Genomic DNA, 103,730 nt, shown 5'->3' on the forward strand with positions numbered 1-103,730 from the left:
TCTATCTTGCTCTTGCTTTTCCATGGGCTGCTGAACAGTAGGTAATTATGGGTGCAAATCACCAGGTAGTAGCTAAAATGATATTTTCTTTTACTGAGGTCAAAAATAAAGTGACCTGGTGAAAGTCTGGAAAAACTGTGTGCTTTACTGTCTGTTGTTGGTGTTAGAAAACGATATTAATACAAGGTCCCCGTTTGGTTTTATTTCTGTTAAATAAGTAAATATATTTAGAAAAGGCCCTGGACATCAGTGATGCCGTCTTGGGTTTGTACACATACACAGGGTCAGGCTCAAGGTATGCACACACAGACACACACACACACACATGTAGGGTATAGCTATCCTTATGGGGCCCGCTCATTCACTTCTATGGGAAAAATGCTAACGCAAACTATGACAACCATAATCCCCACCCTGCCCTAATCATAACCATTAGTACCCAAGCAAAATATGAGAGTTTTTGCAGTTTTAGTTTTTTTCATAGCAGTCACCGATTTTTATAAAATACAATTTTCCCTTATGGTGACAAGAAAAACCGGTTCCCATAAGGGAAAAAAATGGATATTCATCACATTATGGGGACATTGTGTCCCCATAAGGATAGGTATACCTGTTCACACACACACACACACACACACACACACACACACACACACACACACAGTCAAGCATGCACACACACACACACACACACAGAATGATATTGATCAGTTCAAATTCATGCATTGTCCTTCGTAATGAAGAAATAACATTTATTTAATACATTATATTAAAAATAATAAAGATGGGGTTTGACCATGTGGTAAAAGAGCATTTGTCTGTATAAATGATGTAGTTCATTATTTATAATCTGCTTTTATTCAATTGCTTCAGTAGCTAATGCGTTTCATTATTCAGATTCCACACTCAGCGACTGGAGGTGTACAGCACCAGCAGGCCTAAGTATGTAATTCACCCTCTCCCACCTAATGGGTTGTTAAATTTAATAATCATAAATATAGCTGGGTGTGTTTGCTCTACTCTCCGGCTGTCCACTCAAAGCATGACCGATGTCGTTAGCTAATGCGCTAACGTGCTAACGCTGAGATGGCAGGAACGCGCCTGCGTTTGGCTCAACACAGCAGGGCATCTTTGAAGGCCGGCCCGCTTTAGGGTCCCCTCTGTGGCAGCCCGGCACCCTGCCTTTATACTGAACCCCTCCCCCTGGCCACCACCAGTGTTTACTCTGCCCCAGGACCTTGTTATCTCAAGAGTATATTACTCTGTTTACCTCCAGCATGGTTAAGGTACTGCTGGACACTAACTCTGGGTGTACAGCACAAACTCAAATAGATTAACCACGTGCAGTCGCTTTGCTTTTCATTACAAACAAGGCAACACAGGGCATAAGCTGTAAAGTACGTACTCAAAGTTGGGCATGCAAGCAAAACATTGACTGGATTTATCGGTCTGAAAATCAAATCTTAAGTTAGATACTCACTGTAATAGGAGAAGTGCTACTGTATGAGTCTGTGTTTCCAGCAGAAAGTCGGCAAAACTACACAGAGTCGACGGATCGAATAACCAGAAAATATTTCGGCTTTCTCCCCTGTCATCGTTCCATTTAAAGGTTCAAAAGGTGTTATATCAGATTACCTTTCACAGAAACCTCGCCGTTCTACATGCTTTAAGGGTTACATCTGCTGAGATGTGCCACAGCCCATCTCTCCACCCATAAAACAAAGGATCTCCTTCTTCTCGGTGCCACTCGAGATCCTAATAACGCAGGACTGGTGACAAGCGCCTCAGAATCTGACCTTGTGCGTCTCTCACCTTGTAACTGCATAAATACCTTTCGAGGGCAGGTTCGCTGAGAGTCAGGAAAAGGATGTTAGCTGCAAATACAATAAAATCACAGCTTTCTATGCATTTATGCTACAGACATGCACCATGCTTATTATATATTTTTTTTAATCTTTCTAAGGGTCTAACAATGTGTGTTATTAAGCGGCATAGTATCTACTCAATGACTGTATGCTGATCTACCTAATGTTGTTCTGTTAAGAGACCTATGGGGGCACTGTTGTGATACTGGTGTTGCTGACGTGTGTTGGATCAGGACACTGCAGTCCCACCGAGGCCACTGAGCAGATCTGCATCCTTATTTCAGGTACTAGCCCCCTCCTCCTTAGGCTGTGATGTTCGGGTAGCCTTATTGTAAAAATACTATCACAGAACACACACTCACAAAGGGATGTTTCGGGATGCCAGTCCACCAAGAGGAAATCTATGTAGACACAGGGAGAGCATGCACAGCACACCCCCTGGAGATGTGAAGCCCCTGTGTCGTCCTACTTTCTCCCTGTTCACATTGCTATTTATGATATTAGGATTGGGACGGTGTGGCTATGATCGGAAGGTTGCCAGTTCAAATCCCAGCACTGACAGAGCGATTTTACCTCCGTGCTCCTGACGAGGCCCCTAACCCCTCCCCCTCAATTGCTGAGTCACTGTCTCTGCCTTCACAAATAATGTATGTCACTTTGGATAACAGCGTCTGCCAAATAAATAAAATGTAAATGTTAGTGGTAGGAAATGGCGCTACGTGGAAGGTTAAATCCCATGTATTAAGAAAAATGACCGATGAGGATGGCGTACTGCTTTCACGGTGGATGTGGATGGCACGTCACTTCATGGTACCCAAAGTGCTGCTCAACCAGACGGCTGGGTCTTTATCCTAGGATACGGGATGCCTCAGATCGGCATCCCCCGTAATGAAGAGCTCTACTGTAAGCCGAGAGTAAGCCTGCCGCGAGATTCTGGGTCTCCTTTGAGCAGTCAGGTTTCTAGGCCAAGTGTGAATCAGTGCTTCAGCATCTGAGGTTAAATAAAGAAGTGGAGCTTCAATCTGTGCATCTCTGCTGTTCTGAGTATTCGAGTGTATTTTTCAGTCTTAGTAAAAAACCCCCAATCCATGGGTAGCTGCACACTGTGTTTGTGACCCCAGCTAAAAGAATGCAGAGCGGGGGGGGCACGGGGGCCCCATCACACTGAGGGCCACAAAGATGCGTCAGCAAGCCTGTCAGCCACCCGACAATCTGTCTCCATTCACTCGGTCACAATAACAGCAGCCATTCAATTAACAATGTTCTGTCATTGAAATTGTGATTGAAAAAGTCTTTATGAGGAAAACAAATCTAGTTAGAAGGGCTTCTCAATGGTTTATTTATTGATTCATGTTTGTCTTTTTCCTAGCCAGAGAATCAGCTTCCTCAAGAGCCATTTTGGACGCATCACTGCAGCGATTAGCATGGGCTCTTTGTATTCCGTTTTTCATCATGTTTAAAGCCCTGCAAATGAAAACACTGTATCTGAGTCACGTTGATTAGTGGGTGAGAATTGTCTGGCTGACGGCACCACGACATGCCGAAGTGATTAGAGGGACTCGCAATATCCATCCGGAACATTCTAATCAGATGGAACGTAAATGGAGCCGTCGCTCACATGAAGACGCATTTCAGTTCCGGCAGGCAAACAAAATCACTGCCAGCTCATAATAATTTCATTGCATCAGTTCAGGCCACTGATGAAGCTCAGAATGTAATTAAGTGGGATTTGATTTGGAATTGTGCATGAACTGGTAATCAAACTACCTTAAACTGTAGCCATTTCAGGCGCTCTGATAGGTCTACTCACGTGTCAATCAAAGAGACACAGTCTCACTTCCTGTTTTGCTTCACTTTACGTTGAGTCCCAAATATATCATGAAAATGAGTGTATTTCAGATCCAATGACTCTGTAGAGGGGAATATTCTACAAAGACCATTAAAGATATTCGATAAGCACCAATCATATTTCTGTTTGTTGCTTTACCAGCAAACACTGGAATTCAGTGCCCACTCTTCCTCGGTGTCCTGCTAACTTGACTGTTTCCCATTTGGCAAACCGGGCGCCTGCATGGGCATCACCAGGCTGCAGACGAGCACCGATTGGCTGCATCCGCCAGCTCAGCTGAGAGCAAACCTGGCCCCCCACCCAATAAAAATTCCTAATTTTGCATATTGAAAGGACCCTGTAAGCAATGCTGTGCCCCACTTATCGAGGGGTGGGTGCTCGAATGCGGGGGGGTGTGGCTTAGGGTAAATCACTCGGTAAATTTTGACAGAGTACATATAGCCTCAAAAGGGGGAGTACTTTCAGTTGTTTGGCAAATAGAGACAGGTATTTCGGTATTTCAGCACCTCCCCCCCCCCCCCCCCCCCCCCCCCATTGTGAGTGCCCATAAGGTGCTGGGCCCCTTAAATCTGCCCGGGTATCCATGCCCCTGCTGCAGCTCTGACCACGACGGGCCTTACAGACAGCCAGAGCCCAAGTTCTCCGTTTGTTCTTGAAGATGTCACACTGCTCTTCTTCCTAAATGCACAACTCAGGCTCTTTGTGTTTTAAATCAGATTAAAGCGTCAGATGAGCGATCGTTCCGACGTCGTCGCTGTCATGCTGCGCGGCCGGGAGGCCGGATGGCCCGCGGACTCCTGAGCGACTCCGACGCGAGCGCATTGTGCCGCCCGCATGCCCCCCGTGGGCCTCGCACTCAGATGAAATGGTCCCTGTGTCGCGTTTTGCTGTTATTGTTCTGCTGGGTTTATTCCCTCGGTTCTGTGTCAGCAGCCCTGATATCTGGTAGCACAGTGGCCTAGCAAAGGTCTCCCGGTTCACGTATTAGATTTGGAAGCATTTCCACCGAGGTTTTTTCCTGATTAAATGCCAGAGGGGATGCATCAGGGCTAAACTTCCGTGACAGAGCAAGAGAGCTGCGTTTGTGTGATCAGCCTGTTAAGTGTTCCTGACTCTGATGTCTTCTAAAGCCATGCATGTCACGTGATACATCCTGCCGCTCTGCATCCCTCTCCGGCCAGCTGGGCCCAAACAGAGGTTTATCACACGCGGGTGCCTCCCCGAGTGTCTTGGAAGGTGCGATGCATCCAGCAGACCGAGAAGTTCCCCATATGGAAACAGTGTCAGTCATGGCATGTTGTTCAACTCCGTCCAATCAGAAGTTGCCTGACAGAAGACAGGCTTTATAAAGAATTTATAAGAGAAAAAAAAAGGATCACAGTCATCACCAGAGGGACTGCACACGCACAAAATTACGCTGGAAACGTGCGTATGCATTTTTTTCACAATAAAATTTGCACAAAGCTTGATAAGTTAAGCCCCTGGACTCCTGGCCAAGAGCTCATAGCTTTTAAGCAAAAAAACATAGTAATTATATAATTACTAACTTAATAAAATATTCTATTAACTTATAATGTTTGTGGTAAGTGATCCATACATCATAGCAGCTGGCATTAATTTACAGAAATTGCATACAAATTCAAGTCTAGAATCACAGAGTACTTAGCAGTTCTGTGCTGTTCTTTAAACCAGGTCGTTTAGGCATCAGAATAATATTATTTGACTTTATCCTTATTCTTGTATGCTGGGACACTATGTAAAATGTAAATAAAAATAGAATCCAACTATTTACAAACCATATAAACCCATATTTAATTGAAAATAGAACAAAGACAACATATCAAATGCTGAAACTGAGAGATGTTACTGTTTTATGACAAATATATGCTCACTTTGAATTTGATGTCAGCAACACACTTTAAAAAAATTTGGGACGGAGCATGTTTACCGCTGTGTTGCATCACCTCTTCTTTTAACAACACTCTGTAAACGTTTGGGAGCTGAGGAGACCAGTTGCTGGAGTTTTTAAAGTGAAATGTTGTCCCATTCTTGCCTGATATAGGATTTCAGCTACTCAACAGTTCAGGGTCTCCTTTGTCATATTTTTGTTTCATGATACGCCGAATGTTTTCAGTGGTGTCAGTCTATCAGCCGGACTCTTCTGCTGCGAAGCCCTGCTGCTGTAACATACACAGAATGTGGTTTGGTGTCTTGCTGAAATGTGCAAGGCCTTCTCAGAAAAAAGACGTCGTCTGGTTGGCGGCAGATGTTGCTCCAGAACCTGTATACATCCTTCAGCATTAATGGTGCCTTCACAGATGTGCAAGCTACCCAAGCCATGGGCACTAATGCCCCCCCATAGCATCACGACTGCTGGCTTTCGAACTGTCCGCTGATAACAAGCTGGATGGTCCCTCGCCTCTTTAGCCCAGAGGATGCAGCGTCCATGAGTTCCAAAAAGAATCTGAAATTTTGATTCGTCAGGCCACAGGATAGTTTTCCATCTTAAATGACCTCGGGCCCAGAGAAGTCGGCAGCGTTTCTGGATCAGGCTTAGATATGGTTTCATCCTGCATACATGGATGCAGCCACAACCTGTGTTCACAGACAGTGCTTTTCGGAAGTGTTCCTGAGCCTATGCAGTGAGCTGTAGAATCACCCCTGAGTGCCGCATGAAGACCCGAAGATCACAGCTATTCAATACTGCTTTTTGGCTTTTTCCCTTGCATAGAGATTTCTCCAGATTTTCTGAATCTTTTAATGATATTATGCACTGCAGGTAATACATTCCCAAATTCTCTACAATATTACACTGAGGAACATTATTTTCAAAATGCTGCACTATTTGCAAACACAGTCTCTCACAGAGTGGTGAATCTCTCCCTGTCTTCACTGCACAGAGACTCACTGGGAAGCTCTTTTTATAACCAATCATCTGACTGACCAATGCCAATTAACCTAATTAGTTGTGAGATATAGAATTAGGTGTTTTGTTTTAGCATCAGACAACTTTTCCAGTCTTTTCTTGCCCTTGTCCAAACTCTTTTGAAACTTGTTCCTGGCATCAAATTGAAACTGAGCATATATTTGTCATAAAACAATAAAATGTCTCACTTTCAACATCTGATATACTCTTTTTATTCTATTTTCAATTAAATATTGGTTTATATGATTTACACATTTACATTTTACATAGCGTCCCAACTTTTTTGGGAACGGAGTTGTATAATCTACAACCCCATTCAGCCTTGGGTTCTCCGATTACTCTTTCCGAGAAAAGCCTTCTGCTTTTGAGGACACTGAATATCTTTCCTTTTCATTTTTCGTCTTTAGTGTTAAATTTATCTGTATTGGTGGTACGTACAGAAAAGCGCTGCAGCTCGTTGTTTTAGATAAGATTTAGCATTGTCGGTGGCCGGGAGCATCCGTTCCGAAATTCAAGCCGGGTTTTCCAATTCGCCGCTAGAGACGGCGGTGGGTTGGGTCTGGATTAGCTGCTGGAGCCCGGCTGGTCGAGGGCTGCTCCTGGAGCACCGCTCCTGCAGGATGCTCTCTGGTGTCTGGAAGCATCAGATGCCGCTGCAGCCCTACATGGATCACTGAGGCGAATAGGCAGCACTAATCATGAACCGAGCTTACGTCTCACACACTTTGTTCAGATAGAAAGCATTAAGCGAGCGGGCGTCACCTTCTCTCTCACTTCTGAGGACGGCGAGGTGTCGCTGAACGTCAACCTGCCGGATCGATCTCGAGTAGCAAGTTCTCCTAAGTTCTTGAATCTTCCTTCAAACAGAGCCCAGGATCACCTGGGTTTCACCAAGGGCTTCCCAAGTTTTTTTTAACCCTACGTTGCGGTCCAAAAGCAACGGGTTCATCCAGGCTTCGAATCCATCATGTGGAAGGGTGCTGAGACCTCCGACGGCGGGCTTGCTAGATGCTTCCCGGGAACGTGGATGGTGTCCAGCCCGCTTCTTCTGCTGCTCGTCAGCGTAGGAGCAGCCCAAGGTGAGATCACCTATACGCTCGGAGGTGAAATGCAATGCAGGTGATCGCTGCTGCTACCGTTTGTTTATTCCTCTTTGTTAAAAAGTCACATTGATGAGTTTGTGGATTCATAATGAGCAGCATCTACAATTAATAGACCACTAAACCGTTGGTTGTTTTAAGTACATCCAGATCACACCTTAGTCCACATGGACATTCAGGTCAGCTCAAACTCTGCCCCCACTCTGTATTTGAACAGTTTCGGTGTTTTTTCCTTGTCGTGCTGCTTTCCTCCCGCAGTCCAAAGTCGTGCGGTTAGATGAATTGGCGTTTCTGAATGGCTCATACTATGTGCAAATGTGCCCTGTGAAGGACTGGCATCCCGTCCAGGCTTTTCCCCAGTCTTATTGTGCCCTTTTCCAGTCCCCCGCGACCCTCTCTAGGGTAAGGGGCTGAGAGATGGATTGATGAGCACATTATTGGAGATGAATGGGTGTACGAGCCTCTTTCGCTTTGGAATAGCGAGCGTACCTGGTGTTATACATGCTGATAGCTATTTAAAACGTCTCAAACAGAACTGAGCGTGGTCTTGTGATACTGACTGGGATAAGGGAAATACGGCTGTGATGGAAATAATATGGATGTAATAATACGGGTTTACATGCGGCTGATAGAGGAGGAACTGTCCGACCCTATTTAAAGCTTCAGCGAAGGCGCGATTGGACTGCGAACTGTTCTCGGTGACTGGCAAGAAAATTATGTAACTCCGTATTATCGGACTATTAGGCCTTATTTTAAATATCTTTTTGGAATATATACTTTGTGCAACGGACAGTGACATTTGGACCAACTTTTACTTGACGTGGTTATTGATTTATTTTTTAAATTGCGGACACTAAACGGACATTTATAAAAACTATTGGAGAGGCGCGACACAGTACTTGGAAAAATGCGCTAAAGTATCTGATTTCGTTAGCGATCACAATGAATGAAAAATTGAAAACTCTTCAAATGGAAGTAAATGATAAAGGAGAGACTGATAAATATTTATTAAAGATCGTGGTTTATTTTAAATAAGGGTAATCGTATACACATGGCTTAATCCTGGTGGTCAAACATTATTAAAGTAATGATTTAATTGGTGTGTTTATTCAAGAATCATTAACAGGTTGTTATATTGGCAATATTAGACTGGCTTTGGAATTTTTCGAAAACTAATTATTGCCGTTTTGTTATTCTGATATAATTCTTTTTGATCTTTTAATAAGTGCGCCGGGGTGCCCATCTGCCTTCATGTGGTTTTTTTCCCCTTACCTTAATCTCTGGTTTCTGATATACGAGGTGTCTGAAAGTGTTTCAGTGTGCCGTTTTACATTGTGTAGAAAACAGACGCTCCGAACTCAGGAGGCGTCCTGAATAAAGAACTAATCAGATGTGCTGTGACTTGTGGGAAAAATGATCGCATTTAAATTCAGTCCTACCTGCGTTTTATTTTTCATTTTTGTATGAAATTACAATAACGTTCCTCTGCAATCTCCTGGATTATCGGACCATGGTTGGAATATAAAACCCAGAGACAATGAACTTCAAAGGTTACAGTAAATTACTTTAACAAAAAATAAATTAATAATTTAAGGCGGTTCGGGTGTAAAAAGCGAACAATGGTGCCTTTAAAAGAAAACGTAGCAAATGTTTGAATTATAGAAGAAGCGTCCGCGACATCGTTCGAATTTGGGTTCATACCTCGGGTTTTATTCAGCAGTGCAGCCTTCAGATGCTCTCATATGAGTACCTATATTATATGTACTGTATTGTATTTATTTTCCATGCTCACATGGTCGATTATTATTATAGTTATTTCGGCGCAGTTAATTAGTACACGCAATTAACATTTGAATGAATACATTGGTCTGTAGTAGATTATTCATTTGCGTAAGCTCTGTGTGCGTACATGCACCAGTGAGCAGACCGGATCTTGGACAGTGGGTCCGGCTGGCCCGGTGAGGCTGGCGTAGCGGGTGCCTGGAACGGCGGTGGAGGGGCTGGCAGGACATGCCGGCCGCCTGCCTGGGAGCACGGCTGCCGTTTTCACTTCCAGGCGCGCAGCACGCAGGCTTCGCTCTTCTGAATATCAGTGGTCTGTAAAATTGTATTCTACAGTACGTTTCACTGAAAATAAGTATTGTCCTACATCTTACTGTAGTGTGACTTGATAACTGAATGCGTTTTAGGAGTTCGGTCCTGATTGGTAGCACTCATTCCAATTAGCTGTTACTTTGACAGCCTGAAGGTGCTGCCCCCTGCTGGTTGTTAGTGCGCAGAGCACCCCAGCAAAGTCCTGGGATCGCAGGCAATGGTGTGACATGTGTGCAATAGAGACTGGATATAAAACCCTTTCGCTGGAGACAAGGGGTGTTTTAAGGTAGGTGCAGAAATCAGTTTGTGTAGCTGTACCATCTTTTCTGTCAGTTTAGGCGTGTGTCGTCCAGCAAGGGAGGCAGTGGAAAACAGAAAGTGCCCCAAAGCACCTGCATCATCACTCATAGCTGTGAAAGCCTGTGTTTGCTGGTGACGTCATCCAGCTGGCCAAACCCGCACCTTCTCTCTGCTCCTCCCGCTTGTCTGCGCTCCAGATCGCCCCGTGTGGGCCCGTGTACAGGGATGGCAGTGACTGCACCGGTATCTGCTACTTATCCCTTTTGCTGCCGCTCTCTTCCATATGAGGATAAACTGGGTCTTTGCTGTACAATTGTGCCGGAATTTTCTAGCTCCCCTGCCGGATAGTCTCGTTGCTCCTTTGCCCCTTTGCCTCTCTCTTTTCTCCTCCTCCTCCTGACCGGGGCTGGTTTTGGCCCAATAGTCCAGCCTGGCTCTCCATTGAGTTCCAGCTGACAGTTTGCTCTGCTCTGCCTACCTATATACCCCCGGTAGTTTGTATGCATTCTCACAGAGCCTGGCTTCAGGTGCTAAAACACACACAGTGTAGCTCTGCATGAAGGCAGAGTACAGCCCCTGTCTGTCTTTATAAAGATCAGATCTGCACACTTGCGGCTGCAGTTCTCGAAGCTGATTTCCTGCGATGTCCCAAGACCCCCTTCAAAGATGGGTTCTGCTTACAGGTTTACACTGCCAGAAGAAAGTGGACCAGTTTTTACCTTTTCTTGTCACTGGGGCTGCACCCTCAACGGTCTGCCAATTGTACTCTATAGCTGTTGGTAATTGTACCTTTTAAAGTACAGAAATGGACTCTCAGGAGCATGGCCAAGGTACAAAACATCAATGTGCCTTCAGCTGTGCAAAAATGTCCCTCATAGTCTATTTCTGTGTTTTAAAAGGTACAAATACTTACAGCTAGGGTACATTTGGCAGGCCCTTAAGGGTACAGCCCCAGTGACCAGCAAAGGTACATATTGGTACTTTTTTTTTCTGACAGTGTAGCTGCCTGCTTTGTCTCTCCCTTTCTTGCGACGCCGCATGTTGCTCGCCTGAAGGGGTAGGAGAGGATGCCAGCCTCCTATCGCATTCCTCAGGTAGCTCTCAGCATTTCTGCAGATCAGACCTGGTCCACCTTGGAAACCCCCCCTCAGAGTCCTGGGGGCCAGGGGCTCAGGCTTGCGGCGGCTGCCAGAAATACATACAGCTGTTTTTGTCACGTCACAAAGGAACCATAAGGTCACTGCAGTGCCTTGACCGACACGCCCCCTGGTGGCATCCCGGCTGGCTTTTATTTATTTATTTATTATATTTTAACCCTGCTGCCTGATGTGCTGCTTCGTGTTAAGCTCAGTGTGGAATTACGCTTAATGAAGGTGAGTTTGGGAACCCGTTCGGTGATCCTGTCCTCCACAAACGACGCAGTGAGTAGTTTACTTAGTATCAGCGGCGGTTCTCAAAGGGTGGGTCAGCAAATAATTGGAGGGGGGTCGTGAGACGATTTTCTGAAAACTTCCTTCCCCCCACTTAGCAAACTTTGTTATTAGCGATCCGTAAACAAATGTTATATGAGTATACACCCCCCCCCCCACCGCAAAATGCATCGTGTCCTTCATCGCCCTGCCCCCCCACCCAATGCTTTCGTCACTTTATCCCGTGAACATGTTCCTGCTTGGACACACATGACCTGTGGACCCAAAGGAGGAGCGGGTTCGAGAGAGCGACCCAGGGAGGGGCTTGTAACGCTAAACACCCTGAATGCCGTGAGGGCCAGTCCCGCTCCTGTCGTCCAATGGCGCGCTGTGCTCCCCCCCCCCCCTGAAATCTGAGCAGCGTTTCTGTGGAAACATAGTCTTTGAATTTGCATTTCCATCTTCTCTGTGGCCTCCGTCATGGGCTCCTTCCAGAGAGGAGATGAAGTGTGCGGTTGACACCTTGAGTCCCATTTCTGGCTGAAAGACAAGCATTTACCACAGCAGGGGTATAGTACAGGTCACCTTCATGTGGGGGGGGGGGGTGCTTAACACAGGCATCTCCTGAGTTGAGTCTCCTGAAACAAGAGTAGTCGGGAGGGAGTGTCCTCCGACGGACGCCAGGCAGGCGTGCAGCTGCAGGCTGAGGTCATGCAGACGTCGCATCATATTTGTCAGGAGAAAAATGATGCCTGATCTCAGGACGAAAGGCACAGGATTTACGACGTGCAGACAGCTATCTGGTAGCAGGAAGCGGGGGATTTTGCCTCTGAATTGGTTTGGTAGGGTCTGAAAACAGTTGCCGTCACTTGTCCACAGGGGGGAGCAAAAAGTTTTAATCTATGGAATTTAACGTTTTTTGTTTTTTTTTGTACGTATCATTGGTCATTTTGATAGGCTGATAGTTGTTCTGTATCCTGATATTTTGGGTTGCCAAAATGTGAGGTTAGACTCTTCATCAGGCTCAGGAAGGATACCCACAAAACACCTCAGTGTTTACTAGACAGAGAAGCACGTTTGATGTCTCTATGGTGTCCCAGTGCTGGCCGGTGTCCTGGGCTCGCTCCTCTACTCTACGCTTAGTCCTCTGTTCCAGATCTTCTCACTCCCTTCGGTCACGGCCTGTCGGGCATAGTGGGAATCCATCCAGGAGGATTATGGTCTAGTGTATCTCCTTAAAGTGACGTGAGTTTAACAGTGTTAAGGGCAGCAAAAGGCCCTTTGAAAAGCCGCTCACGCCGGGTGCCAGCGCTGCAGCCGCTCGTGGGCTTGGAGCACGGACAGAGACGCAAGGTCAGCTTTTCCTGAACAGCGGGGTGTGGTTTCGTCAGAAGAAAGGCTGCTCTCAGGCCGGCGGCGCCCCCGTGGGCGGGAGGAGAGGATTAAACAAGCTTCTCTGCAGACATGTTTCCAAAAATGGGCCCGTTTATAAGGAGTAGGGCGGTGGAGCACCTCCCTTTGTCCAGCTTCTCTCAATGTTACCATTTATCCCTTGTTTAGTGTGTCTGCGTGTGTGTGTGTGTCTGCGTGTGTGTGTGTGTCTGCATGTGTGTGTGTGTCTGCGTGTGTGTGTGTGTGTCTGCATGTGTGTGTGTGTGTGTCTGCATGTGTGTGTGTGTCTGCGTGTGTGTGTGTGTGTCTGCATGTGTGTGTGTGTCTGCGTGTGTGTGTGTGTGTCTGCATGTGTGTGTGTGTCTGCGTGTGTGTGTGTGTCTGCATGTGTGTGTGTGTCTGCGTGTGTGTGTGTGTGTGTGTGTGTCTGCGTGTGTGTGTGTGTCTGCATGTGTGTGTGTGTCTGCGTGTGTGTGTGTGTCTGCATGTGTGTGTGTGTGTCTGCGTGTGTATACACCCAGGAAGTCCAGGGTATGATGGGAAGGCTGCTTTGAATGAACTGTCTGATACACGTTCCCCCCCCTGCCCTTTTTGGCCCCCTGCTCCTTACGCCTGGCGGCTTGCTGGCCGCCTCCCTGCACCTCCCCCTCCCTCTCATATTGTCTCCATGTTCACAGATAAATGTGCTGTTTTGTTTTTCTCTGCAGGAGAAAGTTAGGGGGAGCGTCAGCCCTGTGTTTGTCCTCCTGTGGTGCTCGCTGTACAGAAACGTCCTTCACTTTGTATAGGATTCAGTGGAGCTGCACGTATTGGTCTGAGAGATATCATCAGGTTCAAAACCACGATCTCCCCCCCCTCACAAAGGCACGGGCCTCCCCAGCCTCCTGTTTGTATTCAGTAACTAGCAGAACAATACACCAGTGACTAGAAAACAGCTTGAATCTTTTATTAAAGCACCGTTCCAGCTCTTGGCCGAATAAGTAGGTCCTTCTGATTAAATCTAAACTGCATGTCGCAGAAATATCGACAGTCAAAGCTGTGTAAAGTAACACCCAAATCCAAAATGTTTGCTGCTCCTGCGGGCAAGTTCACTGACCCCTGGGCACTTCCTGGCACCCAAGGGCATATTCACTGCGGGTATTTGTGCCCTGGACTGGACGTCTCGCACCATTCGAGCAATTAAATGATGTTTTATTTTATGTTGGGATGCTTCCTTTCACATATCCCACCTTCTCTCCATTGAGGCATGCATAGGTGGTTGCGGTACGAGGGTAGGATCAAACTATTTATCTGACGCGCCTCGAGTGTTTCAGTGTGTTAAGGGCCTTGCTCAAGGGACATTGTAGACATTGTACATTGTAGACATTCGACGAAGGATGGGATTCAAACCAGTGACCTTTTAATCACAAGCACAATGCACTGAGCCGCACAGCACCCTACGTTCGGCTGATTAATACGCCCTGATGTCTCATCCAGACAGGAAGTGACAGAGATTTACAGTATGGATGTGTTACCGTGCTGTGCCGCTATTAATGCCGTTATGGATGCCAGCGCTCGATAAGTAAACATTGTAAACATACAAGTTCATCGGAGAGTATGTTATTTTTGGAGAGATAATGGCCTTTATGAGACTTAAATGCATATAAATCATATATAGTAAAAATGCGGTGCTGATACAGAATAATATTCTCGCAAAAGACTGTCAGATGGATCTTCAGAAATGAATAAGCCTGAGGTCTGAATGAGCTGTCAGTTGCAGTAAATCATTCTGCTGCTGTTACAGGAGAGGAATGATATTGTAGAAATTAAATTATTCAACCAAAACATCTCCACAATGTTCTCTCTCGGAGGTATGTGAATCGTATGAGATTAAGAACTGTGTGTGTGTGTGTGAGAGAGAAAGAGAGAGAGAGAGAGAGAGAGAAAGTTCTGATCCATGGTTAATATGGAGCTGGTTTGTGGATCGGGTCTTTCTGCAGTAACCTTGGTCCTCGCCGTGTCGAGTTTGCCTGTGTTTGGGCTTTATTCATCCTGATTTCCCCTCTCTGCTCTGCGGAAGTGCCTGTGCCTGTTTATGCGGTTACCTGTGTAAGGGGCTGGTCTTACAGGCAGGAGATGCTGGCGTGGGGGCCTGGAGTCGGAGGCTTGCTTTGTGGGTTTGGTTTAATGAAAACGGCTGGGGGGGGGAGTGAAGAAAGAGACTGCTGATTTGGGATCAGTGGAACAGGAGCAGTAGGGTGTAAGGATAAGGCCTGTGGGGCTGGATGCGTTTAGAAGCCTTAGAGGGTCAGAAGCAAAGATGGATTGTGCTTATTTCCTGACCCCCCCCCCCCCCCCCCCCCCAAGTCTTACACCCTGAAATGGAAGGAGAGATGAGAAGAGGTTGGCTGTGGATGTAAGTGGTGTTTTTGGTGAGTGGCGTGTGGGTGACTCAGATGGGGGCCCTAAAGTCCCTCTCCGCTCACTGTACGCTTTTTTTGGGGGGGTGGGGTGAAGGGTTCCGGAGAAAAGCAGATGGAGAGATGTGTGTAAGAATAAACCTGGGATGGCAATCTGCTCGACGTGGAAGACGTGACGTGTTAGAGTGTGACACAGCTCTGAGCGCTGCAGAGACGGGGAAGACAGAAGGAAATAGCTAGGGGTGTGTGCGTCTCTGTGCGTCTCTGTGTGTCTCTGTGCGTCTCTGTGCGTCTCTGTGTGTCTCTGTGCGCCTCTGTGCGTCTCTGTGCGTCTCTGTGCATCTCTGTGTGTGTCTGTGCGTCTCTGTGCGCGTCTGTGTGTCTCTGTGCGTCTCTGTGCATCTCTGTGTGTCTCTGTGCGCCTCTGTGCATCTCTGTGCGTCTCTGTGCATCTCTGTGTGTCTCTGTGCGCCTCTGTGCGTCTCTGTGCATCTCTGTGCGTCTCTGTGCGTCTCTGTGTGTCTCTGTGCGTCTCTGTGCATCTCTGTGTGTCTCTGTGCGCCTCTGTGCGCCTCTGTGCGTCTCTGTGCATCTCTGTGTGTCTCTGTGCGCCTCTGTGCGTCTCTGTGCGCCTCTGTGCGTCTCTGTGCATCTCTGTGCGCCTCTGTGCGTCTCTGTGCGTCTCTGTGTGTCTCTGTGCGTCTCTGTGCATCTCTGTGTGTCTCTGTGCGCCTCTGTGCGTCTCTGTGCATCTCTGTGCGCCTCTGTGCGTCTCTGTGCATCTCTGTGTGTCTCTGTGTGTCTCTGTGCATCTCTGTGTGTCTCTGTGCATCTCTGTGCGCCTCTGTGCATCTCTGTGCGTCTCTGTGCGCCTCTGTGTGTCTCTGTGCATCTCTGTGTGTCTCTGTGCACCTCTGTGTGTCTCTGTGCATCTCTGTGCATCTCTGTGCGCCTCTGTGCGTCTCTGTGTGTGTGTGCGTGTGCGCGTTTCTGTTTGTGTGCGTATTTGTGTGTGTGTGGGTGGCTGTGTGCATGTGTGTGTGTGTCTGTGGTTCCCCGCCCTCCTGAGCACAGAGCTGAAAAGCCCTTTAGCCCTGATATCTTTCAGTAAAGTGCTGAGGTGCCTTAAAGCCACACCAAAGGCAGCATACACTTTCATCCATGATTACTGACCCCAAGGTGATGTCCCTCAGCAGGACACCTCTCCATCAGGCCCTGCCTCCTCTCCACTCCCCTGGCACCGTCGTCGCCATTCCCTTCTCATGCAGGGAACTGCGGACACGGTTCGGTGGCGGTATGACGTGGGATGCTTCCTAATACGGGAGGGATCGGCGACTGCCAGAGACTGATTGGGCCGGATGCAGGGTGCGGGGGCTGCCTGGGTGGATGAGATGGCCATTGTTTGGTGTCCAACAGCCCCCCCCGCCACTCACTCACACTCCCCTTGAATTTATTAAGGAGTTAAACTGTCCCCATAACTTTGAGCTACAAGCTGTTTCAACAGATTCCACTTCCAGGTCTTCTGGAAACAACGTCCTGTAGGGATCGGGGGGGGGGGGGGGTCGGGAAGCTTAGTGAGTTACAGCCCCCATGCCTGAAGTATGAATACTGTACTGTGGTGAGGGAGGACCCCCAGACCTCGGGCCTCTGCTGTATGAGTACAATGGCTCCTTTCAGAGTGGCTCCATGCTGCCCTAACCCTGTCTGTCCTCTCATGGGGGGGTCGGGGGCTTTCTGACAGCCCTGCTGGCCCCCATCAGGATGTGTATGTGTTGTATGTCCCCGCTGAAATATTACCGGCTCTTTAAAGATTAATGTCGGTGGGCCGTTCTTGCAAGGGCCGTTCCCCGGTGGCTGCAGGGGGGGTGCCTGACCAAGCTCAGCAGCTCCCCCTAGATTTAAGAGGTGAGAGCTCCTGGTTCACTGTGTCTGAAGCCATGCCACCCTAGTCACACGACCGGAGGAGTGGCTGGGTCTCTTTCGGGTGGTTTGTAGGTAGTGCTTCTCCTGTCCTCTCTGTCCCTTTTGCAGTGGGCCCCCATTCACTCTGTCCCTTTAGCAATGGGACAGACTGCCATCCTCTCTGTCCCTTTTGCAGTGGGACAGGTTGCCTTCCTCTCTGTCCTTTTTACAGTGGGACAGGTTGCCATCCTCTCTGTCCCTTTTGCAGTGGCGCAGGTTGCCATCCTCTCTGTCCCTTTTGCAGTGGGGCAGGTTGCCATCCTCTCTGTCCTTTTTACAGTGGCACAGGTTGCCATCCTCTCTGTCCTTTTTACAGTGGGACAGGTTGCCATCCTCTCTGTCCCTTTTGCAGTGGGGCAGGTTGCCTTCCTCTCTGTCCTTTTTACAGTGGCACAGGTTGCCTTCCTCTCTGTCCTTTTTACAGTGGGACAGGTTGCCATCCTCTCTGTCCCTTTTGCAGTGGGGCAGGTTGCCTTCCTCTCTGTCCTTTTTACAGTGGCACAGGTTGCCTTCCTCTCTGTCCTTTTTACAGTGGGACAGGTTGCCATCCTCTCTGTCCCTTTTGCAGTGGCACAGGTTGCCATCCTCTCTGTCCCTTTTGCAGTGGGACAGGTTGCCGTCCCCTGTCCCTTTTCCAGTGGCACAGGTTACTGTCCTCTCTGTCCCTTTTCCAGTGGCACAGGTTGCCGTCCTCTCTGTCCCTTTTGCAGTGGCACAGGTTGCCGTCCTCTCTGTCCCTTTTCCAGTGGCACAGGTTGCCGTCCTCTCTGTCCCTTTTGCAGTGGCACAGGACTCTATACTTTTTCCATGGTTGACAGAAGAACTTTCTTTGCCCCTTCAGGCTTTTCCAGCTGTTCTATGAAAAGTACAGTTCTCAGGAAGTGACCTCATCACCATTTAGAGGGAATGGAGGCAGTCTTTGATTTCTGGTGAGGCTGTCCACTTGATGAATCTCTCAAGCTGTGCGTTTGAGGTTTGGTCAGCTGATTTGATGCTGAGCATCGTATGTATGTAGAGCAGTCAAAGTGAGATGCCCTGATGGCACACAGTAACTGCGAGTCACACATCAGAACCTTGGATGGATACCAGGAGAATGACCTTCTGCTTGTTGTGCCTGATTAACACCATACAGTGTTAGGGCAAACTGTCTGTTAGTGTCCCTCCTGGAAGTGTTTGCGGGGTTGTTTCAATTGGCCTTGGATATCAATAAGTCAGTTATGACTGAAAGGGCTAAATTGATATTCAGATGCATGGATGTTCAATCATGCAGTTGCTATACAAACTGGATCCTATACTGCTGCAACTTTGTTGAAACTGCTTCCTCAGGCTTATTCAGCCCCATATTTTTATTTTATATTTTTCTGCCAAATCACCTCACTCAATTGTGAAGACAGTTTGTGTTTGAGGGTGTTGATCACCTGGCCTGCTTTCTGTAGATGCTGTTGGTGCTCTGAGATGGTGGAGCTCTGTGTCTTCTGTAATTAGCATTAGGGTTACGTGGCAATATTGTAGGGTTAGGGTTAGGGGCACTGTTGTAGGCCCGTGTCCTTCAGTAGATGATGAACCTCGTACCATGCAGCGTTTCTCATGCGCTTCTTGCCAACTCGAGGCTGCTCTGCATTTCCATCTTGTCACCCGTGCTTTAATAAAGGCTGCTCACGTCTGAAGTAACACCGTAACACCTTCTGTGTGACACACATCAACGCCCCGACTCACATCTCCTCGAATGAAACGATATTACTCTCAATACCGCGCAAATCGAAGGATGTCTTGCATCATTGAACCATGACTTTAATTGCGTACATGACCTACAGATGACGACTGACCCTGATTTGAGCTGCGGGAGCCTGTCACTGGGTGAGGGAGTGCTCATCACCAAGCTGTGGGCTTGCGCCTACACAGAAATGTTTGGGGAGCCCACGGAAGTGACCACAGTGCCATCTGGCTTTGCTTGTTTATACCGCTGAGTATGTTTCCTTAAGCAGAGAGATGACCACACTGATGTTTCAGAATCACTGCTCACTTCCTGGCAGCTTCACACTGCCGTCTGAGAGTGTCTTCCCACCTCTACGCTCTTCTTTAGCTTTTCACAGCGCCAGTGATTCTGAGAATCTGAAAACAGAACAAAAAAATGCAATGTAACTGTATAAACCGGTAGATGGTTTGACTGTCAGCAGAACAGGGGGGCTGGTGTTGACATCAAGATCAGTAAAGTACTGACCTTCTGCAGACTGTGAGAAGTTTAGTCTCCATGGACTCTGGGAATAAACTAAAAATAAAGTTTTTTTCTGTAACACGGCAGGGTGAGTTTACTGAGGAACCTCTGCTACTCACAGACACAATGCAGATTCCTTTGGACCTCCTCAGAGTAACAAAATGAACTTGATATTGTTTTGGGCCTGTGTTAGTCCCACCACTCTCCTGCATTCCACTTCCCGGTACCCGTGGGTGTCCTGCATCCTTGGCATCCTTGGGAGGCCAGCTCACCTTCCCTCTCTCTGCAGAGGCGAGCCCCATATTGATCCCCAGCTCTTTTCTAATCGATAACGAGCTCTAGTTCTGCCGAGAAACTGTCAATGCTGTAGGCTTATCGATTTTCTTGGCCTATCACAAACACATACTAATGAACAGTCTAATGTACTGTGATGTTTGAAAACAAGTTAGCTGTGAGGATCATTAGGAAAATGGTGAAAGTACCATGAGAATAAAGCATGAAGTTCACCAGATCATGCCCTCCAGCAAGAGCATGACTTTCCACCCATCACTGCCCCGGTCCTCATTTGTTTTCCCCCTCTATCCTTTATTGCCCCTGCCCTCACTTATCCCTCTCCACCCTTTACTGCCCTGCCCTCACTTATCACTCTCCACCCATCACTGACCCTGCCCTCACTTGTTATCCCTCTCCACCCTTTACTGCCCCTGCCCTCGCTTGTTATCTCCCTCCACCCTTTACTGCCCTTGCTCACATGTTGAATGACTGCTGTCTGGAAATGCACAAGTATTCTCAGGCTGTGTCCGTTATATCATTAAAGAAATGTATGCGAACGCTATTCATTATGTGGAGTTCCTCAGTCAAACCCTCTGTCCACATTTGCCCATTTTGGTGCGGCACAACATTTCCCACGCACGTCCCCGGGAACGCCTGGCTGCCATTTAGCAGATTAGCTTCAGCGTTCTCTGGCTGTCTGGGAGCGTTCTGCTTGGCCTTGTCCTCTGAGAAAACACAGACTAGCAAAGGAAATGAGAGGCCAGGGCCCCCGTGCTGCTTTCCCTGTTTAAACAAGCCAAACAGGAGCTTTTAGCTCCCCGGTTCTTAAATATCCATTTCCAAGTGGGGGAGAAATGGTGTTGATGACAGGGGGCCGCACCAGCGAGACCAGGAGGCTCATGCTCGGTCCTGTGGCTGGTTGTAAAGGATGAGTCGACACTATGTTGACGAGGCTCTGAGTGAATAATTCCACTCTTTGGCCACTTGACCCCTGGAGATCAGACTCAGAAGTGTTTACTGGGCAGTGATGCCATAATGGCCCGAAAGAGAGGGAGAGAGCAGAGGTAACATGCCAATGTGAGGTATGCAAGCTCTTTGTTGCCAAGGAAACAGAATTAGTCGCTTGTAACAGGAAATGGGCCATACTGCTCTCCATGCTGGAGAAGGGGGAGTCATGGAGGAGGGGCAGCGGGGAGGTGCATGGGGGTGATGGAGGAGGACAGTGCCCTGTGTGGGGGGTATGCAAGGGGGTGATGGAGGAGGACAGTGCCCTGTGTGGGGGGTATGCAAGGGGGTGATGGAGGAGGACATGAATGAAGTGAGGGATTGGCCAGGTAACGAAGAGGCTTTGGCAGAGATACAGGGAGTGGTTCCCTGGGGGGGGTGGCCTGGGGACGCCGCAGAGGAGGCGGCAGGGAGGCTGTGATGATCAAAGTATTTTAGCAACAACGAGGCAGATTAATAGTTATGGTAATTAGTAATCTGGTTCAGCTGCTCTGTTCAGTTGCGTCTGCCGTCTAATTGACCCCGAGACCCACTCTTACTCCTTTGGGAGTTTTGTTTATGTGGCGTTATATAAGGTCTGCATATAGAAGATCATTGGGGAGAGTAACAGACTGTATGTGTGGGCTTGTGTTCCGCGACGGGCCGCCCTGCCCTGCTCAGACCCGGACAGCAGCTCTCCTGCGCAGTAGGAGCGCCCCGAGACCCTTTCAGAGCTGCTCAGCTCAAACATTAGTTAAGGTCTGGAATCCCCCCCCCCCCCCTTACAAGGCCCACCCCCGTCGGCCAGAATGCAAACTGCATCCCCAGAGCAATCTGCCATTAGAGTCAGTGCTGTTAGCTGCTGAGGATGTTTTCATTAACAAGCACCCCCTCCCGCCCCCCCCAAGTCAGATAATACTGCAAAATGCAGACACACACACACACACACACACACACACAGTATTTAATCTCCCTTTTCTTGCAGAACCCAGATATAATAGACGTTCAATGAACTGTAGCATAATTGCCAGAAAGCGGCCTAGAGATCATGTGTGTGTGTGTGTGTGTGTGTGTGTGTGTGTGTGTGTGTGTGTGTGTGTGTGTGGTGGAGGTGGAGTTGCATTGCATATTGTGTGTTTGTGGGGGGGCGGTGTTGCTTTGTGTGTGTGTGTTTGTCTGTGGGGGGGCGGTGTTGCTTTGTGTGTGTGTGTGTGCGCGTGTGTGTGGGGGGGGAAAGGTGGTGTTGCTTTGTGTGTGTGTGTGTGTGGGGGGGGCTGTGTTGCTTTGTGTGTGTGTGTGTGTGTGTGTGTGCGTGCGTGTGTGTGTGGGGGGAGGGCGGTGTTGCTTTGTGTGTGTATGTGTGTGTGTGGGGGGGGCGGTGTTGCTTTGTGTGTGTGTGCGTGTGTGTGTGTGTGTCCACTGAAACCTTCTTTATTGTTCCCATGACTCTGCAAAGAGAGGATTTGAAGTCTGCAAATGGAGTCTTAACCACAACTCTCCATGTTAATATAAGGTTCTCCACCCTAATCTGGGCTTGTGTTTTGGCCAGTGAGTCTCGCCGTTTGCTTCGCAGTTGCTACCGAGCTGCAGTCTGATGGACCCTGCTGCTCTCCCCCAACCTGCCAGCGTGAGGCGCCCCAAACACCCCGCCTGCGTTCGGTCCCCCTTTCTCTGTGACTAGTGGCCTCCTGAAGGCATGGCCATGGACAATTGTCACCCTTTCCTGCATCGATAAGCATCTACACCCGGCAAAATTCCCCACGCGTCAAAAAGCGCTTTCCAGAGGCAGATCAGCGGGCCGATTAGCTCCCTAATGTGAGCGCGTCGCCCGCAGGGGGAGCGATAGCCGCAAGGCACTGCATCACGCGCCATTTGTTTAATGGCAGATGGAGAGGCGCTCGGGGTCCCGTGCAGCGTGTCACGCCCCACAAAGCCTGGTTAAGTACAGTCGTGTTATCATTAGCAGATACTGCCTATGGAGCTGGGGAGGGGTCTGCTCAAATGAACCAGATTTTCCCACCATACACGCACAGGGAGGAGTGCATAGGTGCAACAGTTCCAAAGAATACAGAGCCCAGACATACAGGACTTCCAAAGGAAACAGAGCAGAGTGTATGTGTGTGTGTGTGCCTGTGCACATCTGTGTGGCTGAACCATTCCTGTGATCAGTGCTGGAATCAGATGCATCGTAGCGGACTGATGAAAGCAGACAACTGTGGCTTTGAATTGTGGACAATCACAGGAGCGTTTTGCCCCTGAAATGCCGGCCGCACTCCCCTGAGCCAGATGCGTGCCTCATGGTGGAATCAGGTTTCCTCTCGACGCTGCCCGCTGTTCACGTCTCCTATCCTATGGATCAGCCAAACCTTGGCGTTACGTGGTGTTTATACGGCTGTCTAGCGCTGTTACTCCGTGAGAGAGAGCTATACCATCCCCGGGCAGCTGACTGTACGGAATGTGCCGGCATGAGTAGGACGGGGCTGGTTAAGACCCAGGCAGATGGAGGGTCTCGTAGGGGTCCCGGCTCCTCGCTAAGGTGGCCCTGGAAGCACATGGGATCGCTGAGCCGTGCCCCGGCTCGATTAGTGTCAGCAAACCCCCCCCTGCTGAGGATGCGACGGAGCTGGGGGTGTTACATGCAGGTGCTCTGTGTAGCTCATCAAATACGGTGGCGCGCGGGGAGTAAGGTGACCCCGCCTGTCAGGCGCTGTCCGCTAGCGGCTTGAAGGCGCCTGCTTGCTGTCAGCCCTGGAGTCCTAGAGGCAGTTTCCCGCTTCCTATTCAGAGTCACTCGGGGGAGGGGGGGGTTAGAGGGGTGGTGAGCTGGGGCTGAGAGATTAAACGGGGACAGGGGGAGGAGCGGTACGCAAACAGCGCCCCCTAATGCGGCCAGTGAGGGCTTCAAAGCAGGAGCATCGGGGGCCGCTGGTACAGCTGCTCTCGTGTGCTGGGGAAGGGGGTTTCGGGGATTGTTTGAAGTGCGGGACGTGCTGATGGCATAAGCTGGCTCTGGAATACAGCTCTCACCGGCGGGACTTGTTGATGGGATGGGAGGTGGATGAGGTGTCCTTCTGCGTGCAGCTTGGAGGGCTTTGTTGACCTTGGGTATGAGAGGAGGTGACCACAGACGTTTGACCCCCCCCCCCCGCCACCCCGGTGCCATTAGGGATGGTTTCTCATCAGCACTGTGTGAGCAGGGCCACTCCCTGTCCTGACAAAATTGTGACTTCGGCGTGATGTTCTGCAAGGGCCCGGCTGAACGTCAGAGGTGGAAACTTCAGGTCCAGAAAGTAAAAATCCAGACCAAGAATTTGTTTCAGCCAACCAGTTGAGTCTCTGTGACTGACTCTCTGCACTCAGCTGGACCTGAACTGTCCACCTCTGCTGGACGTAGATCATGATAAGACCAGGTGGATTGAAATGTGTTGCAGGACCTTCTCTCTGAGTGTCTCCGGGAGCAGAAGGAGTTCGTTAGTCGGATATGGAGCACCTTAGTCGGTACCAGATCGGAGAGCTAATTAAGTCAGTGCTTGGCAGACTCTGGTGTCCCCCTTAATGCGTGCAGATCCTCCATGCTGATGGTGCAAACAGAGAGCCCATGTGGCACCTTACTTCCACCTGTTCTCCTTCAGCAGCCATGAGCTATTCCTCCTCTCAGTTTGCCTTTCATCTTACCATGATGTTAGTTGTTTTGATTGAAAACTTGCGGAGACCGAGACAGACAGTAGTTCGCGACCCGTTCAGGGAGCCGGGCATCAGATACATGTGGGAGGAGTTAAACCCTGAGCACTTTCATCACACTCGTGTGTACATCATCCAACTGGAGCATCTATGAGGTGTTAATGAATGATTTACATGCAGCCAGTGTAAACTGGGAGCATGTTAGATGAAATTTTGATGGTGAGATGTTTAACACAACTTGTAAAGTTCCGCTCCTAGAGAGAGATACTTGCCAACCTATTTTCCCTCTTATAGCCTGGCCTAGTTAGAGGCACCCTGGTTAGAGACTATGTTGTAGATCCTAACTACTGTGTCTGAGGTACGTTTCGCTCATTTACAGAGAAATCTAAGCTGAAAAGAAGGTGTAGATGCACAGTGAGTAGAAGGTGGGAGGTTACCCTGCAAAACATGGTATTTATGTGTAGAGGTAGGGAGAGAGAGGCTTAGGATGACAGGACGTGCGGCTCTGTGCACGGTTTCGCAGCAGAGAAGAGCCTGGTATCACTGCAGCTCTCTGAAGCCGAGCAGCTCATGTGGAAGCACATGGGGGAAGATGGGAATCAATTTAACTGCAGAGAAAAATATAATGAATGCTTTTTCTGTGTTACAACAATGAGGGATAATTAGAAGTGCAGCTAGGGTGTAAATTTGGTAGAAAAATTAAATGTATGTAATGAGTCAGGCGACAAAAAGAGAAATAGACCCAGTGTTATCAGCAGACGTGACTGGCTATGTTAATTTATAGCTTGACAAATTGTAGATAATGGGTAAGGGGTGTGGTGGATTTGCTAAATTTCTTTGGGTTTCAGTCAGTGCTTGCTGACAGCGTGAGCCTGATGATGTCACGCTTTTAGACTTAGGAAAAGCTTGACTCAGAATACTAGTGTTTGGACTGGAGCGAGATAAGCCGTGATTTATGGAAATGATCGGCATCTGACAGGTAGAAACGTTCTAACAGGTTCTGATTGGTTCGGCGCAATTACTGCGGTACTACCGGGTCCTGCAATGGAGCTGTTTGCTTCTCTAAACTACAAGAGTGATAGATGTCCTCATTAAAGACATTATCAAATTAGCTGATGTGGCAGACACATCACTTATAGTGACAGGGTTACCCAGACTAAATTACGGGACAGGCAGACACTTAGCCAATGAAATCTGATGGGGAAAAATGCAAACAATCATTCAGCAAGTGGGAATGTACACTCAGCCATTATGTAGCGGTCAGTGGGGGAGATTTAGGTGTTTACGTAAAAACCTCTGCAATCAGTACTGCAGGAGCCAGAGAAGAAGGCAGGAAAACGGCCACGGGGTGGGAAAGTACATCGGCTAACCCTCCGGGCCCTGGACACCTCGCACAGTGAGAGAGTTCAGAATTCAGCTAGTCCTAAGAGACACCCATAGAAGCCTGGGTCAGACGCTGTAAATATCTGAGCAGAGGCAGCATGGGGGGGACATGATCTGAGTGGCCAGAATCTTAGGAGAGCAGACAAGGTCGGTCCTGGTGGCTCGCTTCCTGTGAGGACTAATTCGAGGACACAAAGCACAAATGGCAAGCGGGAGGGAACTGGCTGGAGCTAAGAAAACGACCCAGCTGCCCAGGGCTGATGGGGAATGGAGACTGGAGTCAGGCTGGCGTTGTGGAGCCGCACAGCGTCTGATAAGAGGCCTCCTCTTATTGTCCTCTGCCCCTTACGCTCCGCTAGCAGCACGCTGGCCGCTCTCTCTCGGCATCCTGGTCTTATCCTGGGGCCTCAGGAACTGCTCGGCCCACCTGCAGCTCTTATATCCTCTCATTCTGTTTATCCTGCGAAAGAGAAGCTAAATTCCCTTACTAACAAGAAGTGGTATGCATGCTATACTGTATAATACAATGGGGGGGGGTGCTGCATATATATTACATTGTGGGGAATGTATAAAAATGTATAAAAATCTGTGACTGCAATCAGAAATACTAAAAATGCCAAAAGACTGTTTTATTTGGTTACCTTTGCTTAAAGTTAGGGTTGGGTGGGGGTTAATGTTATCATTGCTGGGGTTTGTGTTTCGCCCATAGAAATGAAAGGAGAGTCCCCATAAAGATATAGATATGTGGCCTGTGTGTGTGTGTGTGTGTGTGCCCAGCTCCCTGCTGTTGCCCATCACACACTCATGCTGACCTTAATGCCTGAGATGCCAGCACCTGCTCTGTGTTCGTGCCTTCTCAGGTTTCCCACTTATCCCCCTGTTGCTGACTCAGGATCAGATTTATGATGTCCCATTACATCTGTCTGGACATGCCAACATACAAATCAGCCTCATTGCCACTTCGTGCTGGGCTCTTTAAATACCTGCTCTGTGTAATACTGAGTTCGGACCGCACACTACTACACCCAAACCTCTATCTAAAATAGATCTGAGTGCCTGGTCTTTGGAACCGGAAAAGTTGTTCTAAGTATCCATGACAGCATGGCAGAATCTTAGAATAGAAGAATCTGAACTGGTTAGGGAGATTTGGACATTGATGATAGAATTATCAATATATTGGGCTTAGGGTGAGGTTGATTTGGACATTGGTTATAGGATCAGTTATCCATCCTATCAATCATCCGTATCATCACTTGATAATAGGATCATCAGCAGGTGCTGGAATTCAGGGCTTCCAGTTTCTGCCAGCAGTCAGGCCCTCTGATGTGTTTTACTGTTTAACACTGTGCCAAATTAACTAACTTGAGAGAGCGAGAGAGAGAGTGATGTACTCTTCAGGGTTTAATGTCCACACCTCCGTGACTGTCTGTCCCCCTTTCTGCTGGAGGGTGTCCAGGTTCCTCGACCGTGCCCTCTCCATGCCGCCTTACTCCCTTCAATAGTGATGGAGCAAATGGTGGCCAATCAGTACTGAGCTCTGTACCTGAGAGCTGGCGTACTTTTTTCTCCATTACCCACAATCCTCCCTCCTGTCAATGGCCTAAACCCTCATACCCGCTGTGTGGAAAAGGGGCCCTTCAGTGATTGTGTGACCAGAGCCCTTTCAAACTTTATGACTTGTGTGTCTGATACAGTATATCTGTCTCTGATGTCACTCATTAATATGATTAATGACAGGCTTGCGCTCTCATTGTCTCTGGGATCCCGCTGTGAGTAGGGATCTCCGACGCAGCCCTTCAGATCTCAAAGCAGTCATGGCTTAAAAGCAAACTGCCAGTGTGTTTCAGTAGCCGAGCCGATTGTTCTGCCATAGAGTAGTTGACACATCCTTTGTTGACATTCATAATTTGGCATTATTGCTAGGGCAGGAACATGAAAGCAAGGCCGGCTGGGGGGGAGAGTGGATAAATAATGGAGGGAGAGGCCCTTCCTGCTCCCTCTGCAAAATTATCAAATCTTGTTGATGCATGGAGCCACGAGACTCAGAAGAACAGAGACGGACATCAGCTAACGTCATGGTCACACTTCATTGTGTTTCTATCTCTCCAGAATATTGGCTCTGAAGATTCGATTGAGATGCTCAGTCAAGCATCTGTTGTGAGTTTCCTGGTGTAGGATGAACGATACGACTAACTGTAGTTATTGCAGATATAGCCTTTGCAGTCAGGGTGCTGTATTAGCCAGTGAATAATAGCATTGTTTTTGACACCTGCATCCCCTCTGCAGTGGATGATGATTTCCTGGGACTGGGTGAGCTTCCCGAGACGTTCCCCTCCGACCCCCCGGAGTCCCTCCCCCACTTCCTGATAGAACCGGAAGAGGCCTATATCGTCAAGAACAAGCCGGTAATCCTACACTGCAAGGCCACACCCGCCACGCAGATCTACTTCAAGTGCAACAGCGAGTGGGTGCACCAGAAAGATCACACCGTGGAGGAGCGTGTGGACGACACCTCGGGTGGGTATCCTTGGTCTTTTCCCTTTAGACTCTCTCATCCTGTGATCAGTGGAGTCCTGTTGGGGTCCACGTTTTTGGGGAGCTGGCAGGGAGCAAAAATGTGTACTGTCTGGCAGGGAGCTCAGAGGGAGCAAAAACATGGACTGGTTATGGGTGCCCAAGGACTGAATTGGGAAACACTGGTTTAAACGTGTTTTCAGTTACTCATCAACCCCTAAGCTCTCTTATATGATTGACTGGCCCCTTTTCTGCAGGCAGGTTTAAGTAGAGATCTTATCAGATGTATCAGGTTCTTGGTATAGGGATTTTCCTCAGACATGGGGTTTGTAGAGGTCTGTGTAGCACAGTGCAAATAGCCAGTACTCCGCAGCCATGCAGATGTCCATACAGAAAGGAGACTGCAAGCTCATGGGAGTTTTACTTACACAGAAATGTTCAATGTTCAAGCAACTACAGGAAGTGGGACCAACCAATCAGATGTCTTGGTCTCCCCACCTCCCCTAGTTGCTTGGACCCACCGCACAATCTGATTGGTTATCTCTCTGAACCAATATATGAGCAGATATGAGCGTCCACATGAGCGGACTTGGAGTTTTGTCCTGTCCCACCAGGAAGACTGCTGTCAAAGCCAAAGTGGCCGATGGGAGGCTCCCCGCCTTCGCTCTTCGGGGTTCCGCGCTGAGCAGCCTCTGCTGTAATTCAGCCTGATTGAAAGAAGAGAGACCCACAGATAAACGCCGACTGGGGTAGTCGATAGCTATTTCAGCGGAAACCCGATATCTCCAGCTCTACTAGTGTGCGACTGGAGTAGATTAGCCCACGTTTGCTCCAGGTCGGGGGAGACAGTCATGTTATGAGGACCCGTTTGCCGGCTCCCAGTGGAAATTATTACTCTGGATGAGTTTGCAGAAATAAATAAATTAAGGCTTAGCTTAGCAACATCAAGATCCAGATCATTAGCTTCCTTAAAATGGATTTTCCCAGCTACCAATAGGTTGCCAGCAGGAGAGCACTCTCTTGGGAGTTCTTGATGGATACGTAAGGCTTGCCTTCCTCCCTGAGAGCACGCGTCAGTGTACCTCCACCCCAAGAACCTGCCCATTATCTCATCAATACTGTGAGGAGATCTGTATTTACTCTCCATACCGGGCGGGTAGGAGTCGCTGTGGAGGGTGGAATGCAGACAGGGCCCAGGGATGATTCTACACATTCACAGGGGCTGGCCTATCGCTCAGGGCCGTCCCTAAAGGAGACGCTTCCTCTACTCATTCTTTGGGGGAGCCATGTCCTGTGTGAATCTTAGCCTCAGGCAGTTTTATGCTGCCTTTTCGTGCCCCCCCCCCCCCCCAAAATATGAGGCCTATCCTCTCAGGCAGCCCTCTCCATCTTTCCGAGTTCCAGCTTTAATTATTTATGCTCATGATGGATCATAAATGAGGTCAATTCCTGTCTGTGGCACACGAACGAAGATGGCTGCAGATTCCTGTGTGTGTGTGTGTGTGTGTGTGTATGTGTGTGAGCGGGTATACCTTACCTTATGGGGACACAATGTCCCTACAATGTGATGAATACCCATTTTTCTTCCTTTAAGGGAAATCTCAATTTAATAGAAGTCTGTGACTGCAATGAAAAAACTAAAAATGCAAAAAGTCTTGTATTTTGCTTGGTTACTTATGGTCAGGGCTGGGTGGGGGTTAAGGTTGTTATAGTTAGCATTAGCATTTTTCCCATAGAAATGAATGAGCGGTCCCCATAAAGATATGTTTACCTGACGTGCATGTGTGTGCGTGTGTGTGTGTGTTTGTGTGTGTGTGTGTATTCAACACTACCAGCTTTCCTTCAAGGGGAAACTCAATTTTATAAACATCTGTGACTGCAATCAAAAAACTAAAAATGCCAAGAGACTTGTATTCTGTTTAGTTACTTAAGGTTTGGGCTGGGTTAGGGTTATGGTTGTCCTTGTTGGGATTAGGATTAAGCCCATAGAAATGAATGGACAGTCCCCACAATGAACTATGCATGTGTGTGCATTCCGTGTCCTCCCCTCCAGGGGAAGGAGAGCATTAGTGACACTTGGCAGGGGACAGTCTTTGTGACCTGTGACCCCCCTACCCCCTTACCCACAGGGCTGCTGCTCAGGGAGGCCAGCATCGAGATCTCACGTCAACAGGTGGAGGAGCTCTTTGGTCCGGAGGATTACTGGTGCCAGTGTGTGGCCTGGAGCTCAGCTGGGACCACCAAGAGCCGCAAGGCCCATGTCCGCATTGCTTGTGAGTCCCTCGCTCTATCTGTCTGCATCGCCTGCGTGTCCGTCCTCATTGTGCGTGAGACCGTCACTCTGTCTGACCATATCACCCGTGAGCCCGTAATACTGTCCGTCCACATCGCCTGTGAGTTCATCCTCATTTCCCCGTGAGTCCGTCATTCTGTCCGTCTGCGTTGCGCATGACTCTGTCACTCTGTCCGTCCTCATTGTGGGCGAGTCCATCACTCTGTCTGTCCGCATTGCCCGTGAGTCTGTAACACTGTCCGTCCACATCGCCCATGAGTCCATCCTCATTGCCCGTGTGTCCGACACTCTGTCCGTCCATATTGCATGTAAGTCTGTCACTCTGTCCGTCCACATCACCCGTGACTCCGTAACACGGTCCGTCCACATCACCCGTGAGTCTGTCCTCATTGTCAACAAGTCCGTCCGCATCGCCCGTAAGTCTGTCCTCATCACCGGCAAGACCGTCACTCTGTCTGTCCGCATTGCCCATGAGTCCGTCACTCTGTCCTGCATGGTATTGGAGTTTCATTTGTTTGTTGAAGTGTGACTATAAGCCTGTCTCCTCACATTCAGGTTCTGTTCAAAATCTATATAGTTTATATTGCTCTTTATTATTCTTACTTCTAGTCATGTATTATATTCATTAAATCATGAAGCTCTTCATTCAGGATAAACCTAGTTCTTCAACTAGTTCTTTTCTGTGAACTTAGAACACTTTCTGACTTCTAGCCAGATAAATCACAGGATCAGGTAACAGATATATTCAACATGCGTAAACACACATCTACAAATATGAGTACCAGTTTTTCCACCTTCCATTTCAAGCTATATTGGCAGGTATTTCTAATGAAGTGTCAGTTTTGAGTGCATTCGACCTTGTTTGACTTCATCGGCTTAGCCAAAACGTCTGTATAAAAGAAGATCCATCCATAGCCTAGTGGCAGAGATCCCTTCCGGTTTTGGTTGAGCCAGTCACATTTTGCCTGAGCTAATCACGTTTTGCCTGAACCAATCAGATCGTGCCATCAGGGCCCTACTCTGGACTGGCCACCCTGCCCGATTAAAGAGGGAAAGCTGGGTGTGAGGAGGGCCGACCATGATCCTGAGCACTGCTATTGGCCAGACAGCGCAGGACCCCCCCCCCCCCCCGAGCAGTTGTAATGATATTGACACCTCCCCCCCTCCAAGGTGCTGAATGGTGTGAACACAGCACATAAATACACCCCAAGCCAACTCATTGGTCTAAATAAATGGCAAAAACATTATTCACTTCAAACAGGGCCACATGCATCATTTTCATCACCACTGTAAATGTAGAAACAGTGTTGGCCTTTCCAGGTGCAGAAGCTACAAATCCAGACCAAGATTTTGTATCTATCAACCAGTTGAGCATAAAGAGTCACAGTCACAGAGGACTTGGGTCTTGGTCTGGATTTGGAGCTACAGGACCTGAAATGTACAAAACTGTACAGGGAGACCTTTTTCAAGTAAGAAACTGGAAAACAAACCCAATTCTCCACATGGCCTGGGGGACGTGGGGGTAGGGAGGTGTCGCTGTAGCCTGGATACGACGCGCCCCTATCACACCGGTTTATTCTGCTGTCTAGGCCGAGGGGGCCCAGGCGTGACGGTGCTCTCTGCGGAGTGAGAGCAGCCTCCTGTTGCCAAAAACCTTTTGATTTGCTTAAAATGCGTATAAATTCACCTCCTTTCCCTATTAAATGTGCCTCCCGTGTGGAGGAAGTGGATGTCTGGCACGCGGCCTGGTAAACGACGGCCCTCTTCGGGGTCCTTCTCGCATTCTTCCTCTCCGGCATGGACTTTAATCATCGGCAATCGCTTCAGAGCTATCAATAACCATGCTCTCTGTTGTCGGGACGTGGTAATAGATGTCGTAGCCATAAAGGCCCCGGGCGCTTATGGCCTGAGTTATGGCCCACTGCCTCGGCACAGAGACTGCGTGTGAGCGGCCACTGTCCGCTGGGCCACGCTTGCCTGGTCTACCTGGCCCGGCTTCACACTGGGCTTGTCTGACAGTGGGGGAGGGGCTGGCCTGCTTCGGGAAGGGGGTTTGCGGTACCTCTGACTTCTTTCTTTTGATGTTGTTTCTTAGTTTTTGATTCCCCGCCCCCTTGCAAACAGCATCTATCAGCAAGTGAAGTGATGACTCATGTATGAGGTGCTGTGAGCCGGAGGGGGGCTGAGCCTTTAGTGTGAGGGGGAGGCTGAAAATGAATAAGAGCACACTATTTACTATAACTACTGTAATTGGTGTTTGGATTTATTGGGGGGGGGGGGCATTCTCACAAACTTGAGTTTTTTTTATGTCACAATGAAATATGGGGTTAGTTTTTTGTTTGTTTACTGTATGTAGAGCAATTTAAATCCCCTTAACTTTTTAGGTATATTAAAATTCATTGCTTCTGTGATTTAATGATTTTTTTTTTTTTAAACCATTTTTAGATTTTAAGATTAAGATTCATTTTATTGATCCCAGGGATAAATTCTGGTGCATACAGCAGGAAGAAGGTAATGCACAGAGAAGCAGACATGCAATGCCAAACAGACACAGTGCAGAGGCAGTACACAGGTACAAGCAAATGTGGTGCAAACACATTTAAAAAGTACACACATTTTCTCCAAATAGGAATCCAGAAATGTGCAACATAAAATTAACAAAAACACAATACTAGATAAAACGTTTTTCAATGTTTCAACTGAATTGCATGTAACGATAAACATTCAATTTATATGATAAAATTGAATGATATTTTTTTGTTAGTTTTGTTCTTTTTTCTCATCTCCATAACTCTTGCCCTGGATTTGATTAAATATGCTTATTACAGAAATAAATGGTAATTTTATAATATTGATTAACGACCCTAGAGGCAGACTCACTTTCGTATGTCTGTCGGTGCTGTTGCCCCGCCCCTCCCCCAGAGAATCCCAGAGCATCCCGGAGCAGCGGTGACCAATCAGAGGGCAAAGCATTTAACATAATGAATTGTAATGAAGATGGCCCAATGTTTACACTGCCCAGTGTAGAGATGATGAAGGTAACACTGCAAGTGTCTTAGGGAAGGGTGGAGCATGGGACTGAAGGAGATTAATAATGTTTTCTGTAGTTACTCCAGTCTATTTTCATACTCCTTTGCAGCAAAATCCACATCTCCCTGCATTGTGAGTGCACCTCTACTGATTCCGGAGACACATGACCAATCAAATCCCTGTTCCTTAGGACGCCGATGGGAGGGGCTGAGGAAAAGCATGCTCACAGCAGAACAAACACATGGATAATTGGAGTGGGTAGTTTAACTGCAACGCCCCCGTAGGCTGGGCTGACTCAGCCACAGCAGACAGGGGGAAGGTTTAAGGCGTTTTTATGGTGTTGGTATTAGAGTGGCCTGTAGCCCAGTACAGATGGAGGCTGCCTGAATATCCCAGCTGGGGGCATGGGCCTCGTCATCATGGAAGTCTCACTGGCGTCAGTACTAGGATTAGTCTTTTATCTCCGATCTCGGATAACTGCTAAATGGACTGTACTGGCAGAGGCAGTGAGCGATCAGGAGAAAGGATGATCTGTACTGTGGAAAAGCTCCAGGAAACTTAAGACCGCTCTAGAGAGATGGGGTTTCCGGACCCTTGGCTGGAGATGTCGGCGTACGGATGATGCCGTCTGGTTCTGGGCTGGCTAGCTTGTCGTTGGCTAGCTGTAGCGGTAAGCTGAGACGGCTGCTCCGACCCTAAACGCACTTCCTGTTTCAGGCTGACCCCCGCGGCCCGGGCCCGCGCTTAACGCCGCCTCCGAATCAGAGCGTGCCTTGATGAATTAGCCTCCTGAGAGGCCTGTGCTCCTCAGCGCCCTCGTGTTACCTGATTCTTTATGGCCTTTATGCGTTATGGTAATGAGGGTGCCCTGTGGGTCAGACCCAGCGAGGAAATACTGTCCCGTTCAGTAATACCATAAAGGTCCGTATTTTAGAGCGGGCAATGGCAGTAATGTATTTTCCTGGATATCTAGCATGGAATAAGGGGAGGGATTGGAGAAAATATGGCATCTGGTTTCCTACCTGCAGTAAAATGTGATTTGTGTGTTTATTGCTTGTCGGTTTTCCGTGCCGGTCTTCTGAGCGGCTCCACACGGCGGGTGCACTTCCTGACCGTTCCGTCCTCACCGCTGGCACACCCTCGTCTGGCCTCTCACCTGTCTCTGCCTCCATGATGGGATTTAGCAGCTGGGGTAGTCCAGAGTTCATGGGGGTCCACAGTGACCAGACCACATTCAGAATAATCTACCCTCGGCCCCCACCAGCAACCTTAAGTGAAATGAGCAATGGGATGTGTGGTGGTGAACAGACGTCTGATCCAGCTGTAGCTGAACCCCCTCACCCCCCCCCCCCCCCCCAATAAACGCTGTGTCACCCAAAGTATGCTGATGGTATTCATAATGAGAATTCAGGCTAAAACAACAGTTGTACAAGTTATTCCTTTCATGCGATGGTATTGATGTTTGCTATTGATTTTCCTTCATGCAACAAACTGGGCTCGTTATTGAATATTTAAGGCTGTAACAGTCCCCCTTACTCTCCACTATATACTCCTGTTTCCCCCCCCCCCCACCTGTGGAATAATGCCCCCTACAGCAGTCTGCTCTCAACAGGAGATGTTTCATTTGTCCTTAATGGAAAGTATTGTTAGGAAAAACCATGTCAGATTAGCTAAGAACTGGCAGACATAAGTTTTCTGTGTGGGTGCATCGGACAGACGTCTGTTGTTTTGCGCTTTTCTTGAGTTACGCAGAGCAAAACACCGATGGCTGTGTGGAAAATAGGCCGGGCTGGCTTATTAAACATGGCATACTGTGTTATGAAACATGATGTTGACGAAAGGGTTTGCTCATTTGAATCTGAGTAAACGATTGCAAATTTATATCTGCATGCACACAGAAGCAGCTGACATACCGGCATTCATGTCAAACGATGTGACATTCGCTCTTAGGTGGACAAACAGGATCATGGGTTGATCCTGGTTTCATCACATTCTTCCGTACGTTGCTACTGGGGGGTGAGGGACAAGGTCACTGGGGGGTGAGGGAAAAGGTCACTGGAGGGGTGAGGGACAAAGTCACTGGAGGGGCGTGACTTTGGCTGCAGAATAGACTCCAACCTGTCCTACACTGGAGAGAACTTGTTGGATCATCCGTTCTAGCAAATGAACCTCTGATTGTCCCAGGCAAAGAGGCACTTCCCATTGTCTCTTGCATTTTCTGTCACATGTAGCTAAGGAGACACTAAAGCAGGCAAAGATGGCCGCACCAGGCCTGGTTACACGTAATAACTTCTTACTTAATCTTTCGCTTGCAGATCTGAAGAAGACCTTTGAACAGGAGCCACTGGGGAAGGAGGTGTCTCTGGAGCAGGAGGTGCTACTGCAGTGTCGCCCACCTGAGGGGGTCCCTCCTGCGGAGGTGAGCATCTCAATCCCCTTCCTGGGGCACAGACAGAGCGCTAACCCAGAGTTTGCTCGGAGAAGCTGGTTCAGGGACTGTTCACGCTAAGCTCTCCAGGTCCTGCTGCGTGGGGCCTGGCATATCTACGCCTTAGAGATCATCATCATCTGCTTCTGCTGAGGAATGTCTTATTAGTTCTATCTTTACATACCTTCTTGGATGTAAATTGTATTTCCTTTTTTGGTGGGTGCGATCCCTTTTCCCAGAGCTCCCACAATGGCAATAAGCTCTGCTGTGTATCATGAGTTACCTCCCCACTATCTTTCGGAATGCGCAGGCTTATCCCTTCTTTGATATCTTCACGCTTGTATAATCCCACAAAAAAAGAAACAGTCAGGCTTTTGAAAAGGATGGAATTGCTCAGAATGGGAGTAACAGTCTCTGGATCACTGCAGCCTTAATTGCCTTAATCCTTGCAGGCAGAGTTGCAGGCAGAGCGATGCGGTAATCATCTCCGCTTTAGCGACAGGCCCTTTCCCTGCTGCTTTCTGCCCGCTGGGCCGGTCACGCTACGCTGCGGTCCTACAAGCCGCTCGCAATGCGACAGCACTGCTAACCCTTCCAGTATCGCTGCCTTTCATAGGCATGTATCCTGTCTCCTACCGGTTGTTGGTAAATGTCTGAATGTTATTCATAAAGCTGAGAAAAGTGGGACTCGCATACCTGAAAGCTATCAGTTAGCCACGAATTGTGGCATTTCACTTTTATGTTAGCTAGAAATGTTTTTGGGGAGCTCCTTTAGTGACTGGAAAGCGATGATGCCACTGGTGGCCGGTGGGGGATGATCTCTCTACATTAGCTATTGGGGAGTGAGGGCCAATCCCACAGGCTGCATCGTATTTAACTATTTTGGCGCTGTCAATCTGGAGAAAGGCACAGGCAGGGAAATAGCCACCTCGGGTCCGTCATGCATATTCTGGAAGCTGCTGAAATAGGACTGTCAGCCGGCCGTAAATCCTGCTTGGATGGGGTTCCAGCTGCACAGCTGTGGCTTTGAGGCCTGTCTGCTTAGCCTGTGGATGAGAGCAGCAGAGCCACGGGGGAGAATCTGAATGCGCGCTGCCTCTCTGTACCGCGGGGCCTTTTCAGCACCCCGAGACACCCGGCCTCAGCTAGCGGCTGGCTTTACAGCTTATAAAAAAAAGAAACGGTACAAAACACTGGAATTCCTGCTGCTGATTGGCTGAATCGGAATGTTTATTACAGAAGAAGCCGTGACTGTTGGGGTCATGTTCCGCTTATATATTGAGTGATTTCTTTGTTCGTATGGTTAAGCCGCGGCAGTCTGCTGATACCGAAAAATTTTAAACGTGCTCTGGAGCATCATTATTTTTCTTTTCTTGGGTCAAAAGGTGTTAAGACTGATAGCGATTCTCCTGAGGGAAGTTTGAAGGCATTAACTTTAACCCGCCTTTGCAGTTCAGTTGTTAGATTTTATTCCGAATGAATGTGTTATAGTTTAAAAATTTAGAATTACAAAGAGTTCCCTTCTAGTTTTCTAAAAGGCACCGTGTTTATTGTCCCCTTACCGCCATTAGGCTCCAGGCCCCAGCGTGCGTCCATGCTGTAGAAATGCAGGACGCCCTGGTTCTGTCTGTCGGCGGTGACACAGACTTTGCACAGACCTTGTCCCTACAGAAGACCGATGACAATGCATCTCACTCTGTCAGTAACTGTGCAAAGTCACCACAGAGAAGAACTACTTCATACTGACTAATGGCAAAGCACTGAAATACCAGAAGGCCATGTTCTCGTTGCTGGAATGGTTCCGCACCAATGTTGGTTGCAGCTTTTGCTCTTTCTTCGCATTTTACTTCCAAATAAGGTTCTTTTAATTGTGAGTCACTGGGGATTTGGCACGAGACTGCAGATATTTTGTTTTCTGAATATGGGACAGCACTTTAAAAGCCAAAGCGCATAACTGGTTTGGTGTTTACTGTGTTAGTTACTATGTTATTGTCTCATCTAGTCTTTGAGAAGCTATTTTATTAGGGTTAGTGTCTTTGCAGCTGTATTCTTGGAATATTAGTGTCTTCACACAGCGTAAGTCCCATGTTGGGGTGTCCTGTCTTACAACACGAAGGAATGGTCCTCCAGTAGAGTAAGTGGTTGACAGTATAGTCAATATTTCCCACAGACTCTTCCCTGGCCTGCAACACAATTCTGCCTTTCTTCGAAGCTGAGCCTCCCTGCTGAGTCACTGTCTTGTCGCCCATGACAACATGGCAGGACCCCGGTCCCCCAAGCAGATGCCTGATTGAAAATGGCTGCTGTCATGGCAATGGGTTCACATGCTCGCCAGCGTGCGGTCACCTCTGCCCCATGACCTGCTCTTTTACATAAAGGGCTGGGAGGAGTGATGTGACGTGTCGGGATGACAGTGGGACAGAGGGAGCAGGCAGGCTTTCTCTTAGTAAGGGGGTTTAAATGCACTTCAGGGGTCACCTCTGAAAAGGGTGAGGTTAAAAGATCCTGCTGGTGTGTGCCAGTCCTTTCAGTGTCTTTGATGGGTGTGATGCAGAGGGCTGCTCCAACTCCCAGTTTTGCCCGGCCGCTGTCATTACATCACTCTGAGAGCGTTTTTCAGAGGAGAACAATCGACTTTCCCATTGCGCTCTCTCCCTCTTCGTGGTTTTCAAATGTTAATGAAAAATAAATCTTGGACTCCTTAGTCGCCTGATATAATATTTATTTGCAACCATGGAACTGTTCTCTCTCACTCCTAAGCCCCCCCCCCCGTGGGACTTCGTGCCCGTGTTGCTAACATCGGCACACATGCCGAAAAAAATGCCCCAGGTTGTTTTCCTCCGACCACGAAACCGGCATTTTGAGAGCGGCTCCGGAGCACAGCGGGGCTCAGAACGAGGCCTGTTTCTTGGCCCAGTAGCCGGAGACCAGATTTCCTCCAGAAGATGAGGAAGCCTTGAAACGCGAAGCTGCAGCCCCATCCGTATGGAAATTTCTGGCTGGTCAGAAGTTCTTGCATTTTTCAGTTGTATTTGCCTTGTCAGAGCGGGAGAACATGTACACCCAAGACTGACCTCCTGCATTCATCGTTGACTCCATTTACAGCCATTTCCTATGGTATAGACCCTGGGCCCTTATTATCTGAATATCTAAGCTGAACGCTGAGGTGATCCACTGAGCTCTAGGACGTCCCCGATACAAACCAAGGTTCAGCTTTCTCCGACCTCTGGCTGGACATTTGGAGCCCTGAAGAGATACAGATGGTCTTTACTCTGGAAGAAGGTACATGGAGGCCTCCTGTGAGACCAGACCAGCTGGACATGGTGTGTTGGAAGAGGAAGAGAACGGTGATGATGATAGAAATAATGGTGGTGATGGTCGTGTTAATAAAGATGATGACGTTCTGTCATTAAGAAGTGGTACCAGTTCCTCCCAGCTCCCTCCCAGTTCCCTTTGCCATTATGCACTGCACTGCAGCCTTGACACCACTCTGTTGATAGGTGTGTTTTTATGGTGCTGATTTGCACTTTATTTTTATGGCTTGGAAATTTCCAGTGTGTGTCGCCTTTCGTGTACTTTCCTCTTTTAACTCTGTCATTCTCATGTTAGTGTCTCCTGCATGTGTTCCTGACGTTTTTAGAGTTCATTCCTTGCCCTGCTCTGAGAAGTGCCACCCCCCCCCCCCACCCGCTCCCAGTGGAGACGCACTGGTAGGCCGCTTATGTCTTGCGTTGCTGGCCTCCAGGGCAGTGCTCACCATTAAATCTGCTTTATTAACTAATTCATCTGAAATGTCATCCGGCCCCTGCTCTCGACTCCTCTCTCACCACTGGGTCAGCATTTATGTAACTTCTTTCTTGCATAAACAGTGTGTGAAAAGTGTTACGTAACACTTAACATACAGTATTTCATTTTTTAGAAATCCAGCATAAAATATTAACTATTACATGTAATGTAAGTAGACATGTTAATGTGTGACTGGAGGCTTATGGATACAGCGAATCACATTTCCACTTCACACAGTGTGTACTTAAAGTAACGGAATAGTTCAAATTCTATCAACTATATAGCAATACAAATTAAAAGTTTATTTTTAAATAAATTAAAAATTTATTTGTCTTATATAAAACTTATATAAATTTCTTCGGCATCAAAATAGCTTGCATTGTACAGCTATGTCCTCTCTGTCCTCTGCCCTGTCCTGTCTGTACCCTGTCCCCTCTGTTGTATACCCTGTCCTGTCTGTACCCTGTCCCCTCTGTTGTATACCCTGCTGTTTGTACCCTGTCCCCTCAATCCCCTACCTTGTCCTGTCTGTACCCTGTCATCTCTGCTGTATACCCTGTCCTGTCTGTACCCTGTCCCCTCTATCCTCTACCCTGTCCTGTCTGTACCCTGTCCCCTCAATCCCCTACCTTGTCCAGTCTGTACCCTGTCATCTCTGCTGTATACCCTGTCCTGGCTGTACCCTGTCCCCTTTGTCCTGTACCCTGTCCTGTCTGTACCCTGTCCCCTCTGTTGTATACCCTGTCCTGTCTGTACCCTGTCCCCTCTATCCTCTACCCTGTCCTGTCTGTATCCTGTCCCCTCAATCCCCTACCTTGTCCTGTCTGTACCCTGTCCCCTTTGTCCTATACCCTGTCCTGTTTGTACCCTGTCCCCTACCCTGTCCTGTCTGTACCCTGTCCCCTCTCTCCCCTACCCTGTCCTGTCTGTACCCTGTCCCCTACCCTATCCTTTCTGTACCCTGTCCCCTAAATCCCTTACCTTGTCCTGTCTGTACCCTGTCCCCTCAGTCCCCTACGTTGTCTTGTCTGTGCCCGGTCCCCTCTATTCTCTACCCTGTCCTGTCTGTGCTCTGTCTCATTTCTTTCTCCTGTTGTCTCCATCCTCAGCTCTTTGCTGTCCATCCTCTGTTCTGTCTGCTCTCTGCTCCCTGTGCTGCCCCCTGTGGCCTGGAGCAGTTCCATTTTGAGAAATTCATTAAATCATTAAGAAAAGATACACAAAGTTATTAAGAAGACACAAGAATTGAGAAAACTATCATGTTTCGTTAAAGTTTTCACTTTTTTCACTGTTTCTTGTTATCTCATTTGTAATTCTTTTTACATTTTTGTAATGTGGGGTGTTTTGCCCTTCCAGGCCACCATACCCTCTCATAATCACCTGCTTCTGGAGAACTTGATCCGCATTGATAATTGAGACTGGAACAGACTGTCACTAACAGGTCCATTTCCCAGGAACCGTACTGTCTTTGAGACTATTGCAGAGGTGCTGAGTCAGTTCTGCGGTCATTTCTGAGGCTGTACTTTTCTGGCAGCTGTCATGTTTCGTGTCTGCCTCTCCCTGTGTGTGAGCTTCAAATTACAGCCACTGTTCCTCTTTTGCCCGTGATGTCTGTGTTTGAGAAACACTAGCACGATTTTTGGGACGTCTCCCCTTAACACATTAAATGATTTTGCGGGTCTTATGACTGACACACCTGCAATTCAGACAGTGGCAATCTGGGCACTTTGAAACCTTGTTAGCTGCCTGATTATGCTTTGAAAACTTGGATATCAAAGACCTCTTTTGTACTAACTGTAATCAGCATTCACCCTAATGTGACTATCCTGTGAAGCCGTGTTATATTTCCTTCATGGTTAAAGTCCTCTCTTATGCATGTCCATCAGTCTGACATCGATTAATTGTGGTAGGTAAATCAATATGGATCTTAAGGAAAAACTATGAAGAAAATTACTACTTGTCGCATCATACTTGTAGCCGTCCTTACTCTGGTGTTGTTCCTAAGGATCTGTTGGTTCTCCCAACCTTCCAAGATCGGGTCCCCTCTATCACAGCAGTGGCAGAGGGTTTTGGCCGCCTGTCCTCCTGGGTTTCTGGACACGATATGGTATGTAGAGTGCTGAGTACTGGCAGAGAGGAGCTGTCTGTGGTCAACTAACATGGCGTGGATAAGAGTGGCCAGGATGCTCTAACACATGCCGGCTTGTAGTGTCATCCTCCATGTTACAGGTGAGCTGTACCCTGTTATGGGGCTGTGATGAGTAGCGACAGTCATGTCAGCCCTGAGGATTTACGAGCTACAGGGCTGATCATCCCGTCTCCTTCATGCACTGCAGTCATTCTGCTCGGACCTTCAGTACACGCACCTCCAGTGGGCCATCGTAATGGCCTTGGAGATACTCTTGTCCATATAGTGTATTGGGACACCTGGCCATTACACCTACTGGAACTTTTATGACATCCCATTCTAAATCCATAGACATCAGTATGGAGTTGGTCCCCCCTTTGCAGCTAACAGCTGCCATTCTTCTGGGAAGGCTTTCTACAACATTTTGGATTGGAGAAGAGCATTTGTGAAGTCAGGCACTGAAGTTGGAAGTAAAGGCCTAGTTCACAATATCTTTTCTAGTTCATCGTCAAGGTGTTTGATGGGGTTGAGGTCAAGGCTCTGTGTGGGCCAGTTAAGTCCTTCAACAAACTCAAGCAACCATGTCTTTATAGACTTTACTATGTGCAATGGGGCACAGTCATGCTGGAACAGAAAAGGGCCATCCCCAAACTGTTCACACAGAGCTGGAATCATAGGATTGTCCAGAATGTCTGGTATGCATATGTCCCCATACTTTTCCTTTTGTCCATATAGTGTACTTTGGACAAAGGGAAGCGTGGACAAAGGCTGAACAGTTTGTTAAACTCAAAATATGAGCATCCAAAGACTAACTGTGTATTTCAGAGATGCTGAACCTTCTTTCACCTTGACTCTTTTTCATGGTAAGGATTTGCCATTTTCTTGGGACCCTTGCGATCATCTTCTCTTCCTCTATCCTCCTTGTCACTTCTCCAGGTTGAGTGGCTAAAGAACGAGGAGCCCATCGATCCGGCGGGCGATCGGAACTTCTACATCACCATCGACTACAACCTGATCATCAAGCAGGCCCGTCTGTCCGACACGGCCAACTACACCTGCGTAGCCAAGAATGTGGTGGCCAGGAGGAGGAGTACCACAGCCACCGTCATCGTCTATGGTGTGAGACGTGGGGTTGAGTTTCGTTTCTGCAGTACTCACCCACTCTGGGCCGGGCCGGGTCTTTCTCCTCCGAGTAGTGCTTGCGAGCGTATGCGTGAGTGTTCCACAGGTTGCAGCTTTGGGGTGATACTCACTCCCTTGCTATCTCACCATCCCGCAGTGAATGGCGGCTGGTCCATATGGACCGAGTGGTCAGCATGCAGCAGCCGCTGTGGGCGGGGCTACCAGAAGCGAACCCGCAGCTGCACCAATCCCACCCCTCTCAATGGGGGCAGCATCTGCGAGGGGCAGTCTGTCCAGAAGCTGGCCTGTACCTCTCTCTGTGCAGGTACTGCACTTATCACAAGATCCCTGTGCGTCCCTGTGCATACCTGTGTATCTTTGTGTATCCCTGTCTTTTTCTGTCCATCCCTCTCTGTAATCTGTGTACCAGTCTGTCCCTCTGTGTCTATCCCTGTTTCTCCCTATGCATCCTAATGGGACCTTGTGCATCACTGTGTATCTCCATCCTTCTCCATATGTGCCTGAACTCCAGTTTACCCCCCACCCTGCCTTTCTTGTACCCCCCATAGTGGACGGGCTCTGGACAGAGTGGAGCAAGTGGTCCACCTGTGGCACAGAATGCACCCACTGGCGACGGCGGGAATGCAGCGCCCCCGCACCAAAAAATGGAGGCAAGGACTGCGAGGGTGTGCTGCTGCAATCACAGAACTGCACCGATGGGCTGTGCATGCAGAGTGAGTTGCCTTCCTCTCAATCCACCTGCGAAATGTGTTTTGGCCGCAGTGCTCTGACTCAGGGATCTGAGACTGCAGGCATGGAGTCAGTGTGGCTCAGGCGGAGGCCCTTTTCAACTGCAGTGCTCTGACTTGGAGTTGTGGGACTGCAGACATGCAGTCAGTGTGGCAGCTCTTTATGGTCACAGTGCTCTGACTCGGGGTTGTGGGACATGCAGTCAGTGTGGCAGCTCTTTATGGTCACAGTGCTCTGACTCCAGACAGGTTACTTCTTACAGTCGGAGGCAGGGGCCCTGGGCCAGGAATTGTTCCATTCATCTTTCTTTTTCCCCTGGAAAATGTAACAAACCCAATCTGCCCATACAAAAGGGTGGGGGCCTTTGTGGGTGGAGGAGGTGGTATCCGCCTCAGTTCTGGCTGGTTTCTCTGGGCGTGGGGTGTGTTTCTCTAACTGTGTTCCGGTGACGTGCCACAGTGACGTGCGCAGGCAGGGCCCGTTTCCCAGACACACGCTCCGAGTCCGCGGGCTTTGGCGAGCTGTGATTAACATGGTGTTTCAGGTAATTAGAGCCGGATCACTGTACGGAATTACAGGGCTGTGGGTAAAAAATACGTCCCTGAACTATTACCCAACCACTTTTCTTTTTGTCTTGGTTTAATCTTTAATGGAGGTTCACAAGTCAGTGCTTTTCTGAATCACAAGCGTCATTGTCTATGGGTAACTCTGGCTAATTTTCACTGGAGAACCTTTCCACAAAAGAAGGATATAATCCTTCTCAGCTTCTTTTCTTTTTATCCCATTCTGTCTTTATCTAGCTTTAGAAGCTGAACTTAACTGACGCAGCCACAGTGAATAGACATTGTGTGTCAATGACAAATATCAGCATTATTCTCTGTAAGCTGCCCGGCTCTCGGCCAGAGTGTCCGTCTGTCTTTGTTTGTTTGTTTTTGTTTGCTTGTTTGTTTGTCTTTCTGTCTGTAAAGACTGCAAGCATTCGCACTGCGTCACTGTCACTGCCAGCCAAGCCCCAGGTAAGGCTTACAGGAGGACCGTCTTGGCTGGCTAAGCTTTGGGTTTGCAGTAAGATCATTTATTCTTCCAGCTGTCCAGTGTTTTGTTTTATTTCCTCATTATCTCTGTCTCCCCCCCCCACACACACACACAATAAAAGGCTAGTGAATAAATTAAACAGGAGATTAGGCTTGTCTTACTTACTCATTGGATAATAGCTGTGGTCCCTTTAAACGGGCATTCGTAATGAGCAGAAGGCAGGGTGATGTGGTTCCCGTAATCTCAGACAGAAGATAAAGAGATTCTCCTCCTGGACAATGTAGAGATCTATTTTTAGACACATCTGAGCCTTTGGTGAGATTTTTAAGTGATTTTTTTTCCCCTCTAGCAAAATTCTGAGAAATGTGATGATGGCAAACGCTGCACTAGAAGCATGTCTCACATACACACACAGATACACAAATCATATCTTTGTGGGGACCGCTCATTAATTTCTATGGGAAAAAATGTTAATGCTAACTATGACAACCTTAATCCCTACCCAGCCATGAGCTGTAAGTAACCAAACAAAATATGAGTTTTTGCATTTTTTAGTTTTTTGATTGCAGAAAATTTAGTTTTCCCTGAAAAAAATGTCCCCACAAGGTTAAAAGAAATTTCTGTCACAATGTGAGGATGTTCGGTCCCCGCAATGTTATATATACATGCCCACACACAGGATCCAGCTTCCATGTGGCTCTGGAGCCCCTTTCCTGTGGGGCTGTGGCCGGACTCCGTCTGTCCCTCTGTCACATTACTGGGGCGTCCGTGTGCTAAATGAGTCCGGCACTCACCTGGGAGGAAAGGCTTCCTGAGCTCTGCGGAGGTGCTGTCAGCTCTCAGGCTCAGTGATGAGATTAACACGGAGCGTGAAGTGCTGCTGATAGCTGGTCACGGCGAGCCGGATTGGTCCCGTGATGGGGAATGAGGGGGGTGGACTCGTCCAGTCATCATACATGCCTTCCCTCTCTCCCTCTCTTCCCTAAGGTTCGTTATATCAGATGTCAGCTGAGCCTGACGCCAAGAATGATGTTGGATTTTCATGTGAGTTCATCAGCTCCGTTTTATTTGCTTCCTGTCTCCTCCCTGTCTTCCTTTGCAGTTCCCATCCTCTTTCTGTTCATTTAATTTCTCCTCCTGTCTTTGCTCTTTGGTTGGGCTCACAGTCTCTGCTCCTCTCTCTGTCCCATCACCGGTGACGTGGACTCCCAAGCTTCGCACCTGTCTGCGTGTGTCCTCAGTCGAGCTGGGATGTTGGGAATCATGTCCCTGGTGTGGAGAGACATGCTTCAGTACTCCTGTCCGATCGCGTTGTTAACTTGCTGATCGAGGGAAACCACACAGTGCTTTTGTGCCTCTTGGTGTCACATGCCACCCTAATCACTGCTCCAGTGGCCGATGTGAACCATCTAAAGTTGGACTCCCTCCTCCATGAGCTGCTGCTGGTGTCCAGGAGAATGAGACCCAGAGGCCACAATGTCTGTGATCAGGGCTCTCTGGCTCCCCCTACAGGAGCAATGCAGGCAGCGGTTCATGGCACAAAAGGGCAGTAACAAAGATTTTAGTTCATGAACTTGGGTGCTTCTGCATAAGGCTTTACTCTCTGAACTCTCTATATGTATCATGCTGTACCTGTATCTGTGGTAAATGACGATGGTTATTACCTCTTCAAGGGTTTGTACGACCAAACTCAGTGTAATAACCAAAGGCTAAAGCAGAAGATGATCTGTTGCTCTGGCCTGCCGTAGGTGCAGTGTTTTTTGTGCGAGTGGCGTGTTGGTCCAGCTGGCCGCCCCCGTGTGCTCTGCAGCTCTGTATGTTGACAGCAGTGTTGGTATTTCAACACTCTCATTGGGTTCATCTTCAGCACGCTTGGCCTTACCTTGCTCTCTCCCCACAGCCGCCCCCAGCACGGATGAGGTGGCGCTCTACGCCGGCATCCTCACCGCCGTCCTCATGTGCCTGGCCGTCTCCACTGTAGTGGCATTCCTCATCTACCGCAGGAACCGGCACAGCTTCAGCTCAGAGGTCGACTCGTCAGTGCTCAGTGGGGGATTCCAGCCGATCCATCTCAAGACCAGCCGGACAGGTGAGCATGGGACACCATGACGATGGCCGACTAGGGTTGGCATTGGCCGGAGAAGGTGCGGAGCTCGACAGGGAGTCCTATTACCAGGGGTTCTCAAACGACCCCCCCATTCATATCCTCTCCAACTGACGTGCTGCAATGTCTAAGCTTTCATGGATGTAGATGTAGGTGTTGACAGTATGACCTTAGTGTTTAGCCCTGCCTCTATGGCTCTTGTAGAATCTTCTGGAATTCGGCACCGAGATGAATCTGTTCATGGATGTAAGTGGGAATTTATGCTTGCATATAGTCAGAGTTTTATGTAGACCTTCATGCCCCCCAGCTGAGCTGTTGACGACCCCTCCAGACCTGACGTCTGCGGCAGCCATGTACCGCAGGCCTGTCTACGCCCTCCACGAATCCTCCGACAAGATTCCCATGACCACCTCGCCTCTCCTTGACTCTCTGCCTAACTTGAAGATCAAAGTGTACAGCTCGCCTGGCCTGGCTCCCTCCCAGGAGGAGCTCTCGGACCCGGGCTCGGGGGGGTCCCCAAAGATCACCAACCCCCTACTGGATGCAGAGATCATGACCTTGCGCAAGCAAAGCTTAGCTCGAATCCGTGATCCCTCATGTACTGCCCTTGGGACCTTCAACTCTCTGGGAGGGCACCTCATCGTGCCCAACTCAGGTAAGTGTTGGGCGTCACTGGGGACATCTGTGTAGAAATATCCCCGTCTGTGCCTCTCTTCATGCCTCAGTCCCTGCCTTATTCATGCTTTGGTCTGTGCCTGTGTCCCTGTCTGTCCATCTCCTTGTCTGTCCCTCTATCCCTGGCTCTGTCCATGTCCTTGTCCATAGGTCTGTCCCTACCTCTGTACATATCTCTGTCTGCGCCTGAACCCATGGTCCTCTCACTGTCTCTGTACTTGTCTCTGTCTCTGAGGAAGCATTCGAGAGCATGATTTAAGTGTTTCTAAAAGGATCATTAATACTTGCACTCTATTATTATTTTTATCTGAGTGGTATTAAAATGAGTCATTGTTCATTTAACTTTCTTATACAGAACAGCCCCAACTGTAAAATCTCTCAAAAAGAGTTAAGACATAATGTTAGGAGATGATGAGTCACCCTTCAAACAGCTCTGTCCAGCCTATGCCATAAATGGCCTCAGCCAAAAGTATGTCCAGTTGTCTCTCAGGAACTGGGAAGAAAGCCTCTGATCGAGACGGTTCATTTTCTGTTTATAGCGCCCTTCCCAACATAACCGGCTTTGGCAGAGATGAAACAGCATCTTTAATAAAAGCATGAGAAGGTCTGAATGGAGGGCTGAAAGCATGTATGTAGCTGGCCATGGAAAGTGAGTGCGGCAATGGACCACTGCTAGTAAACCGCACATGACTAAAATGATACAGCGTCCCCTAGAGCCTAGCAGGCTGCAAGACAGGATTAAAAAAGGGGGGTGATTCTGATGGAAGCCTAGCATGCATTCAGTCTTCCAGCACCATCCTCCTCCGCCTGCTCCGTGTTTCCGGAGCGTCTGGCTTCCTCTCTTCCCCACGCACACCACCATGGAAAGCCTGGCACCCTACGGATCCCCAGAGGATGAGAGGAGAGGAGTTGGCTTGGTGGAAGAACCGGCACCACGTGTCCGTGATGGCACCGTGTGAGAACCTGCCAGCCTGTGCAGCAGCCAGCCAGCTCATTTCTGGATCAAGAGCTTCCTGAAAATCAGAGATGGCTGATAGCCACCGCCTACCTGCTTTAATTAATAGCAGCGCTCTGGTCCTGCTCGGTTTAGCAGATAGAGTGCAGTATCTCCCGCGTCATATTCCCCACACATGCAGCAGAGATCTTTAGAGCAGAGAATAGGACTTCTAAATATTTGATGTGCAAAGTACTTGGTTGTGAAGTGTCTCGGAGCCAGTGGCGGGTCTGCACTTGGTGACATTTATAGACTAACGTTTGTATTTGCAGCAGAATCATTAACAGTCCTGGAAACACCCTGTCATGGGGCTTGTTCTGTTTTTCTGGGAGAGGTTATCAACCAGATTTCACCTCCTCTGCGTGCTGAGCTTCTAAAAGCGACGACGGAGTACCTGCTTCGGGGGGGCGCACGCACGATCGCCGATCTTGCTCCACAGGCGTTTTCTCCACTGCTCTCCCGGGGAAAAAAGGACGGGACACGTTATTTAACGGAAGTGAGGGATGGATGTTTGGGCCTCCTCAGCGTGCGTGGGTGGCATGTGGGACGTGGAGTTGGTGCCACGTGTGGTGGGGGGTCGTGGGGCGGATGTGACGAGAGAACTTCTCTGTGTCCTCCAGGAGTCAGTCTGCTGATCCCGGCTGGAGCCGTACCCCAGGGCAGGGTGTATGAGATGTTCGTGACCGTGCACAGGAAGGAGAGCATGAGGTAAGCCCACCCCTATCCGAGTTCTTTCACCTGACCGTATGTACGATTCATTTCAGCACAACAACAGCGATTGACTGATCGTGTTTACTGTAGCTACAGGTCTGTGGCTAAACTGAGATGAATGTCATGTGTTGTCTGCCCCCCCGCCACAGACCTCCAGTGGAAGAGGGAGAGACAGTTCTGAGCCCAGTGATCAGCTGTGGACCCCCAGGGGCCCTCCTGAACAGGCCTGTGATTCTCACCATGCATCACTGCGCTGAGGCTTGGAGCCTGGACTGGCAGATTCAGCTGAAGAACCAGTGTGCCCATGGCGAGTGGGAGGTGAGGCACTCTGGGCTCGAGCAGCTTGAGGCTGTAGGGTGAGGGGTTGCTGTTGGCCTCTGTTCAAGGCTGCAGTCTGTCTGGTCATCAGAAGGTTAGTGGTATCAATGCCCCCTAGTGGCAGAGAGAGATTGATGCAGATTCAATTGCATAGTTCAAAAAAGTAAAATCGATGTTATTACTAAGTGTGTTTAAGAGAGCAGACGCTGACCTTTCCTTTAGTAAACAAAATACACCTTTATAAGTAGGAGTACACTATCTGCCCTTTCTATATCCTCCAAGGTCGAAGAAGGAAGCATTTGATAATCCTTTTTAAGTCTTTGAATGGTCATTTTTCCCCATTGTCCTCAACAACTTCCCAGAATACCTTTCAGTACAACCCTTCACTGATAAATGCAGTGTCAGAATGCTGCTTTCTGATGGAACAATGCACTCGTGCATCACTTGCCCCCTAGTGGAGCTTCTGAGTCATGCACCTCATGTAGCCCAAACAGAATGATTAATTTGCTGTGTGATTTGGCTGTATTTCAGCTGTTACTGCCAGTGAGTGTGCTTGCTGTCAAATGAAAATAGCCATTAGTAGTTGGGGACTGTACACCGTCGGGCTAAAAAGATTGTGGACAGGCACTTTTAACTGGGGTGACGTTTGGACACTGGGTTAGTTATCAGTCTCAAAAGAATACAAGCCAGGAGTATGTGTGGGACCGCTGTGTGAGTATGCTATAGAAGAGATCCATGTAAATGTGCTTAACCATTTTGTGAAATGCTTTATGAGTTATGGGCCCCTGAAAAATTGAAGCTGTTCAGTCACAGAAGTCATAGTAAAATTAATGTCTGTGAGCATATTATTGCAGGGAAAATCAGGCCTAGTTAATCAGCATGAAATTGGCAGAAGATATCAATCAAAAGAGACACACGCCAGGTATCCCACAAGTGATGGAGTCCGAGTGGCATTACTGGAAGATTGCATCACGTCGGCAGCTGAAACGAGCCGGGGAGGCGTTACGGAGTGCTGCCGAGGGGATGTGTGGGAAAAGGAGGTAGATCGTTTGGTTATGCCTGAACTGCATAAAATATCCAGGACACAGAGAGACAGCTGTTTGTGCTCTCAGCTCAGATGGCCCCTCTTAGAAAAATGTAGTGATAGTCATTCATACGCGATAAGCGGTCACCTGGGTCAAGGCAGCACCAAACGCACACAGAGTCATTCACAGGAAGAGTCTCTTAAAGGCCTCTACTCATGGTTTCTCTGCCCCTGAGGTGTGATATTGAGGCCAGAAAGCAGTCATCTAATTGCCATTGTATCGTCCTTCATTTCTATTCACTCTCATTACCGACTGTCTGCTCTGAATGTGTCTGCAATGAGCAGATGGGTCCTGGGGGGGTCCCTCTAGCCCCTCCTTTCTAAGCCTGTGTCTGCTCATGTTTGCCCAGGATGTGGTGGTGGTGGGGGAGGAGAGCTACAGCACACCCTGCTACATCCAGATGAACGAGGAGGCTTCTCACATGCTGACGGAGACGCTGGGAACCTACTGCCTGCTGGGCAGGTCGCTCAGCAAGGCATCGGCCAAGAGGCTGAAGCTGGCCGCCTTCGGGCCCCTGGTCTGCAGCGCCCTGGATTACCACATCCGCGTCTACTGCCTGGACGACACTCAGGACACTCTCAAGGTAGGAGAGCACCGGGGACGCCAGCGCTGGGTGCCAGGCATTGCGGGAGGTTGTCGGGTTCATTGGGTTTAGCATAAGCGTTGCTCTGTCGCCCTCTAGAGTCATGCAGCCGTACTGCCGCCGGAGACTATTGCATTCACCTACGGTTTGCCACAAACGTAACCAATAAAGGAGATGTATGAGACCCTTTGGGGCCTGTTTCCATGTTTAGTGCCTGATTACTTAGCCATACATGCTGCTTCTTGAAATGTTATCGAGGGCAACAGCCTGAAACGCTAGACGCGCGCTCAGTGAGGTGGGTAATCACCTGGCCAGCCTCAGTAAGCCTCAGGGCTCATTCACACCAGTTATATGCGACTGTACTTTTAATGTCCAAACCATCCATGGAATATTACGCTCAATAGCCCAGAGGCTGCAGACATCAGGGCCTGGCTCCGCTGAGCAGTGCTGGCAAGGCGTTAGACAGACAGGTGCTACGTGGTCACCGGGTGAAAGGCTAGCGATGTGTGCAATGCATCACAACGCCTGCTTAGACGCGCGGGGAAGATGGTACCACAGCGCCACCATGCTGTTGTCCTGCCACCTAGAGGACACAAGTGGGTACTACAAGCAGTCATTAATCCAGTAAGTTGGGAGGTGTTCATTCAAGGCGGTCATGCTTTGCGGTGATGGTCAGATGGAGGAGCATTAATGGGAACAGTTTTTAAGCTCCTTGTCCAGAGGTGGACAAGACGCAGGTCACGTCGTCACGTCAGCTGAGACTGTTCGCATCCCTCCCATTGGAGATCGGTGTCGGGCTCCCTGTTCATTGAAAGTGTGCATTAAGCACTAAAATTAGGCTTCACACAGAGGTGTTTCTCATACATGTACAAGCGATGCTGGTTTGAGTCTATAGAAGTTCAAAGGATTCTATTAAACCCTATATGGATAAAAGTATTGACGCCTGACCGTTACGGTACAGGACCTTTTATGACGTCCCATTATAAATCCATAGGCATCGATATGGAGTTGCCCCCCCCCCCCTTTGCAACTATAACAGCTGCCACTCTTCTGGGAAGGCTTTCCATAAGATTTTTTCTATGGGAATTTTTGCCCATTCATCCAGAAGAGCATTTGTAAGATCAGGCACTGATGATGGACTTTTCAGGCCTGGATCACAATCTCCATTCTAGTTCATCCCAAAGGTGCTCGATGGGGTTGAGGTCAGGGCTCTGTGCAGGCCAGTCAAGTTCTTCCACACCAAACGCACCCAACCATGTCTTTATGTGCCTTGCTTTATGCACTGGGGCGCAGTCATGCTGGAACTGAACAGGAAAATCTAGCAGGGAAGAAATTTCATGAACTGACTTACTGCGAAGGCGGCATCTTATGGCAGTACCATGCTTGAATTCGCTGAGCTCTTCAAATGAGCTAATCTGTCACAAATATTTGTAAACCTGACTGCATGGCTAGGTGCTTGATTTAATATACCTCTGGTAATGGGTCTGAATGAAACACTGAATTTAAATTAAGAGACGTGTTCCAGTATTTTTGTCCATTTAGTGTTTGCTCAGGTACATTATAGAAGCAAATGTGTGTGTGTGTGTGTGTGTGAGCGGGTATACCTATCCTTATGGGGACCCATAACGTGATAAATATCCATTTTTTTCCATTATGGGGACCGGTTTCCTGGTCCCCATAAGGGAAAACTCTATTTTATAAAAATCTGTGACTGCTATGAAAAAACTAAAAATGCAAAAACTCTTGTATTTTGTTGGTTACTTATGGTTAGGGCAGGGTGGGGGTTAAGGTTGTCATAGTTTGCGTTAGCATTTTTCCCATAGAAGTGAATGAGCGGGCCCCATAAGGATAGGTATACCCTACATGTGTGTGTGTGTGTGTGTCTGTGTGTGTGTGCGCGCATAAATTTTTATCACTTAAATGTGGTTTATAGTTCTTGTAAAGTGGTTTAACACTGGTCTTTTAAACTGTAGTCAAAGGTTTACCAGAGTGCTGTCCTAACACAGGGTATGTACCATTTGATACAATTAATAATTGATACTGACTCTTTAACAGAGGTTTTTAGGAAAGTCAAAGGCCTTTTTAGATTTTTTTGATTGAAAACTACCCTTAAGCATCTTAATTTGATTATTTTAACTGTAACGTTTTATAATTATTTATGCAGTTTTACCTTCTGGATTGTTAAATCTGTTTTACTGTCTATTTGCTCTTGCAATAAATATGGCTCTAGCTGTTGGTATTGTGTTAAAAATACACATGACTAACTAACAGATGTGACTGATCCTAACCCTAACCCTATCCCTGAGAGGGGGTGACCCTAACGGGAACACTGCAGTGAAGGCCGCCAGCTGAAGGACTATGTGTGCATCTGTCTGTCCAGTTGGGATCTCATCAGTTGGGATGGATTTTGCTCATTTTGAGTAGTCCGTCTTCTACCAGCTGGGCTGTTTATCCCCCATTGTTGATCTCACAGGAGGTCCTGCAGATGGAGAAGCAGATGGGTGGCAAGTTGCTAGATGAACCGAAGACCTTGACCTTCAAGGACAGCAGCCACAACCTCAGGCTGTCCATCCATGATATCCCTCTGACTCTGTGGAAGAGCAAACTGCTGGCCAAGTACCAGGTGAGGCCGCGTGGAGTGGGAGGGGCCACGGCCGGGACTCCCAGGCCTGACGTCCATCTCTGTCCGCGACAGGAGCTGTCGTTCTCTCAGGTGTGGAATGGCAGCCAGCACTGCTTGCACTGCATCTTCTCACTGGAGCGCTCCAGCTTCCGGGTGACGGAGCTCGCCTGCCAGCTGTGCGTGCGCCAGGTGGAGGGCGAGGGCCAGATCTTCCAGCTCTACAGCACCCTGTTGGAGGTGAGTACCTGAGTCTGCCTGGCGCATGCCCTCCTCATATCACCCAGGATTTGGTCCTTCAGCTCAACGCTCATCTGCTGCAGAACACCCAGAGCATCGAGACCTCGCTGCTCGATCCGGCCAGCAGCATCACCACGCTTGTGGGTCCCAGCGCCTTCCGGATCCCGCTTTCCATCCGGCAGAAGCTCTGCAGCAGCCTGGATGCCCCCCCACCACGGGGCAATGATTGGAGAATGCTGGCACGCAAGCTCAACCTGGACAGGTATGGCAATCCTAGCGTGTGGGCAAGGGGGGTTGCTACTCGCTGGACTCAGCATGTATTTTTGGTAGCAGATTGGGGAGGAATGACCGTAAAGAGATGGAGGAATTTCTCGAGAGCGGAACATTTGCCATGCAGTTTGGTTGATGTGGCATGGGATTGCAGAGCTAGCCCCCATTACAGTTCTTAACCAACTTTTTCTTGCAGGTATTTGAACTACTTTGCCACCAAGTCAAGTCCAACTGGTGTGATCTTAGACCTGTGGGAGGCCCAGCACTTTCCTGACGGCAATCTGAACCGGCTGGCCGCTGTGCTGGAGGAGATGGGACGCCACTGCAGCAGCGCCAGCATGCCAGAGCTCTGACGTCAGCAAAAAGCCCTGGACTGGCCGAGTGACCACACCTGGCATTTGAGGCTCACGCGGCCTTGGAGAGCAGCGGGCGAATGCTGTCCAGTCATGAAAGTCATATTAAAACTCCAGAATTGAAGTCCAGCTTTGTTTCGATGGATGAAGATGAAACCAATTACCACCAAATGCAAATGGGACTTTGTTGCTTGGACCACAGAGTCCTTGGTAGATATTTCTTAACCTTGATAGTTTCTGAGGAAACGGAATGTCCTCTTGTCCATATATGTGGATGCCGGGCTGCTCTGGACAGTGCAGCATGTGGACCCTTTGGTCAGGTGAAGGTATATGAGCCTTGATGCACTCGGAGTCCCCTGTGTGCCGCATACGGTCATGTTACACCATCTGACTTGCATACAGCACTTAGGACTTCAAGTGGTCACTGTTTTTAAATCATCACATTTTGTATACGCATTATACTTCTTATGAATTTTATATTTAATATAACTTGCTTTTGTTACATGATGCCATCTAGTGGACATATGCAGGGACTACATCTGCTGGCAGACTAGATTATTGTTCAAACCTGTAAATAGCAAAACTGATTTTGGGGGGGTCTGCTGAAGGGATTTAGTCCACTTTTTCTATTGCCATTTTTCTAAATTGAGCCCTTCGTGGGACATCCGGGTGATGTGGACACTAGTGATGGTAAAAACAACGCGTCATGAACCATTTGTGGTATTTTTTGACCCCACTAGATGGTGCTCTTAGCTCGCTTTGGAGGTTTTCTTTGAGCCCTTTTTCGAGCTCCTTTTTGGAGCAGACAGCACCATCTAGTGGGGACAGGAAATACAGCAAATGGTTCATGAAGTGTTGTTTTTGCCATCACTAGTGGACATTGTCTGCTGTGGGTGGCTCTCTGATGTCACCACAGGCCCAGACCAGGAGGACATGACACTTGCCTGGATCTGCCCTGAACATCTAACTGCCGTGGTTCAGTGTCGTCCCAGTGTGGGTTGGGCTGTCCTTGTTCCACATCACCTTTGCCTTCTGAAGACTGCATGTTAGCCTCTACTAGACTAAACCTAAACAGGTAAACTTTGGTATGATGGTGATGATGTACAGATGTCCAGGTCACTGTATGTAGGATGTTCTTCACTCTCCTGCTGAGATGTCACCTTCTCTGTCTATGCAAACCTGCTGGCAAAGCCTGGCCACCCCGATGCTCGTCCTGTTGCCATATCTGCGATCCGCTCTGTGGGATCTACATGCTCCCTGTAAATGCTGACATATCCTCTTTCAGGGCTCTGTACAAATGTAAGGTTTAAATAAGCAATAAATTATATTTATAAGCAAGACCCAGGAAACCTTTCAAGCTGATAGTGTGTTTCTGTGCAGCTGGCGGTATGTACAGTACTGTGCAAGAGTCGTTCACTCTCTATGGGAGGGTGCGTTTCTAGGCGGGGAGGAGCGCCGCAGCACGGTTTGGGCAACGAGAATGTCAAAATGAAGTTGATGCCCGGCCAACTTTATGATAATGAGCTATGATGCAGTTCGGCGACAACCAATAAGATTGTAGAGAGTTCCACAAAACACGAGCGTGTAAAATTTTGTTCCAACCAACCAGTCCCCAAGTACTGTAGGGGTATAAACTGCGAGACAGAATTAATCTCCACACAGCATTTTACACTCTAGATTCTAACATACCCGTGTTTAGACAGCATAAAACTACGCATTTAAAAACAAAAATGTAGACATGCATTATTATACCGCGTCAACATGCTGTCTTTGAATACTGAGATATACGTACAGTAGGCTAATACTTGGCTATTCAAGGGCAACGGTTTCAGTTTGTAGTGCATTATATTGGTTGCCATATTATAATATTTGGCTTTTTAATCATAGATTTTTGTGAAAACTTCAACGAAGAGATTCATTGTTTTGTGTGATACGCTAAATTAATACGTTCGAGTGAAGAGCAAAAGTCGAGGAAGGACGGAGTTCAAGACCCGGACAGCCCAATGTAAAACTGGATAAACAATACGTTTCCATTAACATATCCTTTATCTAATCTATTGGACACACATTTAAATCTACATGCGTTAACTTTACGTTCATGTATTTTTTTTTTGCTGGCACGTTTCACAGATATCATTATAGTGTGTTTGATACAAGGACAAAAACATTAAAATGAGGCATAGACCAAGATGTTTGAAATGAATTGCCCAGATGAGTTGGCGGAGTGCATCATATTTTTTGTGGAGGAAAAAAGAAGAAAATCAAATACGCCAATAATTTTGGCACCACGGAATGCAAAATATTGCGAATTGTACGTAACTTTAACCTTACTTATACTGTAGAAGTAGAGTCTGCATAATTACATGTGATTTGGCAAATTATAGCGGTAGTCAGTACCAAGACAAGTTACAAGTTTGTTTGTTTTGCAGGCTGATTTAACAAATCTGCAAGACCTTGCATTGTGAACAACCTTCTCCCATCTACTCCGTCTACGTCAGAGAGCTTCCCCAGCGTTCCCTACCATTGCGGACAGGGCGGCCAGAGCAAACGCTACACTCTCGCCTCCTCGGTGTGAACATACGGTTAGGCAGTCAAAGAAAGCTTTTAAAGCTATTAATCTGAGTACTAAGTGTATATTTGCTCAGAAAATAACATGATTTACTATTAACCTTAGAATATGTGCAAATTAACTAACACAATAAAAACTAACAAGAATGTCGTCTGATCCCTAAATGTTACTGATATCTTCTTGGAACACTTTGGTTCGCAAAACTCTCGTCAGGGGCACCCCAGGAATTCAATGAATTCACTAAATTTCACCTCCAGCAACAATAACTGATTAACTTTGGTAGTCAAATAAGGAGCCGATTAGCCAAACAAGGAGGGATATGATCCAGTCGAAAAATACGGTTGCTGAAATACTGAGGTGATTTTAGGAGAGGTTTTAAAACGATTAAGCTGACACACTTTGGCAGACATAATGTGTTTTTTTACAAACATGAATATCATTTAAACAATCAAAGATTTGGCACAGTGCTGTCTGCTGATTGCGTGTGTATATTTTATAATGCGTCTGTGTGGTTGATGGTGTGTGTTTATCAGATGTGTGTGTGTCTGCGTCTGGCTGAGAGTGAATCTGTAACGGAGTGTGTGAATCTGAGTATATATCTGATTGTGTCAGCGTGTGGTTGCGTGTTTGTGTGTGTAGCTGTGTCTGATTGGTTGTGTGAATCTGTGTGTATTTGTGTGTGAGTGTGTATGTGTATTTGATTATGTGGCTGAGTGTGTATCTCACTATGTTTTTGTGTCCCACATCTGTCCACTGTCCAAACAAAAGATCCATGAAGAGCCAACGGCTGAAAGCAGTTTATTATATGTTAGATTCACCCTTAAATCGGTACAGCTGGCCCACTGCAGCTCGGGTGCCTGCTCTGAACAGGCTCCATCACTGAGAGAATGGACAGACGTTCTTACACACATAGCTATGTGCAGCACACTAGCATGGGAGAAGTGATTTCCAGCACAGCCCCGGCTCACTCTCATCATGCTCCGGAAGCTCCAGGAAAACCGATCTCTGACCTGAGCTTCATTAATCACTGACAACAGCAGCAGGAAGTAACACCAAAGGGTCCAGCCAGACAATAGTCTGTGTCCTGCAGAGGGGGGAGGTGCTCACTGGGTTCACAGCCCAGGAGAATTCTGGCAGGTCCCAGAACATCTAGGAAAAGGTGCTCCCACTGGCCTCCTTGCTCCTGCTATTTCCAGGTCTATGTTCTTCATCTCACAGTTTGATGTCCTGGGACTCCGACATCTTGGCCAGCGTCTTCTTCACCCGCAGAGCCGTGAGGCGGGAGGCGGGGCTATGCGCCCAGCACTCGGACATCAGCTTGCCCATCTGTCTGAGACACTGTGGGATAGGAGGAGGGGGATGGTCACCCTGTGGGACAGGCGAGAGAGACGGACAGCTACACGGAGCACCTCGGTACCTCATTGCTGCTCCAGCGGTTGGGGAACGGGGGTCTCCTTCTCTGCATACACACCATCTCCCTCATGTCCTCGTAGGAGGGGTCTGTAGGGACCAGGTCATAGTAAGGGAGCTGGAACTCCTCAACTATCCCTGAGGAAGACAGGAGGACACTGGTCATCTCCATGCTGGACACAAAGGAGGCTGAGACCTTGCCGGATGATTTCATGTCCCACTGGATGGCTGGGCTCCATCTCCTCCTTAACCAGCCACAGTAATACTGGTGGCACAGACCAGCCAAGCCCACCTCCCCCAGCCCGGACGGGACGTTGAGGTGCAGCGTGCTGTGGTACCTCCTGAGATGCATCTCCGCGTGATCTCCCACAGGATCAGTCCAAAGCTGTATATGTCAGCCGTGATGTATGACTGGAAGTGGGCTCTGTTCAGGCTCTCGTCCAGGACCTCCGGGGCCATGTAACGCTTGGTGCCGACCCGCGTGTTGGGCGGGATGTCCACCTCGTTTGTGTCACTGCAAAGGAGAAACACGCTGATGTGTTTACTGTGGACAGGGGAGGTAAACTCATATGAAGTCATATGATCCTATCATCAAATGAATCAATGGGCATTTTATCATCTTTTTGACAACTGAATTCTTTAGCATACATATTACGTATCTTCAGCCAGACAGTCGAACCACTGCAGGCCCTGTTGCTATGTCCACCTATTTGCTAATTTGTTGTGTGTCTGCTGGAAATCTGACAACAAAAGCTCCTCCCTCAGCCCTGATTTTCCCTTCCCCTCCCCTGACCACCCACCCCATCTCTTTCCCCGCCCACTGCCCCTGTCCCCACACCCCTGTCCCACCTCCCTGTCCACACTTCTCTATAGCCCCCCCCCGACCATACTCCCCGCCCCAATGTCCCTACCCCATTAAAAGCCCTGCCCCCTCCCCTTGACCACACTGACCTGATGAACTTGACGGCCAGCCCCAGGTCGGCGATGCAGCACGTGCCGTTCCTCTTCACCAGGATGTTCTTGCTCTTGAGGTCGCGGTGGGCGATGGCCGGCTTGCCCTGCGTGCCGAAGATCTCGGTGTGCAGGTGGCAGAGGCCGGATACAGAAGAATATGCAAGCCGGAGCATGGCCCTGCCGTCCAGCGTGGTAGAGCGGAGGTAATCATAGAGGGAGCCGCTCTCATGGTAATCTGTGATCAGGTATAGCTGAGTCCAGGAGCCCGTGCCCTTAATGTCCGCCGCGATGAAGCCTGGGGGGAAGCAAGACCCAGACACGCGGTTGGGTGAGAGAAGAATATCCCTCCACCACTGAGGCACTTTGGTGTTTGGACTGGGTTCGAGTCATACCAAGAATGTTCTCATGCCTCATCAGAACCGTCTGGTAGATCTCTGTTTCCCGGAACCAGCTGGCCTCCTCCGTGGTGAAGAAGACCTTGACGGCCACCCTCTCCCCCCGCCAGCGGCCCATCCAGACCTCGCCGTACCGGCCCTTTCCGATCTGTGTCACCATCTGGATCTGCTTGGCGATGGTCCGCTGCACCTGGCCGGCATGGGGGACAGAGGACCATCACTCTCACCTGCTTTAATCTGGGTCTGTCATGCTCCTGGATGGAAACTGCAGTGCAAGACTCTGACCAGCAGAGGGAGTCCAGAGCCGCTGCCGGAACTCTGGGACTGCTCAATGAGGTCCTTCAGCGATTCCCCCGGGTGGATGTACATGTCATCAGACTCTAAACCGAACCTATAGCGTGACTGTGATTCCTGCCGCTTGTACCTGAAAGATGAAGAGACCTTCTATTATATGCTTTTATTAATGGAGAGTTCCCATAAATAGTATTAACACCCTAGTTAATCCCCTGTATGCTGCCCTCCCGCGTTAAGATCAGCCTGTCTTAGGAAATTCAGTTCCCTGAAGAAATGTGGGTACGTGTTGCTCACCAGAAGTAACACAAGATGGTGAGGAAGACGAGGATGACCGTACAGAAGCTGATGGAGATGAAGAGGGCTGTGTAGTGGACGCTGCTGTCCACATAGCCTGAGGAAGACGGGACAGTTCATGAGGTCGGGATGATCTGCCCACACTGCCGAGGAGAGCAGGGAGGGACACCCACAGCATGAGAAGAGCCCCACCAAACACTGATCGGTTAGTGTTAGCAAGCCCTACCGGGACTGTGTTGCGGAGGCAAGGTGGGGTGCAGGTCCCGGTTGCAGTAATCCATGTCTGTACAGCACAGCAAGGCCCTCCTCTGCAGCGACCCCCCCGTGTCCTGTGAGAGGGGTGGGACACACACGCTAGCTGTTTTTCTGACAGCACCCCCGCCCTCTGAGAGCGCAGCCTGCTTCAATGCAGAGGCACACTGACTAACCAGCATGCCCCCTCTTAGTTTGGTATTTTAATCCCACCCCCCCCAACTCACCCTGCACTGGAACTGCGAGCCGATCAGCCCCAGACACCCCGAAGTAAAGACTGGCACACCCCGGTCGTCCTCCTCCACCATGGTGAAGCAGTACCCATCCGTCCTGTACACGTCATCCACACCGTCATGCAGCCGTAACCACGGGTGACAGCAGTGTCAATTATCATCGAATAATCATTATCAAAAAGTGACACCGTCGGTCAGTGGTTATCATGGCAGATTCAGTGGCCCAGCACTTAACAGCACTTAAAATTAGACGTGAGATTGTATAGGGGTGAGCCAAGGTGTCTAGAAACCTCTGCTGTCAATGAAAACGGCCTGTAATAGACGCTACACACTGTTCTACTCCGCAGATGTGTCTAAGGCTGGCTTATGCTCAGGGCTTCGGCCCACCCAGGCTTAGCCCTACCTGCAGCTGTTATTGGCAGACTCCTCCGGACAGTGGTGGTAGCAGTAACACCAGAGGAGCCGCTGGGGCTGCGATGGGCTGGATGTCTCCATCGTCGTCTTCCCAGAAACCCTCAGGAGCATGACGGGCAGCACTGAGGGCGGGGGGGACGAGGCCAGAGCGAGCATGAAAACAAACATGTCTGTAGCCAACGACGCGGATAACAGTGAAGGCCGGCCTAAGGGGCACGCCAAGATCTCAGCGAGGAAATTTTGGAAAATCATTCAGGCTCTTAGCGTTGCCCTGGCTGCATGCTAAGCTCACAGGTCAGTTATTTGTAAGGTTTCGGGCCGCCAATCTCAGTAAAGACAACGTCCTCTTTGGATGAACAGCCCAGGCTTCCTGCATGCTCATGTTTCACTTTAATATTGTTTTTCTGAACTCTTGTTTGTTTAAGCTGAACACAGCCAGCAAGAATGGAGGCATTTGTGATAATAAGGGCTGGTTTCCTCACCTGCTGTTTCCGGCTTAAACAGGACCGCTGCGGACAGCGTTCGGGCCCCTGGGGGTTCTGGTCCACTGTGAGCTTGGGGTTTCTCTGCGAAGATCACATTACAATCTGATGCTAAATGGACAGCAGCTCTGTAGCAGGGATTTGGCGCACAGCCCACTCCCGCGCATCCATCAGGGAGGTGGAGCTTAGAATCCTGGGCTCCGTTTGCGTGAATACTGGGCCCCAGCCTCACCTTCGTTTCATCACACTACTGGTTTGGATCGACTGTCTCCTCGCCGAGTCGCAGTCAGATGTAATTCAGCCCATGCGTCACTGCTAGCTCAGTTTATCAGTATATAGTTACCTTAAAATCAGTTGGGGGGGGGGGGTATGACCGCTACTATGCTAACCAGAGCCTCAGAGCCACATGTTTGAGGCGCAGTAGCATAAATATTAACCAAAAACAGACAAAGCTCCATCTTAGCAGCAAGACCACGAAGAGTGTGAGAGTGTGTGTGCGTGTGTGTGTGCATGTGTTTGTGTGTGTGTGACCGGCTGACTATGTGGCTACTAGCTCCTCCCACCCCACACCGCAGACACAGGACTTCCCAGCAACATTTCAACCTCAGTTGCAGTGAAACACTTATACGTCGATTGATCAGCTGCCCTTGGGATGTTCTCCTAGGGGCCACCAGGAACCCACATCTGCTCCACCCCCCCAGGAAAGCCCCGGTGAGCTTGAGGAGCTCTGCAGTGTCAATCACACCGAATCCAAAGGAGAGAGAAGCCAGGCGGGAGTGCAGGAGAGTGGGCCCACATCCTATGCGGCAGCGCGTGTGGATTACAGGGGGTCAGCAGGGCCCAGCAGCCCAGCCAGTGACTCCCATTACATAAACACTGTCTGCCACAGGCAGAGAAATGCAATATTGGGAAAATAGGGCTGATGCTGAGGGAAGGGTCTGACAGAAGCGCCGCTGCTCGCCGCCAGATCGCCCGGATCCCGGTAAAATAATCACGAGAAAAGTCCCACCCCAGTCTGAAACTTCACAGCGTGTGTGGGATCAGGGTGGTGGTCAGGTCTGCTTTGTGAGTCAGCCCGCTACCCCCAACCCTGAACACGCAGTGCACAGCCCGCCCCCCTCAGCAGGACGCATTTCACATTGTAATGGTGCCGCAGTTTTCGATAACTTCCAGTAGTTTTTGATAATATGCAGTCCAAGGCCAATGGGCAAGGATAACACACAAATGTATAAACATGAAGAACAAACATGAGCTTCTTTAGGAGAAAGCGAGCAGTTTCCCAAACCACCATCAACACACTCCAGATAGACAGGAATTAACACTGCGGGATATTATGGCTGACTGGCCAGCAGGGGGTGCAAGTGTGAGGCCAAATTCCCTTAAATTCCTCGTCTCCCTAACTGCCATCCTGACCTCAAATGCAGGACCTTTTCACTTCTTATAGTCTTCTCATTCTCTTATAAATATGAACGTGAAACCCTACCTGCAAAAGTTCATGCAAGATTGCTAGTGATATGATCATCAATCAGCCTGTTTCACCCAGGTCTGACTGTCCTGCCCTGTGCCTAATACTGTAGTGAAGGAGATCAAGCCTTTCTTTGAAGGCTGGGTGACATGTCACTGTCCAACCGGCACTCCCGAGCCACCTGTGGTCAGCACACTGTGTGGCGTCTAAGTCCATGCATGACCACATGTGGTCAAAGATATCACCTCTGCACGTTTTCCCAGAACGCAAAGTCTTTGGACAAAATTAAGAAAACAGCAAAGCATAACTCTTACCGTGTCATTTTCCCACAAAGTATTTAAAATTTAAAATGACCCTACTGACCTTATTATTGGATTCAAATGGTAAAAACTGACAGCAACTTCTCACTTTAAAAGAGACCCCGTTGTTTAATCTCATGGAGTAAAACTCAATTCTAGAAATGTTTGTGGTGTTAAGGCACAGACGCAGTCCTGCATTTGTAACATAAAGGGATATTTCAGCGTTAAAAAATGCTTCGATAGCATTCGATACACACTCTGGAAATAAACAGGCCACTCAGACGGCTAAGAAAGGAGGAGAGACCCCAGGTCAGAACCGCCACTATTTCTGGTGCATGCGTGAGCGTATGTGTGCACATGCAATTGTCTGGGGGATGACTGATTTAATGGCCGATGTGTGACAACTGAGTGTAACACACATTAGACAGCTGAGCTCTAAACAGTTCAGTCCAGTCCAGACCATCCCAGAATCCCCGAGCAGCTAAGCTACAAGAAATTAAAGCAGAACTAGCATTTTTTTTTTGCAAGAACAACTGGGAACAGTGAGTACTGGAAGACACCTGACTCAGGGTGTACCATGTTTTGCAAAACAAACTGACACAATAACAAACTGCCTTCAAGGCTCTTTTTGGGAGGTCAGAGTAAAACAACAAAGCACAAGTGATAAAATGTGCCGTCCTCCGGTGCAGCCGAGTCAGAAATGCCTCGCATGCGGTCGGGTGTGTTTCACAGGACAGATTTAAGTTGCATACTTGGAGTGAAAATGCTCCAGTTAACTTGAGCCAGCTGGAATGTGCATTCAAAGACAACTGTGCGTCTGTTTAAAACACCCCAAAACACACTGCGTCACGAAAACACGGACACATTCACAGAGCGCCGGACACACCTGTAGGCTACAAGTGGTACCTGTATCTCTCCGAACACGCCCCAGTACTGACAGAGCACCTGCCTGCTCGGTGTGGCAGCCAGCGGATGGGCTGTTACTCACCTCGCGTGCTGGGGAGGAGGAGGACAGACAGGAGCAGCCAGCACACAGCCGTGAGCGAGGGAGGACCAGCTCTGCTCCTCACTGACACCCTGCTGCAGAGAAGGGCCAGGAGGAGGAGGGAGGCAGTGACGCTCTGGGTCGCTCCCACACCCCTTATGCCGCCAGGCCAGCCCACTGTTTCCAAGCACCTAGTGGGCTGGACAACAAAGAAGCTCCAGGCTATTCCTCATAGCTCCTGCCCCCCCCCCCCCAGGCTAAAGAGTGGGGGGTGACCCACCACTGGGGAAGCTCACCACTGATGCACCACTGGGGAGGCTCACACTGCATCACACACCGCGTCGAGCACGAACAGGGCAACGTGATTTCGGAGTTCCATGTCAGGCAGATTCTACACCGCATCCCAGGAGCCCGAGTCCCCAACCGCAAATAGGCTCCCTCTCACTTCAGGGCACGGCCTCAACCACAGAAACACTCTTACTCAGGATTAAGCGCTTATGTCCTCCAGCTGTCAATGCCCATCACGCGCACATTCACGCAGCATATTGCTAAACTCACAGAGTTTTCCAGAAATAAATCCTCCACCCACTGAATTCTGCCCTGCCGGTCCCCGGGGTCCGCAGGCTCCCCTCACGGGGGCATCACCACCCCTGATCTGCGCGAGCATCACTGGAAGCGGAATGGCATTTCCGGGTGCTTGTGCGACTGGATACATGAGGGAAATATAGTTCACCACAAGTGGAAGAGGCACCTTCTTCAGCAAGTAACGCAAGTAACAAAAAACCGAGAACAAAAAACCCTCCGCCCAGCCCAGTTTCCTATCATGCCATCACCCCCTGTTCTTAGAGCCCCACCCATCCATCAATAGCAATGGCTAAGCTGCAGCCTACTCTGCACTGTTCCTGTCAGTAGCTGTAAACAAATATTGTACTCTGCTCCCCATGCTCCTCACAAAGGCTTCCTTCCAGATACATACTAGCATGAAAACCTCCCCAAGCAGAGGGGGAGAAAGAGGACCCCAGCAAGGAACCCGCCACTTGAATCCATCCTGGTCCACTCTGCAATGCTCTCTTCTGCCCCCTGCAGGTGGCTTAGCATAGATACTCCCCGTGCTGGTATCCAGCAGCCCCTGGATGCTGGGCTGGTTTTACTGGTTTAATAAACGCACTCTGCCACTCGGCTTAGTTACTCCACCTTCTCATAAAGCAGCTATTAACTCTGAAACCTTGCTGCTGTTACGCATATGTTCCGAACATTCAAAACATCCACAACATCCCAGCTGGTGGTTGCAGCAGAACAAGATGTGAAGGTATCCCTGCTTGATCTCAGTGCTTAATTGCGGATTTGTAGTTCCAGCCATGCTGGCAGTGGGGTGATCTCCATATTCAGCCACGTCCTTCACCAGAGCCTAACAGGCAAAGCTTATTCTGATCTTTTCCTTTAGTACCTTTTCGGCATTCAAGGGAAGAATGCAGCCTTGTAGTGGCAGCCAGTGCATGCTGGGAAACATCGCTGAGCCAACCAAGGATGTGCCGTCTACAAAACCCACTGCTATAAACACACATGACAAGTCCCACATGGCCAAAGGAAAAATTTCAGGTACACGCAAACACACCGGAATGTCCCTAAACTTCAGAGGATCCTGCCCCCCAACCCCCACGTTCCCATTCACCCCCTGGCAGATTTCCAGCAGAGTCACGTTTGTGTGAGAAAGAAGGTCTTCATGAATATACACAAAGAGAGGACCAGTGATGGCTGGGATTAACACCAGAAGGAGGCTTGCAGGTTTTATCTCTGGCCCCCGACAGATTTGTACAGTATTGTCCCTAAAATCCACTCACTGGGAAGTAGAATGAAAGAGCACTTCCCCCAGCCTGACCCGGCTCGGCCTGCCCCCCCACCGGGTCAGCACACATACACCACTGTCCAGTGACACTTATGTAGTACGGACTGGCCCTCAACCACGTCAACCTGATCCTTGGAATAACATATACAGCATTGTGCAAGACATAGACAGTCAAAGAAAATGTTTAAAGCCATTTATCTGGGTAGTAGGTACGCAAAGCGTAGTTAACATTATTAAAAAACAAGAATGTGTTATGTTTTCTAAAAAGTTACTGATATCTTGTTTCACCACAAGCACAATTAATCAACTTAATTAGTGAAACAGTTTGATGAGGCATTAATTTGCCAAACATTGTGTGCTAGTGGTCGGGTCAAGGAATACATGTGTAATTTCGATGGTTGCTGCAGATACCAGGCTGATTTTAGGAGAGCTTTTGAGATGGCTAATCTGACGCACTTTGATAGACATGATGTCACAGTCTTACATCAAAAGGAGATCTTTTAAAATTAGTTTTCTTTGACTGCCTAAGACTTTTACACAGTTCTGTATGTACCTCAGCTGTTACTGCGTGTACTCTGCTGACACTGGTGCCGGCGTAGAGGTTCGGGGGAGATCAACGTTGGTGCCCAGCAGGTGTGTGTATCCTGATTATACATCAGGCAGACGGGACAGCTTCCCACCGAGCAGGACCACCTGTGTGCCTCACCAATCAGCACTCACAGAACCTCGGGGGCTGGTTACCAGCTGAGCGTGAAGAAAGGATGAGTAACGAAACAAAAGGGAGAGAGAAGAGAAAGGGAACAAAGTGAAGGGGGCCGGGCCTTACCTCACGTACAGGCATGCGGGGATGGGGGGGGGGGGCACACGCAAGGGTGCACTGTAACCCTGCACAGCGAGGAGGACGGAATCATCTGCTGCATTCTAACCCAAGCTATTGTCCATCAGAGCTACGGGTTACAAAGACAGGAAAGACATTTGTCGAAATCCATGTCATACCTGTGAGCTATGAATGTAAGAAAAGAACATTTCTTTTGTCTATACGGTCATGGCGACAGGGATATCTACTGAGAAATGAGAGTGTATACAGACTTAGATGGTATAAACTACTACACACCTAGGCTATACTGTATAGCCTAAATAACGATTAAAAATACAGTATAGTAAATACACTGCCTGGCCAAAAAAAGGTCACCAGTTGAATTTATACCACCGAGTTCTGGATCATTATTACAGCTCAGCAATGTTATGCAGCTGACCCTCCAGCTAGGATGTTGGACATCTCTGGGTTCTCGAAGGTGACCCTCTGATCAGCTGTGAACCACCCAGTCTCACTGAGATTGAATCAGCTGGGGGCAGGGAAGGCCGCAGGGATCTGTGGTATCCGCGGTGAACTTCTCCAGGCTGGTGGTAAGGCTGTCCTACTGGCATTGCAGGCAATCTTTGCTTCCATTTTGGAGTCAGGCCTCACCCCAATTAACTGGAAAATGGGACTTTTAGTCCCTCTCTGGAAAGGGAAGGCTGATTACCTGGATTGCGTCAACTACAGAGAGATAACACTGCTTTCAGTGCTGGGTAAGGTCCTTGCTAGGGTCGTCCTTAACAGGATGATCACTTGCTTGCCTGTCAGAGACCGGAGTAGTCTGGTCTTACGGCTAAGAAGTCTACCATCACCATGTGAATATCGGCAGAGGTTCTTTGCAGCCTTAGTCGATTTTCATAAAGCGTTCGATTCAGTTGATCGAGTTGCCCTGTGGGACATCCTGAGACTTTGCGGGATCCCCCCCGAAGTTGCTGGAAATCATGACCGGCCTGTACACTGCTACTGTGAGTGCTGTGTAGAGTGGAGGGAGAACCTCTGCGTTCTTCCCAGTTGAATCTGGGGTTAGCCATGGGTGTATTCTTGCTCCTACTCTGTCCAGTGTTTGTATGGACAGCAGCTGTGGGGTGTCTGTTGGTGAAGAAAGATTTACTGATCTTGACTTTGCCGATGATGCTGTGATCTTAGCAGAGTCAATGGAGGCTCAAATCGGGGCTCTCGAGAGACTGAGTGAGGAGTCTGAGTGTCTGGGATTGCGGGTGTCCTGGTTAAAGACTAAGATCCAGGCGTTTAATAACTTCTTGGGCACAGCCATCAGTACTGTGTCTGTCTGTGGGGAGAATGTTGACCTTGTCGAGAGATTTACCTACATCAGCAGCGACATTCATGTCTCTGGTGACTCTTCCTCGGCAGATGGACTGGAAGAGCATGGGGGGTCATGAGGTCGCTGGAATGGGATGTGTGACGTTCCCTATATCTTTGTAAGAGGACGAAGGTACAAGTCTTTAGAGTCTTGGTGCTTCCTGTCTTGCTGTATGGCTGTGAAACATGGACACCATCCAGTGAGCTGAGAAGAAGACTGAACTCCTTTGGTACTGTGCCTCTTCGGACAATCCTTGGGTACCGTTGGTTTGACTTCGAGTCCCGAATGAGGTACATTACCTGCATTGTGAAGGAGCGTCAATTACGGCACTATGGCAATGTGGCACATTTCCCTGAAGGTGATCCGGCTCACAGGATCCTCTTTGCTGAGGACCCAAGCGACTGGACCAGGCCAAGGGGACGCCTACGCAAAACCTGGCTGCACCAGATGAATGGCCATTTCCGGAGGGTGGGACTGGACCGTGTATCTGCCTGGGGGATTGCTGGCCGGGATTCTGAGGAGTTTCGCTGTGTGGTGGGTGCAGCAACACGCTGCATCAGCGCATGCTCCCCAACCTGACCTGACCTGAATGTTTTGCGGCAATAAAGTGAAGTCAGCTGAGTACCTGAATCTACTGAATGGCCAGGTTTTCCCATCAATGGATTTTTTCTTTCCTAATATCATGGGCATATTCCAGGATGATAATGCCATGATTCATCAGGCTCGAATTGCGAAAGAGTAGTTCAGGGAGCATCAAGAACCATTTTCACACATGCATTGGCCTCCACAGGGTCTTAATCCCATTGAAAGTCTTTGAGATGTACTGAAGACAGAGTGATTCAATTCACCTGATCATCAATACATGATCTTGATGAGAAATTAATGCAAATATGGATGAAAAAAAGGTTGAGGCCGTACAATGAAATATTAAATTTTTTGGCCAGGCAGTGCATATAAACCAGTAACATAGTTGTTTATTATCATTATCAAGTATTAAGTACTATACATAATTGCATTAGCTATACTTTTATAATGGTATGACTAGCAGTGCAGTAGGTTTGTTTATACCAACCTCACCACAAACACGTGAGTAACGTGTTGACTGCAATTCAAGTAAAACACAAAACATATACTTGTTCGTTTATGAGTTTAAACAGTAAGACAAAAGGTTTCCTTCTGGGCAGTCTGACTCCCAGTACTACAAACACCATACAGCACCATGTTAAAACGTAGCAGAGAAGGCCCTACTCTGGAGTCCGCACACTTCAACTGCAGACGCAGGGTGCAGCCTGGAGATGGACAGAGATGGGCAGATTGATGGACAGACTGATGGACAGATTGATCCCCAGCAGCCCCCCCAGCCCGTCGATACACACTGTAAGCACGACCCTTGCGTGAAACCTCACTCTGGCACTTCCTGTAAGGGCCGCTGGATGTGGGCTGGCTTCTCATCACAGCCCGGGCTGTGGGCAGCCACGTCCATCGACTGAGCCCCTCTCGTGGCTGCCGGAGATACACTGAAGGAGAACCACAAGGTTTTAAATGCACACGGTGAACTCTGAGAAATTCTCCAATATACTGTGGCAAGAACATGATCCTGGGGCAGTGGTGTTACGGGCGGATTATGTGCCTGCGCTCATGAACAGGTGCGCCCACGAGTGGCCTGAGAAGGGAGGTCCTTACCTGCCATCCGGGACACACTGGCATCACAGCAGGCGAGTAGCACGGAACATGCGGTCAGGAGCCTATAGACTGGGATCCATCTCTCTTAAGGGTAGGCGACCAAGCAAGAGAGGATCTACGATTTACAATGACAAAGCAAAAACAAGACCCGGGGAAATTCTCCTTCTTGCAGGGACCTTCCACACATTACTTCTGAGACAGCGGTCTTTGCCAAGGGCTATTTATCAAACCCCATCTGAGCTGATCCGCAAGTATTTACCTTGACTCAGATTCGACCAGACTATAGGTACGAGTGTTTGTTACGTTTAGGCCAGTGGTTCTCAATCCTGTTCCTGACACCCCCCCCCCCTGCCAAAATGTTTCATTACAACCCACACTGCTTTCAACCTGCTACATTCATTATTAGCATAGTAAGCACCATCTGAGCCAGATTAGGGTAGGATTAGGATGGAAACATTATGGCAATTGGGACTTCAGGAACAGTTTTGAGAATCACTGGTTTAGGACAAACCCAACTAAGGGAAGGAAACAAGAATAAAACTGTTCTAACTGAAGTGTTTGGTCCGTCTCTGTTTGTGCGTTTTTTAATCACACAGTATCACACAGTATGATAAAAGACACACATCCTTCACCCCCCCCACCTCAACTAAACACCCCGGCGAGTCTGCGGGTCACACAGGGAAGGGAATAGACACTGACTCGCTGAGACGGGATTCAGAGAATTGCACTGAGAAGCTCTCAGTGCACATCGGTCCATCTTGGACGTGTATGGATGGTAAAGCGGCAGACAGCAGATCGGTCTCTTCATGGCAGCTAAACTGTTTTCCATCAGGAAGAAACTGCTTATTCTGGACCGAGAGTCTCTACAGAGGACGATTACCATCAAATCTCATTGGTCATCAGAGGTTAAATGCTCATTACATTAATATAACACAGAAACATGTTTTGTGTTCATCAATTATTATAATCAAAGCCCGAAACTTGCATCAGATAGCTCTGATAAACTAGCGTTTGTGATTGGCCAGTGCATCTTATCGCCGTTAATGACATATTGATCTAAAAGTACACATAAACACACAGGTGCCCACTGGGCAGCTCTGGCGTCATGTCAGAATTTAACCCTTAGGCCATGACATCACTGTCAGCTGACCGCTCTTCTAGGAACAAGGGCTAGTTTGTCCTAAAGGCCAGCTCCCACCCCCAAGGCTGCTTCCTGATTTTCCATGACTTTTCTGGGAAGCAGTTCATCCAGCCTTTGATCCCAGATCCATTGTCCCCCCCCAGAAATGGCCCCCATGCTGCACTGAACCCAGCCATACAGGCTGTGACTTCACTCCACTGATTTTCTATAACATTCAGGACTTCCCGTCAAATTCTATATCATTCAGCAGTTCAGCTTTGCTCAACTAATGGACTGCTGGCAAAACGAGATCATCGGAGACCTTTAATGAAGACCCAGTTCCCCGAGACAGACGGGCCTGGAAGACACTCAGACGACACACGCCAGCGAAACAAAACAGCAGATGTCTGTCATCACAGTCGATAAGGGAGACTGCATGCTCCCAGTCCACTGCATGATCTGGTGACTCAAATCAGTCTTCAGTCCTACAGACCAGCCAGATGATGTCAGGACAGAAACATGAAGGCTACCTGTCCAAACGGTGGGATCCTAGAAGATAGACTAACGGCCTTCATGGTAGCTCAGATGGACTGCTGCAGAACCTCCAGCCCAGCCAAAGAGCCTAATCACAGGCAAGGGGACAGAGCCAGATCTTTCATCTGACATTTTTCAGTCATGTGACTGAAGCTCACTTGATTGACACTCACAGGTGGCTGAGGGGGGGGGGGGGGTGTTGTCTACAGGCTGCATTATTGGGCTAGTCTAGATGGGTTAAAGGGTGGGGGCAGAAAAATCTATGGGAAGCGTCTGAGTTAAAACAGAAAACTGGGAAAACAGATTTCAAGATCACCTAATCCATAAAAAATGAAGAGGTTTGCCCAATGCAACAACATGCCCGGCAAAAACCTTACAAATAATACAGAAAGGAAAAGTCTTGGATCAAAGCATTGCTCAGCGCATAAGTGAGATTCCTCTGTCGATTACACGCTTCCATAGGGAAGACAGATCGCGCACATGTGACACAAGCGACGGAGGGCGCCGTTTTGCTTCAGTGTGGTGCCGCACACTTGTGCATGTCAGTACAGGATGGCAATGGGCTGGGCTTGCTCGCCTGCATGAAGAAGCTAGTTGGCAGACTCATGGAACCAGGGAGCATGATTTTATGCACCCCCCTGCTCCGCCCCATTCACACTCCCTTCATATGTATCCTGCAGTCCATGGGTGGACTGGACTCTCAATGACATCAGCAGCAATCAGTAGCACCGTGAACCACCCAAGCCACTAATTTAATGTACATCTCCCACACAGGATTGCCAGACACGTATTCACCACTAAAATAAGCCTCTAGTTTGTAATTCTCAGTTTCCCACAAACCATTTACATGCATTTAAGAGTTTTATTACCTTGAAAATAGTCTGTATGGCTTGAAAACTGCCCCAATGCTTTTGATGCAGCTAATATCAGGTTTATAATGGAGCAATATAGATTTGCTGCAAGATTTCTTGCGTGAGCATGAGAGTCTGAAAGCGTGAGTGTCACACCGGATGCCTGAGACACAGAACTGCATGGAAGGTACTTAATGACAAAAATGAACAGAATAAGCTTCTACAATGGCACCGTTGATCGTAAACATAACTTCATGATCCTTTGGCTGAAACGCTGCTGGTCATACCCAAGGCAGCCAGTAGAGATGAGATAGTACCTGTGGCCCTGAGACTGCAAGTGTGGCTCCCCTATCAGTTTACATTTCACATTCTGACATGGATCACAAGGATGATTTCATTACTAACACTGTCTGCCAGCCAGGAAACTGGCAGCCGACTCGTTGCCAACGTGCTGGTCTTAACCAGTCTGCCCAGTAATACTGCCAGCTGCCTTTACCTTCCTGCAGGCAGTGCACTGCACCAGGCCTCACCTCACACTCTAACTCGGAAGGGGCGGGGCTCTTCAGCAGGATGGGGCGGGACCTTAACTAAGCACAGGAGGCAGGAGAAGGCAGAAGACATGCAAATATTAAAATGCAAATGGCTCCATTTGGTGTTGCCGGTTCTAATTATGCAAGAAAGTAATTGCTCTTCAGTCACACAATTCATCCAGACATCGCAGGTGTTGATCTGACACCTATCAGAAATTCTTGCAGGTGGGGAGAATATCAGCAGATCTGGCCTTAAAAATAACTGGCCGATTAGGGTGTAGGTCTGATAACAGATCCTATTATAGGGCCGGGCCGTGAATGACCTCGCAGGCATCCATGTTTTGGAAGCTGAAGGAGAAACTCATGAACTGAAGTACAAATGGAACATTGCACATCGCGTCTGCTCAAGCAGAATGAAAATAACCCACAGTGCTGACCTTCAGGTCCCGCTGAATGGAAAACAGTCGTATGGCTGGATTGATTCAGCATGAATCCAGCAGTGTAGCCCACACTCGACTGTCAGAAGAGTCCAGATCTGCAGGAGAGTCCCGTTATCACCTTGTCTACACAGACAACATTCCTTACTATCAAACCTATACGGCTAAGCCTTTTGCTGGAGGGTTATGGTCTGGACTACAGATCCAGAGCAATGACTCAGTCCTGGAGTGCAATACAATGAACATCTACTGGAGCGCTTCCCAGAGGAGAAACGCTGCCAAGCCACCGCCAAGAGGCTAGCTTTAAAGAGCACAGGCTGCTCCGATGGGACCAGAGGCTCCACTCATGGTGGTTTTTGTGCTGCATGCAGATGCAAATAGGTGGCCAAAGGCGCTCGGGTAGAAACGTGTAGTGGGAGAATGTCACACACACACACACACACACACACACACACACACAGTTCAAATAGGCTTATTCCTATCATTGTGAGGACTCTCCACTCGTCTCTATAGGCACAACCCTAACCCTAACAATGACAGCATTACCCCCTACCCAGCCCAAACCTTAACCATAAGTAACCAAACCAAATAGAAGCCTTTAGACATTTTTAGTTTGTCGATTGCAGTTAAAAAAATATTATTAAATTAAGTTTCCCCTTGTGGGGACCGAAAAAAGTCCCCACAAGGTCAAAATAACAGGTTTTCATTACATTGTAGGGACATTTGGCCCCCAAAATGTAATATATACATAACCCCCCCTCCTCCCCCGCACATGCATGCACACACACACACACACACACACACACACACACACACACACACACACACACAGCTGGCTCGCACTTACTGGAAGCCCACCTTACACAGAGGTAGGGCGCAGACTCTCAGGGATATAGACTCTCAGCATTCTCTCCTCACTCTAGCAGTTTTCTCCTTCCACAGCAGCAAACGGTGTCAGATCTTCCATGATCCTCATGATGATGAGTTCCTCCTAGCACCATAAATGCTAACAGACTGACAAAGGGCAGCACAGGTGAGAGGTGGGTTCTCCCCACATGGTTCCCCCATCTCCAGCGGCTCACTTCTGATGCGTATGCTGGCAGTATCCTTTCCTGCGGAAACCTTTCACCAAAGGACCTATCCTACCCCAGCTCATTACTGAAATTCATTTTTCCCTCCGTTTAACCAGCTAACCTGCCTCCCTCTGTACCTCGCGGCCATTGTGGTCAGACTGTAATGGTCTTCACACCAGGAACTGGAGTCTTAATGGTGTGTTTCAGGTGAAGGAAAGATTACAGGAAGCTGTTCCCAGATCTTGCGGGTGGAACAGCAGTGATGTCAGCTACGTCATGGACTTTACGGCACCTGGTCGATTGATCTCTGAATCAAGGCTGCAGTTTTCCACCCCACCTGCAGTGTGGTTCAGATCGACACTCAGAACGCAGTCTGGTGCAGTCTGCAACGCCATGTCCCAGACCACGTAACTTGTGGCTTGTGGTTCTGGAACGTAACCTTCTCTCCCTTTAGATGTTACACAAGAGGAGAAGACCACAAAGGCCAGTGAGGAGTCACTGTGGAGAGCCTCTACCAGACATGTGTCTCCAGGCATCTTGTCTCACTCAGACTCTGTGCAGCTTCTGCTAATTTCCCCTGTAAGCATTTATCAGCAGACCAGCACCAGTTATCACCTGGGGCAAAGTGACTTGCTCGTTAGTTCCAGGAATTAAAAGATTCTTTCAAAGAAATTTTATAGACTTTTGCATGGACAGAGGAATTCATTGCTCAACAGCATCCAGCCTCCTCCATATGTCTTATAATGTCTGTCTCACATGCAGCTCTGTGGACTGTGGCACTACAGTGGGCAGAGGAGCGTCTTCCGCAGGTGCGAGGAGGTACCTGTGGCCCTGGCAGGGCAGCGAACTCCCGGGGGGAGGAGGGACAGGGGGCGAATACACCAGGAGGCAGAAGCTGGAGTCGATCCGGCGAAGGAGCTCAGGGAGGAGATTAGACGGGAGGGAGGCACCCAAGCACTGTCTCCTTCACAACAGCTGCTGGGCCCATCATTCTCACCCCCTCCTCCCCCACAACACAATACTGCCACCAATCCCACATACCTCCTCCCCAATGCCTGGCAAAATCACATTTCACTGATACACACAACAGAGCACAGTGCACAAATGCCATGTTCCACATTGGAAAGCAGCCACCCCGTACAAACAAAGTGCTGTGATATAATTATCAAAGTAATAGTATAGTAGGACTAGTAAAACCACTGTAATTTGGCCATCAATATACCATGGTATACTACACAGTATTACAATGTATATTCAGTTAAAATACAGTGGTCACGTGTAAAGCTATTTATATTGTAATATGGCAATAACATGTTTTTAATAGGGGTGGGACTTAATTAAAAAAAGTAATCTAATTAATTATAAGCTTTGTAATTAATTAATCGAAATTAATCATATTTTAATCACATTTCAATATTTGATTAGAAATAAGAAATTTAAGTTTGGTTGATGAATGAATCTATATACATAAGCTTAAACTTCAAAATCTTGCGTATACTCTACTACACAGACCAATAGATGAGTGAAAAAGACCACAGAGCAAACTCGTTTCGGAACACTGGATATTTTTTATCAAAAATGCCAAAGTACTGATTGACAACTGCTCCCATTTTTCAAACATCGTGTAGAAAACCAGAAAAACAAAACACCATTTCAGTCAAAAACTCACTCAAGTATTCCTGGCCAAAAATAAACAGACCAACAGTTCAATATAAAGTGCTGTGTCTACCATCTAAAATGGTATAATTATTTACCTTATACACTTGCCTCATAAGCTGTTAAGTGGTTCGCGATCTGTGAAAAAGGCAATATAAACACTGAAGTGCTAATCGCGCTAGCGCGCCAATAGGATTTACAATGTTATATTAGCATCCCGCTATTCGCTAGTTAATTTAACCGCTTGTAAATGCAAAGTATTTATTGTGTATTGTTTGAGTTGTAATATATATATTATGTGTTCATTTTCACAGTGCCTCCTCTAGTAAACATTTCAAACTGCAAGATTTGCTTCCCAGATGTTTGTTGGAGAAGCCTGTTAGCCATCTGTCAAGCTAAAAAACTGCGCCCTCACATTAGCAAGGACAGAATAGTGCGAATAAAATTAGTAAAAAAAAATTTATTTATTTTTTTTCCGTAAATAATTAATCGAAATTAACGCGTTAAAGTCCCAGCCCTAGTTCTTAAATATCCTATACCAGGCTTGTTTTCAAATGTTTTTTTGCACTGACATAGCACTGAAATTAGACATCATATTTATATTAAATGTACCATGAACAAAATAGAAAAACACAAAAAGTACAATCCAGTACAACCATACTGACATCATAATACCATGGTAACATTTTTCTAAGGTACTAGAGCAATGAGGCAGTATTAAAGCATTCTGATAATGGAGGGTCTGCAGGTATGTTGTGAAAGGACACACACACGCTAACTGCTATCCTCATTACGTCCTCGCATACATACCGAGGCACTGACACACTCCCAGGAGTGCAGGCCTGCTGCTGAGTGTGTGGGTCTGCTGAGGCAGACCACAGTGGATTTGCATATTAACACTCCCCTGGTCTACCTGCAGGAGCATGTTGGTTATGTCTGAAATTATCCATTTATGAAGAATGCACAGGGGCCTAAAATGAACTCTCAGAGGTTTATGCCAAAATGATCCACTGTCCACTCACTCTCTCACTCACTCTCTCTCTCTCTCTCTCTCTCTCTCACACACACACACACACACACAGGTTTGTAATTATGTCTTTGTGGGGACTCTCAATTAATTTCTATGGGGAAAACTCTAATTCCAACATGATGACCAAACCCCTACCCAGCTCTAACCTTAACCATAAGTAACCAAACAAAATAGTTTTAGTTTTCTGATTGCATTCACAGATATTTGTGGGGACCTGAACAATGGTCCCAACAATGTCAAAAAATGTCTTTTTTATATTATGTGGGACATTTGATCCCCACAATGTAATATACAGCTCTGGAAAAAAAATGAGGCCACAGCACTCATTTCTCAGTTTATGGGTATGTAAAATATATATATAATTTTTTTTTTTACGAACTCCAGCTCTTCCCTGCTTCTCAATAATGAAGGGCTTTATGGGTCTTCGGTCCTGCATCTAGGAGCCTGTTATAAACTGTCCTTGCAGTGCACTTCACCTACACTTAATGTTTCCCATTCCTTTTGAAGGTCACTTGAGATCATCCTACGGTTCACGAGAAACTGTCGGATAAACTAACGGCCATCTTTGGCATTAGAAAGTCGCTTCTGCCCTCTACCTGGCTGGCTTCTGGTCGTTCCCAGTGTCTCCTGCTTCACCTTATTCTTGTGTACTGCTGTCTTAGAAACTTTGAGCCTGGAAGCAGCCTGCCTCGCAGTGTAGCCTTCTGCCAGCAGAACCAGGATTAAACAATGCAGATTCTTAAAAAATTTGGAGTGATCTATCAATTTTTTCAGAGCTGTAAACATAATCCACACACAGACACACACACACACATACATACATACATGCATACATACACACCATCTCCCCAACACCTGCTTCCCAGCATTGTCCGGCACATAGTCCCAGACCGGTGGTGCTCGCAGTCAAGGCCGAGATGGAGTGAGTGTGACCATATGGCACGCAGCAACAGCTGGAGCTGCTTAGAGTAATAGGTCTGGGCCACACTGCTCGCACAGCCGCCGCTCCACAGAGGCTGCATGCTGGAGGGTACGACCCGGTAAGCTCTCCATGTTACAATCCCCTGGCAAGAGGACATGTTAAGGCTGGACACTGTGAGGATCTGAAAAAGATCAGTCACCCTCCCAATGCAGGGAAAAGTGGATATTTCACTTTACCTACTCTGCTCCATAACTCAATCTTCTCTCACAAGAAGAAAAAAATATCTAAAAAAATATCGTACCTCACACACAACTCTCTCTCTACTGGGAAAGCTCACTCTGAGATTACACTGGCTTTTATCTCAGCCAAATATCTGTCACCGTTTGAGTGATTCAAAGAAACAGCCAGCTGCGTAGATTTGCAGTGCCAAAATCCAGTGATCCAGAGCAGCGATAATGCAGTCGGCATTAAAATCCAGTAATGGGTGTCAGTACCGGAGCTAGCCACTCAGATCCAGGGTAAACCCAGTGACAAGCATACTGACATGTTATCAAACACCCTTTTAATGTGGATAAACCCCATTTATTTACAGGAGATGTGTACTGTGGGTCCTGTTGCATAGAAAATCACCTGCCCTGCATCTGAAAGGTCACCTTTCCACAGGACACCACTTTGTCAGCTGCATGAGAATCTGGCGACGGGCTGTCGGGGGGCCACCGAGGTCTGCGGGGATCCGTTCCCTTCTGACTTTCTCCCAAACATCCTCCTGCTCCTCTATGGAAACCCAGCCAGCGACGTCTCAGAGCAAACGCTGGGACCCATGCAGCTGAGTGCCGGGGCCGCTGTTATTCCTAGTAAACATGCCATTGGAGGTCTGCTGTTGGAAGGTTCAGAAAGGGTGGAATCCTAAGTTTGTTAAAAATACAAGCTGAAAACACGCCTCCACTTATACTAATTATGTCCACGATTAAGAAAATGCATTTTTTTTTTGTGAAACACAACTGAAGTGATAGTTTTGAAGACAGAGCAGAGTTGCACAGGGAGACACTTTAGGTCAGTTCAGTTAAGCGTCTCACAGCAAATCCCCCCCCCCCCCCCCCCCCGCACACTAAGTTCCATGACGGCTGGCTGTCCCAGGAGACTCCGGTGAAGCCCAGTGTGTGGGCCCAGCTGACAGAGGCTATCAGGGTACGGCTTCCAGCTCGAATGCGGCTGCTGGCAGCCCATGGTGTTCCAGTTAAGCTCTTAATCACTTTGCTTAGAATTGTTGAACTAAGGAATCAGACAGTGCAAGTCACGCGAAAGCAGGCCATTAGTCTGGGGAGCACAAACCAACACTTTCAGTTTTCTCAGTACAATAAGCCCACGATAAATCAGGTTTATACAGCATCAAGAGTTACCCACAGTGGTTAAAATGGAAAAATAGAACTTCGTCATACGCAAACATTGTGTGTAAGAAATGCATTATTACTAATGACACTTGTTAAAAACTTCAAGACGGTACATAGCTGTAGACTGATAAAATCTCTGCTTAAAATTCCAGAAAAATCATATACACCATTTTAATGTAAATTAAGTTACTCAGTATTAGAAATTACACACTAGGTTATTCGGGAAGAAGCTGATCGCATTCTCTGGTCCATAAGGGTGGGGATGGGGCAGCATGGCCTGTGGTAAAAGACTGCTGGTACGGTCCATTCTGAGGAGGGGGGTGGTCTGTGAGACAACACCTCCATTAGTATGGGTGTGACCTTCTAAAATGCAGATCATATATTTACACAAGAGGAAAATCAGCAGACAGGAGGAAATGAAGATTTAGATTTTGCAGAGCGGAGACCAACAATCACATTTAGAGAAATTTAAAAGTGATAGTGACAGATATTCTGACAGATATTAGAGGGAGAGACCAATGTGACATGCCAAAGGGGGGAGCGTTGTGGCATGCCAAAGGGAGAGACCATCGTAACATGCCAGATGGAAAGACCATTTCAGGGGACACCTGCCAACTTTGCAGCCATTTGTTATGAGAAACAAACTTCCACTAACTTTAGTTCAGGGGTTTGTAACCCTGATCATGTAGTAATGGTATCTTGCAGGTTTTCTGTCCTACCTGATGAGTTACTATCTGTCTGATATCTGGTGATGTTCATCAGACACCAGGTAGGATGGAAGACCAGCTGGATACCGGCACTCCAGGATCAGGGTTGCCTACCCCTGCTTTAGGCTAAGTGCACCATTAAACCAGCCCACTGGTGGAATGAGGGACCCCCACATCTCCAAGAAGCTCCCAGGACCCACTGAAACACCACTGAGCTTCGCTGAGATAGTGGACCCAACAGAACATGGAGAACAGAACACGTCAGGCAAACGGCCTGGGTGACACCCAAAGTGGGGTCACCTATAAATACTGTCTCATCATTGGTCTGATCCATATAAAGTAATAATAATAATAATGTTATATTATAGTGCCTTACAGTACAGGGAGGAAAATGTTCATTAAACAGGAACGTCAGATTTACAAGTGGGAAGCCAAGAACATTCAGGGAGAGACTGAGGAAGAGGCACTGAATGACCTGCCACCCATAGTGAGAAACCTGGGATGAGGGACAAGGAGCAGATTACAGTGAGATGACTGGGGGAGGCTAAGGGGTGAGGAGGTCACTGAGGTACGAGGGTGCAAGGCCATTAGTGCTGTGAAGGTGAGTAACAAGATTTTGAATTTGATACAGCACAGAACTGGCAACCAGCGGAACTGTGGAAGAATGGGAGTGACGTGAGCAGAGCGCCTGTTATGGGTGAGGACTCCTGCAGCAGAGTCCTGAATAAACTAAACCATTCATAAAGACGTAGCTGGAAGGCCAAAGAGAAAGGAATTCCAGTAGTCAATACAGGACAGGATGGACGCATGAATCAGAGTTTCACACATCATTACTAGTTAGAAATGGCTGAAGCCAGGCAATATTACAAAGGTGGTAAAATGCAATTCTGGTGAGGGACTTGATATGCAGATCTGCAAATATACAAAATTTGGTGATGGGTCAAATAATACTACTAGATTTCAGATAACAGGAACAGGTTTGACATACACACCATCAATACAGACTGGAAAATCAGGTGCTTTAGATAATGAGGACTTAAAAATAAATCTGACGTTTTAGTCCTATGTAGTCTGAGAAAGTTATCATGCATGCGAATCTTCAAATTAGAGATGTATGGCATTAATGCTTTGGGAGGGGATTCAGTGGGGGATTGCAAACTGACATAATTGAATATCATCCGCGCGTCAGTGAAAGTCAGGATGCAAATTAAATAGGGAAGGGGACCAAGAACTGCTCCCAGAGGGACACCACTCTTAAAAGGACAAGTAGATGACTTGTGAGCACCTAGAATGATAAACTGTCATCTGATTGTGAGGCAAGACCTTAACCAGAATAAGGTGATACCAGAGATACTAACAGAGGACAGATGGAAAATGAAGACCTCATGATTCACATGCACTCAGGACTCAGAGCATTTTCCTGAAGAAAGTCAAATAGAGTAGCTACCATTCTTTCCATGACTTTTGCTAGAAATGGAAGATCAGAAATAGGTCTGTAATTAGACAGACATTAGATCCAGATCAAGTTTTGAGGACAGGAGTTACTGCCGCCGTTTTGAGGGAGTAATAATAATAAAAGTAATAATTGATAAATAATAAATAAAAAACGATCTCTGAATTGCATTGTCCCACCCCTGATACCAACACCACCTGCCGGGAAACCCAGCAGACCCTCAAGTATCATATGGAGAAGGGGTGCTGGACGGCCCACTGAAGATACTGCGGATGACTCCACAAAAGGAAAGGTTTATTGTGATTACAGAAACGCGTACAATGGCTTGACGTCAATCTCCGCAGCCAAAATCAACAGCAGAATTAGCAAACACATGAAGTATCACCCTAAACCAAAAGCAACCAAAATCGAAACCGAAAAAGCAAAAAATTGTGAAAAGGGTGAAGATTTTTCCAGTCTCCCGTCGGCAAGCTTCCTGATCGCTGGTGAGCTTCAGATCTTGACCGTGTGGGCGTGATTCTTACACAGGGGCTTGTCCTTTTTGGAGAAGAAGGTCTGACCCTCCAGACTCGTGCTGCACACCTGAGGAGGGGGACAGGTGACCGTCATAATGGCAGCATTATGTATAATACACAGTGCTCACAGAAAGTATTGGGGCGTTTCCGTAATTATGTAAATAGGTTGCTGATTTATTGGTTTCGTTGACATATTCTAAGTGTCTTTTGATGGACTCATTCGGTTGCAGTTACTGGCTCCCAAAGGGACACTACCGACAAAAAAGGCATTTCCTGTTAAAAAGCACCCATTAAGACCGCTTGTCAATTGAACTTTTAACTTTTTAACTCTATAATTTACCAGTACTAGAAATGGATTTTTTTACTTAAAGCTATTGGTTGCTTTTAATGTGATATATATTTTGTAAAACCAGCAGATTTTATACATTTTTATTGAATTAAGTATCCCAAATCTGTACACACACACACACACACACACGCGCACACACAGACATACCGCACACACACATACCGCACACACGAAGCAGGTGTCATGCCAGGTGAATCCCAGAGCTTCCAGGAACTTATCTCCAGCCTCGATGGGGAAATCGCAGCCATGGCAGGTTGTACCAAAGAGGTTGTAATAGTCTGCAAAACCGTTTTTAATGAAATTATTATAGAATCACTACAGAAATGAGCAGGTTAACTCCGACACACAAGCACATCAAAAAATCTTCAGGATTTGTTACCAAATAAAAAATAAATACTTTTGGTTTAGAGTGATATGATTAGTCAAAGCTATTAATCAGAACTGGAACCAGTACAGCTCAGACCAGACACGAAAACACAGAGCATTAGCTAATCCACCGAGAAGCCCAGCCCGGCTCCTCCCATGACCCCACCCACAGCCCATGGCCCCTCCCACATTCACACCCACAACCCCACCCACAGCCCAGAGTCTCACCCCGCTCGCAGTACGGCTCCCCATCCTCCAGATGGAAAGTGTTGTTACGGATGGGCTGCTGACAGGACACACACAGGAAGCAGCGTACGTGCCACGTCTGCTTCAGAGCATTGATCACTTCCTGCGGACAGAGTCGCGGGGTATACATCACACCCAGCTCGCCACATCTCCGGGTGCCCCCCCCCATCCCTCCGCCGTGTACTCACCCCCAGGATCTTCTGCCGGCAGCGGGTGCACACTGGGGCCAGGAACTCCTCGTAACAGTGGGCGCAGTAGTTGGACCCGCGCTCCTCCACGAAGCCCACCTCAGCCAGAGACGTGTGGCAATGTGCACAGTTAAACTCCTCGGGGTGCCACGACTTCCCCATGGCAACCAAGAAGGGGCCCCTGCGGACACAGCCCCGGGGAGGGAGGGGGGCGTTAAGCACACAAGCGGAACGAGGCAGGGGCAGGGCGCAGCAGGGGGGCGGCCGCCTTACCTGATGACCTTGTTGCATTTGGCACACATGGGCGTACGTGTGCCCGCAGGCATGTGCTCGGCCTGCTGCACCAGTGAGTCCTGGTCCTTGGGGTGTGGTTGGGGGACAGGGTGGTCCGACACTGGGCCCTTCGGAGCCCCGGGGCCGACACGTCCAGGGAGGGTCGTGACCTGACCCTTCTCAGCAACACCTTTGGAGGCTGCCAGACCTGCATGGGGCCAGGGAAGGGTGTTACTACCAAGCATACATAACCCACCAACAGGGGGGGCTGTAGGGCGTGGCTCAGCCCAGGTGCACAGCAGGACCCCACAACAATCCGGCACCTAGTGGCCCTTGATGACTTCCGCATGCAAGGCCACAAGAAAAAAATCTTCCAAAAGAATAAACACACACAGTTCATCACTTCATCAGCATCTACTCTGGGCCCCTTAATGCTCTTCCAAGCTAAAGTAACCAACATTTTCCAGTTTCCTGGAGGGTGGGTCATACCCTTGAAGCCCGGCGCCGCTCCAGCAGGGCTGCTCCGCGAGGTGCCAGCAGGGGCTTTGGTCATAACCTTTGACGCAGAAGAATGGTGGGTGCTGGGTTGGGGCTCGACCACTGTCTCACTGAGAAATGAGACGACGGTGTTACAGAAAGGCGTGGGGCTCAGGGGGAAGGCGCCCGGAAGAGGAGGGGGGGGAGGGAGAGAGACCAGGAAGAGGAGAGAGAGAGGGAGGGAGAAAGAGGCCAAGATGTAGAGGTGGGGAGAGGTCAGGAAGAGGAGGAGGGAGGAAGGGAACAGGAAGAGGAGAGAGAGAGGGATTGAGAGGCCAAGAAGAGGAGGGGGGCAAAGGCCAGGAAGAGAAAGGGGGAGAAAGTAAGGGACTAGGAAGGGGGGGCAGGAAGAGCAGAGAGGGGGAGCAGAATGACAGACAGCATGAGCAGCAGGAGACAGACAGGAGACAGACAGGAGACAGACAGCATGAGCAGCAGGAGACAGACAGGAGACAGACAGCATGAGCAGCAGGAGACAGACAGGAGACAGACAGCATGAGCAGCAGGAGACAGACAGGAGACAGACAGGAGACAGACAGGAGACAGACAGCATGAGCAGCAGGAGACAGACAGGAGACAGACAGCATGAGCAGCAGGAGACAGACAGGAGACAGACAGGAGACAGACAGGAGACAGACAGGAGACAGACAGCATGAGCAGCAGGAGACAGACAGGAGACAGACAGCATGAGCAGCAGGAGACAGACAGGAGACAGACAGGAGACAGACAGACATGCTCCCTGCTGACAGGTGCCTGAGGGGAGGCAGCGCATGCTGTGCAAGTAAATCCGCAGTAATCACACCGCGGCGTTACGAAGCAGCGCCGTGTGTCAGCGGGAAGCTGTGAGCGGCAGCTCCACACCGGGGACCTCAGGCGACAGAAAGCAGCACAAACAGGGCCCACAAGGTCGGCCATTAGCAGGCAGCAGCCCCCACTGTCCCGATTCGGCTGCTGACGCTGCTACTGTACCCAATCCGAATGACGCACTGGAGGTGAATCCACCACCCCACCCATACAACCCAACTAGGGGATTTCACCAAGCTCTGACCTGTCCAGAATGTACCCAGGGCTGCAACAGAAAACTAGGCACAACAGGCAGCCAGATATAACCGGCTACAGACGCGTTAGCCCACATCCTCCCAGGCAGCCAGGCCCTGGAGGGCACTGAGGGGCCACCCCCACAACAGAGCCAGGACCAGGAACCACTGCCATGACTGAAGGGGCAACTCATAATTATGCTCTTACACAGTCCAATATCTCCATCCACTCAGAATGTGGCCCACTTGCAATTTACAGAGACACTGACAGTGAAAATCACACAGACAATGGATATGCTGCCATCTAAGGGTGAGAAAGTGGAACTGTTAGTAATAAAAGCAGATAACATATGCAGCAGTCATTGCTAAACTGGACAGCATTAGAAAAAGTAATATCCCTTTGAATACCTCATAATCTAAATGAATAAATACATTTTGCATCAAAAAATGGAATGACTTTGCATGCCGTGACCACAAGGGGTCACTGTAGCCTTGTAAACTTGAGAGATTACTGAAGATCTGAGTGCTGGTCTTACCCAGTGCAATGGATTATCACTGCAAAGGCTTCACTTCAGTACAGTCTGTCCCTCAGAGGAGAAGAGGAATGAAGGAAGGAAAGGAGGAAAACAGAATAAGCACGAAGAGTGATCATTTTGGGTCAGTTCCGAGAGGGTTAGTGTCACACGGAGCTGAAGTCAGACACACTTACTTCTTTACAGCAATGTTCTCCGTGCCTTTTTCTGACAGAGGAAAGCAAGACAGTGACACTTCATTACCCAGAATGCCTCATACAACTGAGCTCCATATAGAAGGTCAAAGGTCAATCAGAGGCACATCATTTACCATCCAAAAAAAAAAGGTCCTTTTTCATGGTCATCATGGCGTCAGACAGAGATTAAGCACGGGACATTTTCTTAATTAGCATCAAGTAGCATCTCTGTTGGCTACTCCTAGTAGCAGAACAGTCCTTCAGGTAAAACTCACCGGTGCCGGTTATCTGGGCCAGCATGCGGAAGGAGCGTGACTGGGATGTGCCGCTGCGGGCGTGCCAGTCCTCTGTATCCTCCACCAGGCGCTTCTTCCCCACGTCGCACGGGGGCGGGCCGTGCGGGGGCTCCACCTTCAGGTCCGGCACGGGCTTCCGCGGGGCCCTGGGCCAGACACACTGTCACTGAGGGCCGTCGCACGCACGGGCCGTCGAAGCTCCGCCCCCAAAAGCACACAGAATCCTAACCGGCCGACGTCCGGCCTCATCCCCGTGCTGCGGCTATTTGCATTAGACAAATTCCTTAAAGCTTACCGAAGCACAAAGCCGTCTGTCCAAAGCCCTTAATACCACTTCATATGAACAGAGCTCAGCTTCAGACTGAACGTACAAAGGTGGGATATTCCCTAGAGTACCCAACCACAGCTGTTCAAAGAGGAACTCGGTCAAGCCAATGAAATGCTGAAGCCTCAGGATCTGGAGACAAACAACTGTTAGACTGAAGCTAACAGGCTACTGATGCATGACTGCTTATGCAAAGTAATCTGGGAGCCGACCAGCATCCGGCAGCCGTCGAGGCACGAGGCGGCAGGTCAGCAGACACGGTACAGCCAAGAGCCCCCCCTCCTCAGAGGATCAACCCTCTTTGGGTATAGAAAGTCGAGGCAAAAACAACACGCCTCAAAACCATGAGTAAGAGCACAGAGTTTCTGCTCTAATTACTGACAGGTGTTGCTGGTGATGATTCAGGTAGGATTTTAATTAAAGAGATTCAGAGAGGTTCATCTATGGCCGGGGTGGGGAACCTGACCCATGGAGGCCTGTTGTGAGTGCGGGTTTTTGGGATGACCTCCGTGATCTATGTCTTGCAGCCCTAAGATCCACAGGAAGCCTGCCTGCTAGCCCTAAGGAGAGAGGAAGGGTCCAGAGGCTGTACCTACCCATTCAGGTGCTCGGCTCCGCCCTGCTTGTCCAGTAGGCCCCGCCTCTGTCCCAAAGCCACCTCACAGGCATTCTCATTGGAGTACAGGTTGATTGGCGTGTTGTACACTGATGGCTGGGGGGCCACAGGGCCAGAGGTGCTGGCAGGAGGGGGGACAGTGGAGCGACCGGGGCTGGGCTTCTGGCTGGAGCTCAGTGATGCGGCAGGACGAGATGCAGTACCACCAATGGGGAATGGGGGCTGGGGTGATGGGGTGGAGGTGGGGGCAGGGGCGGGGTTAGGGGCAGCAGGGGTAAAGGCAGAAGAGGCTGATGGGATTGAAGCCACTTTGGGTGCAGATGAGAAAGGAGCTGGGCTCACAGAGGCCCCCCCACCAAAAGGCCGGGCCGTCTTGTTGTAGGCGAAGCCTGCAGCCGGGCTGCTGGTGTCGGTGGCCGCAGGAGGGTGGCTGACAGGAACCGGTTTAATGATCTCCTGAGGTTCCTCCTGAACATGAGAGAGAACACAGGTCCGTGACCCAGGAACAGGGGAGGGGGCACAAGCACAGCAGCATCGACTAGACTCAAGGTGGACCCACCTTCGCCGCTGGGGCCACTTTCAACACACCGGAGACCCTGTAAAAAAAAAAAAATGATAAAAACCAGTCAGAACAGGAACAGACAGACATCCCTCCAACACCAGGGAGACAGAGGCCTTTAAAACCCCAATGAAAGTGAACGTCTAACTATCTTAAAATCTTTATGGGCTCGTTGGCGGCGGCTGAAGAAAGAGACCGCAGCAGGGTCATGTGACCACGGGGGTGCAGTTTGCGGAAGACACACCCAGCCACAGAGAACGACAGGGCTACTCCATCAGGCGCCGGGTAGGGGGAGCGCACACCCCCGTCCGGCTGGGCCATCCCGCTTCTGCCCACACAGGACGAGCCGTTGGCGGAATCCAATGTCAACAGAAGGAATAATAATGTTATATTTGGAACAAATCAAGAAGTGCAGAGATAATGTCCATACAAGGGAAAAAAGATCCCAGGACCGCAGTGTAAGGAGCGAATTCTCCAGCCCACTGCTCCCCTGGTGGGAACATCCACACCCCATCCAGGCACCCTCGATCATTCAACACCAAACCGCGTATGAAAGCAGTCAGGGCTCCACATCACTGTCCCCCTGTCACTATCCCCCCCCCCCCACATCCATCCCGCAAGAACCATCCTGATCAGCCCTCCACCTCTCGGAATATCAGGTTAAAGCTCTCCTCTCTGTCTGCGGGAGCGACCAGACCCACGCTCAAGGCCTCAGGACCAGGACCCAGGATAGAGAACGTCAACACAAACCACAAGACCTGAGCTAAGGACAACAATGTTCACACACACTATTAACCCATGAAGGTGGGGAAGACACATTTGCAGTACGAGTCTGCTGCTATAATCTCCCCCATCTTTGTCAGGAGGTGGAGGGGCATGCAAGGAAAGATTATGATTTAGACTATGAAAAATATAAAGTCTGAAAGATTAGCTGTGAGACAAGGAATCGGCAGAGAGACAGGGTCTAGCCTGTCAAAGATTAGCTGTGAGACAGATAATTGTAGAGAAGAAGCTCTGAGCTGTGAAAGATATTAGCTGTGAGCGAGAATAAACTGAGGGGAGGGTCTAAACTGTGAAAGATTAGCTGTGAGTGAGAATGAACAGAGGGCAGGGTCTAAACTGTGAAAGATTAGCTGTGAGTGAGAATAAACAGAGGGCAGGGTCTAAACTGTGAAAGATTAGCTGTGAGTGAGAATGAACAGAGGGCAGGGTCTAAACTGTGAAAGATTAGCTGTCAGTGAGAATGAACAGAGGGCAGGGTCTAAACTGTGAAAGATTAGCTGTAAGTGAGAATGAACAGAGGGCAGGGTCTAAACTGTGAAAGATTAGCTGTGAGTGAGAATGAACAGAGGGCAGGGTCTAAACTGTGAAAGATTAGCTGTAAGTGAGAATGAACAGAGGGCAGGGTCTAAACTGTGAAAGATTAGCTGTCAGTGAGAATGAACAGAGGGCAGGGTCTAAACTGTGAAAGATTAGCTGTAAGTGAGAATGAACAGAGGGCAGGGTCTAAACTGTGAAAGATTAGCTGTGAGTGAGAATGAACAGAGGGCAGGGTCTAAACTGTGAAAGATTAGCTGTAAGTGAGAATGAACAGAGGGCAGGGTCTAAACTGTGAAAGATGAGCTGTAAGCGAGGATAAGCAAAGGGAGCACAAGATTTCCACAGCACTGGTACCCGGGTCATGTCTGGCCACGCAGCCGCTCTGAGCAGGATTCCTAATAAACTGAGCAGCTGTGACACCAGACAGACTTAACAAGCGTGAACAGGAGGCTCACGCCTCAAACGCCCCCCTTCCCCTTCCCCCTCCCCCCCCCCCAGCAAAACGTGGCCATGAACTCGTCCACACACACGTTCTACTAATTCCCCCCCAAGTCACACCATCTGACAGTCAGAGATAGGGGCCAGAAACATGGAGACTAACCCTCTATGCGACACCAAACTCAGCCTTCACACCCGACACAGACCACAACAGAATCAAGGTTACGGACGTGATTTAACCTGTAATTTGTTTTGTTAGAAGCCAATAAAAATAGCCCTCAGTGTTCAGAGAGCACCTATATCGACGTTCCCATGAAACACACAGGCACCTTCCATATTTCCAGCTAACGAATCAGCATCCAGCAGTCGGGATGTTACTGTACATCTGCCACCTTTCAGTGCTGCCCCCTGCTGTCCTGGAGCTGGCCAGGGCTCTCTCACCAAACCCCCCCCCCCCCCCCCCAAATCGCAGCTTTCCTCCTTCTTCCCTCATATCTAAGGATTCCTCTGGCATTTATAACCCTGACTGACCAAACCTCAATAAGCAAACATTTAATCCGAGTCTGGAGGTATGGAAATATGGACAGAGTGAATTCCAATGAGAAAAAAAAAAAAATCAAACAGACACAACCTGTCAGCCCTTTTTCAGTACGATCACTTACATTAAAGACGGCCGAAATGCACGCAAAACAAGGCAGCGCTCAGTTCATAGCTGACATCATCTGCCACAGACCTTCTGACTGTGGCCTAAAACGTGCCCAAGCGGCTCGAGTTCCCATCCCACTGAAGAATAACAAAAACATTTGGCTTCGTCCTCTCCGCGACTGATGGCAATCCAGTAGGATGGACCCTGAGGACAATTTAAGGTCCGAGAGGTACTGAGCGAGGAGCCCCAGATCCTTGCCAGGGTAAACGATTCCACGTGGCCGGACATGGCTGTAGGACCCCGGCCAGTGTGGGCTGCAGCCAGGAGCCTCCTGGGGAGGGCGGTGGAGCCTTTATTTTCATATTAACGACTACGCTGCCAGTGTCATCGACCCCCAGCTGTTAAAACCATAGCAACACAGCGCCCTGTCAGTGGCCTACAAGCATTACCTGAGTGAAACCCTGGAAGGGATGGTACTCTTTCAGCAGAGGGCAGCTCCTCAGCTAAACGTGTGGATCTGAGCAGGAAAGCAGTCTGAGCGATTTATGAAAACCACACGCTCCATAAAAACTCAGCCACATAGAAAACAAATACGGGCCAGATGGTTAGCGGCTAGCTGCAGGGTTCTGGCCGGCAAGGCCCGGAATGAGTCTTCTATGGAGCGGGCCGGGCGTGCTGGTGTGGCTCAGGCTGAATTCAGTAGTGCTCTGTGGTTCTGCTCCAGGCAATAAAACTGTAGCATCCACCACTCTGCTGTGCTCGTTCTCTTCTCTCATGACTCAAGGCTCCCAAATACCGGGGGCCTGGAAAATGACCGGACTGCTCCATCAGGGAACAGCTCCCATGCACACATGCGGACAAGGCCAGAACAAAGTATGGGATGTTTTCACTCAGTTCAGTGGAACAGGACCATTAAGCACAACCTTGACGGGGTGATGCAGGGGCAGCGGTAACAACACAATCCAGATACTGACTGAATAGCTGAAGTTTGTGCAAACGTGTGGCTCAGTGATCCAAGCCTCTGAGCTCGTGAGCGGATGGTTGCAGGTTCGAGCCTGGCCTCAGCACATCTGTAAGCTGGCTGTCATCTACAGAGAGCAAGTTGGGGGAGGCATAAAGAGAATTTCCCCACTGGGATCAATGAAGTATCGATTATTATTATTCAAATAAAACTCGTAAAAACTAGCCAGCTACCTTCTTTTCTAAAGAGCTTTATTGAAAATGCATGCTCACCTCGCCTCGGAGTCACTCTGTCAGCAAAGGGCAGCTCCTGAAAATGCTGTAACCATTTGTCACCAAAAAGCCAACCTCAACTCAACGGCACTCCTACAAAAGCTCCGGCCAGGTGGAGCTCCCACGCGGGCCCTCACGGAAACAGCACTCCGGCGGAACAAGACGAAGCAGGCCTTCGAGGCTGCCAGCCTTCCAGTAACGGGGCTGCGGGCTCCATCTTTCTCCCAGATGGAGAGGAAGAAAGTAGGACGTGACATAAAAGCTGACGCCGAGACGCCTGCGAGACTCCAGCCGCCCAGTAACGGGGCAGGCAGACAAAAGGAGAGAAAACCTCAGGCTTCTTCTCCAGCATATTTTTCGGTGAGGGCAGGATCCCCCTCCCACACATGACAGAGAAAGACAGAGAAACAGCGAAATGCGTTCAGGCACCATCTGACTTCACCAACAAGGCCGAACTGACAGGCTGAGATACATACTGCGGTTTATTCAACGCAAAACAAAATTCAAAGGCTGCTGCTGCTCCTTTGTGTCAGATCACGGTTTCACAAGGCCAGCGTGCACAGAACGAGACTAAAACCATGCAGTGTGGCTGCTTAATGCTACAGCAGAGGGTCTGGCATAACTGGATCCTTCTGGAACAGACTCTGCACCGTGTTATCAGAGAACTAAACTGGGCTAAAGTAGATGCAGAGATGCTTAGCTGTGAGCTAAACACAAACCGTCATTAATCACTTAAGTGCAACAAACAAGGTCGAGCTCCAACTTAAGCAGCTCTGAACGTGACACACAACTCCAGCAGAAAGTTCATATGAAACCAGCAAAAATGAGAACCACCAGGCCTGAAAACTTCTGCAGGTAACGTTACACTGTCTCCACAAGGTGACGCGCCAACTGAAAACACTTACCCCACAAAGACGTTATACCCCAAGGTATCTCGTTCAGCAAAAACAGACTGATGTTTCCTCACCAGGCACTGGGGACAGGCTTCCGGCTCCATGTGCTGATGTACCTGCAGCCCATCCTCCAGCATCAGGGTTGCTTACACCTGCTCTAGAGTGACACTACCACACCCTACACAGGTACACTCCTCCACTGGGCTAAATCAGCCTCTAAATCTTCTGCTCACAAGGAGGACATTAGACCCTCATGGAGACCCTGTCAATGGGCTACACCGACCCACGGTCAGCAGTTCCTCTGGGTCTCACCAGATCAATGCTTGTGCCATTGATATTCCCTAGAATTCCTTAGAAATTGTACTACCGGATGTTTACTGCAGACGTGCGTGTGGACAAGGAGCCAATCTGCTGCGCATCCAACATATAGAAGTTGCTCCTTGGAGACCCATCTGCGGGCAGAGACCTCAGGGAGAGGACCGACCCGTTTGTGCATGTGTAAATCACGACTGGGACACGCCGGGCCCAGGGACAGAGCAGCATGTAGGTGGCAGACGCTTACCTCTGCAAGGCGAGGCTGAGGTTCCCCACACAGGCCTTGATCTTGTTCTGGGCTTCCAGATGAGTCATGCCAACGGTGGCGTGCCCTTCAATAGACACCACCATGTCTCCCACTGCGATGCCCGCCACTGCCGCCTTCCCGCCGTCTGTCAGCTGCCAAAACACAGACCCAGTAAGATCCCACTGGCTGCATGACGCGGCCGAAAGAAGCCGGCACCCTTCCCGGTGTTAAAGCGGGTGGTTTTATTTCTATGTTCTCCTAATTTTTTATTTGAATTCTAGTTTAGTTTTACATAGTTTTCAGTGTGGTTTTATTGTGTTTTTATTTTTTTTCTATTCTTTTTATATATTTTAGTTTTATCGATTTCATTTCTAGTCTGATCTTTAGAGGATCCTGTATGAATACACAGTGAACATCATGTACCGATGTCCTCAAAATGGACAGAAAACACAGACAGCCGGACAGTTTTCATTCATAGTTTTTTTTACTTTATTCTATTTTAGTTTACAAGAATGTTTTCTTGTAGCTTTATTTGTCTTTAATGATTATAAACCCAGCACCTTCGATCACAAACACGCAGAACGGACCTCATCTTGCCGTTCCATCTGCCACTCGGCCAAAAGCGAATTAAAACAAAAGAGCCAGTTTGCGGACATGTGGGGAAGAGCCTGGTGCTGAGAGATAGCCGCCCGGAACCTTCCGGCACGTGTGGGGAGAGGAGGCAGCGCCCCCCCCCCCCCCGTATTGCCCATTATGGGCACGTTAGGGAAGCAGGAACAGATGTTGGGGCTTTAAAGGGAAGAGGCTCCCATCCAAACTGCCCATCCTGTGGCTTTGATTACCGCCATCGATTAATCAGGAAAAGAAAACAATCGGGATGGAACAGCACAGCTGGGTCTCGCCGCCCGGCTCCAAGACGGACGGTCGGACGATCACTCAGTCCGGCTTACGAAGGTGACAGGCACTTTCTGCGGAACATCCCATCCTACACAGTAACTACGGCGATAAGAATCCCCTGCAGCGACAATAAGATAGAAGCAGGAGTATCTGAGAGCTGACAGTGTTTAACCGCTCAGCAAATGAGCCTCAGTGCGAAACTGCTTCCATCTGAGCTCCCTATAATATAATTAGCGCTAATGACAAGTTATCAGCGGAAAACCACAGCAAATTCTTCAGATCCAATTGCAGTCGGACGGTTTCCCTCGAGACATTTTTTGCTATTTAAATTAATCTCGAGGAGCAAATCAAGCTTTATAGATGGTCCTCTCTTCGTGACATCTGTGTAGAGAGGATAGGATAGGATAGGATAGGATAGGAGATCTGATTGACTGGTCAGGACCCCGCCTCCCGTGCATAGCTATTGGTCGGATGGTCCCAGAAACAGGAAATGATGGCTGATGTGATGGGGATGGACACTTTTATTGAAACAAATAAAAGGTTTCTTATACTTTTATCCTGCTGAAATGGACCACACTGCCACAACTCACATCAAAGAGGGCAAACGCCTGTTACCCAAGCGTCAGACACCCGATCATTGCTCTCCAGTCCCTGGGGATCCCTGCTAGCACAGCCGTCTGCCCCCGCATGCAGAAGGGCCCTCAGTGCGCTCAGAAGACCATGGAGGCCGGCTGTCCCAGGCACATGGCGGCCCCGAGCTCATCCTGGAGCGAGCTGGTCTGGCCAACATGCCTCTGAGACCCCAGACGCGCCTCTCAATTCATGGTTAAGTCACTCCAGGAAGCCGGCCCACAGGAAGTGAACGCCTCTGCAGTTTCATGCGGGATCAAGGAACCGTCGCGTGGGCCTTAAATGGTCCGACGGCGTCTCCAAGCCCCGCCCACTTCCTGGAAGCGGCACCCACAAGCCACAGTCGTGCAACGGTACTTCCCAGCAGCCTGATCAGACTGATCCCTTCAGTAAAACTACCTCATTGTACGCAAACAGCTGGCTGCAGGATAGGCTTGAAGGTACCAGTACACGAGCCTGTTTACCACAGCACAGAGAGCGCGATCAGTGTCTGATCACCAGCTCACCAACAGGACACTCGTATTTACACCCCCAGGGAGGAATGTAAGGCTCTGGCACTGAAACTGAAGCTATGGGGTGTAGCCGTTTCCCCTCTAAGCCCCTGGGGGGGGGGCTCCACCCTCCTGTCCTATCAGACCAGACCAATGGAAACCAGAGCAGCCAGCTGAACAGGGCAGCCAGCACCACACACCCAGTCTCACAGCACCAGTGCACCGCCTAGATGGGCGATTCCCTGGAGGTCTGTCCTCCACATCCGCATCAAAACCAACTTCAACAAGGTTCTTAGGGCTTTCAGGTCAGGACAAGCCTCTGAGGATCAGCCCACAAGGTGCTGTCATCTAAACAGAAGAGATTCACCTGGCCCAGAGGAGATACATCTACCAGAGGCAGGCCAAGAAGGCAGCCGGTGGGTGCGAGAGCTTAGAAGCGAGGATCAGACTGTTCCCCGAGCACTTCCCCCGAGGAGCCCGTTCAAACCCGACACTTACAGCGGAGTAGTACCAACCTTCTGCTGGTTACTGCAAGATAAGGATGAGAGCGAGCTTGGAATTTAATGCCGTAAGGGAATGTTGGCAAGTCCTAACAGAGGCTTGACAGTGCACCCCATCCCGCCCCAAACCCCCAACACAGTGGGACCGCCATGTCGGTACAGCCAGCAGTAAAACTAGCCGAACCCGACCCACCGCAATCCCTGTCCCAAAGAGTGGACACGCTGTGTTCAGTGCCAGCCTTTCTAGGGACAGAGTACAACAACAAATGAGCACAGAGCGCCTTTCAGAGGCTCAGGGAGGTCAGCTGACCCACCTCCAGGCGGAAACAGAGGAAAGAAGAAAAGAGAAGACTAGCCCCCCCTCCCCAACACCCCACGGGGTAAGATCTGAATATCTGGGTAGGTCATTCAACTGCCTCGTGTCTAACCACAGCTCATACCTGTGGTTTTCCCTGCACTCTTATGAAAGAGGCCTAGACTCCGCCTGAGCCTGACAGAACATGTCTGAGCACAGATACGTCTCTGACTCTAAAACATCTGAGCTGGGGCCCCTCACAGCCGACGCAGACAGCTTACCCACATTGCCCAGGTTTAACGCTAGTTAACTACCCACCGACTGGTGCACTCAAAGCACAGAAAATCACTTAACCAGCCGCCGACGAAGAAAACTTGGAGATCGGGCTATGGAAGAAGCAGGGGTAGTGTGGCTAGGAATCGTACAAACATGCCAGATGGCCGCAGATCAGCAACAAGCCCATGTGACCCCACCCGCCCCCCCTAAGAGCAAACACACGTGGCACTCAGGGGCATTTCTCACCTCATCCATTGGGGTTCTGAACACATGAGCAATTGGGCAATGCCACATGACGCAACATCACACTCGTTATCAGAGAACACACACAGCAACTGCCAGATGGTCGCGCAGCGGTTTGAACAGCAGGTCTGAAGTGGAGCAGAGGTCAGCCAGCTCAAAGGCCACCCAGAGCCCTAATCCTAACCGCACCAGGAGCCCTGTCCCTTACAAACGTCAGGGCGGCTTACTGGAAACAGAGGCCTTCTCGCCCCGTGATGGGTGAGGTCAGTGCGAGCCAAACCACTTCCCATCCAGGGGAGGCCAGTCACAGTGGAATGTCACTTTAACTGACTGAAGACTCAGAACCAGGTCTCTGCTAAAGCTATTTCACACCCTCTTTCCTGGAGGCTAATGAAACAACCCGGGACACAAACCAATAAATCATCTGACACAGCATGGCAGCTGAAAGGTGTGAGTGAAACCCCCATGAGCAGAACAGAAGCCCTACAGACCATGCAAGGCTCTGCTGAGAGCCTCAAGGTGCCAAACCCCACGGCTCAGACGAGACAATAGTAATTAATGTGACAGATTACTCACACACAGATCCAAACTTTTAATCAGGGCTAAATGACAGATCTGTGAACAGCTGTCAAAGGACAAGCCTGGTTTGCTGGACTGGGGAATGTTTTCCTAAAACTGTCCTGCTAGCAGGAAGAGTGCTGACCCCCTTTGCTTGGCCCGTAGATCCTGCCCGGGGGAGATCCCCAGTGGTCTGGGGCAGAAGGAAAGCCACACAGGTTCACAGCAGAAAAACACTCGGACATCATGGCGTGTGAACCTCACCACTCTCAGCTGTGAGGTTCAGGAGGGGATATCCACAGTAACCGCCCCCCACCTCAGCAAAGGTCTGATGCCGTCTTTACCTGGTATGCAGGATGACTAACACTGTGCTCTCTGCTACCAGCCTGAGTCCCTCCCACAGCTTTCACAGGCCCAAACACACCGCTCTGTCGTCACGCTGGCACTGGGAGTGCTGCCAGTACACACCCCGCCCTGCCCCAATCTCACCCTGGCGCGAGGCAGACATTTTCCCACAGCTCAGGTTTCCCCCTTTTGCTGAATTCCAATATGCTACCAAACTGACCGTGCGAAGAGGTCAGCTTGTCCTTGTCCCATCACATAGGCCCCGCCTTCACACAAAGCCCACCCCTGTCCCATCACATAGGCCCCGCCTTCACACAAAGCCCACCCCTGTCCCATCACATAGGCCCCGCCTTCACACAAAGCCCACCCCTGTCCCATCACATAGGCCCCGCCTTCACACAAAGCCCACCCCTGTCCCATCACATAGGACCCGCCTTCACACAAAGCCCATCCCTGTCCCCTCACATAGGCCCCGCCTTCACACAAAGCCCACCCCTATCCCATCACAAAGGCCCCGCCTTCACACAAAGCCCACCCCTGTCCCATCACAAAGGCCCCGCCTTCACACAAAGCCCACCCCTATCCCATCACAAAGGCCCCACCTTCACACAAAGCCCACCCCTATCCCATCACAAAGGCCCCGCCTTCACACAAAGCCCACCCCTGTCCTATAACATAGGCCCCGCCCCATTGTGGCTCTGGCCATCAGCACCAGGCCTTTCCCCCTGACCAGCCCAGGCCTACATACATACAGGACACTCAAGCTGGTTCCAGAGGCGGGATGAAAGGCTGGAATGTACCTTGGAGACAGTGAGGGGCATGCAGAAGTCTTTCCCCCCCTGCAGCCGGAAGCCCCAGGGGGCGGGGCCAGGGAGGGTCACCGAGTAGCTGCTGCTCATGTCAGCTGGTCTCGCTGAAGGAGGGCGCGATCAGTCCTGCAAAGGCAAAGGCAACACGTCAACTCAAACAGCCCCCTTACACACCAGCGTCATACTCCCAGGCGAGCGCACTCCAAAAGGACAGGAGACAAACAGCGCCCCCCAATGGCAGCAGCATGTTCTGTCCTACACACCCCCCCCCCCCCCCCCCCCGCATGTCAGAGAGGAACGGGAAGCGTGCCTTTCGCAAGGTAACAGTGGCAATCTGCCGCACTCGCTCACCACAGTGCCGAACGGTCGATTTACGTGGAGCGGACACAGGGATAAGCAGGTCTGCTCACAGCAGTGGGTGTAGCCACAGGAATGAGTCAAAGTACACTCCCTGCTGAGAGATCACCTGCAACCCCACCCACTGAAACCACGGCAACACGTGACCTAGCCAACGGCTCGCTCATTAGCCAGCAGCCTCTCATTTCAGGCAGGCAAGGGTGCCATTTCTCCGACTTTCCCTCATGTTTGCCCAGACAACCCTCCCCTCATTTCCCCCTAAGGGTGTGTATCCTCTCTGACAGCTCCATTATGCTCTCAGTCAGAGGGAGTGTCTCTCCTCAGCAGAGTGTGCAGAAGCTTCCGGAACCAAACCATTTCTGTTTATCCCGCGTTGACATACACCAGACACAATTATCTAGAATATACAAGATCGCATTTCTAAACATCATTAAATCCGTTAAACCAGGGTATGTCAACAATGTCCCAGGAAAACATCACAGTTACGGCCAGAACTTCCCAAATTTCCACCCTCGACCCAAAGAAGGGCGGACTGCCCCCGGGGCTGCCAGCAATAAAAGCAGCGTTCACCAGGGACAGCTGTGCGATGATTCATGGCTGATTCATGGTGCCACGTCCGACACGAGAGATTCGCGGCGGCACGGCAGCCCGGCATGGCACAAAGCTCGCAGGTGATTCACGGGCCAGGTGTGCAGGGGAAACAACACAAGACAAAAAGCCAGATCGTCCCAGGACGAGCTTAAACATCTTCTACTTCTCAAAAATAATTCCACTTGTGATACAATCGTACAGTTCTCCTGTGTTAAATATGACAAAACCCAAATTAAAATCATGATTAAAAAAAAAACACCAGTCAGGCAGCCCCTCCAAGAACCATGGATCCCATCGCCCTGGGAGGGGCTTCAGGAGCCTATTCCAAGGATGAGGAACCTCAGAGGTGCCTTTAGACCCAATTCCAGGAGCAGTGACAGCGATCGACCTGCACCCGACAACAGTACAGCCAGTACATGTGACTGACCTGCAACGCAGACCTGTGCGTTGCTTAATTGTGCCGTGAGAAACACCACGTTATTTTCCCACGACTTGCTAACACGATTTAATGTCACTCAACTTCGCGTCTTCTTTTTCCCATAGAGACGCGGCCGTGCGCATTATCGCGCCCGGTTCGCCGGCTCCGGTCCCCGCCACACACTCCCCGATCTTTAATAACGCAGTAGCCACCGGAATTATTATTACTAATGTATCGAAAGGGGAAGCACAGGGACAGAGTTACACGCAAAAGCAGCGCTTCCGTATCCAGTGAACCTGTTAGTAACGGTGTGGTAAGTTTAACGAACAACCTCCGCTTCACACTCGGACGGATCGGTCCTCGGCAACCGGTAGCCTGTTGCGTGTCACCCACCTCTGCGGTCCGGACGACGGCGACGATGCTAGCGGAGCGGCGCTCTCCTTCGCCCTGCCGAGGCTGACTATCTAGCGGCTCCGGCCCCCGAGCGGACGCGCAGACTTCCGCCCCGAATTCCTCCGCGTCGATGCCCCGCGGCGGTGGGAAGTGTGGAGCCGAGTCAGCCGCAAAGGCGGCGTGGGCGATCGACGTGTGTCGCTCACTTTCACAACATGCGATCACACAGGCGCAGATTTATGTGCTCATTACAGCACTGCACCTGCAGAGAACCGCACAGGAGTCCAGCTGATTCTGCATTAATGGTAACTTCCTCTCCGATGTCCTGGTCACCTGCACTAAGACTCACCTGTATTCGGCCTCCTCGACGTCCGGCCGTCATTTAAATCGGGCGTTTGAAAGTTTAGTCACTTGGCTCCCTGACTGTCACTGTCGGATAGAGGAGTTGAGATCCCCTGATCTTTGTCATGTGGCATGTGCACCTCGCCACATGCTGGAGAATGGAAGAGGCACAGGCTCATATTGTAATCTGTTTATTGGCTGTAAACTTTCCTCCTTCTTGAGTAAATCGCAGATGAAAAGAGACAGTTAAAACTGCACGAATCCTGTTAAACGGGGTGAATTAAACTACTGGGCTGAATTTTTATTTATTTACGCTTTTTTCTTTTCTTCCGACCATATTTCAGTCCTGTTAGAAAATGCACCTTAAAGGGTTTGTTATTCATCATCTTAGATCGTCTCACGAGTCCTTTCCGTAACATGGGTCCTTCAATGCGGCATCTCCGAGTGCCCTCTAGTGGTGAAACACAGCGATCGCTCCCTGTCCCTATAATCCTTCGATCTGTAGTTGGTACTGGGCTATCATACTGACGAAATACAGACCACGGATCATACATAATTCATTTTGTAACATACACCGCTGTCATTAATTAGTTAAGAGGTTGTATGTTTGTATTCATTATATTCCTTATTCTCATTTTAGAACCGCATCACTCCTGGCGTAAAAATTAGTGGTGTCAATCAGTTAATAAAATTAGTTCGTGACAGTAGGCTGTGATTAATCACAAGTTTAAAATTGTAGGTTATTTGCTTGTATTTTTTGGAAGATGAAACATGTATGGAACTAAGAAATGCATGACAAACTGGTAAGAGAAATCACTTTTTTAAAAAATATATATGACATCTTGGTTTTGATAGCTGAAACCATTCAGTTGCATGGTTCCAAGTATGTAAGTTGCTAACGTAATTATCAACTTTGTCAGTGTTGGGCATTTCAGGTACAGAAGCTACAAATCCAGACCAAGATTTTGTTTTTAACAACCAGTTGAATCCTCTGTGACTGACTCGTTATGCTCAACTGCTTGGTAGAAATAAAATCTTGGTCTTGTGTAGCTTCTGGACCTGAAATGCCTACCTCTGGTTTTTGGGAAACGTATCGTCCCTCTGGTTTTTTAATTTAGTAACTTTCCGCCTTCTGTTTTTCGAGCGAACAGAGAATACGCTGTGTCATTTATATGAATTATACACGTGTTTTTTTTTTTTTTTACTGCGAAAGTTAATGTTTTAAGTATCATGTCTTATTTTCAGCAAATACAACTCATATTATTTTAAACTATTTTACGACATTTACAGACGTGGACAAATGTGTTGGTACCCTTCCACAAAAAAAAACACAACTATCTCTGAAATAACTTGAAACTGACAAACGTTTAATGGCATCCCTTATTGCTTATTCCATATTTAACACAAATCAAATTGAATATTTTATATATTTAAACAAATGAAAATGGCACAGACAAAACCGACGGTACCCATAATTTAATATTTATTGGCTCCACCTTTTGCAGGAATCGCTGGCAAAAAAATGTCTCAGTACTTCAGTAAAGTACTCAGTAAAGGTAGTTTGACCCACTCTTACTGAGCAAACTGCACAAGCTGTCTCCAGTTTGAACTTCAGCAAAACAGCCCCATAACAAACACGACCCCCCTCCATGTTTCACAGTAGGTCTGTGTTCTTTTCTTTTAAAGCTTAATTTTTCCTTCTGTAAACATAGAACTGATGTGATTGGCAAAAAAAACTCCAGTTTGTCTCATCAGTCCAGAGCCTCTGGGGCTTGTGAACATGCATTTTGGTGAATTCCACTTCTTATATTTTTCTGTCAATAGTGGAGCCCTCCTGGGTTTTCTTCCATGGAGCCCATTATTGTTCAAAATGCCACGGATGGTGCGATCAGAAGGTGACGTACCTTGACCTTACACCTCAGCTTGAATGGATGTGGATAGTTTCATACCATCTGCATTATCCTTCTGATCAACCCGGGGTTGCATTTCCTTTTGCGTCCATGTCCTGGGAGGTTGGCTACAGCCCCACGAACCTTATGTTTTTTTTTTTAAATAATATTGGCAACCGTGGTCACAGGAACATGAAGCTGCTTGGAGATGGTCTGATAGCCTTTACCTTTAACGTGGTTATCTATAATCTCCTTTCTGAGCTCCTCAGACAGCTCTCTCCTTTGCTTTCTCTGGTCCATGTTCAGTATGATACACACAATGATACCAAACAACACAGTAGCACATTCTTTCCCTTTAAATGGGCTGAATGACTGATGATAAGCTTGAAGGCACCTGTCATATTAATTAAGGTTAAACAGTTTGAAACATAACAATGATACGAGGATAAATAGTCTCTTTAGGGGCACCAACAAATCTGTTTGTACTATTTTAGCATATCTGTGTAAAATAAACAAGAAATCGTTTCTTTTCACAATTTCATTGGTTTCCTCTATCACATACTAAAGGCATGTAGGTCTACATTAGACAACTGCTTTTAACTAAATCACCTTCAGGAGAAATGAAGCATTGTTTCAATGTGCTGTAGGGGTACTGACAGGGTGAGTCTCCCTAACTCTTCTTAATGCTACGTCCTTCGTATATTGTGTTTGTTGTTTGCCCTGATTGGTTAGTGTGTGTGTGTGTGTCTGTGTGTGTGTCTGTGAGTGTATGTGTGTGTGTGTGTGCGTGTGTGTATGTGTGTGTGTGTGCATGTGTGTGTGTGTGTATGTGTGTGTGTGCATGTGTGTGCGTGTGTGTGTGTCTGTGTGTGTGTGTGTGTATGTGTGTGTGTGCATGTGTGTGCGTGTGTGTGTGTATGTGTGTGTGTGTTGCTGCTCTGTTTGGTTTTTCTAGTTCTGCTCCTAACTTTTGATATTTTTGTAGTTAGTTCTTGTTTTCCCCCTTTTGCATTTCATCCCACATGGTCCTTTTGTTTTCAGTTTTGTTTTGTGTTCAGTTGTCCACAATAAATCCCTTTGTTTGTAGCTTTTACATGGATCATCGCCTTCTTTTTCTAGCCTGTACCATGCCAGGCTGTAACAGTGACTGGCGCTATTTGCGAATGGGTGGACGATCGGAGTCACTGACCTCAGTGTCTGAATCACAAAGCACTCCTGCGGCCTGTGGTACGAAGCGGGGTTACTGCCTTATCGGGGT

The 103,730-nt window shown here is 48.8% G+C and overlaps 3 protein-coding genes across 12 annotated transcripts; 1 reads left to right on the top strand and 2 right to left on the bottom strand.

Moving 5' to 3' along the window:
• The first annotated feature begins 7,189 nt into the window (after window positions 1–7,189).
• unc5cb (unc-5 netrin receptor Cb) lies at window positions 7,190–56,224 on the top strand. Of its 7 annotated transcripts, XM_049020704.1 has the most exons (17): window positions 7,193–7,719; window positions 28,119–28,349; window positions 30,476–30,619; window positions 35,985–36,088; window positions 42,948–43,128; window positions 43,291–43,458; window positions 43,703–43,867; window positions 45,906–45,962; window positions 46,819–47,007; window positions 47,330–47,677; window positions 49,312–49,399; window positions 49,552–49,720; window positions 51,155–51,388; window positions 53,862–54,011; window positions 54,084–54,248; window positions 54,332–54,510; window positions 54,715–56,224. In XM_049020704.1, exons 1-17 carry the CDS (start codon window positions 7,608–7,610, stop codon window positions 54,869–54,871), a joined length of 2,841 nt encoding a protein of 946 aa, XP_048876661.1. In that variant the 5' UTR covers window positions 7,193–7,607; the 3' UTR covers window positions 54,872–56,224. The 7 variants fall into 7 exon arrangements, with proteins under 7 accessions (XP_048876655.1, XP_048876657.1, XP_048876656.1 ...); XM_049020700.1 differs by having other exon boundaries at window positions 7,191–7,719; window positions 42,948–43,458; XM_049020702.1 differs by having other exon boundaries at window positions 7,192–7,719; window positions 53,862–54,248.
• A 1,997-nt stretch (window positions 56,225–58,221) lies between these two features.
• bmpr1bb (bone morphogenetic protein receptor, type IBb) lies at window positions 58,222–65,037 on the bottom strand. Its single transcript, XM_049020706.1, has 12 exons — window positions 64,921–65,037; window positions 62,169–62,252; window positions 61,676–61,808; window positions 61,267–61,369; window positions 61,014–61,116; window positions 60,788–60,884; window positions 60,485–60,623; window positions 60,197–60,389; window positions 59,802–60,099; window positions 59,189–59,364; window positions 58,858–58,988; window positions 58,222–58,778 (listed from the first exon to the last, which is right to left on the bottom strand). Exons 3-12 carry the CDS (start codon window positions 61,795–61,797, stop codon window positions 58,653–58,655), a joined length of 1,488 nt encoding a protein of 495 aa, XP_048876663.1. The 5' UTR covers window positions 61,798–61,808; window positions 62,169–62,252; window positions 64,921–65,037; the 3' UTR covers window positions 58,222–58,652.
• A 17,566-nt stretch (window positions 65,038–82,603) lies between these two features.
• On the bottom strand, window positions 82,604–100,741 carry pdlim5b (PDZ and LIM domain 5b). 4 transcript variants are annotated; one of them, XM_049019571.1, is made up of 14 exons: window positions 100,591–100,732; window positions 100,242–100,503; window positions 98,474–98,608; window positions 93,439–93,590; window positions 88,347–88,383; window positions 87,768–88,255; window positions 86,826–86,992; window positions 86,551–86,581; window positions 84,757–84,875; window positions 84,268–84,475; window positions 83,995–84,175; window positions 83,789–83,909; window positions 83,357–83,472; window positions 82,604–82,912 (listed from the first exon to the last, which is right to left on the bottom strand). In XM_049019571.1, exons 3-14 carry the CDS (start codon window positions 98,570–98,572, stop codon window positions 82,823–82,825), a joined length of 1,809 nt encoding a protein of 602 aa, XP_048875528.1. In that variant the 5' UTR covers window positions 98,573–98,608; window positions 100,242–100,503; window positions 100,591–100,732; the 3' UTR covers window positions 82,604–82,822. The 4 variants fall into 4 exon arrangements, with proteins under 4 accessions (XP_048875528.1, XP_048875529.1, XP_048875532.1 ...); XM_049019572.1 differs by lacking the exon at window positions 100,242–100,503 and having other exon boundaries at window positions 100,591–100,741; XM_049019575.1 differs by lacking the exons at window positions 100,242–100,503; window positions 100,591–100,732 and adding an exon at window positions 98,834–99,963.
• Between the last annotated feature and the right edge of the window lie 2,989 nt (window positions 100,742–103,730).

This window comes from Brienomyrus brachyistius, chromosome 7 (genome assembly GCF_023856365.1).
Source record: "Brienomyrus brachyistius isolate T26 chromosome 7, BBRACH_0.4, whole genome shotgun sequence".
Classification (NCBI taxonomy): Eukaryota; Metazoa; Chordata; class Actinopteri; order Osteoglossiformes; family Mormyridae; genus Brienomyrus; species Brienomyrus brachyistius.

What these genes read in the sequence shown, in the direction of transcription:
- unc5cb (XM_049020698.1), top strand. Translation starts at nt 7,608, where the DNA reads ATGTGGAAGGGTGCTGAGACCTCCGACGGCGGGCTTGCTAGATGCTTC. An exon ending in AGGGGGTCCCTCCTGCGGAG is followed by an intron (nt 36,089 to 42,947) that starts GTGAGCATCTCA and finishes TCACTTCTCCAG; the next exon opens with GTTGAGTGGCTAAAGAACGA. An exon ending in GAATGATGTTGGATTTTCAT is followed by an intron (nt 45,963 to 46,818) that starts GTGAGTTCATCA and finishes CTCTCCCCACAG; the next exon opens with CCGCCCCCAGCACGGATGAG.
- bmpr1bb (XM_049020706.1), bottom strand. Translation starts at nt 61,797, where the DNA reads ATGCTCCTGAGGGTTTCTGGGAAGACGACGATGGAGACATCCAGCCCA. An exon ending in ACCATCTTGTGTTACTTCTG is followed by an intron (nt 60,624 to 60,787) that starts GTGAGCAACACG and finishes TTCATCTTTCAG; the next exon opens with GTACAAGCGGCAGGAATCAC. An exon ending in GCTCTGGACTCCCTCTGCTG is followed by an intron (nt 60,390 to 60,484) that starts GTCAGAGTCTTG and finishes CATGCCGGCCAG; the next exon opens with GTGCAGCGGACCATCGCCAA.
- pdlim5b (XM_049019572.1), bottom strand. Translation starts at nt 98,572, where the DNA reads ATGAGCAGCAGCTACTCGGTGACCCTCCCTGGCCCCGCCCCCTGGGGC. An exon ending in CTCAGCCTCGCCTTGCAGAG is followed by an intron (nt 88,384 to 93,438) that starts GTAAGCGTCTGC and finishes TTTTTTTTACAG; the next exon opens with GGTCTCCGGTGTGTTGAAAG. An exon ending in GGAGCCGTACTGCGAGCGGG is followed by an intron (nt 83,473 to 83,788) that starts GTGAGACTCTGG and finishes ACGGTTTTGCAG; the next exon opens with ACTATTACAACCTCTTTGGT.